This window comes from Juglans regia, chromosome 2 (assembly GCF_001411555.2).
Source record: "Juglans regia cultivar Chandler chromosome 2, Walnut 2.0, whole genome shotgun sequence".
Taxonomy (NCBI): Eukaryota; Viridiplantae; Streptophyta; class Magnoliopsida; order Fagales; family Juglandaceae; genus Juglans; species Juglans regia.
Window position 1 is genome coordinate 33,278,650 of NC_049902.1, and position 137,349 is coordinate 33,415,998.

The 137,349-nt window shown below is 34.2% G+C and overlaps 13 protein-coding genes and 1 pseudogene across 24 annotated transcripts; 8 read left to right on the plus strand and 6 right to left on the minus strand.

The window, feature by feature from the left end:
- Positions 1–8,609: 8,609 nt before the first annotated feature.
- Positions 8,610–10,420, minus strand: LOC109011923 (probable polygalacturonase At3g15720). Its single transcript, XM_035687746.1, has 6 exons — positions 10,238–10,420; positions 9,797–10,004; positions 9,577–9,658; positions 9,329–9,437; positions 9,083–9,202; positions 8,610–8,919 (listed from the first exon to the last, which is right to left on the minus strand). Exons 1-6 carry the CDS (start codon positions 10,418–10,420, stop codon positions 8,692–8,694), a joined length of 930 nt encoding a protein of 309 aa, XP_035543639.1. The 3' UTR covers positions 8,610–8,691.
- A 4,189-nt stretch (positions 10,421–14,609) lies between these two features.
- LOC109011928 (gamma-glutamyl hydrolase 2-like) lies at positions 14,610–22,608 on the minus strand. Its single transcript, XM_018993328.2, has 10 exons — positions 22,085–22,608; positions 21,283–21,369; positions 19,320–19,409; positions 18,539–18,633; positions 17,351–17,411; positions 16,114–16,203; positions 15,948–16,010; positions 15,584–15,672; positions 14,967–15,059; positions 14,610–14,879 (listed from the first exon to the last, which is right to left on the minus strand). The coding sequence occupies exons 1-10, from the start codon at positions 22,529–22,531 to the stop codon at positions 14,846–14,848; spliced, it is 1,149 nt and encodes a 382-aa protein (XP_018848873.1). The 5' UTR covers positions 22,532–22,608; the 3' UTR covers positions 14,610–14,845.
- Positions 22,609–27,496: 4,888 nt separating this feature from the next.
- LOC109011933 lies at positions 27,497–37,096 on the plus strand. The gene is made up of 3 exons (XM_018993339.2): positions 27,497–28,260; positions 36,314–36,431; positions 36,547–37,096. Exons 1-3 carry the CDS (start codon positions 27,578–27,580, stop codon positions 36,763–36,765), a joined length of 1,020 nt encoding a protein of 339 aa, XP_018848884.1. The 5' UTR covers positions 27,497–27,577; the 3' UTR covers positions 36,766–37,096.
- A 2,352-nt stretch (positions 37,097–39,448) lies between these two features.
- Positions 39,449–44,232, plus strand: LOC109011946 (BES1/BZR1 homolog protein 4-like). Of its 2 annotated transcripts, none has more exons than XM_018993360.2 (3): positions 39,449–40,306; positions 42,871–43,628; positions 43,714–44,232. In XM_018993360.2, the coding sequence occupies exons 1-3, from the start codon at positions 40,091–40,093 to the stop codon at positions 43,715–43,717; spliced, it is 978 nt and encodes a 325-aa protein (XP_018848905.1). In that variant the 5' UTR covers positions 39,449–40,090; the 3' UTR covers positions 43,718–44,232. The 2 variants fall into 2 exon arrangements, with proteins under 2 accessions (XP_018848905.1, XP_035543361.1); XM_035687468.1 differs by lacking the exon at positions 39,449–40,306 and adding an exon at positions 40,325–40,882.
- A 1,058-nt stretch (positions 44,233–45,290) lies between these two features.
- Positions 45,291–50,156, minus strand: LOC109011959. Of its 3 annotated transcripts, XM_035687625.1 has the most exons (6): positions 50,080–50,154; positions 49,782–50,009; positions 48,736–49,650; positions 47,936–48,208; positions 46,486–46,681; positions 45,291–45,741 (listed from the first exon to the last, which is right to left on the minus strand). In XM_035687625.1, exons 2-6 carry the CDS (start codon positions 49,848–49,850, stop codon positions 45,557–45,559), a joined length of 1,638 nt encoding a protein of 545 aa, XP_035543518.1. In that variant the 5' UTR covers positions 49,851–50,009; positions 50,080–50,154; the 3' UTR covers positions 45,291–45,556. The 3 variants fall into 3 exon arrangements, with proteins under 3 accessions (XP_035543518.1, XP_035543517.1, XP_035543519.1); XM_035687624.1 differs by having other exon boundaries at positions 49,782–50,156; XM_035687626.1 differs by having other exon boundaries at positions 48,008–48,208; positions 49,782–50,153.
- Positions 50,157–52,865: 2,709 nt separating this feature from the next.
- Positions 52,866–60,282, plus strand: LOC109011966. Its single transcript, XM_018993386.2, has 7 exons — positions 52,866–53,780; positions 55,468–55,707; positions 56,855–56,944; positions 58,004–58,153; positions 58,327–58,451; positions 59,302–59,431; positions 60,033–60,282. The coding sequence occupies exons 1-7, from the start codon at positions 53,220–53,222 to the stop codon at positions 60,156–60,158; spliced, it is 1,422 nt and encodes a 473-aa protein (XP_018848931.1). The 5' UTR covers positions 52,866–53,219; the 3' UTR covers positions 60,159–60,282.
- A 1,101-nt stretch (positions 60,283–61,383) lies between these two features.
- Positions 61,384–73,427, minus strand: LOC109011977 (probable LRR receptor-like serine/threonine-protein kinase At1g53430). 3 transcript variants are annotated; one of them, XM_018993401.2, is made up of 24 exons: positions 73,124–73,427; positions 70,807–70,975; positions 70,349–70,420; positions 69,607–69,675; positions 69,429–69,497; positions 69,235–69,306; positions 68,572–68,643; positions 68,414–68,485; positions 68,242–68,313; positions 68,074–68,145; positions 67,877–67,948; positions 67,215–67,283; positions 67,009–67,074; positions 65,777–65,839; positions 65,607–65,645; positions 65,463–65,506; positions 64,985–65,352; positions 64,650–64,845; positions 64,436–64,570; positions 63,697–63,815; positions 63,397–63,607; positions 63,076–63,313; positions 62,682–62,832; positions 61,384–62,116 (listed from the first exon to the last, which is right to left on the minus strand). In XM_018993401.2, exons 1-24 carry the CDS (start codon positions 73,239–73,241, stop codon positions 61,673–61,675), a joined length of 3,072 nt encoding a protein of 1,023 aa, XP_018848946.1. In that variant the 5' UTR covers positions 73,242–73,427; the 3' UTR covers positions 61,384–61,672. The 3 variants fall into 3 exon arrangements, with proteins under 3 accessions (XP_018848946.1, XP_018848938.1, XP_035542107.1); XM_018993393.2 differs by having other exon boundaries at positions 65,463–65,512; XM_035686214.1 differs by lacking the exons at positions 67,215–67,283; positions 67,877–67,948; positions 68,074–68,145; positions 68,242–68,313 and having other exon boundaries at positions 65,463–65,512; positions 73,124–73,425.
- Positions 73,428–78,170: 4,743 nt separating this feature from the next.
- LOC109011992 (probable leucine-rich repeat receptor-like serine/threonine-protein kinase At3g14840) lies at positions 78,171–88,961 on the plus strand. 3 transcript variants are annotated; one of them, XM_018993413.2, is made up of 24 exons: positions 78,179–78,311; positions 78,527–78,701; positions 79,983–80,054; positions 80,172–80,240; positions 80,441–80,512; positions 80,598–80,669; positions 80,812–80,883; positions 80,989–81,060; positions 81,156–81,227; positions 81,321–81,392; positions 81,482–81,553; positions 82,129–82,200; positions 82,910–82,975; positions 83,949–84,014; positions 84,101–84,136; positions 84,269–84,309; positions 85,504–85,883; positions 85,991–86,186; positions 86,684–86,833; positions 86,977–87,095; positions 87,214–87,424; positions 87,551–87,788; positions 88,027–88,177; positions 88,286–88,961. In XM_018993413.2, the coding sequence occupies exons 1-24, from the start codon at positions 78,221–78,223 to the stop codon at positions 88,679–88,681; spliced, it is 3,033 nt and encodes a 1,010-aa protein (XP_018848958.2). In that variant the 5' UTR covers positions 78,179–78,220; the 3' UTR covers positions 88,682–88,961. The 3 variants fall into 3 exon arrangements, with proteins under 3 accessions (XP_018848978.2, XP_018848958.2, XP_035542110.1); XM_018993433.2 differs by lacking the exons at positions 88,027–88,177; positions 88,286–88,961 and having other exon boundaries at positions 78,171–78,311; positions 87,214–87,378; positions 87,551–87,708; XM_035686217.1 differs by lacking the exons at positions 78,179–78,311; positions 78,527–78,701; positions 79,983–80,054; positions 80,172–80,240 and having other exon boundaries at positions 80,639–80,669.
- A 2,183-nt stretch (positions 88,962–91,144) lies between these two features.
- On the plus strand, positions 91,145–96,071 carry LOC109012016 (protein trichome birefringence-like 41). The gene is made up of 5 exons (XM_018993445.2): positions 91,145–91,613; positions 93,286–93,457; positions 94,847–95,022; positions 95,129–95,287; positions 95,693–96,071. Exons 1-5 carry the CDS (start codon positions 91,318–91,320, stop codon positions 95,976–95,978), a joined length of 1,089 nt encoding a protein of 362 aa, XP_018848990.1. The 5' UTR covers positions 91,145–91,317; the 3' UTR covers positions 95,979–96,071.
- A 1,129-nt stretch (positions 96,072–97,200) lies between these two features.
- LOC109012025 (protein trichome birefringence-like 41) lies at positions 97,201–100,502 on the plus strand. Of its 2 annotated transcripts, none has more exons than XM_018993462.2 (5): positions 97,201–97,638; positions 98,319–98,377; positions 99,383–99,558; positions 99,724–99,882; positions 100,015–100,502. In XM_018993462.2, the coding sequence occupies exons 1-5, from the start codon at positions 97,422–97,424 to the stop codon at positions 100,343–100,345; spliced, it is 942 nt and encodes a 313-aa protein (XP_018849007.1). In that variant the 5' UTR covers positions 97,201–97,421; the 3' UTR covers positions 100,346–100,502. The 2 variants fall into 2 exon arrangements, with proteins under 2 accessions (XP_018849007.1, XP_018849000.1); XM_018993455.2 differs by having other exon boundaries at positions 98,206–98,377; positions 100,015–100,500.
- Positions 100,503–101,183: 681 nt separating this feature from the next.
- On the plus strand, positions 101,184–104,240 carry LOC109012037 (protein trichome birefringence-like 42). The gene is made up of 5 exons (XM_018993475.2): positions 101,184–101,565; positions 102,293–102,464; positions 102,931–103,106; positions 103,234–103,392; positions 103,884–104,240. The coding sequence occupies exons 1-5, from the start codon at positions 101,303–101,305 to the stop codon at positions 104,182–104,184; spliced, it is 1,071 nt and encodes a 356-aa protein (XP_018849020.1). The 5' UTR covers positions 101,184–101,302; the 3' UTR covers positions 104,185–104,240.
- Positions 104,241–105,979: 1,739 nt separating this feature from the next.
- Positions 105,980–109,591, minus strand: LOC109012046 (ubiquitin domain-containing protein 1-like). The gene is made up of 4 exons (XM_018993485.1): positions 109,402–109,591; positions 108,048–108,170; positions 106,562–106,681; positions 105,980–106,288 (listed from the first exon to the last, which is right to left on the minus strand). The coding sequence occupies exons 1-4, from the start codon at positions 109,436–109,438 to the stop codon at positions 106,224–106,226; spliced, it is 345 nt and encodes a 114-aa protein (XP_018849030.1). The 5' UTR covers positions 109,439–109,591; the 3' UTR covers positions 105,980–106,223.
- A 3,443-nt stretch (positions 109,592–113,034) lies between these two features.
- On the minus strand, positions 113,035–120,341 carry LOC109012057 (annotated as a pseudogene).
- A 7,362-nt stretch (positions 120,342–127,703) lies between these two features.
- Positions 127,704–133,510, plus strand: LOC109012060 (protein transport protein Sec61 subunit alpha-like). Of its 4 annotated transcripts, XM_035687349.1 has the most exons (8): positions 127,727–127,837; positions 129,012–129,082; positions 129,629–130,002; positions 130,339–130,566; positions 130,942–131,296; positions 131,379–131,506; positions 132,238–132,373; positions 132,889–133,493. In XM_035687349.1, the coding sequence occupies exons 3-8, from the start codon at positions 129,659–129,661 to the stop codon at positions 133,126–133,128; spliced, it is 1,431 nt and encodes a 476-aa protein (XP_035543242.1). In that variant the 5' UTR covers positions 127,727–127,837; positions 129,012–129,082; positions 129,629–129,658; the 3' UTR covers positions 133,129–133,493. The 4 variants fall into 4 exon arrangements, with proteins under 4 accessions (XP_018849053.1, XP_018849062.1, XP_035543242.1 ...); XM_018993508.2 differs by lacking the exon at positions 129,012–129,082 and having other exon boundaries at positions 127,704–127,837; positions 132,889–133,510; XM_018993517.2 differs by lacking the exon at positions 129,012–129,082 and having other exon boundaries at positions 127,725–127,837; positions 129,624–130,002.
- The last annotated feature ends 3,839 nt before the right edge of the window (positions 133,511–137,349 follow it).

Sequence of the window (137,349 nt, forward strand, 5' to 3'; positions counted from 1 at the left end):
GTGTGGTGTGAGATGATGAGTAGCATCCTTCAATTACCTTACACCTTTTCCTTTTCCTTTTTCTCAATTTGTTATTGGATTTAATTATTATCTTATCTGTAGAATTTGATTTTTTTTCTCAAGGAGAATTTGATTTGATTATGAGACGTTTTAAGAATTATTGCTGGAATATCATATCTGTATATGTATTTGGATGGGGAGAGTGACAATTTACCGTCCATGCATGCATATATACTAATTCATCCCAAGCTTAGACAGAACGTTTTCATGTTTAAATTGGATATCCTATACATTAGTACTACATAATGAGATTACAGAAATGCCCAATTCGTGGTCAGACAGTCTACAGGGACGGCTCATTGTATTTTGTAGCCTAAGGCGACCGTTAATTACATGATATTTTAATTTAAAAATATTTAAATATTAAATATTAAAATTTTATTAAAATTTTCTAAAATGCAAAATAAATATGAATATTGATTTGATTAGTAATATCTACAAATACTATAACAATTTTTTTGTGGTAGTAACACTTATCTTATTATAATAAAATTAACACACGAAAAAACTTTTAGACAATATCTAAAGAAGGGTTTAATTAAATTTTCCCTGGCTAACACGCAAGCAAGAAATTCCTCCTTGAGAATTGCCAACAATAATGCTAACTACTGTTAAATCTTAATTAAGATCCAGAAGATATCCACTCACGTAATTAAGATCATTACTATTTGATTCATTAAATTTATCTTTAAATATTAATAAAAAGTACATATTTTTTATATATCTAAAATTTTTTTATTCATAACTTCACATTGAATTAGTTATTAAATTTATCAAAATAATAATATAATATTATTTTTTAATAATAATATTTTATTTTATTTTTCATATTTTATAATTAATTAATAATTTAATTTAATTCTTACATTATTATTACAAGATGGTTGAAGATTAAACATAAATTAAAAAGATCATTAGAGATTATAATTTTATACTTATCTCTTTAATTAATCCAATATAACTTTCTTTTAATGAAATTTATTATATTTTATATTTAATTAAACTTTTGATAAAACTAATATCGATGCTTAATAAAGTGGAGAAGAATTAGTATTTCAAGCCTAGCCATTTATTTTCATGTATTATTAATTTCTCTTTGGGTCAATATTCCCCGCGCTCGTTCGATCTGCATTAATGCATTGTGGACCCACCTCCTCCTCCCCCTCCTAGCTGTGATCATTTAGGACATTTATCACTCTCGTGCAGTAAATCCAAGAAAAAGGGCTTATTTAGGTAGCTGTGTACTACTTATAAGATCATCCTTATTGGTTTAGCCAAATAAAAAAGTTAGTTAAAATTTACATAATTAATATAAAAAATATTTCACATTAAATTAGATAAATTTAAAATAATTTAGACTTTTGTTACAGTAGTTGGCCAAATATGAAGAATCACAATTGATTTACCAAACATTAAAATATTAGTTTCTCACTCTAAACAAACATTAAAATATTAATTTCTCACTCCAAGTAAAAATACTATTTGATTTGTAATTAAAAAATTTAGATAGAATTTTAAATGAGTTTAATCAAATATTTTTTTTATTAGTATTAAATGACTTTTGAAAATATGATTTTTTAATATTAATTTAATTAGAATATAATTATTATTAACATTTAATTGGTAGAAATATAAAATGTGATAAAAATAAATTAAATAAAAAAATTATTAAATTAATAATATTTTATTATTATATAGAGAGTGAATAGATAATACAACATGGAGGTTGAATTTAAATGGAATAGACAAATGTAAAAAAGTGTGATATTAGCTAAATTTTGAAGATGAATTTGGCCAAGCCAATAAGAATGCTCTAAATGGGTGAGGCTTCCATGACGCCCAAGCAGTTTTTTTTTTCATACATTTAAATATTTCTAAAAAATAAAAAAAAAATATATTAATATACTTAAAATTACTTTCTTAATCATCATGCAGTCAAATACGACGATCAAACAAAGTGGATAAAGTAGTATTTTCCCTTATAAATACTTCTCCGACTCTAACTTTGTCGGTTATTTCCGACTCCGATACCGATTCCGACTCCGACTCCGATTTACAGAGATTTCATTCTGACTCATATTTTGACTTGTCAGAACAGAGTCAGAATTAAGTTTTTCATTAGATTTTTTTTTAGCTCATTTAAAATTTCAATTTGACAATTTTGGACTCTCATTAATTAGATTTAGACTTCTATATTTCAGTTATTTAAAAAAAAATCAATTTTTAATTTTATTAAAACATAACCAAAATTGTAAAGCTAAATCATAACCAAAATTACATTAAAAATATATTACCAAAATTACGAGGATAGACAACAAATATCCATTAAAAATACATAATCAAAATTATAAAACTAAATCATTCATACAAATTAAAAATACATGACCAAAATTACAAAACTAAATCATCCACTAGTAATTACAAAACTAAATCATTCACTAGAATCATTACAAGTTAAGAAAACATAACCAAAATTACAAAATTAAATCCTTCACTCACTACAAGTTAAAAACACATAACCAAATCTATAACTAATTTACTACGATAAGAAGTTACAAACTTACAATCCAAAACTAAAACCTTACAAGCCATCAAATATTGTTTGTTCCCAACTACAACCAATAACACAATTTAAAGCTCATGTCTCATATTCTAACAACAAACAAAACCAAACAAAGTCAACAACATCCATCATCTACCATCCATTCAACTCATCCATCATCCATCAACAGAAAATTATAATTCCGACAACAAAAGAAAAAACAACAAAAAATAAACAAATAACTTGTTCCCATTCCAATAAAGTGAGTGCCATTCGCTGTGCCTGAAGAAAAAAGAATAAAATTAGTAAGAAAATAAGATACCACATAAATTTATAAAAGTAAAAAAAAAAAAAAAATGAACAAACAACAAATGTACCTCAAATCTCAATTGTCTTCATGTAGTAAACTCGTCATACTGGTGGTTATCTACAGTAAGATGTTTAAATATAAAGAATTGGTATAAAATATTGCCAAATCAATATATATAACAAAACTAATTAAATTTGAAATATATTATCTGAGTCTAACTTATAGCTAGCTCTCCGCATCATCAATTATATTCGAATAATTTTGACTCAAGCATATTGGAGTCAGCTTCAACTAGTTTTGCGTACACATAAGAGCCTCCACAGTTCTAGGAGCCAAAGAACTCTGAAACGGATTCAAGACCAATATTTTAAATTTCATATCGTACTGGCCGGTATGGCCAGTATTTATCGTACCAAGGTAGAGACCGGTACAAGAAATGTATGTGTTTTGTACCGGGTCAAATACCGACCGTACCGGTGCGTTTTGGTCAATACCGGCAAGTTTTCGGTCTACTGGCATTTTTTTTGTAATTAATGTAAAAATTCTAAATTTTTCATAATTTTCATTCCAATTTTCACATCTGAAAACTATTTTCTTAATTTTTTTAATATATTTTTCTCAAGGACTGAAAATCAAATCTCTACATCCATTTTCATGATGAATATGAGTAATTTTTTTTTTAAATAGTTCAATTGAGAACTTAGAAATATTATTGAGTTTTATAAATATGTGTTTTAACTTTTTAAAACTTGCATTGATGTTATTTTGAAATATAATTTATACATATATAATTAATTTATTATATATAAATTATCTCGAATCGGTACCAATATCGAAACATTTCATTTTAATGTCTTAACCGAAACGGTATTCAAAACTTTGTCCAGGACACGACTTCTTGTGTTAAATGCTTACTCAGATGCTACGATGGTAATAGAAATAGTCAATATATCTCTCTCCATCATAGCAATTGGATATTTGGTGGAGTTGAACCTCCACCAAATTAAAATATCAAAACTCTCTATAGGGATCTTAACACCCTTCAACAAATACTTTTATAGCTCTGACTTATAGTCCATCAAGTTTGCTGATTTTCGCTCTTTATGAAAGTTTCTAAAAAAAAGATAGTTGAAGAGCTACTCCCTGTTGAGATACTACTCTCATTACGAGTGTCAGAAATACTTGACTTAGACCCACATATGTACCCACTATCATATGTAACATATTGTTCATACAAAAGTTTCATATCCCTCTTGAAGATTTCAACAAATTCCTCACACTTCTCATTGTCCAATGTCTGATTGAACCAATATGTTTGAATAACCAATTTGTACCGTAGATAAAAAATGATAGCAACAAACAACAACCTATTTATTTTTCCAAGATTCCCCCAATGTTTATCATATTTTGTTTTCATTCTAAAGGACATTGAACTGAAGTGTCAATTATTACTATCATAAAAATTATTCAAGTTGGCATGAATATTAATGAGCTCTTGAAAATATAGATTCATAGTGACATATAATATACCAGAAATACGCAATGTTTCATTATAAAATACTCCCAGAAACTTCGAAAAGTTTTTTATAGCCTCCTAATCATCAAGCACAAGAGCTTCTAATCCTCTTCTCTCATGCCCATATTCAAACAAATAAACCCATGAGTACGGATCCTCATCAAACAAAAGTTGTAAGACTTTTTTATACTTCACAACCACATCCAACATAAGAAAAGTCGAGTTCCATCTAGTAGGTACATCAAGATATAAGAAACTATTACATGAAACTTTTAACCTCTTAACACAAGACTTGAAAGTGGCAAGTCTTTAAGAAGAAGACTTCACATATCTAATCAAATTTCGGATCTTTGTGATTAACTCGTCAACTTCTTTTAAATCTTATTGGACAATAAGGTTTAAATTATGCGCAGTACACCTCAATAAGGTTTAAGTTGTGATCCGCAATACACTCCAGTCTTCCAACTTCAATTGTTCTCAACCAATCAATAGAAGAGTCGTTAGAGGAAGCATTATCCGCCATTATTGTAAGAATTTTGTCAATCCCTCAATCAAGCATACACTCCTCCAACACTCTCACAATCGTTGCCTCTTTGTGGTCACTAATACGACTGAATTAAATTATCCGCTTATGTATCTTCGAACTACTATCAATAAAATGAGTCGTAACACATGTAATTGATATTTTGGATAGACGTCCAAGTGTCGATAGTCAAGCACACTCTTTGCTTAGTAGTTAAAAACATTTGTTTCAAAATATCATTCTCTCTTAAGAATAACCTCATACAATTCCTCATTACCGTAAAAGTTAAAACGAGAAGAAATAGGAAACCTAGGATCAAGGGATTTGGTGTAGTCCCGAAATCATTGGCCCTCAATAACTGAAAAATGCAACTCATCAACTATCACCATCCTAGCAAGGGCAACATGCAGTAGTGGTCCTTCTAGACATAACACAGAGGTGGACATAGGAGTGCTTGTGGCTCCTAAAACAAAATACAACATTCATGATTTAAAACTAAAACAAAATACAACAAATCAAAAAATAAAGATTGAAACAACCAAAAAAAAATGGGGAACATCATGAGCATAGGTAATACATATATACATGATGTTATTAGCATGTATGTGGATGAGCAAAAATCAAGAAAATCAAGATTGAAACAAAAAAAGAGGAATAGTAGGAGCAAGTAAACATCACTTACGAATTGAACCGTTTAGTATACATGTTAAGATGATGATGACTATTATAATAATCATTCAACATGCACACTAGGTTATAATAATCATTCAGCATGCATACTAGGTTAACTAATCGTGGTCTGCACTTGAGACATTAGATTTATTATAAGAAAATCATAATAACTTTTTTTTATAAGTAAAAGTGGAGGCCAATCAAAATAGTTTCATGAAGTGATTAGAAGGGTCAACTGCCACGATTCTAAACTCAAAAGATTTTCACAAGAGTAAACTCAAAAATTGATTCTAATATATCACATAACGTCACGTCAATTTGTAAATTTACTTTTATAAAATCTCTAATTTGTAACTGTAGCAAATAGTTTGGTTTGACTATAGCAAATGGTTTTGTTATAAGATTAAATATACATAAAAATACGTCAATTTGTAATATTACTTTTATAATCTCTTTATAATCGTAGCACTTATCTTCTTATAATAAAATTAACATCCGGAAAAACTTTTAGACAAGAACTAGAGAAGGGTTTAATTAAATTTTCCCTGGCTAACTTGCAAGCAAGAAATTCCTTCTTGAGAATTGCCAACAATAATGCTAATTACTGTTAAATCTTAATTAAGATCCAGAAGATATGAACGTACGTACGTAATTAAGAAAGGTAATACCCTTACGGTTTGTTTACGTTTTATTCACTACGCAGCCCACGTGGCTTCTATTTTATTTGTTCTTTACTTCTAGTACTGAGATTATTCAAAATGGGAAAGCTGAGATCCATTTGCCTCCGCGTCCAAGCTGTTTCCTCTGAGCCCAAAAGCTACCATTAACGGTAACGAAAAGAGATGGTCACTTTTGCCGACGATCTCTCTCTCGTTGAGGAGAGAGAAAAGAAAGAAAGAAATAGAACAGTAAAAAATCTGAGCTTCAACATCAAGCATTTAAGAGCATCTTTATTGATTTGGCCAAAGTTTAATGATAATTAAATTTTAGTCAATATGTATCAAAAAAATCACCACATTGAATTAGGCATTGCTATAAAATTTTAGACTTCATCTATAGTGATTCTTCAAATTTGTAGATGAACAGTAAGTTAACCAAACATTAAAATGTTCAATTCTCACTTCTCTTACAAAATATATAAATATTTTTTGCAATTAAAAAATTTGTTTCAATTTATTATTATTAAATATAAAATGTGATAAAAATAAATTAATTAGTTAATATTAATTAGATTATTAATTATTAAGTTAATTATAATGATAAGTTAATTATAATATAATTATTGTTAATATTAATAATACTTAATATTAATATTTAATAAATGTGATAAATATTAATATTAGTTTAATTAGAATATAATTATTATTAATATTAAATTGGTAGAATTATAAAATGTGATACAAATAAATTAAATAAAAAAATTATTAAATTAATAATATTTTATTATTATATAGAGAGTAAATGGCTAATCAAGATTGAATTTAAATGGAATAGGTAAATGTAAAATAGTGTGATATTAGTTAAATTTTAAAGATAAATTTGATCAAACTAATGAGGATGCTCTAAGTTCGGAAATGCCAGAATAGTAGTGAAAAGAAATATCCTAATTAAAAATTAAGCCTGAAAAGTTACAAATTTTGGAGGACAAATCGTGAAGGGGGTATGTGACTAATCGAAAACAAAACAAAAGAAAAGCAATACCATAGATATTTTTCCAGTGGGGTAGAAGGAGATAAGGACTCTAGTGAGTATGTTGTGAGAAATAGGCATGGGCTTAGAGGAGGTTTTTAACATCATCCCCTGAGTTCTTTAATATTTTCAATAAAGAAGCGGTAAGGGGGGTCCTCTGTTCCCATGCCTTCTTCAATGCCTGAGAGAGAGAGAGAGAGGGGTTGGAGAAATGGTTTTGCCTGGAGAAATGGTCCTCTTATCCCAAGCAAAGGGGGCTGGGTTTATGAGGTATGCCCCCACTTATTTAAGTAGCTGCCTACTACACTGATAAATACTTGAAAACGTAGAAATCACTCCCACTCCATCCCATTGCTTTATAATGAGAAATGATAGACTTATTACTGTATAACAACTTAATTGTTTGCAATTATGTAATAAAATAATATTATTTTAACTTTTATTTTGATTTTTATTTTTGATTTGATGGGTTTAAATTTAATAAAAAATATTATTATATTTAAAGTTGTCTATAAATTATGAATTAATTGTAAGTCTATCACTACATCTCGCTGTATAAATGTATATGATCATGCCTTGGTACGTTAATTACATACCATTTGTTATTTTTTTAATTTTAAACTTTGTTACAGCTTGATTAATTATATATATTTGTTATGCATTAGATTGGGCATGAATAGTTAAATAATATAATAAATCCATTAGAATCCTATTAATTAATTAATTCAAATAATTAAACTTTAAAAATGTCGATCGTTGGCCGCCACCTCGGGCACCGGATCGTGACTGCATGCCACTATAGTTAAATATATGTCTGGATTATCTAGTCACGAAAAGATTATATAAAAATAATTTTATAATTTTATATAATTTTTTATAATATATCGAATTTATTTTATAATAAAAATAATTTTATAACCTAACAAATCACACACTAAGCCAAATTAATTTGTAGAATTATTTTTATAAAATTAATTTATAATTAGAGTATTTCTCTTTCATATCGAATATATATAGCACCTCCTTGAAACAGACAATGAACCTCAACATATATAGGCAGTACTAGTTTAAGAAAACACAACTTGAGAAGATCTTTATTTGATCTAATCTATGGAAGAAGTGCATGAAGTACATGATATTAGGGTACTAGTTTAATGCCCATGCATCCACCGATCCCTCACAGCTCATTACAATATTTTTCTTAAAGCAAAACTCTTGTAAAAACCTTATTTGTATATGCTACGTACTCGCAAGCTGGCTTGTACATGCATATACTTCTAGCTAGCTATACCTGAGATCAAGAGTATCAAACCTAACGCCTTGGAAAGATCATTAAAAAAGAAAAAAAGACCAACATCCGGAAATGGCCATGAAGATACTCAATCTGAAAGGCAAGGCACAGATGGAACAGTAGAAGTAGCTGTCCCTTCGGCATTCTTGCAGACAGCATGAGCATCCTTTCCTGGAACAGACGAAGTTATGTCTATTTGATCCATTACAATGTTTTTGCAGCTTTCCTCCGAGCAATTGAAAATTATGGCTTCATCATCTGCAGAAGTCCCCCGCACATCACGGTAAGTCACGTCACTCACTGCTACGCTCGACCCCTACATGCATGCATGGATCATACAGATCATCATCGATCATAGACATCCATTCGAATGGTTTGATCAGATAATTAAGCAGCTTGCATTTGAAGAACAATATTATTGCAGATCTAGCAGAAACTAGTAGTAGTAGTACTAGTGGTGTATGTACATTTTTCAGTACCTTACTGGGGCCTTGAGTACCATCATGACTGGAGTAAAACTGGTCAATGATGATAGGGTGTTGGCTATCTTCAAGGGTGATGTCCTCGAAAGTGATCTTCCTTGCATATCCAGCTCCACCCTAGAAATAAATCAGTTGCTCGATCGTTAAATTTTTTAAAAGAAAAAAAAAATGGAAAAGGAACATATTAAATAGTGTAAAATTAATATATTAATAATTAATATAGCCGGCAATTTTGATCCTCACAGCCCACGTCTTGATTCTTGCACCATTTTGACACCCCTTGAAAGTACAGCCTCGCACGTATACTTCTTCTACTGTATCGTAACTTCCATCTTCTCCAAGGCTTCCAATGCTACATTAATATATATATATATACAGAAATATATATCAGATATATATATATATATACAGACATATTAATTGTAACGCTATATAAACGTACGAAGTTGTATACATATATATTTATATATAATGAACCATTGTTGACAAACCTTATACCGTGGCCCGGACCACAAGTAACTTGGTTGATCTTGATATTAGACGTGCCGCCGTTTATAGCAATACAGTCATCACCTATACATATATAAGTTGAAACAAAAAAGCAAATCAAACGACAATTAGAGCATGCAGCACAGCATAATTAAGCAGTACTGTAGTATTACAGATTGATCATCTATAAGTATTTATATATATATATATATATATATTTACCGGTTCCTATTTTGGATTTTTCAATAGTAATGCTGGTAGAGCGAGAGATGTCAATTCCATCAGTGTTTGGGCTTTCGCCAGGGGCAGTGATTTCGAGATCAGATATATAGAAGTCAGTGCAGCTAGCAATGCTTATATGGTTTTTAGCGCTATTCAGATGCCTTATTCCAGTTAGCCTGGAGCCATGACAATCGTTGATGTGAAGAGCCTGCATCATTTTACATGTATATGATTAGCCATGCAGAAATTGAGAAACATATAAATGGCTAAGATTATGTACCAAAATTTGAACACAGGCCCCGATCTCCTTAATTAATTCCAAGTATTGGAAGAAAAAGAAAAAAAATATGAGTTTTTAATATATATCAGCTGCCCAATCCAGAACAATTGATATATATATATATATACATGACAAGCACATATATGTATAATTATTCTTACCGTTGGCCGCTTGCAATTCGAGTGGCAATCTTGCCACCAAGAAGAACCCTGACCATCAATTAGTCCACCCCCATCAATTATTAGGCCATCTATTTCTGAGAATTGAATCCACTTATCATTGCCATTCCATGCATCTCTGCTTGGTGCAACAATCGTTCCTTGAAGCTGCAAGAGTGCAGACATTCATCAATATAATGATAATAACATCATTAATAATAAAACCACCAAAGTAGACATGACATGCAGCAATTGCATGCATATATATAGTGTCGAGGAATAATTTCATATTACCTGTAGATAATGTCTTATGTTTATAAAAAATGAATAATCATCTATTATAAAATTGATTTTATGAAATAAGTTAGCCTCGTAAATTTTTTTGAGCGAGAGAATATTACCAGAACATGGACGCTGTTGGTTTTGCAGGGGCCTTTGAAAGCAACAGGGCTCAGCATGAATGTCATTCCGTTTGGAATTTCGAGGGTTGGGGTGCCTTCAGATGCTCCACACACGTCCTCCCATGCTTTTAGAAAACTCTATCATGTAAATAAAGAAAAAAAAAATAGTCATAGATTAAATATCACTCTGATCATGGGATCACAGGCCGCGCGCATTAGTTTAGAGAAATTAATTAAAAAGAAAATAAAGAGAAATATTGAATGAGATTTTCCTACTTGTGAATCGTCAGTTTTGCCATTTCCAACAGCACCATAATGAATCACATTGAAAGTATCTCCTGCAGCTAGAGAAAGAAGAAGCCTAGCACATGAACTAAGAGGAGGAGTCAAGATCAGGATGCAGGAAAGAAGAATGAATATTATTAGACCTTGCATCCTTAAACACAGAGATAGAGATCAGATAATTCAAAAACAGAGCTAGCAACGATAGACGTTGTAGTACTTAGTAGCAAAGAAGGGAGCTGGGCAGTGATGGATGCAAAGAAGCGAGGCAGTGATGGATATTATATAGAGGCAGCAAGAGCATGCATGCAGTTCTAAGTACTGGAACAAGCAAAACATCACGATCATTTGGCATATGAATTTCAAAAATTATCTTAATTAATTCGGTAAACATTGACAATTTGTTTTCCTAATTAGTGACGACAGTACTACTGTTCATCTCTTATTTTATTGCAATGATTTCTCCGTATACCATGGTAGTTAAACATGCATGTGAAAACATATATAGTTCATTTGTTAGGCTGCAACATATAATTTATAAACTACTATTTTTCGGTAATGTATATATAATTAATAATATTTAACATATTATTGCTAACACATGCATGCAAATTTTTTTCCCATCTGAAACGAGAATTGAAGGAAAACCACGGAAGACTTTGGAATCGTTTGGATTGAGAAACACTCTTAATCCGGGTCATCTTATTTTATCATTATAATTTTTTTAAATTTTAAAATAATAATAATATTAAAAAATAATATTTTATTCAACTTTCATCTCATCTCATCTCATCATTCAAACAGCTAAGACAATATTATTGATCAGACGGAGGCCGAGACAATATTGTTGTATGCGTAGTACTTAATCCAAATCAACGTATGTGTTTGTACAAATTTTAATACTTGAGACAAAAATAGAATAACATTTTCCCCTTATTTTGATAAATAAATAAAAATATTAAAAACTTCAAAGCTTTTTTAAAAGGAAATATGCGGGTCGTACACTGTTACACACTCTTATCTAAATATCATTTCTTATATATATATATATATAATAATAATAATATAATGAATATTTGAGTCAATAAATATATATTATATATCGTTCGCAAACTTTCAACTAATTGGAGCGAAAAATGCCGGAATTCCTTTGATAAGAGTTGCCAAATAAATTAGGTGAGAGAAAGTAGACTGGGAGCCGGCCGGAGGGGACAGTACTTCTGAAAAAGTGAAAAGTAAATTAGGAGGGATTTGCGGATGATGTCAATTTTAGATCAGTCAGCATTGCACAACTAGTCTAGATCATATGGTTTTTACTTTTCAGGCACTTTCAAAGACAATATATTTATTATTTATAAACAAGGAGTGTTCCGTATACTTATAATTTTTATTTATAAAATTTATCTTATCAATTTTATTTTTAAATTTTATAATTTTTAATATATTAATAATTAATATGTAGAGAAATAAATTTTTTATAAGTTTTTCTTTAAGTACAAATAGTATTTTTCTTTATAAATTTTTTTTTTAATACTTCAACACATTTTTTTTAAAAAAGTAAAAAGATTAAAAAAAAAAACGCATAGAAACATGCATCTCATCAATAAGTGGTGAAATATATAACAAAAATTATGTGCAGTTACTTTTGCTTACTCTTTTGTGTATACGTTCTACTAATATGATTGACTGCATCATTTTTTTTAATATTAAATAACTTTTTTGGTCACTCACATCAGTAGAATATGAAAATAATACGTAAAAGTGACTGTAAGTAACTGAACTCTATATATAATATATAATATTAGGATGCTTATGAAGGAATATAAGGAATCTTTTTTTAAAAGAAACGAAATTAGAAATATAATAAATAATATTTGCAATCATGAAATGCGCAAATTTCGCGCACTCATTTAAAAAAAAGTGCGTAAAGATAGGACTTACATGAAAAAATTAATTTTTTAATAATGAATTCTATTTTTTTTTTTCTAAAAGAGTGTACGATACTTACATAATCTATGACTGTGTCTAACATTATTCTATAAAGATATATAGAAGAATTCGTGAATTTAATATAAAAAATGTGACACAATTTCTTGTGTGACACAATTTCTCGTGTGACACAATTTCTTGGGCCGAAGAAATTGTATAAACTTTGAATTCCTCGTTTAGGCCGGATTGAATTAATTCAATGCTTAATTATAGGATTGATTCGCGCTTGCTTTTTCGGTTTAGGGATTTTTTCATAATCCAACAAATTAATTTATCCGAACCTCTAATTTCATCCAAATGATCCCTAATTACTAGATCATAGGAGATCATATTACTTAGAGAAATAGCTAGTTTTTAAGTTATAAATTTAATAATAACGAGTCCAAGAGAAGATAGGATTAAAAAATAATAATAAAAAAAGGTAAATTAGGAGTTAATCCATATAATTATATTAATCGTTGTATATAATATTAATGGTGGATGCATCATGATCGAGTTCTATGATTTAACTTATAAATAGTAACATTGATGATGATTGACTAATTCTTCAATCATAATGAAAAAGATATGTGCATTATAAAGTAAGTACCCTCGCCCTTAGTTAGTTTTCTAGTTATAGCCACAAGGGAGATTTGCTTCTAATTTCTGTATATTCAGCTGCACAATTTATATATTTTCAGTACCATTTTCAAGGAAATAAACTAATTAATTATGCATTTTTTATTTTGGCTAGAGAGATTTGGAGAAAAAGTAGTTGGATTTGAGTCTTTAAATTCTAAATAATCTCCTCTATATATATATCGATCATACAATATTAAAATTCAGATTTAGGTTTTGCATCAAATCCAGACAAGATTTTAACTCTTCAAAATTTTGGATCTCAAATTACATTGCAAATAAAGAAACTTTTAACTAGACAATTTAAAATCTCTTTGATTTAAAAGCCAAATCCAAATCCAGTTTTGCAGTACTCCATACTCAGGGAAAAAAAAAAAACTGAATAACTTCCCAACTAAAATTGCCTTCAGGATTTGTTTATAAATTAAAGACATACTGCCTGAACTACGACTGTTCATCCGGACTGAATTTTTTCCCACCCAGTTCGGAACCCGGATAACCAAAAGATGTTGACGATCTTAATTAATGAAAAAGGAAAAAAAAAATATTTATATTATCAAGCCGGTATGTAAATAATATCATCTATATCACTTAAATGAAAAATTTTGATTTGTAAGATTCAAATTTTAAAATTTTTCTTCTAAATTAAATTATGTATTATCCAACCAACTTATATAAATCAACATATTTACGAGGGATTGAATAGTAAAGCTATTTAGGTGAGGCTTATTAGTAAGAATTGAGATTAAAATGTTTATATATTGCACAATATTTAATGTTAAAATCTCAACATTTGAGATCCGAGTGTCGTGTTTTTTCTCTAAATTGTAAAGTAATTAAAGCAAAGGAAAACTCTACTCCCACCAAGGGGGAGTCACCTTTTTCTTTTTTTATTTTTTTTTTATTTTTTTTTAACTTAATGGTTAAGTAGAAGTGTTATTTGATGAATTTATGAATTTTATTGTCATTTGAAGTGTTATTTATGAATTTTTAAAAAAAAATATTTAAAGAATTTTCTTCAAACCAGCTAGTTTTTTGTCATTTGAAAAAAGAATAGGAACAAGGGAAAAACAAAAAAGAGAACAAATCCTCAAATGTTAGGTCTTGATGATAACACGATGCATATATACGATCGATCTTGCAACATGGAAAAGCAGAGTAAGCTCTTACACGATGCTAAGCATGGAGAATTTGTCTTCAGTATTATAGATACGATGATGATGAATGTTTACATTTCCAACTCCTAAAAAAAGAGACCGGGAATAATTACCATGTACACTGCAAATATCGGAAGGAAGACCTTCGGAATTTGGTTTGGAACTTAGGTAAAGATATAAACTTCATCGTATCCCTTCCTATAGTTAGACATCAAAATGCAAAATTCAATCAGTAAATAGATATGCAAGCAATATAATGCAGTGCAACAGGCAAATTCGGCTTACCCCGCCTTCCCACAATAAGTGGGACTGTAATTGTAAATAAGATTGTCGAGCAAACTTCGAGCAGGTGGCCGGTTCAATGACTTCCTTGCCTCACTGCAGAAAACAATACAGGCTCAGGTGAGAACAAACATTTGTAAAGAAATACAAGAGTATGTTCTCTCTTTTTTTTTCCTAGAAGTATATGATTTGTTAGCACTGTGAGCGGGGCCCTGATTTAGTGTTATAATTGAGGAATCGGTGAATCAAGATGGCGGTCGTATCAATATATATCATTTAAAGAAGTGCAACTCGAGAAACCATTACAACTGCAACACCACATTCATGCAGAAGGGTAGAGCTAGGGTAAGCAGGGCATTTTTCTAGGACCCACATCCCATCGGTGAACAGCTAATAATTTACTCCATCATTGTAATGTGGGCGAGTTACAGAGTTCTGGGGTTTAACAGGGTAAAAGACTACAAAACAACCGCATACAATGTATACAGCCAAAACAACTAGATTTCCCTACTTGGAAACCGTTAAAATTACAGTGAATGTGTCAGGAGGAAAAGTTGTCAGCACAGCCAAAACCTGCAGAATGAACTAGATGAACTTTTCACCAAGTCCCAAGGCCTAACCTGACCAAATGGTTTGCAACATGTTGCGTCACCTGAATTGCTTCCTCCGAGTGTGGAATCATTGATAAGCCCCATTCAAAAGCATTTTTCTGCACGGTGTATGTAATCAGCCATCTTATGTATGAAACATATGTGTTCTCAATTTAGTCAAGCCCTAAAGCTTCTTAGCAAGTATTTGTTTTCTACTTACCAAGATGATGCATGAGTGATATCCAAAAAATCTTTCATAATGGAAGATTTGAGAAAATTCGTGAATGAAAAGCATCATCAGGGAGCCAGTTACATCAATCAAATTTTCATAATCATGGAGTTTAGTGAATGATCACATGTAACAAGACTATTGGAAGCATGATATAAGAATTACCTCTGGATGCCATTGGAAGGCAGTCACAGGATAGCTTTGTGCGTGTACCGTGGAGACATAAACCTGATATAAACATCACCACTAAATTCAAAATACTCCGAGGGGATATAATAATATGAAGAGTCAAATCAGTAAAATATAAAAAGGGTATGGCTGTAGTCAGTACCTTATTATCTTCATCTGCACTATTGGTCAAGATTTTAAAAAAGCTGGATAGATTTTGGTTATCCTCAAACCTTTCAGGTGAAATTCCATACTGTCCCATTAAGAAAACAGATCAATTTAGAATATATATATACATATACATACATATTGCTTTCAAAACACAGACAAGACTAGATATAACCAAAATGGATCGAAAAGCATACAACTGTAATAATAGACCGAAGGAAACAAAATTAGATGAAAAACACAAAAGAACAAACAAACCGCTCTCCCCCCCCCCCCCCCCAAAAAAAAAAAAAAAAATCCTCAATTGAAAACATGGCTCATTTACACGTATAGAGGTTTGAGCCCATCTCCTCACCCTCCACAACTTGTTTACAGAAGAGAATATATCATTCGGTCCAAGGACAATGGACCAGGCAAGGGTTTCATTAGAATTTGAAGTTTGAGAAAAAACGACTTGAGCAGATCAATATAAATTGTTTGAATGGTTCCAAGCAGAGAAGAGCAGAAATTTAAAGACGAGGAAGGTTATACTCCAACTAAATCATTTTTTTTTTTTTTAAGGTTGTACTCCCAACTACCAACTAAATCATTTTTTATAGGCCGTAGTCAACTAAATCATTTTTTTTTTTGGAGAGTTTTATTTTTTAATAGGTTGTACTCCAACTAAATCATTTGGGGAACAACGTCAAAAGAACACCTTCCACCTCATATGTGTATTTCATCACTCCTACAAAATTTTATATGTAGTGCCTCACTAAAAAATATTTGGTTTATGGTCAAAAACCAAATCCCTTCAATAAATCTACAAGTCCAAACACAACTTTCAAGACTGGATCAGAGGATGGCTATTACAGATTCCCAAATCATATCAGACTCATTTGGGAAACAATGTCAAAAGAACACCTTCCACCTCATATGTGTATTTCATCACTCCTACAGAATTTTATATGTACTGCTGCACTAAAAAAATATTTGGTTTATGGTCAAAAACCAAATCCCTTCAATAAATCCCCAAGTCCAAACACAACTTTCAAGACTGGATCAGAGGATCGCTATTACAGATTCCCAAATCATATCAGACTTTGTCAAGCTTACATATAAAATTACTAAAAGAAATTTAAATATTAATGAAACAAGACATAGATCAAGACACTCAAGGGGAAATTACAAGAAGCAATAGAATTCAGCATAAAGTGATTATATTATTGAGCCATCTATGAATTAGAACTTACGTGATGGTTTTGCATGACAAGACAATCTGTACTCAACTTTTTAAGCAATTCTGGAGGAAATCTGCAAAATAATGTACACATCAAGTTGCAATGTTATATCACAACAGACTTTTTATGTTTTGATAACTTTGTTATTACTGAGCAATTAAACGATACCAATTAGTGCTTGTGAAGATGATAGACCATTACAGAAACTTCAACATCAACATCAAACTTCTGTGAAGTTTACAAGCAAATTGAGACATTTAAAAAAAAAACGCAAGAATGCAACGTGTATGAAATACATTTCCTAACATTATTATATAAAGTTCACTGTTCAAAATAGTAAGAAAATCCAGAAAAAATATGTATTAGCAGTCATCCAGTCGTACAACAATCGAGTTAACAACATTCATACCCTACAATCCACTTTAAGGCCTGCTGAAATTGTGTTACCTCCTTTTAAACAAGTAACCATCTCTTTTAAGACATTTTTGGCATCACCCAACAATCCCCGATAAGGGAAAACACTAAAAGCCACAAATCCCTAGCTACCATACATTGTAGCAAGACATTCTCTACTCATTCTACTAGGTCTCCACATGCATCACCAATCTCCAGTTGTCTTTTCTTTCAAAAGTCATCCACCGTGAGAATCTTTCCCAAGGGCACTACTCAACTGAAAAATGAAACTTTCCCAGGAACCCTAGCACACCAAATACTCTTCCAAAACTAACCTAGATTACCCTCTCAAAATCATTTAAGTATCACAACTCAAGTTTCCCAATACCAGCCAATCTCCAGAACACTCTATTGTCCTATTCCCCAGAAGGATCAACATACAAGATACCAAACAAAGAATCCCCCCACTCTAGTTCCCCAGCCGGTAAAGCACACACAGATGTGCCAGCATGGACTTCCATCTTCGGACAAACAAAGTAGGTTCCAAAATGGGTTTCCATATTCAGACAATCCAAGTATTAGACTTAAGCTTAATTCTTCCCTTCACAACCACAGAAGATGTATCCCAAACATCAACTTTTTTTTTTCAATGGTTGGTTGTAAATTAAGAACAATTCACCATCATCATATACAACAATAACACAGAGCATGTACCTGTTTTGGAGAGGCTACGACAAAAAAATAGATTCATTATCAATTTCAATTGCATCAAAACCAATGTGCAGATATAATTGAAAACTTGTATACCTTTGAAACACAGTTCCTTCAATTTGTGTGTTTTCTATAAACTGAAGGGTAGACGCCTGGTCTGTCGCATTAAATGATTCGAGAATATTCTGGTCCTATTATCAAGAAAAAAGTCTGTCATTAAATTATAAAAAAGGCCCTTTGAAAAGGATTACTTTGAAAAGGATTATTTAAAATTCAACCAGCTTCGCACGACATTAAATCAGAAAATGTTAAAGGAATTAAAAACATTTTATATCTTCATTGTAAATGCATAACAATGATCATCTATGCATTCAGGGAAAGATAATTAAATCTTGATTTTCATTACCAAAAAAAAAGGATAACAGCCCCAGTCCTATAAACCACTATAGGCCATAAAGTAGGAAATATAATGAGTATTACTCAGTCTACTGATGTAAAGCTAAACATTTGAAAATACCTAGAAGTATTCCGTAAGAACAATATTCTCCTGCCGTCAACAGTTTAATTGAATCGACTACAGGAAGAAACATGAGTATACTCAGTCTAGTCATGTGAGGCTAAACATTTGATAATACAAAAAGGTATTCCATAAGAACAATATTCTTCTCCAGTCAACAGTTTAATTGAATCAACTACAGGAAGAAACAATATTTGACTATTATGATACTGAAATTCAATTTGGAAGTTTTTTTTTTTTTTTTTGATAAGTAATTTGGAAGTATTTTAAAGGGGTAAAAATGTGAAACAATGGGACAATGAGTTGAGAACCAGAAACCATTTTGTAAAATATATACAAATTAGGAGAAAGATAGACTACCTTGCTTATGATCATTGTTAATAACTCAAAACCTAAGCAAATAGCATATAGTGGAAAATGGTCACCAGCATCATTCTTCTTTAAAATTTTCTGCATCAAGCAATAATAGATAGGTTATTGCAAGCGAAATCCATAAGTACCAATTACAAGTTGCACATACTTTTATTTTCTTGATATGTTTAGAATGTATAGATACTTATAAAAAAAAAATGTTTAGAATGTATAGATTCATACATAAATGAGGAATCTTAGCATGCTCTTTATTGCAAAAGCATATTCTGCCGGTGGATAATTCCTCAAGCAATGCAAATCTAAGTTTTCACATACATTACTTACCAAAAAAAAAAGAGCCAGCTTCAACATACAGATTAAATGGCTAATGAACCAACCACAGTTACCAGCTCGAGAATGGAAAAAGGAGAAGACATGAGATGAAATTGGAAAACCTAACAATGTGTATTGTTCAGGACATTATTGTATTAACCAAATCCTGCTGAGAAGACCTTAGATAGTGCCCCTACTAGTTATGCACCTCAATGGAAACAAAAAAGATATAGAGAAAAAATTGCTTTATTTGTGCTTCCTTATTGACCAAATCTTTTTTTGATAACTAAGAAAACTTCATTAAAAAGTGAAAAGGCGCAATCCAAGTACAATTCCTTTATCGACCAAATTGAGGAATTAAAACAACTTCTTCGATATTTTGTTCAAAACTTAGAAAGCCAAAGTTTGACTTTCTTGTGTGTGGTTGGCAGCATATATATATTTTTTATAAGTAAATGATTGGCAGCATATACACAATACTCCTCTAGCATGTTCTACTTCCAATACTTTTTTTTCTTAGAATTACTGACATTTCTAATGAATCATTGATACCTGCTTTGGGAAGTGATTTTATCATTAGATAAAAGTAAAGTTGATGTACAAGTCACAAAACGCTTCTTATTTTCATTTACATTATTTTTCCATATGAATCTGACTCCAAATAATCCCATGAGAAGTTTTTTTTTTTATTGGCATCAGGTGTCTGAGAACAAAGTAATCCCATGACAAGTTGTCATATTAATTACAGGCTCCTTTAAAGAATATCAGAAACTCAATCATGCACTTGACTCAAAAACAGAGTTGATGACGACAACATAAATGGTTTTTTTTTTCACAACTCCTGTTCAAAGCAATAACAGCAGAACAAATCAAATAGAAACAGATAAGATTTCTGCATGAATCAGTGGTTGGTTATGGGGAGAAAATTCCTGCCCAAGAATCCCCAACCCTAAAATTGACAGGTCAGTTTCATTCTCATCAGTTCAAAATAGGGTCAGGTTGGTCACTTCCTACACACAAACTGAGGCAAAAGAAAAGGAGAAATGTTACGATATTGCCTCAAATCCACATTTCTATCTGCAACAGTTCCACCACAGATTCAAAGCAATGCAAAAATACACATAAATTGAACCAGACCAAAGATTAAAAGCAGAAACCAGAAAAAAAAAAAAAAAACACACACACACACACACACACCTCCAAGTCCAATCAAGAAGGGAAACCAACGAGTCAAAATCTAGGGGAGAAAACCTAGGTTTGGGATTATTTTGAGTGATTAGGAGAAGCTGAAGCAATCGAGCAGTAGTATCAAAGATCTTCTCAAATAAGTAGTCATATAAAAGTAGTGAAGGAACATTGGAGTGGAGGAGACAACCGAACTGTATGAGGCTTGAGAGTTGAAAGGTCCAAACTATAGCGAATGCACTCAATCAAATTTACATGGAAAATAAAGAGCTTTCTTCATCTAGCATTGATCATGCAACAGAAGTAATTTTTATTTTTTTCATCTACTAGAACCCAGCACATTTCAGGTTGTTAAAAGCTACCAATGCCAGTTTTGGGTGTGCAGAGACTACTAGGTAGTACAAACCACTCTGTATATTATTCGTTCGAGAATTTGGAGAAAATTAATAATTACCTTAAAAATTCTCTCAACAACTTCATAGTACAAACCGGTTTTAGCCCAGCCTCCTGTGAAGAGCACTCCATTGACCATATCTAGCTTCTGCAATGCACTGTATGTATTTAGTGTGACATCACACGATTGGAGAGGACAGATAACTCAAGTGCCAAACAAGTCATTTTTGGGTCATGTCATGAATCTCAGAGATAGTCAACGTTAGCAATACTGTAAGAGCAAATTATCCTATGTAATTCAGACGAACCCGGGCAATCTTCTCACGAAGCATGCAACAAACCCCAGTATGCACAGAATTAACTGAACATGTAATGTAATTGGATTCTTCATGGCATTTACATCAAATAGGAGAAGCAACTATATCTTGGCCTTACGATTTGTGCAATTAAAGGAGCACTGTGCAAAGGATATAGAGCACGTGGAGGCTTTGATTCAGGAATATTAGAGAGAAGAGTACCGGTCACGCGCCCAATTCCAACCACGCTTGTAAGCTTTTGATGTTTTTTCTTTTGGTGTTTTAATTATGAAGAAAACTCTAAGAATCAAGTTCTACTGAAAGTTACTTGTTTACTTATCAAAAAAATCAAGTTCTTCTGAAAGTATGGAGCATGAACACAAAGAAAATCACCAACTCCAAGCTCGCTCTCATATATATTATATATATTTTTAGACCACACTCGACTTACAAGTCAGAACAAGTTATAAGAAATAATCCCCAGGCAAAACCTAGCAAGTTGCTGCAATTCTCACCGTACCCAAACATCCCAAATTCCGAGAGGGGAAAAAGAAACAAATATTTTACCTCGAAAAGAATCTCGGGAGGCTCGTTATAGATAAGAGGAATGACACGAGCTCCGGCCGATTCAACGAATTTCACGTACGAAGCGGCTATGTAGGAAGCGTTGGTCGCATTGCTGAGGCGTCCGGAGGCGCCGTCTCCTGGGTGGCTGAGGATGCCGATCACCGGCCGGTAGTTAAGCTTGGGGCTCGGGGCGACACACCTGGGAGATTCAGGGACGATTTGATTCGGGAGAAGAATCGTGGGCTCGGCCTTGGCGAGACTGAGCTCCTTGGTGTAGGAAATGAACAGAGGGACCCAGAGATAGTTCCAGATATCTGAGTAGCGGGAGGGGGATGCAGAGGAGGAGGAGTGGGAGGCGAGGGCAGAAACAGCGTCGTTCGGCATGTCGGAGGCGGAGGAGGAAGATGAGTGGGAGGGAGAGGAGCGGGAGCCGGCGTCGTTTGGCATGGTTTAGAAATGATCGAAAAAGGCGTGTAAAAAGAGGTGGAAAGATGGAGGAAAGGGGAAGGGAGAGTGACGTGGAATGGGCATAGATATAGACACATGAGGACAGAGGGGTTGGGAGGGTGGACCAAGGTTGGTCGGTGGTTTTACGTCGTATGACGTAATGGGTAACGAAGGACAACGGACGGCTGGGAAATCTACAGATAATGGGCGACCGGATTGGCACACAACCACCGAGCGTGGGGACTAGCTGACTAGGTTTTCTCAATTATTTTGGCACGAAAATCTACAGGTGTCCATCGCTCGGCGTAAGTAATGCTCAAGCGTTACTTATGATAAATACAGAATTCATATTAAAAAAAAAATCATCTCCCAGAAGAATTTATGCATCAAATTGTGCATCATATTAATATATAAATATTTATTTAATAAAATAGTACGAATTAAATACAGATATAATTTTTATAAAACAAACGACCTTGTTCTTTTTTCAAAAATTTTTTCTTTTATTTTTTTTAAATAAAAAAATTATATTAGCATCCTTATACAATTTAGGTCTCGTTTGTTTTGAAAAAATATCTCATCTCATTTCATCTCATTTTATCTTATCTAATCATTATAATTTTTTTAATTTTTAATATAAAATAAAATAAACAATTTAACTTTTTAAAATTTTAAAATAAAAATAATATTAAAAAATATATTTTAACAATATTTTATTTAATTTTTTAATTTTAATTTTATCTCATCTCATCTCATCTCATCTTCAAAAACAAAAGAGGCCGGTTTGCAATAATAAATAACACTTTTTTTTAAACCATCGTGCAGACGTAGCAATTAGCATTACTCGGTTTGGAATGGCCACGTAAGAGCATTAGTAGTGGGCTAGCTAAAATCAAATTTTAGCCAAAGAATAACTAAAGTGTAAAATAAAGTGTAGTAATGGACTAGCTAAATGTACAGTAATTTTAATTTTAGATGAATGGGCTGGCTAAATTTATTGAGTCAAATAAGGCTAGTCAAATATTACTTTTGACTAAAATATTCATTCCCGCTGCTTATCTCTCCCACGCAGTAGAAGAAAAAGAAAAAAGAATTTCAGACAACTCTCTTCCAAAAACATAGTTTCAAGAAAACCCAAGATTGCAAAAAAAAAAAAAAGGCTTGACGCAGTAGCAAGACGTCTTCAACCCAACCCAATCCTGAACCCAATCTTCAACCCAGGTAAGCAAGGAAAAAGTTGTTTTTGGAAAAATAATCTGTTGCCTTTAATCTTCAACCCAATCTTCAACGTTTCTAAACTTTATTTCAATTTTTTTATTTCAGTATTCATCGAATATTTTTTTTTTCCATAGCCAAGATGCAGTACCTCATTTTTTACTCACCCATAGCCAAGTGTAAAATATAGCCGTTGAAAAAATATAGCAGTTAAAAAATATAACCGTTGAAAAAATTCAAATTACAATTAGAATTAAAATAAATGAAAAGTTCAAAATTAATATTTTAATAGAATAGTGAAAGATTTGTTGAGCTTGTTATTTGATGTTGTTGAAAAGTAACTAGCTAAATTTGTAAAAGTAGATTTCTTAGTCAAATTCTGGCTAAAGTTTGTTGAGTCCACTACTAGTGCTCTAAGTCTATGCTTCACGCATGAACTTCCTCCTTGTTTGGATTATTTCACGTGAGAATCTCGCTGCGTAAACTCCACTCCAAATGAGAATCAATATCTTTTGGAATTTTGAGTATCTTGTAATTCGGTAACGAATAATAAAATAATTTTAGTTATTTTATTAAATATTTTTAAAATATATTATAAATTAAAAAAAAGTAATGTAATTTTTTAATATTATTCTTATTTTTGAAATTTTAAAAGATTGTATTTATTTTTCTATTTTATTTTGAAATTTGTAAAAATTATAATTATTATGTGAAAATTTTGATTATTTGAAATTAAAAAAATATTTTATATTTGAATGATATTTGGGAAGGAAATTATGATAAGTTTTGATAATTTCTCATCTTATTTCATTTACCAAATGTACCCTAAGGTCTTGACTGTTGAGATGAGAAGACAAATTTATGAATAGTAGTGAAATAACTTGAATTAAAATATTTTATGAGATTTTGATAAATCTGAGAACAAAATTAAATAAAATATTATAAAATTCAAATCTTGTTATAATATAATTTTTGTTTTAGAATTTGAAAAAATTAAATTATTTTTCGTATTTTGTTTGAAAGTTTGATAAAATTATAATGATTAGATAACAAATTAAAAATTTTTAAATTAAAAAATATTTATATTTAAGTGATATTTAGATATTGAGAATCTCATCCAACCTAAATCTTACCACTTAATTAAGAATTACTTTAGCTATTGCCTTGTATTGCAAAAATTGTTTTTCAATATGTATTAATTTCCTCGTAATTCTATTCATAAATATCACTCAATTATACAATACAAAGACTTTTTATATTTCAAATTTTTTATTTAATTATTACTTAATAATTACTCAATACATATGGCTTCGTTTGGAATCAAAAATCCTCTTAACTCATCTCAACTCATCATTACAACTTTTTCAAATCCCAATACAAAATATAATAAACAATTCAACTTTTTCAAATCTCAAAATAATAATAATAATAAAAAATAATATTCTAACAATATTTTATTATCTCAACTCAACTCAACTCAACTCACTTCAACATCCAAACGCAACCTAAGTCTTCAACTTTATAGATCTACTTTCATAAACGCCAATACAAATCTTGTTTTTTTTTTTTTAAATATATTTATTCAGATTTTTTTCTCCCTTTCTTCAAATCCTAATGTAAATTTCTCGTACAGTATCATTCGGAAAAAATTAAGCTTTATAGAAAAAAAAAAAAAATTTTATGAGTCTATCCCACATTTTTTTTTTTTTTAATCCTCTATCCCACTGTTTTCAATCAAACTACAAGAGATATGTATATCTCAGAAATTATATAAATTATTGTTGCAAAGTTTTGATTTTGTTTGTGTTTTTCAAATGGAAGACTTTTCAACGTAGCCACCCTGATAATTGCGCGACTCGTATTTTTGATGACGTGCCCCTATGCCTCGCATACAATGCCGGCTATACTTTTCTCCATCACAGCTATACTCGTTAATTGAAAAATAAAAAATTTATAATTTTTTTTTTTATCATTATCACATCATCTTATAATTTAATATTAAATTATACGTTCATAAATAAAATATAATAAATAATTTATAATTATTTAAAAACACATCATAAAATGATAAAATAATAATAAAAATTAACACGATGAACAATAGTACTCGTTAAAAAATTATTCAAATTTAAATTATATGAAACTTGAGCAATACTGTAAAATGTATTTCCCCTTAAACTTGCATTCATATTAATCGAATTGTTAATGGGCCTTTATATGGACAAGTCAAAAATTGATGAGTCATTTGTCAATATATATTTTATGTCATTTTTTACTTGTATTATAATTAGACCATACCTTTTTGTGAGGAATTTCGAAGAAAGAGTATTTTTATAAGTCGTAAGTCGGTACCTCTAGTTTTATTGATTACTTTCACTTTTGATGAATAATATCATCTACAAAATAAATTATGTTTAGAGATTACTGATATTTGAAATTAAAATTTTCATGAAAAAATTGAGTGGCAAAAGTCTCAGTTTGGGTGATATGTTTCATCTAGGTCTAAGGTTCGAATCATATTGATGGAATATAGGTAGAACAAGAGAATATGATGCAAAAGCTCAAATAAACGGCCATGGTGCCTCTTTACCTTGATGGAAACAATTTATCACCAATAAGGAATAACTTCCCCTTTTAGATCATGTATATCAAGTTGGTAGCATGGCAACAAGTCATATTTCAAAACTGAAATTTCAATAACAATACATTTACCAAGACCTAAGAAGCAAGAGAAAACATATACAAAGTTTCAAAGTTGAAATTTCAATAATAATACGTTTACTAAGGCCTGAGAAGCAAGAGAAAACATATACAGAGTTTCAAAGCTGAAATTTCAATAATAATACGTTTACCAAGACCTAAGGAGTTTCAAAGTTGAAATTTCAATAATAATACGTTTACCAAGGCCTAAGAAGCAAGAGAAAACATATACAGAGTTTTAAAGCTGAAATTTCAATAATAATACGTTTACCAAGACCTAAGAAGCAAGAGAAAACATATACAAAGTTTCAAAATTGAAATTTCAATAATAATACGTTTACCAAGGCCTAAGAAGCAAGAGAAAACATATACAGAGTTTCAAAGCTGAAATTTCAATAATAATACGTTTACCAAGACCTAAGAAGCAAAAGAAAACATATACAAAGTTAGTTTCTAAAATGGACCTTAATAACGCCATCACCGCAAGCAAATCTCATATTGTCCTTTGAGGCATTATTGATGTTCAATTTCATCTCACTAAAAGAGAGAAACGTCCATAGGATGAGCAATCATTATTTTACTTTCATTGTAATTTTTGAGAAAAAATACTTTAATTACAAAGAGATTATACAAAAATAATTTTTCAAACTAACGCGATTTAATGTGGTTTATCAGATTGTAAATTTATTTTTATTGTAAAATAGATATAACAAATCATACGAAGTCACGCTAGTTTGTAAAATTCATTTTGTATAATTTATTTATAACTATAACATTCTTACTTTTTAGATGTGCTGGAAAGTTAAGACAGGAAGTATTTTGCAAGAAGATCTACTTCTAAATGAATTGTTATAACAATGTCTGAAAACATGTTTTTTAAAATTTACATAAATTATATCTATTCCCTTGAATAAAAATCATGATTTCGTACACGTTGCTACGTGAAGCATATGCTAAAAGTTTATTGGGCTAAGACTGAACCTGAAGCGGCCCAGAAGGCCTCAACGATTGCCCAACCCGGCTTAAAATGGAATTCCTCTTAAACCTCTCAGTTCCTCCCCATGGCTTCCTCTTTAACCGCCACCCCATTGCACTAAATCCCCAATACGCTCAATTTTCAAACATACCAACATGCCCTTGGCCATGTCTCTCTTCAAAACCCTTATTTCCCACCACTTCCAGACCCTCTACAAGCCCCAAAACCGTCTTCGCTGTTCTCAAGTAATCAATTCATTCTCATACAAATCTCTATCACGTTCCTCACTATTTTACAGTTCCATAACATATTCACCCCGACTCGAAGACGGGATTGAACCAGCAGAAGTTAATGATCAGAAAGAAAACAAGAAACCATTGGATGTGATGTTCAAAGAAGCCGTGAGTGAGAGATTGTGCGAAAATGCTGAAAGCAGCGAGAGTGGAAGTGAAGAAGAAAACAAGGAGCTGAAGGGCAGATTGAGGGAATTGGAGAGAGAGGTGAGAAGGCTGAAAGCAAAATCTAGTTGTAAAGACGATTTGAAAAAGAAGGAATCGAAGAAAAGTAAGCGCAAGAGTTTGTATGCAGTGTTTACGAATCAAGAGAGTTGTATTGAAAGGCACGCGGAGAGGATAAGTGAAGAGCCGGAGGTTTATAAAGAGCTTTCACCGGATATGGAAGTGTTTGTGAATCATTTGTACAAGGAAGGGTACTTTAACAACGCGAATTTTATGCGAGGGAATAAGTTGGAATTTGGTTGTTTTGAGAGTAGGTATGGCCGGGGATTTTTAAAGTTTGCTGCTGAGAAGTTTGGCAAGGACAACCAGGAAATTGCAAAGTAAGAAAGTTTTCTTTTATACGTTTTACTGGCTCTAACTGTTTATGTAAGTTTCCTTTGATATTGGTTTGAAAATTGATCCATATGATTATTCGAATACAACGAAAATTAAGAAGAATGTGAGGTTTTCGTGCATTTTGGTTGTTGTATTTTATATAGAGAGCTCTTCTCAATTAATCTTCTGATGTTTTTAGCTTAACATGATCGTGTTTTCAATATCTTTGCGTGTGGGTTGTGTAATATATGTTGATAAGTAAAAATAAATTTACTAGAAATGCAAGAAACGTAATCCAAGTATACAGTTAGTAAACTAGAGAAAAATAAAATAGAAACATCGAGAAGGGAATTACAAGATATCCACTCGAAAATTGACTTAGGAAAACAAAGTTATAGAGCCGAACTCTTCTTCCCACAATAATTGAAACTTCTGATAAACTCATCTTTTTTTTTTTTATAAGTAAAATAAGTATATATTCATCCAAACAAGTGTCAATTACAAACATAAGTTTTAATGCTCCCGTCCTAATTAGGTGGGAGCATTAGAAACTAAAAACTCATGAAATTCCATGCCATTAAAGTCCACAGCATTAGCCCAAGTACATAGGGTCCTAAAAAATAACATTTTTAGCTCTGCTATTGATCTCTATTTGTCTTCAAAAATCCTCTCATTGCGCTCCTGCCACAAGCATCACATAATACAGTTAGGAATCATCTTCCAAACCGCTTTAATCTGTCTCACTCGAATTGAGGTCCAACAAGCCAAAGCATCCATCACAGTTTTTGGCATAACCCACGCTAGATCTATTCTGTTAAACACCGCATCCCAAATAGTCCTGGCTACCTCGCAATGTAAAAGTAAATGATCCACCGATTCACCCCCTCTTTTATACATACAACACCAGTCTGTTATAATTATGATTATTTTTTTCAGATTATCCGTAGTAAGAATCTTTCCAGAGTCGCTGTCCACACAAAGAAAGAAGTTTTTAGAGGAGCCTTATTGCGCCAAAGCTTTCTCCATGGAAATTGTCTGTCAGGAACTTGTGTGAGTACCTTGTAAAAGGAGCTAACAGTGAAGACCCATTTCCTTGTTGGACTCCACCACAAATCATCTGTATGCTGGGTATTTGGGCGACAAGAGTACAAAAGACTATAAAAATCTACAAAACTTCCCATCTCCCAGTCATGTGCTGTCCGAATGAAATTGATATTCCATTGGATGTTTCTACCTACAACTTCTATAACCTCCGCCACCATGGCATCTTTAGCATTTGCAATCATGAAAAGTGTAGGAAACATGTATTGTAGAGTACTGTTGGTACACCAAACATCCTTCCAAAATCTGATCTTTGAACCTGTACCCAATTGTAATCTTGTATGTTGATGGAAAACCATCCATCCTCTTCTAATGTGTTTCCATAGTCCCTTACCAGCGGCCCCTCGAACATCTCTAGTACACCAACCTCCCTCAAGACCACCGTATTTGTTCTCAATCACAATCTTCCATAAGGCATCCGGTTCCTTGATATACCGCCACAACCATTTGCCAAGTAGTGCCCGATTGAACATCTTCAAATTTCTAATACCCAAACCACCATTGGAGATAGGACGACACACAATTTTCCACTTGACTAAATGGAATTTGAACTCTTCACCTAGACCCCCCCACAGAAAGTCTCTTTGTATCTTCTCAAGACGTCCCGCTACACTAGCCGGGATAGGGAATAAGGATAAGAAGTAAGTGTGTAGATTAGAAAGCGTACTTTTAATAAGCGTAATCCGGCCCCCTTTTGACAAATACATTCTCTTCCAACCTGCCAATCTTCTCTCTACTTTTTCAATCACAGTATCCCAAATAGAAAGCGCCCTCAAGGCTATACCCAATGGTAATCCCAAATAGTTCATAGGGAGAGACCCTATCTTACAACCCAGTGTACCAGCCAACACCCTCAAATTTTGAACTTCTCCAATAGGCACTAACTCATATTTATCATAATTCATTTTTAAACCAGACACTGCTTCAAAACAAAGCAGCAATGCCTTCACGGCCCTCAATTGATCTAACTCGGCATCACACATAATAAGCGTATCATCTGCAAACAGTAAATGTGAGATGATAGTGGTACCCCTACTCGGCGATCCAATCTGAAAACCACTCATATAACCATTAGTCACTAAGGCTGAAATCATCCTGCTTAGTGCCTCCATAACAATAACAAAAAGTAATGGAGATAATGGATCCCCTTGTCTCAAGCCACGAGAGCTCGGGAAGAAACCCTTTGGACTGCCGTTGATTAACACAGGGAATCTTACCGTGGAAATATACCATCTGATCCATGGCCTCCATTTTTCTCCAAATCCACACCTACCCAATAGATATAGAAGAAAATCCCAATTAACATGATCATATGTCTTCTCCATATCTAACTTGCACATAAGCCCTGGGCTATCAGCCTTCACACGACTGTCCAGACATTCATTAGCAATTAGAGCCGCATCAAGTATTTGTCTACCCTTCACAAAGGCATTTTGGGGCTTAGTAACGATCTGTCCCAAGACCCCACTCAGACGGTTAGCGAGTACTTTAGCAATGATCTTGTACGTACCATTCACTAGACTAATAGGCCGAAAATCGGAAATCTCAGAAGCCCCTACCTTTTTAGGGATTAAAGCAAAGAAAGTGGTGTTGAGGCTTTTCTCAAATTTACCTACCGAGAAAAGCTCCTAAAACACCTTCATGAGATCCCCCTTTATCACCTCTCAACATTCTTGATAAAAACCCATGGAGAAACCATCAGGGCCGGGGGCCTTGTCTTTTGCCATTTTCTTTACTACATTATAGACCTCTTCCTCTTCGAAAGCCCTTTTCATCCTTGCGACTTCCTCCAACTCTATAGTACCAAAAACCAATCCATTCAAAGTAGGCCTCCACCCCACCTGTTCAGTAAGAAGCTCACCAAAGAAATTTACCACGTGGTCTTTTATTGTCTCTTCTTCTCTACACTCGACCCCCTCAATTTTCAGCATCTCAATGGTATTATTTCTTCTATGAGAATTTGCAATTTTATGGAAGAATTTTGTGCTCCGATCCCCTTACTTTAGCCAAAGGGCTCTTGATTTCTGGCGCCACGACATTTCTTCTTGTAGAATTATTCTCTCAAGATCTGTAGCCAGCATAGTTTTATGTACTTGTTCCTCCTCAGTAAGTGGTCTCCCTTCTTGTAGTCTTTCTAACTCCTGTATTTCCTCCCACTTGGTATTTTTATTATCTTCTACATTGCCGAAAGTATGTTGGTTCCACACCTTTAGGTCTCTTTATAACACTTTCAATTTACTTGCAAAAATGTAGCTAGGTGTACCTTCGAGATGATACGAACTCCACTATTGTTTGACCCTATCCACGAAACCTTCAGACTTCAACCACATATTCTCAAACTTAAAATACTTTTTACCACTACGAATACCTCCACAATCAAGCAAAATTGGCCAATGATCTGAAGCTAGGCGTACCAAACGTGTTTGCCAGATATCAGGAAAATGACTTTCCAGCTCAGGTGAGATTAAGAAACGATCCAAACGGGACCAAGTCTGATTATTTGACCAAGTTGCTACACCTCCAACAAGTGGAAGGTCGATCAAATTCAAGTAAAAAATACACTCAGAGAACTCCAAACTTGCTGGTCTCAATCTTCTATTTCCAGAACATTCACTTCGAAAACGAACCACATTGAAATCCCCTCCAATGCACCAAGGGAGCTCCCACCAACTATACACCCCTACAAGCTCATCCCACAACATGCTTCTGTCTGAATCTTGATTAGGCCCATACACGCCTGCAAATGCCCACGAAAAACCATCTGATACACATTTAAATGCGCAAGCTATCAAATATCTCCCTATATATTCCTCCACTTTCTCCACTACTCTCTTGTCCCACATCACCACAATTCCTCCCGATGTTCCTGAAGAGGCCAAATAAACCCAGTCTACATATATGTTGCTCCATAAACTCCTCACAATCTTCCTGCTGATCATTTTCAGTTTTGTCTCCTGTAGGCACACAATGTCCGCTTTCCACTCACGAATTAAATGTCTAATCCGAAGACGTTTTTCTACCACATTGAGGCCCTGAACATTCCAAGAAACAATCTTAGGCTTCATTGGGAAACAGTCAGCCCCTTCCCTTTTGCCCTATTCCTACTAAAACCACATTCTGAATTCATCGACCACATCAATCTTTTCAAGTCCCGGCTTTTCTTCGATTCCCCCTTCTTATTTTGACGGTGTCCAGCTTCCATAGCAGTTAACAAAGCTATGAAGCTATGAACTGCTCCTCATATCCATCACAAGCTATCCCTACCACATTTTGAATTTCCTTTGCTTTGTGTATTACCCAATCTGAGACTTGATCTGGAAAATAATAGTTCAATGGGATTGGATTCCCCACTTTATTATCCTGAAAACCACCTCCGACCGAAAGCTCATCAAAACCGCAAGCCTCAGGGATGAAAAGTTCATCCTCCACGGAGTGCATCAAATCATCCGAATCATTCTCCTCCTCATCCACCTCAAACTCCTCCCAATGTCTCACAGATAGGTCCACCGGAGTCGAGAACACCCCATCTCCCTTTATCGGCGGTTTCTGTCCCACGTTTGGCGGAGAAAAACGATCCTTGAAACCCACCAGCGCCTGTTGCGCGCAGAACACCGGCGTCACCTCATCGGCGACATCCTCTGCCACCGTCGGCACCGTCTGTGTTATCGTCGGCTGACCCAGCGCTGTCGGTTGGCTGTTCGGCACAAACCCGAGGCTGCTCAGCTCGGGTGGAAGTTGGCTAGGGCTCGCTTCCGACAAAACGGGTTGCTCTGACCAGAGTCCTATAAGTTTCCTGGGCTGGGTCGGCCCAGGCCCATCAAGCTGCTGTCCAGAAGGCCTAGAAGGCCCTGCCCCATCAGCCCGAGATGAGAATACGGGCGGGCTTCTAAGATTGATTTTGGGCCACGACGGCCCACTCTTCTTTCTCCACACAGCCCAGCCCTTTCCTTTTTTTATTTTCTGCTGGGCCTTGTTCTGAGTGTAACCCGGCCCATAGTCCATGACTTTCTCTTTCCCTTTTAAAACCCCCGTGTCCTCCATAGCCTTAAATGACCCGGCATACTTCACTATTACAGCCACACCCCTCTGCAGTGAACGTAGCTGTCCCTGCATTTCCGTCAATCTCCTTCTGACTTCTCACGTCTCCTGACACAAAGCATGGCTCGACACACAATTTGGATGTAGCGTTCCTTCCCGCTGCCATGGCCGTTGTCCTCTACCTGTAGCTCTCGCACCATCTTCACGCAGGTTCACACCGCCATCGCGCAAATTCGCACCACCATCACGCTGGTTAATATTTGCAGACAAAGCCTCCTTATACGACCAATCTTTATTTCTCAGTGCCCCATTACCGAGACTCCGCCACCCTCCTCCATGCACACAACCCCTTTTTGAGCCATCCATTCCTTTCTCTCTCAGCATCTCCCTCATCTTCCTCCATCCCCCTCCGTTTTCACCCTCAGGAATACATATAACATTTCTCCTCCCTCCCTGATTATACTCTGATATTTCAATAAATCTCCCTCTCCTATTATACATCGTTGTGCAATAATACTGCAGAATCCATTCCGTGTTGCCGAATAAACCTCCTTCTTCCCCTTGCTTAAGCACTCCTCCAGTACCTTCACAAGCCACTGGATTGAAGAGTACCCCAGCTCCACCGAGTGCTCTGTTTTCCATTTTCTCTCTGTTACTCGCACACCACCCTCTCCAAGTTTTGACAAGATAAAACATTTGGATTCAATCACCACTTCAACATATTGACCCATCATAATCTTGAAACTTACAGTAATCACTTCAGTATTCTTGCGCCATTAACGAATTCCATCATGCCAATAACCGATGCCCAAAGCAACAACGTTTGGGAGAAATAATCTCCAATCCCTCCCAATGAGCGTTCTCTATCTTCAAAACAGCGACTGTTCCTCTCAAGCCAAATACACCACATAAGGCATAGGGGAGCCATATTCCAAATGGCAGCAATTTGGTGATTACCCTGAATTCCTCTCCAACAAGCTAGAAGATCTACCACCCTCCTAGGCATCACCCAGGCAATATTAATCCTTGTTGGCGGTGTTTTGGAAGTGTTGAATGGCTATAGAAGCCTGTAGGTTTCAATCATGAAGTCAAGGTGCTTCCGACTTTGAAATGTGAAAGATATTTGGTGGTGGGTTAAATGATTCCAAAAAAAACCTTTGTCATGATAAGCTCTTCAAAGTTACTAGTGCACAAACTGAGAGTCTTTGAATCCCTTTCAATGGGGTGAATCTTGGAATTTCCTGCTCTTCCTTAATACCTATGTTTTATAGATGAATCCCTCTCATTTTCACTGCACGATGCTAGATTTTCGACTCTAATCTCCATTGGATGTGTTTCTTATCAAACAAATAGAGTTTCACCCGTGTACTTGGGCTTTTGCCTATTCCTATGATCAATAAAATCTTATTTACTTATATAAAAAAAACAAGTAGAGCTTCTAAAAATAACATCGTGCTGTCAAACTTCTCTACAATTGCCAATAGCTAGAGCTGATGGCAAGTGGTATTCATGTAGGTCTGCTAAACTACACCTCTGAGAATATAGGGGGCCTAGGACAGTTAGCAGTGTACTTCAATTATGCCTTTCATGCTAAACCCCTAGGGGTTGGCTTAAGTGGTAAAGGCCTTAGGCTTGGGGGTATGCTCCCCCAGGTCTAAGGTTCAAATCCCCTTGGGTGCAAACAATCTCTAGGGGTCATCGGAATTTTCCCCTTGAATTACCCGAGATGCACTTGCTGGAAACTCCTTGTCAAGGGCCTGTGCACCCCCGGGATTAGTCGGGATGCTGTTCCTTGACACCCGGTGCCAATAAAAAAAAACATTATGCCTTTCATGCTCTTGTTAATCATTATTAATATTTATCTTACTTATCATAGAGGAAAAAAAGTTTATTTCTGCTCTTGGGAGAGTGTGAGAGAGAGAGAGAGAGTTTCTGGGAACATATATAGAAGTCTTTCTGGGACTAAAGCTCAGTTGATCTCATTTGTACTCGGATTCTAAGGGCTTTTAAGGAGTATCCTATATTTTATCCATTGGGATTGGAGTCAAGTTCTTCTTTAAACTATTCCATTCAAATCTTTGGATGGACCATTGTCTCTGGGTGGAGAAGTTAGGTCACGTTTAATTATTGTTGGATACCCACAACTTATATTGATTTTGGACTGGCAGGATCATTAATCCAGGGTCCATTGTCCTTCCTGTTTGCACAGATGCAACCGGCATTTAGTAAAAGCAGTATATGGAAAAGTTACAATTTCTTGCAAGTTTACTGAGTTTTCAATTGAAAGAGAGAATGTAGGTCTGCTAAACTGCACCTTTGTAATAGCCACTTGTTTTCTTTGAGGGGGTATGATCATCTCTTAATTTGGTGCGCAAGAGCTTCAGGACTAAATAGACTGACATTTATATGAATATTTTTCAGATATATTCTTCAATAGGTTATCTTTTCCTAAAGAATTGTTATTTGGAACTAAAAATGGAGGCTTTGGATCTTTAGTGGACCCAAGTCACAAGAACCTGATCACAACAGTGCCATAATACTGTTGCATTATGAATCATGCTGAATTAATTATAATGTAAATCATACACAATGTTGTTTGACATAGTTAGTTTGCAGCAATCTTCATGTTGTTTGACCCGGAGATTGTGATTATGAATTGAATTGGAAAAATAAAAGATAAACTCCAAATAGTCCAACCTACGTGTTCCTAACCAAGTAGATCACACATCAAAACTGGACCATATCTTCGAATTACTTTGATATTTGTTTTTCTAAGAGCTTTTTGCTGGCGGCATCAGCACCTTTTCTCGTATCTACCCAAAGTGATGTGATATCTATATCCGATACAGTTTATTCAAGTTTATACGGATGGCAATCAAGTCTGGCATATTGATAAACTTGGATTTTGTATTCATACAGATGGTTGTCAGGCAGTGACTTGAAAAAGGTTGCCCTCTTTGGTTGCCCTTCCCTTGCAAGAAAGAATATTTTTGCTGCTAAAAGACTCAGAAAGGTTTTTGAAATTCAAGAAAACACAGTAAGCCAATTGCCCATTACTTTTTACAGCCTCTCATTAACATGTTGTTCACCTCGGGATTCAAGGTAAAGATTATAATGTTGCTTTTATTTTAATATTTTCTGCTTGCACTCAGGTTTGCACCAAATGCATCCTAAAGCAATCGTGCAAGTTTGCGAATCAAAGTGTGTGGAAAGGTGACACCAAGAATTTAAATTTGGCTGTTGTTATGAGGGTTATCACCTTGTATGCTTTGGAGGCGGTGCCCCCAGAGCTGGCAGTGCCCAATGAAATAAAGGCTTCTGTCAGTAAATTGCTGAAGGAGGTTTTGAAGCTAAGTCAGAGTACCTCATGAAAGCATACTGGCGTTCTTTCAGGACCTGGATGTTGTTCCAGGTAACAGCCCCTTGATGCTAGAGAAGTTTTTTAGTAAAATCAGGCTATTAATGTTATGTTTTATATCAAACGGTTGTTATTTTGTGCTTGAAGATTGCAAATAGAACTAGAATTTGTTACGGTTAAATTAGAATTAGGATTAGGCAGAAGTTAAAATTAGGATTATAGATTTCTCCTCCTCAATTACTTGGTCCTGCATCACCCCTTCAAAATCACATTGCCATTGCCTTGCTCCTTTTCTGTTTTCTCTCAAGTTAAAATCAGATTCAACGTGGGGCTATTGACTTTAATCTCTTTATTTGCTTTAGCTAAACGGTTTCTTTAATACCTAATTTGCTAATTATGTATGTGGATATAGTAGAAGAGAAAGAATGGTATGAAAATGGCAAGGCAGATTAGGCTGCTACTTAACTTAACCAATTTTATATCTTTTTTTGTGCCATCTTGTTTCATAGTCCTTTTCTTTTGTTTCTCAACACAAATGATTTGGTGGACCGTAAAATTACTGTTTTCGGATCCTATCTATACCTTGAAAAGTTTCTGCATATCGGATTGCATGTGACCCCACCATATACCAACCCATGCGGTCCCCCACCCCCACCAAATTATCATCACGGAAAATATCAGGATCAGCATTCTTGTTTAGCATTAAGCCGGAGTAATTTGGTCTACCAAAATGGCTTATGTTTTGTGTGAAAAATTTTTCTTATCAGCTATTATTCACTACCTCACACTCAATTTTTTATAAAAAATACCTACACATCTTATGAAAAAATTATAAATATAAAATATGAGAGTGAATAGTGACTAATGCATAATAAATCTTGATATTAGGTGGCTTCATTTTTATATTTTATTTTTTCTCGTTTTTTTTTAGATAAAGTGTAAGGGTGCGGCTATTCTGCCGCCCCAACTTGACCGCTGGGCATACCGCCCAGCGTAAAAACTTTTTTTTTTTTTTTTTATATTTTTTTAACATATTTAAATATATTTAAAAAATAAAAAAAATTATCAATATATTTAAAATTACTTTCTTAATCATTAAATAAATAAAAAAATTCACTAGCGGTGGAATAGAGGAGTCAAACAAAATGTGCATACTAATGTTTTCCAAAGTGTAAAGATCTGAATTACCAGATACTTAAGACACCAATTGACCAAAAATATAAGCAGTAAAAAAAAAAAAAGGGCTGTGTCTAAGATTGTTCCGTGGGACCCATTAGGTCATGCCACGGTTACGGTCACGTGAAAGCGCCGGTAGCACTTACCCACAACTTGCCCACGCGCACAATTTGACACAGTCGCGTCCATCCATCCTTTACACGTGCGCCATACTCTGACACGTACAACGTTTCCTTCCCCTCATTGGACAGAAGCAGATGTAAGTTGTAACCGAGCACCGAGTTCCTGCCACGTGTCGTGAAAGAGTTCTGTTAGGTCAGAAGAAAGAGACGGTTATCGGAACGAGGCAGGGAGTCGGTGGCCCGACTCGGTCTGACTCCGTTAACATGTGGGTTTGTTTTGTCCCTTCGTTGTAAACTTGTAATGCCAAGTTTGCCCCTGTAGGCAATAATTAATTTCCGTGGTTACATTTTGTTTTTGTTTTTTTTTTCCCGGTTTTTAACCTTGGACCCATTTTAGCATGTTGAAAGGCTACATATTACAGTGTGCTCAAAGAGAAACTATTAATAATTGCCACATTTATCCATCATATCTGTTTCATAAATTGCATTTTTAATAAGAAAATATATGTCGTCGTTAAGGCAATTACATTCTAAAAATCTCTTATATGGTTATACTTTAAACTCATTTTGGAAAAGTGCCCACAACTTTAAAATCATTCAAATCCCGTCAATGGTTTTGTATGCACCAACATTTGTTTTTTTATTGTTTAGTTTGCAAAAAGTGTCACACTCACAAAAAGATCATATAAAAACAAACTTATAAATTAAATTAATTTAATGTGATGCATTAGATTGTGAAATTATTTTTATTATAAAGTATATCTAATATATCACATCAAGTTACGTCAATTTAAGAATTTAATTTTATGAGATTTTTGTATTAGCTAAAACATTTCTCTTTGCTTGCTAATGAATTTCAAAATATTATTATTGCACATTTTACGTAAAATCTCATGTATTTAGTTGCATAGATGCAAGTTACAAAATCATACTATAATATTCGTTGTTTGTTGTTATTAATCACATTATTGTCAATGTAATAGAAAATAAATGACAAAAAAAGCAATATGTTTGTAATGATCCGAATTATATTTTTAATATCAATAGTTTTCGTTTTAAACCATGATTGCTAATTTTGCTTCATTGCCTATTACATTTTCAGGAGTAATTCTATTATGTTAGTTAAAGATATCTCTCTTTTTGAGCAAGTTTTTATAGGTTATGTGACAAAAAAAAAACAATAAATTCTTGGCCAAAATTTTATAATTAATTAATAATTGTAGATTTTTATTGTCAACCGTATGAATTTTCCAACAACAATAAAATAAAGAATAAAAGAACGCATGTGTTAATTAGAAATAAAAACTACTCATTAGTGGCAAAATTAGTAAATTGAATGAAGATTATGGCCAGTTGAGACCAGTCAACGTATTTAGCCCACCATGAGTCCATGACAGCATCGACACCCCCCAACCCCTCCCCCGCTTTTCTCTTTTCATTTTTACACACAAGTCATCGCAATATTTTCATATGTTGTTTATTTTGTTCCGGGTTTCGAACCGCTTCCAATTCCGCCAGCTGTTATCCGGCTGCTCTGCCCTTCGACCGAGCCGATTCCCGGTCTTAACCCAAGCAGCTCCGACGCCTTCTCACTCAGATCCGATCGGATCAATGAACCAAAGCCTAAAACCGAAAGAAATGAAACAACTAGTCTCCGTCTTTGATTCTTGCTCTCAGAGCTAGCTCCCAGCTGAAAATTCATTCCAAATCGTTGCCTTTCCCCCCAGATTCTTCATTTCTCCACTCGCTTCACGCTGATTCATCAGCTCGGAGCTTAAAATCGGTTTTCCTCGATTAATTCTCTCTGTTCATTCCATCCCAGGACCCAAACGGTGTGGTCGCGATGGGTATTTCGAGCTGAGAGGTGAAAGGTCAAAGTTCGTTCTGCTTTTTCAAGCCAGAAACGAAAAGCGGTTACACGTTCTGCTTCTTCAAGCGGGCTTCCTTGATCTGTTCGGGAAGCAGTTACACTGATAATTGCTTCTGAGCTTAATAGCTCTTGGGTTTTCACGTTCATTGTTAAAGCAGAGAGAGGGAGGGATGACGTCGGGGAGTCGGCAGCCGACGTGGAAGGAGAGGGAGAACAACAAGAGGAGGGAGAGGCGGCGGAGAGCTATAGCGGCGAAGATCTTCTCCGGGCTGAGAATGTATGGCAACTACAAGCTCCCTAAACACTGCGATAACAACGAGGTTCTCAAGGCCCTCTGCAACGAAGCCGGTTGGACCGTCGAACCCGACGGCACCACCTACCGTAAGGTAATTTTTTTTTTCCTTATTTGTGTTAACATGCACTGCCATCGGTCAACCGATATTGGGATGAGAAAATATTGATTCGTTGGGTTCCTGCTACTGTGCGCCGCATCTGTGGCTCATGTAGCAATAGACTTTAGTATACCAGGCGTGTCGCCTAGCCTTGCCGGGCTGTGGTATTAACAGACACGAAACCGTCCGAACGGAGCCCGTGTCTCGTGTTTTTTTTTTTTTTTTTTTTGGGTAATACGCGCTTTAATCCTCGAGCGCACTTTAGCAAAGATAGCGGCCATAGTGGGTTTTACTAAACTGCGCTTGTGTCAGTGACCCACTTTACCGGTGAGACTGACACGGTCAGTGGCGCATGTTAGCAGTAGGCGGGGTAGTATTTCTTTTCTCTCTCTTTTTTTCTTTGTAATCACTTTTCCGCGTGAAGCACCATAGATTCTCTCCGTTTCTTTAGTCTTTTGATGACTATATTCTCAGATTCTGGAACTGCATAGATCTCGAGGAGACGAATATGCCATTTTGGTTTCATGGTATTTTTTTTTCGAGTGGTTTTCAGAAGTGGACCCTTTTGCAGTATGTACTCAGTATTCTACCTTGGACTTGCTTTTCCCCTGGACTTCCCGTGATAGTTTCTGTTTTTGTAGTTTTAATGTTTTATAGCAGTTTCATTTACTTAAGATCATTTCTTATTGTTTAATCAATAAAGCCCCCCGTATTGAAGTTCGGAATTAATTTATTCTTGGTGCGGGAAGTTATTCTGGTTTTCATGATATTTACTTTATTTCCGTCCCGGGGGGTGTTCGGGGTGCTTGACAGTGAGAATTCCACCAACCTTTTTTATCTTAAACATTGGCAGTACAATTTTTTTTTATCCTAAGCATTGGTAGAACTGAAAGTAGACCCATAATAAATATTTAAATGCTGTCCATGAGCAACGTATACCCCAACATTAAATTATAGAGTTAGCATGCTATCTAGCTATTTCCGAATTGTAGCAAGTTTTTGAGACAGGAAAACTATAGAGAATCCTAATCCGTAATGGTGTTCTGTTTGGGTATGAATGCCCATTTGGCTCGTGCTAGAACAGGTTTGGTAACTGGCTTAATCTCTGGGATTGTTTGCGCTTTTGGTTTAATTTATTCAGTCCGTTCATAATCCAAAATGTCCTCCTCACACTCCTTTCAGATATGAAATATGCAAAATACTAGTGCATAAGAATTACAAATTAAATTGAACTTGTCAGCCCACTTCTTCAGTAAAAAAGTGAGTGTAGCTTAGGGAAGGATGATGGAATTATTTATAAATGACGTTAGGGGACTAGCATGTCGCCAAATTGTCTTCAATTTCTTGTTTGACTGCTGCACCTTCATAAAGTACGACAACAGCTGGCATATGCTTTCTTAATTCTTATTATTTTGATGAGGTTGTTACCTGCTGGGAATGTAGCTCTGTTCCTGCAAATGAGATCGTAACTTGAATCAGGCACACTTTGAGGGAGGGAGAGACTTTACAATCATATGACCTGTTTTGGCAGCCGCTTGAATACTGAGCAATTGGCAGTGATTATTGGCTACTTGCTGTCCGTTTATTTTAGACCTCTTTTATGTAATTCTTATGGCAGTATTGATCACTTGTAGAGACCTTTTTGGGTTTTTATATCAACACAAAATTGGAAATAGGACGATCTTGAGCTGATCTGGTACTTTTCTAGTTATCAATAACCACTGTTGTGATTAAATCTTAGTATGACAGATTAACGGTACCACATGGATTAGAATGACCTGTTTTGCTGACTTAGCCTGACAAGTTAAGTGGGGCTGAGGAAATAGTTGTACTGAGACTGTACTTTTGTGACTCTCGTTCATATATTATAAATCAGAATATTTAGAATAGCTATTAAGGAGGAAGGAGATATCCATAGTTTTTTTTATTCGTTGTAACAGATTTCCAGTGGCTTGAATGGCCATGATTTTCTTGTATCGTCGCTGGATACTCCCACTTAGGTATCCCTCTTTTATATGTCCCATGTACTTGGGCTATGCCTATTTATATCATCAACAAAATCCTTGTTTACTGATCTGGAAAACAAGAAGAAGAGGTATCCATAGTTAGAGTACTGACTCGGATGTAAATGCATGGTAGTTTACAAGAGCAGATGAGATGAGAAGCTTGATATTGGAAATTGGGATTCTTTGCAATACTAAGTGTGTGGTAATTGGCACATAATATAGTGAGTTGGCCAATTGGATATGTTGAAGATACAAAAGAATGAAAGGTCATACGCTTTAGAAGACGTGGATAGAATTAGTGCGGAGAGCCCGAAATATGATATGCCGAGTCCATTGGAATTGGACATTACAAATGGTGGAATAGGGATTAGTCATGGGACATGCAACAGGAGTTTTATTACTTGGTAATGGTGTATGAGTCATATCATTATAAGATTTACATTGTGGTTATTTTTGTCGTTACTTGGTGTGAAATGCCAATCAAATTTGTGGGTTTATCCATCAGCTATTTTTTATGCCTTACTGCCACCAATCATTTTCAAATACATTTAGGGATGCAAGCCTGTTGATCGCATGGAAGTTATTGGTGGATCTGCAGCCGCAAGCCCATGCTCATCTTATCAACCAAGTCCCTGTGCTTCATACAACCCAAGCCCAGGCTCCTCTTCTTTCCCAAGCCCAGCCTCCTCCTCCTATGCCGCTAATCCGAATGCTGATGGCAGTTCGCTGATCCCATGGCTCAAAAATCTCTCATCTTCATCATCTTCAGCCTCCTCTTCCAAGTTCCCCCATCTCTACATCCATAGCGGTTCAATTAGTGCTCCTGTCACCCCTCCATTGAGCTCCCCAACTGCTCGTACACCACGATTCAAAAGTGATTGGGACGACCAGTCTGCCCGTCCAGGCTGGGGTGGGCAGCATTACTCCTTCCTTCCATCTTCTACTCCGCCAAGCCCTGGACGTCAAATTGTTCCTGATCCGGAATGGTTTGCTGGAATTCGAATGCCTCTGGGTGGGCCAACCTCTCCAACATTCAGCCTTGTCTCTTCAAACCCATTTGGCTTCAAGGAAGATGCTTTAGCTGGTGGTGGATCTCGCATGTGGACTCCGGGACAAAGTGGGACATGCTCGCCTGCCGTAGCAGCCAGCTTTGACCACACTGCTGACATTCCCATGTCTGAAGTGATTTCAGATGAGTTTGCATTCGGAAGCAACACAACAGGGCTAGTGAAGCCATGGGAAGGAGAGAGGATTCATGAAGAATGTGGGTCAGATGATCTAGAGCTCACTCTGGGGAGCTCAAAGACCAGGTGTGTTGATGTGAACATGTGATAATGTAGATCAATTGGATCATTTGGATTGCTCTTTACTTTCTTGAGCCATGTTATATTGCAGGTAAATGATTGCACAAGTGAAACAATCAGTGGTTGCTTTGTATAAACTCTGATCTATTGAATGATCTATTGAAGGAGGAGAAAAAAACAAGATCGAGGTGAACACAAGCAGTAGGTCTTTTTTTTACTTTTTCTTTCCTTGCTTCTCAGATTTATTGGTTTGTAAGTTATATATAGGCAGTTCTTCAAGTGTGGGAGTGCTTTTACAACACTTTGACGTGGAGGTTCTCTGTTTCAACTAATTCTATTGAAAGGACTGATATACATGTATGGATGAGCTGCCATTAATTTGGTTTGCCATTGGAAGCAATGCTCAATGACTAAACACCTCTTACTTTTGACTCAATGGCCAAACCTGTTGTGAAAATTTAGATAGAAAAGACTGTTATATTGTCATTTACATTCTTTGACATTATAATGTACTCTGCATGCACTGGCAGACCTTTATGTGAAAATTTGGATAGAGAAGACTTCTATCTTGTCCTTTTATATATTCTTTGACATTATGATGTGCTCTGCATGCTATCCAGTCCACTTGCTTTTCAGTCTATTATTTCAGTCCATCTTTATTTGTTACTTTTTTATCGGTGAGATATGCTTAGTTGCTATTCTGGTCAATAAAATTTCAGTAAAGAAGGAAACATTTTTTGGGCAAAGAAAATAGATGTGGGCCAAGCCACACCATTCCTGGTAACGGCCACAGGGTTGTTAATTATTATCACTTTTGAGTGCCCATTTTACATTCTTTTGACCAATGCCTTAAGATGTGTGCAAATCGGCAAGAGCGTAGGACCACTCGCCCTTCCGTTTTGTGGTTTCAAAGTTTCAACCTGTAATTTCTAAACCTGGCCTCCAACTGGGTTTTAGAGCCTAGACCTCTTTTAGAAGTTGGCTCAACGATCATTTCAACTATTTGTAAAAATTATAATGAAAGATGTATGACTTTGCCAATTGGTCTCTATAAAGCCAAAAAGCTGAAAATGGTTAAGAGCCTTTAGGCTTTATCTTGTGTTTGTACCCCCCGCATTTCCTTTCCATATTTCCCTTTTGTTTGGACCCAACAATGCTTTGTATTTTTCAGCTTTTACCATGTGTTTTAGCTTTGGCGGATTTATACCTCAGATTATTTCTTAACGAGTGCTTGGCTGCACAAGACGTTAGCAAAACTTGTGCCCATGGAGTCGCTTAAATACTTGGCCGTCATTGTGCTTTCATGGAGGTTTCTTCTGTTCCAAATAAACTAGACAGACATCGCCAATCTTTTCTTTTCACCCGACTCTTTGGTTCTGTATTTCACTCATAATTTATCCCCAGCAAAGAGGCATGTGGTGCTAAAACTGTAAATGCAACAACAGAGCCATGAAGGCATTGCCGACGACTGTTAGAGCAATGCCAAAGAACATCTCATCGTCTCAATACCCTCCTATTCATCCTTTATGTCCACTTGACATGCTTAAAAAGCTTTAATAGAAGATTTTTAATTTTTTTAAATGTAACGGGAGAGATACGAATCTAGTTGTAGCCGAGTAAGTGGATAAAAAAAAATTAAAAAAAAAAAAGAAAAAGAAAAAGTGGAGGTATTGACATAATTGACAGAGTTCCATAAAGACCTTAGAAATTATGTACAGGCAGTGCTTTCCTGCGTGTTCAACACATTGTACCTGATTTGGTGGTTTAATCACACTTTCCACATTTCTTTTAGCTGTACAACAATTGGGAACCAATAGCTTCATGTGCATCAAATAATAATTTATGAAAATGGGAGGGTGATAAGAATCTAGCTATACATGGTCTGAGCCTCCCTAGTTACATCAGGAGGAAATAGTGAACCCAAAAGTAGAGGATTACCTTTCGAACTTCTCAAATAGATTGGAAAGTGCTTGATAAAGAACAGCAGCAGCAGGAGGTGTAGGCAATGACCCAAGAAGTATATCTTCTGCACTGATGGATGGGTTACCATAAAATCTAGAGTTTTCTTGCGATCGGGTCGTGACTATACTACCTTCAAGTGAGCACCCAATAAATGCACCTGTAAAGTCAGATCCATGAACTCGTCAGTCCATGCATGAATGAGTACAGAAGCTACAGCTAATCCAGGCTGTGTATTTCTCATTTGATGCCCCTCAAAACCCTCATCTGCACAGCCTAGATTAGCTGCAGCTTCCAGAACATCCCAAATGAAGGGTAGATTTTTTTTTTGATAACAGTGGGTGTCCGAGCCAGCTTGCGTGCACCTCAACTAATCTCACGGAGCCCTAAAGTTAACGACCGGGTAAAACTCTAATGGCCCTAAGAGGACTCAAACTGGTGACCATTGGGAAGCAAATCCAAGGCCGGACCAGCTAAGCTACCCTGCATGGTTACAAATGAAGAGTAGATTCCACTTATTATTTGGAAGTTTATTCGCAAAAATGGACATATCAAACTCTTTGTTACAAGCCAAAAGCTAAAATGTATGCTACATGCATAAGAACTACCACCCCACCCAAGGGAAACCATTAAACCATCAGGGGACCAACAACATGGGTGACAATATTGCTCCAAATTCTTTGCAAAATCTTCAAATGTAGATGGCACCTCAATAAAAACCATAATGCAGCTTAAATTAACTTATCGAATTTTTTCTTTCAGTTTTTTAATTTAAGGAGGTGCCAGCAAGATTTTCTGTGCATCCCTGTTGACTGGAATCCATTGATGATCACATTGTCATTTTATCTTAAAAGGAAGGAGAACCGGTAAAAGCTTGTACTGATAAATAAATAAAAAAAATCACCTTTACTACAGCTATATGTATAGCAAGCAGCATATCCACCGTCACCAGCACGTACATCAGCTTCAGCAGCCCGTCCAATGCTGCCTGCGGCTGCACTCAGACCTGCTCCAACTGAGAAATGCACATTCCCACTAAATGTTTGGACAGCACTTTTATTTCTCAATACAATGATGAAATCCGTCACTTCTCCTCCAGCCTGTTTGATATTGAAACAGAAAACTAAGTTTCATGAAATGGAATCCAGTAGAGGCAAAGACAGGTTAGATGCATGTGTACATGAAGTGCAGAGAGAGGGATACAGAGAGAACTCCAGAGAACTCCAGTAACCAGCCCCCTCTGTCTCTGTCTCTCTCTTTCTCTCTGCCCAATATTTGACACAAATGATTTTAAGAAATATTTAAAACTTCATGCAAAAGCACTAATGGAAGACTAAACTCTCACATCCACAACTTGAAGAGCAAGAAGCCAAAGTTCAACAAATTTTGATATGGGCACTCCAAAGAAGTCAGCATGATAATAACATAAGAAAAGAAGTCTTAACACAGTACTATACCACATTACAGGTGCCAAAGCCTTCATAAATGATAATTTTTCTCAGCACATGGAAAAGCTCTACATGTAGCCTAAAGACTCCTAAATGCCAGCACAAGAAAAAAGGAACTGAAGCACGATGTAACCCATAAACTATACATTTAGATACGTTTAGACGAGGAGAAAACATTAACACCTCCAAGATACCAATCCCCCGAGATCATAAAGCAGTCAGATTTGTTTACCAAGATCAAACAGAAGAGGGTAGCGTAGAAAGGATCAGCCCTTAACTACTTGCCAACACCTTCAGGAATTATCCTACAAACAGAACTGTCAAAAAAGGATTAAAACCAAAGGGTGGGGAGTATGTGATAGGCACAGACTCCCACTTGTCTAACACCAGATTCCCAAAGGTCGCATTAACACTATTCTCGAACGTTACACATACATATCCTAAATGAGGCCTTACTAACATGAGGATCTTGGGCCGTTTTCATTCAAGGAAACAATGCTTTGACTTCCTCCGCTTCTAAGATCAGTATCCTATACCAGCCCTTGAGGCTTCTATTATGAATAAAGGTGGGTCGGTTGTTGGCCATCAATGGCAGTCAAACTGATGGGGGTTAGAGGGTCTATTGACTCCCTGAACTGACAATGTCTTTAGACCCCTAACTGAGCCAACACTGATGAATGGCACTTAGTTGGCTGTCAACCTCTCGGTGAATTTGGGCTGGTGCCATTTTTTTTTGGGCTGTGACAGGCTAATTGAGAGGCTGTTCTGTGTCGTGACAAACTTTGAGAGGCCATCTATGACATGAGGGGTGCTGACTGTGCTCACACAAATCACCCCTCTTGAAATATTTGCGTTCTCTGAATAGGTTTTGCATACTTGTCTTATATGTCAATAATAATGACTTACATTGTTTATCAAGCAGATCCCAAAAAATACTAGGAGCTTAGCAGTCAAACTTGATGGATAGAGCATTTCTACCTGAGCTCCCCAACCGACACCCCAGGAAGAAATGGCAGATGGTGGAGACCAAGATCCATCTTCCCTACGAGCAATAACTAGCCCAGTTCCAATGTTGTAGGTCACCACTATACCAACCTTCGCAACAGTAAGGATTGCTAGGCCTCTTGCTTGCTTCCAAATAGCATCCGGTATGGACTTTTCAGGCGTCAGAGTGCCAACCTGAGCAACGCCATTTTAGTAAGTTATTTTTTTTCAATAGTGTGGATGGATGCTGTTCAAGTAAGTCATGAACCATGCAATGATGCTAGAACTTAAAAACTCAATTAGCATTCTATAGAAAATGTTTGATGACGTAATCAATAGGCTTCTCTTTATTACTTATGTATTAAAAAAAGGGCGATCATGCATAGAGGTAATGATCAACACAATGAACCGAGGTCATTTGAACTTTGAAATCCTCAAGGTCTGCAAAACCTATTCAGAGAATAAAGGTAAGGACATGGGTCGAATACCTCTAAAAAAACAAAAACATATACATGCATAGAGCTACAGAAGTTGTAAAAAATAATTACTAAAATGAAATATTAACCGTTTGAAATCGTAGTGTTGGGACTTGGGAGCTCCCTAAAAAATCTTTTTTTTTTTTAGTTTTTATTTCTGTTTCCGTGTGCTGTTGAATGATTGCCTCGAGTTTAAAGCATCAATCTATCGGAATCAAGGACATTACACAAGGAACTAAGTTCTACCTTGTTATAACCCTCAATGGTGTTTGTGGCCTTATAAATCTCATATTCCATAGATTGGCCCCATGGAAAATTTAGCCATGATCTCAAAGTACTGAGGTCTGTCAGATCATGGGTTGGCAACTGAGCAGCCCGACTTATTCGGTCAATCAAGTATGATTGGACAGACTCAAGCCGCACAAAGCATACATCGCACACTCGTTCTGGATTCCCAGTACGGAACTTTGTGGGCAACAAGCACCTTCCTTTAGAGCACGAGTTACAGAATATCCCTCCACAAAAACGACAGTGGTGCCTGGAGCGCATGATAGGATGAAACCGCACATTACATAGCATGCAGGAAGAGGCAGAGCTGTCAGCCAGCCACTGTGGAGGCTCTGCTTCAAGAATTTCCTTCATGTTACCAAAATTAGCCTCTGTTAGAGTTTGAGCCATCTCTTTCCAAGCTTGCTCAAGCATATGCTCCGACGGCCGAGAAGTCTTACATCCATGGACACCACCTGAAGCAATGGCAAAAAATCTCCCTCGAGCCACAGCTAACATCTCAGTAACCACATCCCACATGGTTAGCTCCTTATCTGCTCCATCAAACCGATTCCATCCCAGTTCCTCGTCAGGGATATATTCCCCATTAATGCATGAACCTCCATTCCATTCTTCATGCTCACTGTCAGAAATGCGAGGAGCAGAGACAGGTATCCAAGTCCCAGTTTCTTCAGAAAGCGGTGTGTCATAATAAAAAAACTTACCCTGTTTCTTATGGACAGCACCTGAAACATCTTGCACATCATTTTGGCCACCGGCCCCTTTAGGCGCTTCGCTTCCACAATTTCCCAGCCGTGTTCTTTCTTCTTGTTCAAAAGCACCCGTTCGTATCAAATTGCTCTTTTCTCTGCATTCCTCGACTTCCTTGGAAACCTAATTGCCAGCATCCAGGAAACTCCGATCAATTTGTCAATCAGTGGTATCATAAATTAATTTCAAAAGGGAAAAGAAAAGGTTATATATCAAGGTATGAGAAAGAAAGAAACCAAGAGAGAATGGGTTACCAGCCGAGAAAAAACTTTGGGTTGGCAATCTTCAAGTTCGATCTTAGGGTATTGGACGTAACCCTCCATTGGCGACGATCGCTTCCCCAGAGAGAGAGAGAGAGTACAGGCGCAGGCTATTCTGATCCGTTTTGTTAATGTTCTTAGGATGAAGTGGCAACAACGACACTTGTTGATACCAGACCTCGCAAACCCGCTGTCGAATTGCTCAAGCAGCTGGCATTCTACCTGCGTTTTTCTTGGTGAAAAAGTACATTAGTTAAAAACCAAAAGGAAAATACCCAGAAAAAGAGACCACCTCTTGTCAATATCTGTGCATCCGCAAATACACAACTCGTCCATTCCACCTCTAATAATCTGCTGACCTCTGAATCTAACTCACGACCGATCACATCTTCGAGTGGGTCAAAATTGTTTGGTTTACGTTATTTCTCATCATCTCAATTTTTATTATTTTTATTTTATTTTATAATATAATATTAATATATTTTAATTATAAATTTATCATTTAATATCACATTATAAAATAATAATAAAACGTAAAATAAATAAATAATAATAAATTTCTACTTATGTTATACTGTATGTAGCTAATACATTCGCAATAGTTTTACAAATTATAAGTTTAATATACTTGTATTTTCCAAGCTTATTGTAAGAAAAATCTTCCTCCACTAAAAATAGTTAGAATAGGCTCGCTGAATTGTGTTGCTGTGGGAGGCTTGTTCAACCGCGTTGTTATGGTGAGAAGCGTACTAGACCGCACATGTATTGAAGGCGCGCGTGTACCATGTCTTCCATGGCTAGGGATGTAAATCGTGGGAGGTGATGATTTTCGGTCCATTATTTTTCTTAGTCGAACCGGACCAAACACCTATACAGATTAGTCTATTCAGTTTAGTCTAATTATTTTATTATTTTATTTCATTTTTTTAAAATAAATTAATAAAAAAATTATTAAAATTACAATTAAATAAGTTATTAATGTGAATTATGTAACTAATTCATTAGAAAAAATATTTAACTATAATTATATTTATAATGGTAATAGTTATTACTTACTAATTTGGACTTTATTCTTTAGTATGCATAGTTATTAATAATGTCATACATTTTATATATGATTAATGAATATTAAATAATTTCATTGTTCATAGATTATTCTTACTTGCTTGCAACTTAGGTATTTAAAAAAAATTACCTAATTACTTTAATTGAATGTAAATAGTAGAGTATGTATGAATGTATGATATATTAATTATTTACATATAATGACATAAATTATCACATGATTTATGATTTATTATTAATTGATAGCATATATTATTTTATATTTTTAATGGTCAATGATAATAAAGTAAATGAAAATTACACCATTAACTTATATAATTACTATGTAAAATAATGAATTAAATTATTACAAATATTTTAAAAATATATATAGGGGTTTGATCCAGTCCAGTCCGATCTAATCCAAAATTTATAGACCTTGAAATCGGACTGAATTTCTTCGGTCTACAATTTGTGGGACTAAGATCGACCGGTTTCAACTTTGGTCCAAACTGAACTATTCAGTTCGGTTGGTTTTTCTAGTCCGAACCGAACTCCTTACACCCATAGCCATGGCAAGAGGCATGCTCGACTGCCTGGCTGCATGTGCGTATGCTATTCTCACTTGGCGGAAGTTTTGTTTGACCAGCTTGTTGTTGTGGCAGGAGACATCTTCTTTACATTCAGCATTTTCTCTTATCATTTGAGTAGTCTCATTTCTTACATGCAACCTTTTTATCTTGTCATTGAGCTCGTCAAAGTTCTGAGCACTTTACTTACCTTTTGTGTCCCATGTGAGGGCGAGCACGGGGCCGGGGTGAGCACTTAAGCTTGCAACAACCATGCTCAAGACTCAAGAGTGAAGCTCCTAGGCGATTTGATCAATTTAATTGGTGCTCGAAGCCTAGGGGAGGTTGGTGTGGGGGTGAGCATTTAAGCTTGTGGCAACCATGCTCAGGAGCTGAGCTCCTGCGTAATCCTATCAATTTCATCAGTGCTCAGACCCTCGACCGAATCAATCAGTCAAACCCACACTAGAGCTCGTGCTCTTGAACAGAGTTAAACAAATCAATTGGATCATGTGGAAGTTCGTAGACATTAAAAGCTAGCCCTGGTCGCCAAAACTATCAGACCCCGATGAAATTGGCTGGATCACGTTGGAGTTTGGTGCTCGAGCATGTCAAAGCGTAAAGGGACAATTTGGTTCATTGCTCTTGTCCCGGGAAAAACATGTGATCACCACTTGGAAACTGTAAATTGTAAAACATACAAAGTGGTAAGAGATTTATGTCCGTGAATGTTTTGGCATGGTTTTCTTTTTTATCTTGGAACTTTATTTGTTCTCTCACATTGCAATCATCCGTCGAGTGTGGTGTCTTCTTTGTATTGAATTAATTTTTGTTGGATCATGCAAACGTTTGTTTTGAGAAATATTTGATTTTACAGAAGACGCCAAACTATTGATGCATTTTCTTTTGTGGATAGAACCCAAAAGTACCATCAAGTGGCCCACAATTTTAACTTGGGCGTTAATACGGTGTTGAGATGTTTAATGTGATATATAAATAATATTATTGAGTAAAGAGTTCTAAAGAATCGGCAATTATCATCTTCCAAGTATTTTCGATTCTATTTAGGTCAGTAAGACTATTGGTCTGAACTGAAAAATCGATCGAATCAGATCAATAGTCTTATTGATAAGTCTCGGGATGTAATTTTTTAGGCAGGATTGAGATTCACTGAATATGTATATATATTTTAAATATTATATATAACATTATTTTATATAGTAGTTATATAAGATAATTATGTAATTTTCATTCAAAGATCACCATTGATCATATATACTATAAAATTATTTAATATTCATAAATAATATATAAAAATTTTAAAAAATTATTTAATTTTAATTTTAATAATTTAATTAATTTTTATATTAATTTGTCTGTAAAAAAGAAAAGAAAAAGAAAAAAGATATTCATTTCCCATCTTTCTATTATACGCCAATTATTGTGTCGGGAAAAAAAAAATCCCTAAGCCCTAATTTCTAAACATCAGGCACTAAAATCGGTATTTCCGGATTCGAAAATCCGCATCTTTGGTTTCGGTGCTTCTAAAAATCGAAACCTCAAAAATGGGTCATCCGCGCTTGAATCCCTAAAGTCAGTTCCTGTGAACTCTGTCACTCGGAAACTCTGATTGTTCGCTATTCCCAGTTCGAAAACTCAAGCCTTTGACTTATTTTTTCGAAAATTGAACCAGAGACTGGATCGAAAACAGGGAAACTTGATCTCCTTTAAATTCTGCTAAAGGAGAATAAATCAGCTTTAGCTAAGGAAGAGGCTGTAAGCGTGGGAAGGGAAGGATAAGGTTCAAATTTTGCAGCAAATGTCGGTTGAGAGGTCCTTTGAGGCATGGGAGGAGGTGCAGCGACACGGTCAGGACTTGGCGGACCGGCTCGCTCAGGGCTTCACTGGTTTGATTCAGTCCCACATGAGCTCTTCCTCATTTCCATGGCCCTACCCTCAGAAATCAACGCTCTTCGACCTCGAATTCCCGAGTCAGCATTTTGGGAGAAGAGATTTCGGATTGGCAACCGACAGTTCGGGCATTGATGGAGTATTGGCGGTTTTCGATATTGGGAATAGGATTGGGCAGGCCGGGGCGGACTTCGGGGCTTGCTTGAGTGGGCTGGTCCAGCAGCTTTTCAGGAGGCTGCCTCTCCCGTTTCGACAGGAGGAGAATGCAGTGGAGCGGGTGATGGCGGACGAGGGAGGGAGTAGGCTGAGGAGTGAATTGAGTGTGACTACGCAAGGGGATTTGGGTTTGTTGAAGGAGAGATTGAGGGATTTTGATTTTGCGGAAAATGATAGCGGTGCTAATGGGTTGGTGGATGATGAAGTTGCTGGGTTTAATCTAAGGTCGGCCGGACTTTTGGGTAGACCGCAGGTGAGATTTTGAAGCTAATTACACAAATTCATCCTCAATTTATGAACTTCTAGTGAAGTATTGTATATGATGAACTGCTAAGCTTGGCGGATGATGAGTTTTGTGGCATTTTTCAATCTCTAATTTTAACCTGTAAATATATAGATGGTATATCTGTAAACTGATAGTGAAGTAGTGGATATCATGGAGGCAATCAAGTTAGGTAGATCAAGCAGTTCTCAGGTTGATTTTGGTGAGGAAGAAAGTCGCTGATTATGTGCTTTTAATGGTGCATTGTGTTATTTTTCATTATCTTTCAGTGTTGTTGGGTGCTTTTTCTTGCATACATGTTCTGTACACGGGTTGCGTCCCTTGCACTTATAATGTAAAAGGATTTAGTTCTAGTACGTGTCACTCTTTTTTTTTTTTTTTGATAAGTAAAATAAGTATTATTCATCCATTCAACTGTCAGTTACAAAGTCAGAATATGCCCTATTTATGTAGGAGCATTAGAAACTAAGAAGTCATGAAAATCCATGCCATTAAAGTTTATAGCAATGGCCCACGTACAAAGAGTCCTAAAAAATAACATTTTCAGCTCCGTCCCAGATCTCTCTTTGTCTTCAAAAATCCTCTCATTGCGCTCCTGCCACAGGCACCACATAATACAGGTAGGGATTATCTTCCAAACCGTTTTGATCTGTCGCGTACCTTGAATTGAGGTCCAACAAGCCAAAACATCCAACACGATTTTCGGCATAACCCATGCTATGTCGAATCTGTTAAACACCTCATCCCATATAGTCCTGGCTACCTCGCAATGTAAGAGTAAATGATTTAACGACTCACCCTCTTTTTTACACATGCAACACCAGTTTGCAATAATTATCCTTCTCTTTCTCAGATTATCCGTACTGAGAATCTTATCTAACGACGCTGTCCACACAAAGAAAGAAGCTTTGGGATGAGCCTTATTGCGCCAAAGCTTTTTCCACGGAAATTGTATCTCAGGAACTTGTGTAAGTACCTTGTAAAAGGAACGAACAGAGAACACTCCCTTCCTGGCTGGACTCCACCACAAATCATCATCATGCTGGACATTTGGACGACAAGAATACAGGAGACTAAAAATCTACAAAACTCTCCATCTCCCAATCCTGTGCCGCCCGGTTGAAGTTGATATTCCAGTGAATGTTCCTTTCTGGGACTTCCATAATCTCCGCCACCATGGCATCTTGAGCATTTGTAATAAAAAATAGTGTAGGAAACAAATCTTGTAGAGCACTATCAGTACACCATACATCCTTCCCAAATCTGATCTTGGAACCTGTACCCAATTGCAGCCTAGTGTGTTGATGGAATACCTCTCATCCTCTTCTAATGTGTTTCTCTTAAGCCTAGTACGTGTCACTCTTAAGCCTACTGTTTTTACTGGACCTCCCATTTATTGTAATGAAAATAATGCACCATATAATTTTTCTATCCCAAGAATCGTACATCAGGACACCTCATGGCTATTGTTTTGTTCTATGACAACCTCTTCATTTTAACAAGTTTGTCTGTTTGTCATGGTAGTCTCGTTTATAAGCTTTTCTACCAGATGCAAATAGCAAGAGGAATGCATGCAGATTATTTATTTTAAAATGATGGCCCAATTTTTTAATATATATTCATTTGTTTGTGAATGGTTCGATTTTATTTGATGCAGGGGATCATAAATATTACATCAACTTATGATAGCAGAACACAAGATGTAGAAAGTTCTTTGGTTGCAAGGGGAGATTTATGGAGGGTAGAGGCATCACAGGGCAGTTCTACATCTGGAAATGAAAATTCGTCTCTCTTCCTTGTCCAGCTTGGACCAGTGCTATTTGTACGTGATTCAACGCTTCTATTGCCAGTCCATTTGTCAAAGCAGCATTTGCTGTGGTACGGCTATGATAGGAAGGTATGATTAACTTTAGCTATCCTACTTTTTGTCTGATGCACCAAATACCAATTGCTTTATCTGAGCCTAATTAAACAAGATCGAACGGGCTTCACCGTAAATTGCTGTTTTCATGGTGGTTTTACAAGAAACGGCCTCCAAATGTATCTGAGTTGGCAGCATTTTGAATATCTTCCAATGATTTAAATACTTCCCAGTGCTCTCTCTCTGAATCGACATAAACAGGGCGAAAGTAACTGCATAAGAAGCCAAATACCTAAATAAGCAACAAGTTTGGTGATCTTTATATACACTTGTATAGTCAACTGGCATTCCCAACTAGAAATAAGTCCTTTAAAATGATTTTTTCAATGCTTTTGTGTGAACTCAATTCATTTTGTAACACTAACTTGGCATAAGTTATGTAACACTCAACGACACTCAACGCACTTTTCCCCCAAGATGGTCCCTCTTTTCTGTAGGAGAATATTTGGAAAAATAAGGCCTCGAGAAAGGCACTGTCAGGTGGCTTGGGATTTTTGTTCTTCGGTATTCCGAATATTTGGGATTGCATGCTCCAATAGGTGGTGGATTTGATAGCTTGTTGGCGAAGTTCCATTAATAGTCATAGCAATTTGAGTTTTAAAGGATGGTCCTTTTATGCTTGATCTGGTGCATTCAGGGGAAGGCAATGGTTGGATGTTTGAAGATTGCAAGAGTTATAGCATTGTTTACTTATATTAAAAAAAAAATATTGCAAGAGGCCGATATTAAAATTTAGAGCCATTATGTTCAATAATATTTACATTTGGACGAGGGCATACAATAGTTTTCGCTTCTCTACTTTTTCAGTTTTCATGGAATTAAGTTCCTTTTTTTTTTTATCCCTATAGTTGCCTACAGCTGTGTATTTCCTTTTGTATACTTTTGGTGTACTTGGGTTGCACCACTCTGTGCTCTGAATAGAAGTTACCGAATAAATGAATATATGATGTTAATGGATCCAACAGATTCCTTTTTCCTCTACGATTATGCAGCCCTTCCCGACTATTGTTATTTTAGTGGGATTATTGCAGCTTAATTTTCCATAATGGTGTTGCAACTTGATTCTTCTGTTGCTTTGTTCTTCCTTAGTTTATACTCATTTATTCGCTTGTTTAATTCTCAGAATGGTATACACTCACTTTGTCCAGCTGTGTGGTCGAAGCATAGGAGGTGGCTATTAATGTCAATGCTCTGCATCAATCCCTTAGCTTGTGTAAGTTAAACTTCTACAAGAACATTGTAATTAATAAGTTTGAAGTTTTATATTTGATGTTCTCCTACTCAGAGCTAGGTTTTAGACATAAAATTCAAGCATAATTGTATGTTTGAGTTCACTTATCAATGTTGCTTCCTTTTGTTCGTAGAACTTGGACAGTCCATTTTCTGAATTGCCTTGCACAATTGTGTTTTAAAGTCCTGGTTTGGATAGTGAGATGAGATGATCTATGAATAGTTTTTGTGAATAGTAGTGAAATTGTTTGAGTTAAGATGTTTATGGAGTTTTGGGAAAGGAGAGAGAAAGTGTTGAATAAAAATATTATAAAGTTAAAATATTGTTATAATATAATTTTTGTTCTGGGATTTGAAAAAGTTGAATTGTTTTTTGTGTTTTAGTTGGATGTTTGGGAAAGTTGAATGATTAGGTAATGATTGGATGAAAAAGTTGAATATTTGAAATTGAAAAGTGTTTGTGTTTGTGATGTTTGGATATTGAGATGAGATGAGATGAAAGTATCTTGTTATCCAAACCAGGCCTTAGTCTTTTGGCTTTTGCTTTGGAAACAATTTTTTTTTAGATTTTAGAATTGAATAATAAAGAAGTATGAGCATTTAACTGAAGTTCAGCAGTTCAAAGAGTCCAAGTATATAAACTAAAAAAATAAGCAGACTATCTCTTCATACCATACTGAAGTCCATGGCAGTCACTTGAGTGTTCACATGGAAAGTGCACTGGGCAATTTTATGGGAGTTCCAATGCCTGAAATATTAATTAGATCATTTTTATCCTTTTGCATAAGAATGCTCATCAGAAATGATTTAGTGACTTCTGAATTTCTTGGATACCCACTGAAATTTGATGTACCAAGTACTGATTTACTAATGAAGTCCCTCGACTTGTTTGAAAATCAATCTCGTTTTCTTCTGAAAGCTGTCTTGATTAGGAGTGGCAGTTTTCTCATGATATATTACAATAATAAGAGTAGAGTTCAAGCAAAATGTATTATTGCTAGCTTCTTGAGGTGAAAATTCTGACACAATTCTCTCTATCTAGTCATTTGTAGATCTACAGTTTCCAAATGGGCAGCTGACATATGTATCTGGTGAGGGGCTTAGTACAAGTGCTTTCCTACCAATTTGTGGAGGCCTTCTACAGGCTCAGGGTCAATATCCAGGAGAAATGAGATTCAGCTTTTCTTGCAAGGTGAGATTGCCAACTCATAACAAGCTATGGAAAATAATCGTAGTAAATTTCTGGTCTCATTGGATCTAAAATGGATGCTAGTATGATATTTTTCTCCCTATCGGATTCTGGTAAGTCTAAGTTGGTGCCATATGAATTGGACCTACGATTTTACTTTTGGAATGTGTTTTCAGAATAAATGGGGAACACGCATCACACCGATGGTACAATGGCCTGACAAGTCGTTTACGTTTAGTCTTGCACAAGCCTTGGCTTGGAAGAGATCCGGTCTCATGGTGAGACCGACTATCCAATTCAGGTTAGATTATCTGCCTCACATCTTTTTAATTTCCAGTAGGAAAGGTATGTTAATATTAGGCTAAATGCATAAACACCTTTGAACTTCGATCGAGTGGTACGGACACCCCCAAGCTAAAATTTTAGTCAATTTTACCTTGAGACTTTAAAGAAGATACAAATGGACCCTTAGGTTAGGTTTGCATCTAAATTGATGTCAGTCATTTGAAAATCCTTGAAATAGGATAATCTTAGGGAAGAACTTAAATTTTTTTAAAAAAAATTAAAGGGGAAACAAAAGTAAGAAAATGGTTTTTAGATACATGTTTAATAACTTATCAGAAAAAAAAGATATATGTTAATAAGTTTTGTCAAATTCTTTAACACTGTAGATTACTAGTAGTCTTGAGAGACAGGATGATGTTTATAAGATTAGGAGGTAAGTTCCTGCTATTTCCTTTGTACCTGGGGGTAGGTTGGTGTAATTTGCCCATCTGCCCTTTCAAGTAACCCAGAAGGATCATGTTTCCGCCAGGACTTGTAGCTGTTTCACATGAATACTGCTGTCAAGATTAAGTTGCAATGCAAGCAATTCGGGGGGAAAAAGTCTCCATTTTGTTGCAAGCTACATTAAGAATCTAAAATCAGCCATGTTATTGTTTCCTGTCTAACATTGCTGTTATGATTATGACTTCTGGTTACATATTTATCTTTTCCATTTTGGCTTGCTCACCGCACCCTGATTATATATGCAGCCAGTTTTTGCAGTATCAACCTGTAGTATGCTTGCTTCTATTTTGTATCTCTGTTGGCTCTCAAATTGGATGACACTTGGTGTTCATGTATTTCTTGTTAAATTTAATGATGGTCAGTTTATGCCCCACTTTTGGGGGAAGCAATCCTGGGTTGCAGGCGGAGCTTATTCATACGGTGAAGGAGCAACTGAGTCTGATATTGGGATGTTCATTTATGACACATCCTTCTGCATTTGCGTCTATTTCTGTAAGTCATTGCTCACAGTAGTTGGCTATCCATGTCAATCAAGGGAATAGGTTTTCTCCTACCATCACAAAAACTAAACACATAATTCCTTCGATTTTCCAAAGTCCTACTTTAGTGTTCCTTAACGGTGATGTTGAAGTTTGTATCATTAAGATCTTATATGTTGTGCTATAAGTTCTCTTTTCGTTGATATTTATCCAAAAAAAAAAAAAAAATAGTTCTCTTTTCGTTGCTGATCTTAGGACGAACTTAGGCTGTAGACCTCACTTTCAATTCTACTACATAATTTAACTGGCATCATATTATTTTTCTTTTGTATACTCCCTTTGTAGCATCTATTTGTACTTACCCCACCCCCACCCAACACCAAAAAAAGAAAGATGATTACTGCAGTTACTGTGGCAACAGTTGTTCCTGCTTGGTGATTTTGTCACATTTATACCATAGACTACCATTTTGTATCTTGATGGAATCATTGCTTTGATTCTTGGCTAAATGCAAATCCTTTCATTGATAGCCTGCCAGTTTTTACATCTCTATGAACGTTTACTATGTTATGATTTTCATTTTTTACCCTTCTTGTGGCGAATGCCCTGTGCAGCTTGGCAGGTCAAAGTGGAATGGAAATGTTGGGAACTCTGGGATAGTTGTGAGAGTGGATACCCCTCTTTCCCGGGTTGGTCGGCCTTCCTTCTCTGTTCAGATAAATTGCGGTGTTGAACTTTAATTGTAATGGTACAAATCTCCTAACCAAAAGTGTTTATAGTCTCAAGCTTAGCAAACATACAAACATGTGAATATTTGAATATTAGTTAATGTGATTACATTGATCTACCTCTCCTTTTTTCGTATTTGGAACTTTTTAGTATAATTTCTTCTCTTTTTTCTTAACTATTTGGGTTTTAGTTTTTTGAAGAATTTTACACTTTTGTTATAATCTTTTGTAGTTCCAAAGAAAAGCGTAAAAGCCCTAAATAAAAAAAATTAGAATTAGATATTTGTAGAATTATTCCGTTTGGTGTATCTAATACTTCGCTTGCTGCCATTATTCCTTCATAGCCATCATACCATCTTTTTGGGATCAACTTAAAATGATTTCTTTCGTAAAAATGATTTATACAAGTTTCAAATAAACAAGTTTCATTTAAGCTCTTATAAAAAAATGAATCACACTTAAAAAAAAATTATTCTTTATTAATGAAACTTACTTTTTTACAAAGGGTTTATATCAGGTTTATCTATTTGATGTTTGTACCTAGTATTACTCGAGTATAGAATTAGGAGAGGTTTGGATTCAAAACCCACCTCAATTCATCTCAATTCATCTCATTTTATCATTACAACTTTCTCAAATTTTTACACAAAATATAATAAACAATTCAACTTTTTTAAATTCTAAAATAACTTTCTCAAATTCCCATACCAAACATAATAAATAATTCAACTTTTATTTTACTATTCACAAACTATCTCAACTTATCTCTGAATCCAAATCTCTCTTGAAATCATATTTTTTACTTTTATTTTTGTGGTAATTTTACTTATTGGAGTCATGAATTTGATCTAGATAATCTTTTTGGCATCATGTCTAGGCAACATTTTCTACCGATTATATGTAAGCCTAGTTCTAGATAACTTGACTTTGGAAAAAAAAAATATAAAAATGAAGTAATTATTAAGTACTTCCGAAAGATGGACAAGCGATACTCTTATTATACTATTGTATGCCATGTCAATTAAAATCGGTGCTAACATAAACTATTCTATTTTAATTATATGACATAATGTGATATGATGGAAGTATCACGTCATCTGTATTTCTAGAGTATCTAATAGTTTTCTTACAAAGTAAATGTATATTGAGAGTACAATACCCATTCATATTGATTGGAAAAAGGGAGTAGGATGCGATATAAAACTACACCCTATGTTTAAAAAGGCTGATGCAAGAGTTTTATGGTGTTTTAAAAATCTCAACTACACGATTTATTCGATAAAATCTTCAAAATTAAAAATAAAACAAAAATAAAAACTACAACCACCGCAAGAGGTGGCCGGAAATCCATACCGGCGGAGTGGCGAACACAGACCGCCACTAGAATCTGGTAAAATAATCTAACAACAGTATTCTTTCAACTGTTGTCCTGACACCACAAGTATATGTTATATACCTACAATAGAAATTAGAATCTAAAGAAAGACCAAGACAGAATGTGATAATCTTTGTTATTTTCATCAATATTAATCACTCAAATTAACATCGTATAGATCCTTGAGAAGCTTGCTCGATGAAGAATGGTCTCGGGTGTCGTCCTTACTGGGGAGAGAGATGGAGGAATCAATCCAAGGTCCATCCGCCATTGATATGCCACCCCGCATGTGACTGCGACTGTCTTGAGACGATGAAGAGATATGAGTTTGGCTGTTGTCTTGGGATCGCTTCTCAAAGGCTCTGAACCTTGCATCGGGGTTTGTTTCACTGCGCTTGATTATTGGTGCCTGAACTGCAATTTTTCCGTCAAGCATACTTATTACGGAAGACATTGATGGTCTGAGAGTTGGAGAGGGATTGGTGCATAAGAGAGCCAAGTTGAGCATTCTCATTGCCTCTTCAGAGGAGTAGCTTGACCCAAGACTTGGATCCACTAGGTCTAGAAGGTTTCCTTGCTCTTGTAGGACATATGCCTTCAGTTCAGTTACATGTAAAAAACAAAACAGACAGAATTATTCATGATTTCATGCATACTTGCCAACAAAAACAAGATGGCATGAATGAAGGAGGAACATGTGGACACCAAGAAATAATATAAATCATGAGAATTACTTTAGCATTTCCAGAAATAATATACATAAGAACCTTTTTTTCATTGTTTAAAAAGTTTATAAAAAATAAAAAATAAAAAAAAAATCAAATTTCTGTCACGAGTTATACACGATTACAATATAAACATGCTACCATAGTAAGTTGAGATAATTTTATTTGTGTCCAAAGCAACCTAAATCATGGTAAACTAAATATATCAGTAAGAAGTATATACAAAGGTGTCGTTTGGATAGTGAGTTGAGATGAGAGTAGAAAGTTGAATAAAATATTGTTATAATATTATTTTTTAATATTATTATTGTTATAAGATTTGAAAAAGTTGAATTATTTATTATATTTTGTGTGGGAATTTGGAAAAGTTGTAATAATGAGATGAGATGAGATGAAACACTTCATATATCCAAACCGGGCTAAAAGATAGATTACCCAGTCCAGAAGAAAAACGAACTCGTCCTTTGGCCTGTAACTTGTGTTGCTCTTCCCACTAACAATCTCCAAGGCAACTACTCCAAAGCTGTAAACATCTGCTTTGTCAGTCAAGTAACCCCTCATTGCGTATTCTGGAGCCATATAACCTCTGAAGAAAAGCATAAAGCACTAGGACAGTGAGGACTTATGCCATTAGGTAAAATGAAATCCAGCCAAGAGAGGTTTCTAATATCCATTACAATGGTGTCTAACATATTTTCTAATTCATGTGTAAAATCATTACTCCTATTTTTTTTTTCAGTACCCTAGCAATAATATCTTTTATACAAGAAACAAGTCATGTTTAGAGCAGCTAAATGAAGAGGAAGATGTAGAGAGAGATGGAACTCACATTGTTCCAGCAATTCTTGTGCTGATATGTGTGTTCTCTTCTTCATCAAGCTTAGCTAAACCAAAGTCAGATATCTTGGCATTTAGATCCTTATCAAGGAGAACATTTGTTGCCTTTATGTCTCTGTGAACTATTTTCAATCTTGATTCCTCATGAAGATAAGCTAACCCCCTGGCTATTCCCAAGCATATCTTCTTCCTTGTAGGCCAATCCAAGTGTAGCTTGTGCTCCTCGCGCCCTAAATTGAAAAACCAAGAGAGTTTTCAGTTATAAGTCAAACTATTGAAATACGCAAAAATTGGTTGTCACTGAAGGATTTACCAAAAAGTGCACGGGCAAGACTATTGTTTTCCATGTATTCATATATTAGTAACAACTGGTTTCCTTCGATACAGCATCCATAGAGCCTCACAAGATTTGGGTGCAGTAGTGCAGATATCATGCCTATCTCAGTGACAAATTCACGGCTCCCTTGCTTTGATTTGGAGGATAGCTGCTTAACAGCGATTAGAGCACCATCTGATAGTTCACCCTGAGACCAAACAAAGCAATTTCAGAGAAGTATTTTCAGATATGTTTTTTCTATGGCTAAAATTGTTGCAGGTGGTCATTCATAATTACCTTATAAACTGGCCCAAAACCTCCTTCACCTATCTTATTTGCAGGGTCAAAGTTACTGGTGGCAGCTTTAATTTGTCTCAAGGTAAAATGACCTGTTTGTAGATCTAGTCCACGTAGTTCTGTAAGAAGAAAAGAATTCAGAGAAGTTCAATGAAAGAGATGAAAGGAAACAGAAAAAAATAAAAGAAAGAATGTGATTGAATGTGTCTCTGCCAGTATACACAATGAAACACAGACATAAACACATCCATAAAAAATGAGGATCACTTTGTCCTCCAGTTGGGATGTTAAAGGCTGATTAAACCAAAATGCAGTCCATTCTACATTTTGGTCTTGCACTTCAGTATCTTCTCCAGGTATCACATCAACAAACACGTAAAACAGCCAATAAATACAACATATAAGTTCAAATGAGAATTAGAAATCCCAGCATTTATTAACAGTGACAATGCCAGCCATTACGAATTTCTGAAGGGTATGGACCTTTTACTAGCCAATAATGGCATAAAAATGCCGAAGCTAGAGAAAGAGAGGACCACCATCTTAAATCAATCTTCTCTCCCTTTGTGTTTATGCATAGTTGTGCATGTGCAGGTGTGTGTGTATCACACAAGAGAGAGAGAGAGGGGTGGGGGGGGGGGGGGGGGTGGCAATAGTTCAGCTTCTAGCTAAAATTATCCACCAGTGGGTGGCTAGACAATACTTTTTATGCGTGCTTGTATTTGTGTGATTAACTCACCATTATCTTCAAGGTCTTTCCCCCCTAGATAACCCTTCATTCGGAGAGCTGCCAAAGCCAGTACAAGGAGCACACATGATGCAAGTACAATGCCAGCAATAGCTCCGGCAGATAGACCACGTGAAACATCAAAGTCTACGAGAAGAGAGGGATGTTTACGTGAGAAGTTCCTCGTAAAAAGATAGAGATCCTAAGTCATGGCAAAAAAACTTACTTGCTTTCACTGAAATGGCAGAAATAAGAGGACCATAGACAGCTCTCTCAGGAATGGCAGTAGTTCCTTTCCCTGCCCAGTACAAATGAATCTCCAGAGTGCTACCTTCAACAGAAACATCAAATTCCTTGCTGATGCCTTTACCAGCACCTTTGGCTTCATCCATAATATTAAAATCCTTCAAAACTAAATTCCCCTGATAAAAAAAAATCAAATTCAAACCTCATAAAATTCAACAAAAAATTACATCCATTCTCTTTTAAACCCAAACAAAACATTGACAATTATCACATAACATACTGTCTCCTGATCTTAAGAAACTTTTATCAACTTACTTGAATTGAGACATTAAATATGCGCCTCCCCAGGCTGCTAAATGTCTGATCATCAGAAAACATTATCTCAGCAAAGTAGAGCTTTACTTTGTAGCTTCCCTTTCGCAAACAAAGACCGTAGTACTTAAGTGATAGTGGGGAAAGTCGGGCTGTTCGGTAGAAGTTTGGGTCAGTCACGTTCAAAGAACCTGTACTCTTCGCGAGGTAGCTAGCCTTGTCATTACCCGTGAAAACCCCTGTACTACTGTAAGCCCATTTTTCAGAACGAGAACTAAATTGCGATAAGCCACCCTTATTCAAATCCTCTTCATACTCCTTCTCCTCGAATGTGATCCTCTCTCCTCCACAATTAATAAACAATTCATAATCTGCAGATATCATAATAAGCATTTCATATAATATTTCCATAGGTGCCTCCAATAAATTGACTTCTAAGTGCAGTTTTTAAAATGAACAATCTTTATGTATCTATGCATACTTTGTGCTTTTCTTGGACAGGGGAGGCCTTTCTTCAAACACCAACTGCCTCTAGAAGTTGAAACTTTAGGTTCAGTCAAATAAATTTGTTTTGAATGCAATTGAGAAAGCAAAATAAATGTGTCTTAAAAAGCAAAGAACTTACGAGTTGGCCCCAAGAGATGAATAACTGGAAACCATATTCCTGTATGATGATATGGATAATTTAGAACAATACAAGAGGGATGAATATATCAGTCATGTGAATTCATTTTCTTATCTCTTCGATGGGAATATCTTTGCATTCAGAAGTCATTAATACTAAAAAAAACTTACACAAGTGACTGGTCTCCACAATTAGTGATTGTTGACCCTGAAAAATTGTTGTAAGATATATCCCTGTTGAAAAGTCAGGTGTATTGTAAATCTAATCGACAAATCAGACCAATAACTACAGATCTAAATATATAACTAAAATCAAAATATAAGAAAGCAGCAAAACAATCAACATTGAGATGTTGCTAACGAAGTGGAGACTCATTTGAAAAACCTCTTCAAAATCTAAAACCAAACCCAAAGGTATCCACTATAGAAAACTTTTGTTAAAAACTGGTCCTACATACAAACCCCTGTAGCTCCAAAAGACCCAACTTGCAACCCTGCCAAACGACCCGTCCGGCTCCCAACTTTGTGGCTCTAGAACCTCTAACCTTTTTCTATATGAATAACCTTGACGGAGGGACCTCTTCTGCTTCAAACTGGAATTCCAGTGGCTGTAGGCTTTTCTGTGGTTTGGTATGAAAATAATAATCAATGAGAGTATCTTGAGGATTCGATATGTTTCATGGAGTTTTCTCTCGAGGAAGACAATATGGGAACTGTTGTGGCCTCTCTCTGCCCTAGAAGTCGTGCATAATGATCAATATATAGTTAGGGTTTCTTTAGGTCATTTACAGACTCCGAAGCTAAGTGAAATGCTGTTTCCCACAACGTTCTCTGAAGAAAAGGTCGAGTAACTGCCAAGCAAACTCTCTGTCTAGTTTTTTGTTTGGCTCAATGTCAAGCCATTTTGACCTAGTAAACATTGGAATTTGAAGATCCTTGTAAACTATGAATTAGTAGAGAATTGAGTTAGCTTTCCAATGCCACCAAGATCACCTCAATAATATGTAGGGATCAAAAGTTATGGCTGATTTAATCTGACTATGTTGATCTCATCAGATCTCGCAAATTTGCAATCTTTACACTTTTTATTCCAATTGCAACCTAGACTCTACCCAACATATTTAGGAGTCAATTTGACTAAGTTTTGTCATAAAAATATGCCAACATATTATTTTTACATCAACACCTACAATATCATCATAGCATCGTTACACTTCTTAAATGAGAAAGAATGAAAATTGAATAAAATGTCACAATTTATCAAATGAGTCTCACAATCTCACAACCCAGAAAACAATTTTTTTTAAAAAAAAAAAAAAAGTTAACAGCAGCAAGAAATCACCAGTGTATAGAAAATTTCACAGCCAAATGAAATGAAGATACTCAGCTTAAAGTAGACTTACAAGTTATTTTTGCTGTCCAATACCCACTGAGGTACTTCCCCACTTAATGAGTTGTTGGTTAAGAACCTACATCCATAAAATACATGTCATCTCATTTCTTGCCAAGTGAATAGTCATTGTTGCAGAGGAGACAATTTGAGAACCAAATTAAACATGATATATTTGCATAATAAACTAATATTTGGTTCCTGTGATTATCAGCTTACATAAAATCTAGATCCACTCCTCCAATTTCGTCTGGAATTCGGCCGCTGATATTATTGAAGCTCAAGTCTCTACAAGGGGAAAAAAACTCTTATGAACATATATATAATTATTTGCTTCAATGATTTACATATTAATAGTGGAATCCAATTTGTTTAACATAATTTATTTTGCAGATTTTTGTTATAACGGATCAAGCAAAATTCTATCCTCCATAATGCAGTTTCTAAGTTTCCTACATGAATAAAGCCATCACCACAAGTTAATAGGTGATATTGCATAATCCTCCCCAAACCTTCAGAGAAAAAAACACCATACACCATGTGACTTATATCTTATAGGCTGATATTGCAAGCAAGGCCATAAGCAGCGGGCTTTATCGAATTGAAATGATTCAATCGCCTCAGCATGTTCTATCTATGGAGAACATAATAATGAACAATAAATAATAAAAATTGTTTCCATCCAATGATTCAAACCTTTGACTTGGGGAGGATAATTTCCAAGGCCAAGATCTTACCACTTGGGCCAACCCCTAAGAGTTAACAATATTAGATGCATTATATTCACAGAAGTCCAAAAGAAAAATGTATTCACCCAGGACAAAGAAAAATAACTTCAAAATCCAAACATCTTTATAATTAGTCCATTTTAAGCAACTTACAATATCTTCAATTTTGTCAACTCTCCAATATAAACTGGGATTGAAGAAGTGATTAAGCAATTCCTAAGCACCCTGAGAGCACAGAAATAAGAGAAACAGCTCAATAAATTTAGGAAACAAAACAAAAACAAAAGGCACAGCTTATTATGATACAATTAATGTTTGCTTAAACGATTGAGCATTTATATAGAACTCACAAATATTTTAACTTCTTCAAATCCTGCAAATGAGGGAATCCAATACTTGATCCTTTCAAATCAGATATCCTCCTGACAAACATGACAGATCAGTACAAATCAAATGTACCATCCTTCAGATTTCACATTTCTACTCAATTAATGTCCAGGAAAGGAACATGAACTCACAATTGTTCTAAGTTCGTCAACCTGGATATGTTAGAAGGAATGGGGCCTTCCATGGCCGTGCCTTGCATATCACTGCCAAAAAAATCCTCAGATAGGACAGAAAAAAACTGAACTTTTATGACTCCAAGAAGGGAAAGATGGCAGATAAAACGAATGGAAGTACAAGACTCACAGTCTTGTAAGATTGATCCAATTCCCAACAAAATCGGGTATTTTCCCTGATATTCTGCTCCCATCTATCCTACTGCAGGCAGTAGCTCAAGTTATAAGAATTTATGAATTCTAAAAGCTACATCTCCAAATAAAGTTTTATATAATGACACAACTTACAAGTCTTCTAAATTATTTAAATTGCCAAATGTTTTCGGTATTGCATCTGTAAAATTGTTTCCAGAAAGAAGGCTGCAAGATAATGAAACATTAGGTCATACTTTTCCTCAAAGCAATACGGCAACAAGAAGTGGTGCAATACAAGTGAGGTGCTGATTTAACATGAATATGACATGTTAGTCATGGATGTGCATGTCCCAAAAGAATGACAATAGAAACTCCCTTTATTTATTTATGTAGTCTAGTTCCAGCCAACACACAATTGATATGGGACCCAGTATCCATACAACTCCTTTACCATCCATCAGGCCAACAAGTTCATAATCCGGAGATCAAATCACTGTCAAGGACATTGGAGTACATGCTGGGGTGCTAGGACGAATCGTAAGCTTAATTCCATCTATTACACAACCATATGGCACTTAGTACCAATGCAAGATCATCATGATCCACTTCTCAAACATACTACTTAAATCAATGCTTTCACAGTCCAGATTATCCAAGAAGCATGATTATAAAAGTAGATGGACCATAACTATGCAGACAGAAAAAATTCAAGCTTGACATATGAAAATGGCAACTATGGGCTTTTATTTCAGTCAACGCAGAAAATAAGGAGCAAGTACTTTTGAATTAACAAAAACAGAGTGTTCTAAGTCTTACAGTCTTCTCAAGTGGCTCAAATTTCCAAGGCTTTCAGGAAGTGGTCCTTCTAGCAGATTATCTTCCAAGACCCTGTAAAATGCCACATTAACTGTAATCCGGGTAGTATATCATCCTTCTTTCACTGAGGAATAAGATTCTAATTCATGACTTTTTTTTAATTAACAAACAAACAACTCTAATTCATGACTTACAGCTCCTCGAGTGAACTAATGTCACCAATTTTCAGAGGAACTTCACTTATCCGGTTTCCCAAAAGGGACCTGCAGATCACCAACCGTTACAGATTAACCAACCTGCTGACCCTTTGGCCAATACCATCATGGAAAATAATGAGGGCCATCATAGATACAAATGCAAAATAGTACTTACAATTTGACAAGTGGGAGCTTAGCAAAACTTGTTGGAATTGATCCACTGATATAATTGTGAGTGAGATCGCTGTTTAATAAAGGAAACTTCACTTAGTCTTCAATGTCATTATACAAATGGGTGCCAATCTTCCATCCAAATCGGTTAAAAAAAAGGGGACAGGTTCCTTTGATGATTGTATTAATGAGTGAATTTTTATGCCAAAAAAGAAAGTACTCTTTGTTGTTAACATGGCATGGCGTGCATGGTACATGCTTGCCTACCAAACTCGGAAAAATATTATGATCTTTCTACTACCCTAGTTTTGGTCTTATCCTATACTACACGCCTATCACATTGTGTTGATGCGGCATTGTTGATCCACCATCAGATTAGTCATTATTTTTACTTTTATTTTTTATCAAAAAAAAATAATAGATTCAAAAATTGATGGGCAATGCCATGTCAACACAGTGAGATAAAATGTGAGATGAGGATATAATATATAGTATTTTCCTTACCGTTTTGGTTGTTTCTTTTACAATAAATGATGCTAGTGGTCTTTACAAGTTCTAAGAAAACCAATTCAAATCCTATGTGAAATATTATAATCTCTAGAACAGAAAGGTCTATCAAGGAATGCATGGGAAACCCATCACAAGTATTCCATAACCAAGAATCTGGGTGGCAAATTGAGCAAACTGATGATGTAATGAGGTGAGTTGACTTCTTTAATCCAGAAAAGCAGGTATGTTCCTCTTACAGTATTCGCAGATTAGTAAAATCTCCAAATTCAGCCGGTAGAACTCCAATTAAATTGAGACTCTTCAGTTCACTGTCACACGAACAAAAGATGGATGAAAGCATAAAAAGAACTGAGATATATATAGTAATCTTATACCAGTTCCAAGAATTAGTACACTCAGAGACTACTTTAACCAACTTTTCAAATTTTGATTAAAGGACTTCTAGTGTTTGTCAGAAAACAAAAAGTATCATGAGGTCATCCATGTTTTTGCACATTTATATATAAATATATATATATTGTTGCTGCATATGTATACTGCAACTACTAGTTTTCAATACTAAAGATAAATATTTTCTTGCTGCCCATAAAAAAAAAAAAAAAAAAAAAAGGTCCATGATAAATCTGATGTTGGCATACATGCAGCTGCATGTTTATCAAAGAAAATGCGGGAAAAAGAAACGGCAAGGTCATACATTCCTGTGATGCTGCAAACAGTGCCATTTGTACAGTCGCATGTGACATTACGAGTTCCACCGTCGGTTGTACTTGTGTTGACATTCCTATCCTGGCAAAAATTCTCGTTGATACTACTACTCCAATTTAAGTTCTTTAATTTTCTGGATATTGCTTGCAGAGCTTTCACTGTTAGATAAAACCAATTGGTTATCCAAATACATGTACGTTAGATAAAAATTAGGAATCATGCAAGCAAAAACTAAAACGGATATGAAAAGCAACTATTAAGAGAAGAGAGATTGGCCGTGAATTTATCAATAACAACACCTAAATATATATAAGCTAATTTTTGTACGTATTGAATTTATCACATATTTCTTTGCTATAAAATACAAATCACATTTATTTTATGATATCTCATTTTATCTCTCTAACTCTTGGTAATAAGTTATCTTTTGTGATTAAAGCATTAATCATTTATCAAAAGCACCAAACAAATAACAAGAAAGAAGATTGGTGGTGGATATTCAAGACAGTCGAAAAAGTGCCATGGTTGAACCTTTCACACTATAATGTCAACAAAATTCAGATATAATGAAACCACCACCAGCAGTTTACATTGCAATAGGAAATAGAAAATAATGAATATATAATTAACACCCAAGTCAAACCAAACTTATTCAATCCCATCCAAGTTCATAACCACAAGCTAGCTCTCTGCTACATATTTTCTTTTTCAGAAGAACTTTTCATTTTCCGTTCTGATATGTTTTAATAATAATAATAATAATATTTTTTTTTCTTTTTTTATCAATAGAGATCTTAAACTTGAATATTAACTTTACATTCTATTATATTTAATTAATTAAAATATTCAACACATTCTCTGTAGAAGAGAGTATTAAGATATATTAAATAATAAAATAGTGAGTTGACAAGAAATGCTGTTTTCATAGGTATGAAAAAACAAAACTTTCACCGTCCAAAGAAACAGATCGCACCCATTAAAAGCAAAATAAATTGTCATAAATAGCATTGAATGAAATTAGGAGAACGGAATATAATAATAGAGCATTGCTACACAACCTTCACCACACTCTACACTTCACATTTTTTTAAATTTTTAATATTTTTTTTAATTTTTTTTTTGAATTTATTCTTTTTAAATTATTTCAAATTTTTTATTCATTATTCGTATAATAAATATTTAATAAAAGAAAAAAAAATAAAAAATAAAAATAATGTGGAGTGTGGAGTGTTAGGAGATTGCGAAAATTTTTTGATAATAATATAACATGCACATGGTAAGTTGCAAGTCCGCGGCATATTCAACTACACATTTTAATTGCAGGGAAAATGACAACAACCCACAGAAAATGAACCATAAAACCAAAAAAATAAAAAAAAGTAACACCAATTCAACCTTCCGTGAAACTTTGAAAAAATCGAAGTCAAATTAGAAGCTACAAGTTTCCTTTTTTTTTTTTCACTTATATAATTTATTTACGTGGTCAAATATGTTAAAAATGTTTTTATAATTTTTTAAATTTTTATACAAAATATAATAAATAATTTAATTATTTTAAATTTTAAAATAATAATATTAAAATTAAAATTTTAATAATATTTATTTAACTTTTTAACCTTCTGTAAACTCATTTTATATTGCCGTCGAGACTCGAAACCTCACTTAAAAGGTCGACGAGATGAAGGGGACAGAAAGAAAGAGAGAGCTGGTGGGCCCTCGTCAACATTTCATGCACGTAATTAATAATTCAGAAATGCTAAATCCACCAAAAAGTGTACCGAAATTTTATTTATTTATTTATTTATTAAGAAAATATTTTTTAATAATATTATAAATTTTTTATTTTTTAAAAAATATATTTATAATAATTAAAAAAATACATAAAAAATAAAAATAATTCGAGACACACCTTCGGAATAAATTTTCGGTGGATGTAAAGTACTCCAATAATTAAGTAGAAAGTTGATATCTCAAATCCCAATATTGTTCTTTGCATTTTGTTTTCTATCCTCGGGATCGGGATGGGCATGGGGAATCGGGATGGGGCTACAATTGAATCACAAACCCATAGTTTCCTTTGAAGATTGGGAAAAAAAAAAACACGACAATATTCACGGAACAAATCGAACACAAACACCGTATAGAACCGGCTTCACAAAACATTGAAATTAAAGTTGCCTTGAAAGTTGGAAATGATGAAGAAATTAAAAACCAACGACTCGGCAGTTCTGGAAACAAAATTGTCGCACAAATAAAGCGAATAGAGGGTTGTTGTCTAAATTTCGAAAAAAAGAAAAAAAAAGTACCTTCGTTTTGTGCCAAGGGTTGAGCGTTCGTTCCAAACTCAGTAGTAGTGAAGGAATGCAAGAACAAGATGCCAAGAACTAGAACATAGACAACCTTAGTTGAGATCAAGAACCCCATTTTCGTCTCCCAACAAACTCAAAGTACTGCTACTGGTAAGGTCCAATACATAACAGACAACACGCACGACAAGAATAGCAAGCACAATAAGTTAATAAATAACGAAGGCCAGAGAGAGAGAGAGAGAAGAGTCGACGAGGAGGGGCTTTAAGATAAGTGGAACCAGAGACCGTTCAACGAGGGAGAAGAGAACAAAAATTAAAAAAACACACGAAAAGTCATAAGTGCTGTACGGACTTTTAAAAAAATGATTTTATTGACTGCCGAGAACGTCGAGAACGCCCGCCACTCTCTCTTCTTTCTTCTCTGCGATTATTATTATTTTTTTTTGCGTTCGAGTTTTATACTTCTTAAATTCACAAAAAAATGTAAAAATTAAGAATAATGTTAGAGATCAGCTTAATGTACATTGCACTTACCACACATCTCACATAGTTTTTTTTTTTTTTCAACCCAGCACGTAGGTGTGCTGAGGCTTCCACCAACAATAAGCTGTAAAGAAGATTTTTTTAAAAATTAAAAAAGAGTAATATGAATAGATTTTTTTAAAAGGAAAATATTAATATGTACCCTAAGTTTATTTTCTGTTTATGTGTTTAAATTTTTATTTTAAATTTTTTATTTAATAATTAAAGAAGTGATTTTTATATTAACTTATTTTTTTATTTTTTAAAAATATATAAATAAATATATTTTTATTTATTTATGGTCCCTAGTCCAAACTACTACCCCTCTAGTATGCAATATGATCTCCAAAGTATCAGTGTCACTTAGCCCTCAATTTGAAACACAAGCTGTGATTTGCCTCATCCATGGGGATTCTTCGGCCATTAAGATCATCTTGTATAATTCTTATTTTTTTTCTCATTTAAATGGTCAGATCTTTAAAGGGTGCATATTAAAACTTCTTCAAATTGGAGGGCTAAAGTTGTGGTTATATAGTAAAGTGATATGAGATTACTCCATTACTATTTAATATTTCATTATTAATTTTTTATTACTATTCACAGATTATCTGAAATCACCTCGTTAGCTTAACTTAGCGGTAAACTTAGAGACATCCCTGACTGTCAGAGATATATATAATAGAAAGAATGGTAATTTGTGGGGAAAGTGTAATCTTTGCATTTATTTATTTCTTCTTTGGAGCCTTTTCTTTTTGGATGCTACAAATTCCTGGCCAGCAGCTGCATGTTGTTGGGGAAGCGCTATTATTGTTCCAGATCGATCATTTGGTTCCGGGAGCTCACGGTTTCACAGATCAATGACGATGATTCAGAGATAAATTAGGACTCGTTTTATTACACAGTTATGATAACATGAGATTAAATATTTTATTGAAAATTAAATAAAATATTATTATAATATTATTTTTATTTTAAAATTTTAAATTTTAAAAATTAAATTATTTATTATATTTTATATAAAAATTTAAAAATATTTTAATAATTATATAAAATAAAATGAGATGAAATAAAATGAAATAATTTAATTTTATAAAATCAGCTATTAAGCTCGTGATCAAAACAGTATTCGACAAAGGGAACACCTAGGACTTCAAATATCTCTGAGCTCTGTAGATTTTCAGAATGAGTAATATTAAAAAAAAGTTATTATAGCAGTATATATTTTATACTCTTTATATAATTACTTCTAATTAATTATTTTTAATATTCAAAAATATATGATCTACATAATATTACATTATATATATAAAATAAATATTTTTAATAATAATTTTTATCTATATTTATTCTTTCAGAATATGGAAACTTTCTCCAGCAGCTGGCCGGGTGACCCATGCGACTCAGCAGTCACCTCTACATCTCTAATCAATTCGAGTTGACTCTCTTAATCCGTACCTAATCGAATCTTTGCATCATTCGCATGGATTACTGGTTCCTTCAAACCTTATTATATCCCTACCTAACCCGATCGTTGCATCTTGATTGGTAAGATGAGAAAAAATAAAAATAAAAAAATAAAGAACTAAACCTGATTTAAAAAACCATGTGCGTAGGAAAACAAAGTAGAGCTGTCGCCAGCAAGATGTGGCGTGACATTCCGCGCTAGCTACTTGACTTTACTGTAGCCGACAGTTTAGGATTAACTCATCAACAATGACTTAATTGTTGCCTAAGTGAGAGATTAGAGAGATTAAAATTTTGGACAAAGCATCGAGAATGTGTATCGAATAGTATTTTATATTTTTTTAAATATTAGAAAAGTACAGAAAAAATATATATAAAATATTATTCAGTACACATTATCTCTATACCCTTTCCGATCAGTGGGAGTAGCAGACTGCAGGCCGATCCTTAGTTTTTTCTATTTTCTAAAGAATATTTATAAATATATGTCATTTTTTACAATATATTACGTAATTATATTTTAAAATAAATGATAGTTTAGTAAAATCTTTTATAAAAGTGAAATTTTAAAAATATTTTACTACTCATCATCCTTATACATTTATATACATAACATTTATTTTTATTTTTTTATTTTATTCTTCTTAAATTAATTAAATTTTTCTATTTATTATCCACATACAATATATTTAATAAAAGAAAACAAAATACGATGTATAGTATCTAAAAGTGATGAATAAATTTTTTCTTTAAAAAATCATACTCAAACGTTTACTACTCTTTTCAAGAAATCCCGTAATCCATATGCGTCAATCTATCATTTAATAATTATTAAATCGAGTGAAATAATGCATAGGAATTAGTCAGTCATGTATAAACCCCGATTACTGCAATACCGATACATATATTGCAACGTCGTATTTCGCAAGTTTTTTGCCTTGCTCCAATAATTCAAGTATTTTAAAATGAACCTACAAAAAATATGAGAGAAAACAATTAGGAGAGAGTAGCCTTAGGGTCGAGGGGTCTTCAATACCAAAATTAGTAAAATTTTTTAAAAATTTGTAAATAAGTGAAAGTGTATGGATCAGGGAGATTTTCTTGTACTTAGAACTTGCTATTTATATAATGGGTAGGGAGAGGTGCCAATCGTGTTTGTCTCCACGGAGTTCATGCCTCTCTACTGTTTCTGCTGTCAGAATCATATGCGACGTGACTTTGTGATAACACCATATATGTGGCGTGTAGCTCGGTAGTGACGCGATTAATGCAGCGTGATTTCTAGGCCTGGCTTTCATCCCTTGTGAGCCATAGATGTTCTGATATCAATGGATCGAGAGCCTTCTGCATTTTCCATTGTGTCCTGTGCAAGTTCCCAAGTTTAAAACGCTATCGTGCAATGTTAGGCTGACCTATCCTATTAGTTATTTGACTCATTTCCCTGGTAGACACATTGCTCCCACTATGGTCCTAGTGACCCTTGGGTCGAGTATTGAGCCAAGGCCTAGTGGGTTTTGTGAAGTAGGAAAATCCTCTTACATATATGATGTTAAATTTCAATTATTTAAAAAGAAGACCTACAACTACAAAGAAATTTTACAAAATAAATTTATAAATTGATACAGTTTCATATAATACGTAATCGATATACTTTACAACAAAAGCACCTTCCAATCTAACATACTATAACATGTCACGTCAATTTATAGATTTACTTTTTATGAAATTTCTTTGTAGTTAAAGAATTTCTCTTATCTAAAATACTTGAAGGTTTGAACCAATGGGAAGAAAAAAGTAATTATTTCAATTATATTATAACAAAATATTGATAAAATCCAGGTGGACTGGTACTGATTCTCTATCTCTCTCTATATATATATTTATATAAGGAAAATGATATTATGTTTCTTGAGTTTATCTTCTCAATTTGACTGTTTACGTATTTTATTTTATTTTTTAATTTATTGAGTTAATGGTTAAAAAAGTTATTATTTGTGTATTTATGTTTTTTTTAAATGTTTAAACATGTTAAAAAAATGTTTGAAAAAAGTGTTTTATAAAATTATCTCTCATTTAACACACTATTAATGTGAAATGTATTGTAAAAAATATGTGTATAAATCATTTTCCTTTTAATATATATGTGCGCGCGCGAGGGAGGTTATTTATTATATATAGTACTTCAAATATTCCATATACATAGCTTTTGAAATTATCTAATTACTTGCGCCCGTTGGTTAATTACGATTAGCTTTATTTAAAATTTGATCTAGTTAATTAATATATATATAGTCCAAAGTTGGATGCAATATTTTTCAAGTTTAATTAGTACAAAATATAGTATTTAATTAATTAATTAAATTTTATAAGATTAATTTTTTCTCACTCAGGTTTTTAATTTATAAACCCCTAATTCTTAATTTATAACTTTGCCATTATTGGGAGTGCTATCATGCATGTAATTATTGAATTTGGTACGTAGGTGATGTCAAGCATATTATAATAATGTTTGATATATATATATATATATTTTGGGGGGTTGGTGTACATGGCATTTTTCATAGAATATATACACAAATTGTAAGAGAGATTGTGGAACTCTTCAAAAATCATTTATAGACAATATATGTCATTGTATCTGCCACCTTCATCGCTTCTAATAGAGATTCCACCGTCTCCAGCAGTGATTTTGACGTTCATTTTTTTGTAAATATATTTATATCTTTCTATAAGACGACGTCCTATCGTAAAATAGAAGTAGAGATTAAGAAATTAGTCTCAAATAAATCTATTTATCACTTTATACTATTTTCTATTACTTTTTGAAACGATTATTAAGAATCTCACCTACTCTTCGTATATCATTTTTCTAATTTAATGAAATTAACTTGCTTATTGAAAAAAAAATACTAGCTAGTTGACTTTCATCGTGCGTCCTTCTCGAGGTCTACTCTCTCTATCTCTCTCGTCGAAATTCAAACTTATTCCTTTGTTCCTCGCTAGTACTTCCACGACTCCATCCCACATCCAAACTCCAGTCATCTCCCTGTCTCTCTCTCTCTCTCTCTCTCTCACTTTCTCTCTCGTTGTACTGAGAAAATCGTGAAGATGCTTCTTCTCCGACTTCTTCTTGCTTCAACTGTCACCTTTTGCTTTTCAACTTTTGCTTACGGAGCCTCTCTACTAGCTGGCGACGAAGGTATAAATATATATATATATATATATATATATACCTGTATGTACAAACACTGACATATTATGAAATAGATATGCAAGATTTTTAAGTTTTTTTTTTAAAATTTATTGGAATAAATCGTACTAGCCTTTTGTTTTTGCTATGGATCAGTACCACCATAGATAGCTTTGAGGAGGGGATCTTAATTAATAAATGGGTTAATTTGTAAATGTTTACAGTGCAAGCTTTACGTGACATAGCGAAGACGATGGGTAAGAAGGACTGGGATTTCAGTGTAGATCCATGTAGTGGACAATCTGGATGGACTACTCCCTACCCAGTAAAAGGATTGGAGAATGCTGTCACCTGCGACTGCACCTTCTTCAATGGCACTGAGTGCCATGTTATCAGCATGTATGTCTCTCTCTCTCTCTCTCTCTCTCTCTCTCTCTCTCTCGCTCGATCATTTCAGCTTGTCAGCTTGTTTAGTAAATTAATAGATCAGGAAGAAAGATCAGGAGAATGAGTTCCGCAAATCTCAAACCCAATTAAGGATCGTAACAATATGCTGGACATGAATTGAGAGGAAACTCGACGCTATATATCCTTTTTGCTTTCGAGTGATCAAACTGACAAACAGCTTTTTTCTACCGATCGTCATCCAAATAGCCTTTTTTTCTTCATGCTAACGTAGATATCATGAGTTGCTTATTGCTTTGCTTAAAGAAGATTACATGACTGTTATGACTTTGTAAAGATCTATTCAAGAGTTCTATGCAGAACTCAAAAAAGAAAATATGATGGCAAATATTCACGAACAGAACCAAACAGATACAACAAATCCGTAACTCCTTTAAAGATATCAAGGAATCGAGCAATAATGAAAACAGTAATTAAAGAAATAAAGAATAAAAGAAATAAAGATACATCCCAAGTTATTTACGTGGTTCGATCTTAATGATTTACGTCTACGGTAGGAATGATCTCAGAGCTTTATTGATAATCAATATCCTTCACAGATAAGCTTCAAAATCACATATATATATATATATATATATATATATATATATATATACAAAACTCTCACTTTCTTACAAAAAATTACAGTGATTTTATTCTCCAAGTGAAAACCTTTACAAATCCTAGATTCCCCCTCTCTGTTAATGTTACACCTCATCTATTGTGAACGGCTCCTCTTCAATCGGGAACCACTTGCTTCGAAAGTAGTACTTTTACCTGCAACTCCATTAACGCCCAAGCCCAAACCCAGGCCTTAAACTGAAAGAAGTTTTTTTTTTTTAATCAAAAGAGAAATATTTTAACGATTTACCAAAAAAAACAAAAAAAAAAATATCACAGATGTGAAATCAACGCCAAAAGTTTAAATTAATAAAAAATATATATTTTTATTATTTATTTTATATTTTAACACTCTCTTCACGTATAAATCAGACTCTTTCTCAATAAGTAATTCAATATATGAGATGTTTAATTAAATAAAATAGAGTATAGAGTCAAAAATTTAAATTAATTAAAACTTTTATTTTAATATTATGTAAAATTATTATTTATTCCAAAAATTTAAACTATAAATTTGTATTATATATTTTATATCTTACCAATACATAAAATGTATTTACTTTTATTTCTGATAATAAATCTAAAAGTTGGTCGCACTTTGTAATGGAAGTACAGAGTTCTGAAAGCACAGAATCTACCAGGCAAACTCCCACCAGATTTGGGCAGGTTTCCTTACCTCCAAGAGATGTAAGTACTCCTCCTGTACTTGTAACAGCTATATGTTCCATGTACTTGTCTTTAGTTTCCTTCTTCAACTAACTTAACCGTGGAACTCGTTTGTCTCTGATCTCCCTTTCCTATCAGTGACCTCACCCGCAACTACCTTAACGGTTCAATCCCTCCGGAATGGGGCTCCACGAAGCTGGTCAACATGTACTCTCTCCCTCTCTCACTCTCTCTGTGATGTTCATGCGTGCGTGCCTGTTTGTTATTCATAGGGCCATATGTGTGTCTTTCTGATAATAATATATGTTGTTCGAGGCCTTCTTCGCAGTTCTTTCATGGGATGAGATAAGTGTTCTCCAACTAATTGTTCCATGAAGGATGATTTTAACATGAGGGTCTTATCGCAGTTCCCTTATTGGAAATCGGTTAACGGGTTCCATCCCCGGAGAGCTTGCAAACATCACTACTCTCAAAAGCTTGTGAGTTACGATCACCATTTGTTTGTACTTTTGCAAAGTTCCAAGAGTGCATTAATATCAAGAAGTTATGTTTTATTGTTCTTAGTACGGTCGAGTATAATCAGCTTTCCGGAATTCTTCCTTCAGAGCTTGGAAATATGTCCTCGATAGAAAGACTGTAAGACCATTTTATAAATTCTCTCTCTCGCAACAGTCTTATCTCTCTTATTTCATGCGAGAACTATTTGGATTGGCTTTTCTATTTGAATCCCAATGCTGATAGTTGAATTGGTGTACTTTTTATATTGTCGTTTTTATAGCTTACTCAGCTCGAATTATTTTACTGGGGAGCTGCCTTCTTCATTTGCAAACCTAACGACATTAACAGACTTGTAAGCTTCTAATTATTTGTGTCCCTATTGGGTTTTTCATATTCCGAAATATGGTTAATTGGTAATTTTTTACATTCCTGATTTTCCTCATTCAACGTAATGCAGTCGGATCAGTGACAATCAATTTTCAGGAAAGATACCCAATTACATCCAAAACTGGACAAATCTCGATAAACTGTGAGACCTTTGTTTTTTTTTTTTTTTGAGGATTTGGTTATTTAATTATGAATATTAAGCTTTATTACTCATACATCAAAATTTGGCAATAACAGAGTGATTCAGGCTAGTGGTTTGAACGGGCCAATTCCTACAGGCATTGCTGTTTTGGGAGAGTTGACTGACTTGTCAGTATGGATATTTTATTTCATAGCTACAAATCATACATAGATGGAGTTGCATTTGAATCACTTTATTCTTCTTTGAACTTTGATATGCAGGAGAATTAGTGACTTGAATGGATCTGAAGCAGCGTTTCCACTACTAAATGATTTAACAAAGTTGAAAAAACTGTGAGTTAATAATTCAGTGACATGGTTTTCTAAAGTAATGGGATCCTTATGGCTACCCAGTCTTATATACCTATTTAATTCTGTTGCAGGATATTGAGGAGTTGCAATATTGTTGGACAACTACCTATATTTCTCGGGACTATGACAAGTTTGAAAACCTTGTAAGTATACTTGTACTTTTTCCACTGTTTCCTGTTTGCTGATATTACAAAAATCTTCTCTTTGATACTAACTCATGGATCATTCAGCATTCTTGCATGGCTCAGAATCATTTTTTCTTCTTCTTATGTTCATTTATGTGAACTCACTTAGGTGGCATTCTTAAAATGGATTTTCTTTTAATATCTTCGTTCAAGATACTCCCGCCCCATTAGCTTTATTGAGGTTATTATTCTTTAACCAGTTCAAGCACTAAGGGCATTATTTTTTTTCAAATATAGGCTAATATGTCTAATCCAAACAATATTTCCAGGATTTTTTTTATTTATCTTTGTCTCCTTTTGCCAGTTCTTTAAAAATTGAAATTGATTTTAAAAGCTGGAACAGTTCCCATTATTTTTGTATATTTATGAATTACGACTTTGTTTATGACAATAATATTTTGTGAAGACTGTCTTGTCTTGTTTTTTGTTACCAACTTCAAATGTGCTGCTTGTGTCTTTCTGAAAGGAGTTGATTGCAACATCTATTAGGGTTCTATTTGTTTCTAATTCATTTAACTAAAATTTCCCTGCAGAGATCTCAGCTTCAACAAACTAAGTGGAGCAATTCCAGACAGACTTTCCGGTCTACAAAAAACTGATTATATGTAAGCATTGCAGAGGGCAATTTATGTACAGCTGTCATCCAATAACTGACATCACCTAATTAGGGGATGAGAAGGGGCCATTAGAATAGCCTGATAAATTAGGCAATCTCTCCAGTCAAATTTCCAATTTGATTACCTGGGAAAATCCTTGTGGCATTAAATTTATGCTCATGATGAACTATGGGCCTAAAGTAGGATTATCTGTGACCAATCAGACAATATATGGACAGGGAGAAATACCTGAACGGTTAATAGACCAAATCAAGACTTTAGTTACGTGGGTTCTTTAGGAAGTTTTAAGTATCCACATTGGACATGACCTGCAATTGATAACACGTCTCCTCCTAAAAACATACCCTGTATTGTGTCTGCTAAAGGCTAAAGGAAAACATTCTCCTTCCATGAGATACAAATCATAGGTTTCCTTCACTTAAATAGAATGTTTACACCCATATAAGGACTTCTCAAATTGGTCATAGACCTTTCTTTTATCAAAGGATAATGTAACTAATACCACCTCTACTTTCTGGTGGCATTGATGCCATTTCATGTAATTTATCATTCTGAGTAAGCAATGATTTAGAACATGTGTCATGTATAAATAAACGTGTTCAAGGACTTGCATCATCAGGGGCAAGTTTACCTGATGAGCTCTGTAATGCATTAAACTCCGCAATGATACTGAGTTGTTAATACTGATTCTGTCTAGATATTTGACCGGCAACTTGCTAACTGGAGCAGTGCCTCTTTGGATGCTGAATAAAGGAGACCAGATGTAAGCTTCTCTGCTAAATTCTATATATATTTTTTATTTGCTTACCAAAAATGTCAATGGTCTTTTATCCTAATCATTAGATGGAACTAAAATAATTGTAGTACTTATTTCCTTTCCATGTCAACTCTCTTTCAAAGCTTTTTTTTGCCTTTCTAACTTGGTCGCTATGTTAACTGTATCTATGCATGATCTCTGGAATTAAATAGTTAATTGAATGCTTTGATAGCACTTCTTTAATATTGACTTGATCTGAATGTCAATATATACAAAAAAAACATGATACAAAGAATGCTGATAATAACTGGAGAAGTGACATGGCAAAACTATATGCATCTTTTAGGCTGTAATTTACAAAGACCTTAAGAGACTTTATTAATCTTTTTTTTTAATTAAAAAAAGAGGGACCGAAAGCTTATCAAAACAAGACAACTAAATCAAATGCATTGCCTATAAGTTCCGATTGAATATCCAAGGATTTCTACTCCTCAAAGTCCCCCAAATGTTTCTAAGTCTTCTTTACTTCCTGCGGCTTTTCCTAAAACAATTTAAAAGTGGTATCCCGCCTTGAAAAATGGGAACAATGAAAAGGCATTTCATTGAGACTAAGTCCCTTGTAATTATAGTCCAATTATTAATTTCTATTCAAAACTCATTTGTCTTTATTACTATTTTTCACATCAAATGTTTCAGTATTTGTTTATGGGATTGTTAGGTACATTTTTGTGACGATGAAGATGATGATCATTGTAGGCAGTATTTGCTTGCCTTTATAATTGATAAGAACCTTATCACCTCATGAGTGTTGGAATGAGCTTGTAATTTTTCTGATTAAATTCAATTGAATCTTATCACCTCATTTCTTGGACTATATAGAATGAAGAATAAGAAAGATTGAAATTAGTATTATAACCTCTTCCAAGTATACAATCCCATTATGGAAGATGAGGAACTAAATTGCTTCTTTTATGTGCAGTGATCTTTCATATAACAACTTTACAGTTGAAACATCTGGGCAACCAGAATGTCAAAAACGCAGTGTGTAAGACTTCATCTCATAATGTTTTGTATGTGCATACGCACTTGGTCATGCTTGCTAAACTTTTATTTTGGTCTTGTTTTCCACAGGAACTTGTTTGCTAGCTCTTCAATGAGGAATACTTCGTAAGTATCAATTCCACCAATCAAAAACATGCTTCTTAAATTTTTCTAATACTAACTTTCTTATGATATGTAAACACAATCCAGTTTTGTTGTTATAATGCTAACTTGTTCTGGATCCCTATTTTCCATCAGTGGCGTTGTTTCATGTTTGAGAAGCATTCGTTGTCCAAAAAGTAAGTTGAAATGTCATATACTTCCTCAGGACTGTTAAATATTCATTATCACTTTGGGTCAGTAGTGTACCGACACTCTTAAAAAGGCCTGTTGTTTCTAATGAAAATGAAATTATTTTTAGTAAGTAGAAAAGTCATATATTTCCTCAAGCCAAAAAAAAAAATTCAAAATTGAAAATTTATGGGGAAAAAAAATGAAAGATCAGATCTTCAAATTTTGTCTGAAATTGTACTGCTGTGAATGAGTCAATGAATCAAAACCACAATGGCTGAGGGTGCACCTTTCTAGATCTTCTTTCCTTTATATTTTCTATTTTTTTATTGGAAGTCTTCTTTGCTACAAGGGTAAGAATGTTGCTATCAATTGTGTTATATCAGCTGGAAAGGAACTTGTCTTAATCATGCCAGGTTTCTTGTCTTGCTTCTGGTCTTAGTGAACAAGGAACTTGTTTTAAAAGATCCTACTTCCACTTTTAAGCTGTAGTCTTCTCCTCTGCTACACAGTTTTTCAGTTCTTAGATGTTGTGAAAGCTGAGATGCATTATTATAGAATGCAATTTTACAATGACTAAAAAAAATTGCTATGACTAAGCACTAGTTGTTTGTACAGTGGGAAAAATGAGGCTTATAATCCAGTCTAGTTTTTCTATACTGTTTTCATTCACCAATTTCTCCTTACTATTTTTACTCAAATTACGATTCTGATGCATCAAGCCTGAACTAATGATACTTGGCATCCAAGATGCCAATGGCCTCCTACTAGTTATCTGGCTAGATCCAACATCGTCATAAGTGCATGTAAGAGGGACAGTTTATAGAAAACTATACTAGCTATTGATCGGCGGGCCACAGAATATTCTTGCATTCTACCTCGAGATATTTTTCCTGACCAATTGCTAAGCTGCTTTGAATGAGAAACCCCCTTTCGTAGATAACATCCATACCCGCATCACATATTCTTGATAGTCTTAGTCAGAATGTGAAATTTTTATTTTGTGAAGGAGCAGTGTCAATAACTGATGTTTCATTTGCCTGGATTTTGTACCAACTCATGTTTACCTCACCTCACTCCCCTCTGAATGAAAAGTACTGAATAGGTTTTCTTCTTTTTTCCTTCCCCTCTTTGTTATGAATATTAGATCTGTTTTGTCTATCTGTCCAGGTGTGGTTAATCTGTTGTTGCTTTTGTCTCAGATCTATACAATCTTCATATAAACTGTGGCGGAAAAGAAGTAACTTTAGATGGAAGTGCTACATATAACGATGATACAAATGATGTTGGATCTTCGAGTTTCTTCCAGAGTTCACACAATTGGGCATTTAGCAGCACTGGTGACTTCCTGGACGATGACCGCCCCACGAAGACTTATATCTGGAAAAATTCATCCAGGCTCTCAATGAACAATCCAGAACTGTACATGGATGCGCGCCTTTCTCCTCTCTCTCTTACGTATTATGCCTTTTGTTTGGGAAGCGGAAACTACACTGTCAACCTCCATTTTGCGGAGATAATGTTCACTGACGATAAAACATATAGCAGCTTGGGAAGACGTATATTCGATGTTTACATTCAGGTAGTTGTTACAATATACTTCCATCTTCATTAACAGGTTTTCTGCTATTGATCTTGTTGCTGCCATTCAATGGTTGTTAAACGAGAAAAGGGATTTGAATATTGCAGGGAAAACGGGTGCTGAAGGATTTCGATATTGTAAAAGTGGCAGGGGGGATTGGTAAAGCGGTTAAGCAAAATTTTACTGCTGTCGTGACTGGTAATACCATAGAGATCCGTTTCTACTGGGCGGGGAAGGGGACAACTGGTATCCCGTACAGAGGAGTCTATGGTCCTCTTATTTCTGCTATTGCTGTGGATCCTGGTAGGTTTTATGTTCTATGAGCTCTTTTACTCTCTTTTTATGGTTTGAAAGTGCACCATTCTCCTACTTGCTCATGTGTCTAAGCATTTAACATTACTTCTGTTTCTCTGGATACTTTTAAGTTTTAAGGCTGCATGATGCTTATTTATATTTCATACCGTTTTTAAAATATTTAATTTTTTTTGGCAATAGATGGATGTATTTGCCTTCTTGTCTGTACGACTTGAAGAAACAGTCGACTATCATGTTGATGAATAAGGAATTTCTTTGTAGAATGATATATGCCATCCTTAAATGCATATTCATAATGAAATGGATTTCATTTTTTTATGTTTTTCCTCATAAATTTTCCGTGTTTGGAAAAAATCAGAATAGTAAATTCCAAATTAAGTTATGTTAAAAAAAATTCATGTTCCTTTAACTTTTGAAACTGTCAATTGCCTTGATAGTGATCTAAAACTAGAACTCACATACTGTTTTTCTTTTTTTGATCATAGACTTTATACCCCCACCCGAAGATGAAAGTGGTGGTATATCTATAGGTGTGGTGGTCGGAATTGTCGCTGCTGGAGCCTTTGTTATATTGTTGATTCTGGCCATCCTCTGGTGGAAAGGCTGTCTAAGTCAGAAAAATACTATGGAGCAAGGTATTTTCAAGGCAATCAGTATCATTATTATAAATCTCAATTAATTCAGTTTGCGTTAAAATATTTCTCAAAGTTCTAGGAATGACAAGAATTTTTCAAATTTCTTCGATGCACTTGCTTCTCTGACTTGGTATCTTCCTCAGATTTAAGGGGTTTGGACCTGCAAACTGGTAAATTCACCTTAAGGCAAATCAAAGCGGCCACAAACAACTTTGATGCTGCGAATAAAATTGGGGAAGGTGGTTTTGGTCCTGTTTACAAGGTGTTTGTGGAATAAATATTTTGTTTTGATTGATTGGATTGAACTATTCCTATTGTAGCTCTTCTTTCTGAGGCGCCATTGTTCAAACATGAGAAAAAGTCGTGTTTCCCAAATGCAGGGCCTTCTAGCAGATGGCACTGTGATTGCGGTCAAACAGCTTTCTGCCAAATCAAAGCAAGGAAATCGTGAGTTTGTGAATGAGATAGGCATGATTTCTGCTTTACAACACCCTCATCTTGTTAAGCTCTATGGATGTTGCATCGAAGGAAATCAATTATTGCTGGTATATGAGTACATGGAAAATAACAGCCTTGCTCGTGCTTTATTTGGTAAAATTTTATCTTCTTGCACTTAATTGCTTTTTTTATCTGTGTAATAACATGCATTCATGGTAGCATGCATGTATAGTGTATTGACAATCATTAACCATTTTTTCTTAATTTGATTGATTGAAGGGCCAGAAGAATATCGGTTGCAATTGGATTGGCCAATAAGACGTAGGATTTGTGTTGGCATAGCAAGGGGTTTGGCCTATCTCCATGAAGAATCAAGATTGAAGATTGTCCATCGGGACATCAAGGCTACCAATGTCTTGCTTGATAAAGATCTCAACCCTAAGATATCTGACTTTGGTTTAGCCAAGCTTGATGATGAGGATAATACCCATATAAGCACCCGAGTTGCTGGAACCTAGTGAGCTACCGCTTATTAATTAGATGTCTCCATGTTCCTAGTGAATTTGGTTTTCCCCTTATTTTCATGTGATAACAATAGTTTCCCATAAATAGGGAAGAAAAATAAAATTGAAAGTAGAGTGCAGGGTTTGAAAGTTCCAATTTTTCCAAAAATTTCCAATTTGAAAAGTTTCATTGCTTGAATTATCTTATGGTTTTGCTTGATTACTCAACAATATTTGTTTGTGATTATGCAGTGGATATATGGCACCCGAATACGCAATGCGAGGTTATTTAACTGACAAAGCAGATGTCTACAGTTTTGGAATTGTTGCCTTGGAAATTGTTAGTGGGAGGAGCAACTCTCGTTACCGTCCAAAGGAGGAATGCCTCAATCTTCTTGATTGGGTAACTCATTTGAATTTCTTTATTTCCTGCATATCTCCTGTTCTTGCTTCTGTTAATTTTTATTATCTTTTCAGATTTCACACCTTACACCCAGCTTCCTGTTTGCAGGCACTTATTTTAAAAGAGAAAGGAAGTTTGATGCATTTGGTTGATCCAAAGTTAGGCTCAGACTATAAGAAGGAAGAGGTTGTGAACATGATCAACGTGGCTCTCCTATGCGCAAATGTTTCTGCAGCAGTAAGGCCTTCCATGTCCACTGTGGTAAGCATGCTTGAAGGCAGTGCTGTTGTTCCGGAGTTATCTTCAGATTCAAGTGTCACAAATGATGAAATGAAAGCGAAGGCAATGTGGGATCATTTTCAACACAGCAAAGAACTGAAAGGGGGAGATAGCCAGACACAAAGCATGTCAATAGATGGACCATTTACAGCTTCATCTACATCTGCTGCTGATCTATATCCAATCAATATGGATTCTGATTACTTGGAGAAAAGAAGAGCCTAGAGAAATTGGTGAGCTCTCTCAACTTGGTCGTCTCTTCAATGAATCTCAATGCTGCAATGGTTTCTTTGTATATTTTCCATTTTCATTTGAGAATTTCTCTCGGATTATAATTGTGAAAGAAAAGGCATGATAACAGAAGTTTTCTGTGGCATGAAAAGTGTTAATTGTTTTTTATTTATTTTTAACATGAAAAGACTATCAACTGTCAAGCTTTGCTGATTTGCGTGTATATTTGTGTTCGGATATCCGGAAATAATTTATTTGTAAAACATTTCATATTGATGTGTTTTTCCCATTTAATGCATTCTGATTTTATTTTGTATATTTTTTGTCAGTCAACGTAATCAAAAGACATATCTGCCCCTTTTTGTTCACCTGTCCTTCGCCTTTTACCAGCCAAATAAAGAACAATTTTGGGTTTTAACGACGGCACATACATATGCGTGTTATATAGTATGATTTAAAATAGAAAAATGATATTTACAATCGTGGATAGTGTAAATGTCGCGTAATTTCTTTAAAGTAAATGAGTAAATACGAAACTTACATGAAAAAAAAATTAATTTTTTAATATTGAATTCTATTCTTTTTCAAAACGATTTTACAGCACTTGCGCATTCCATGACTGTATGTAGCATTATTCTATATTTTTTACGTAGGTCTGTATTTATTCATTTTTTTCGAAGAAATTATGCAACAATATTCCATTCCGCAACTAAAAATATTATTTCTCTTCTCGTACATAAAATAGTAATCATGAGGTAGTGCTTATGATTGGTGGTCTATGTGCATGTATCCACACCAATACCTTGAGAAATTAATGTTGTACCTAATAATTTTTCTAGTATTATCCATATAATAGGGGTCTACATGAATTGTTGGAACCGGCTAGGAATCGATTAGACCAGTCGCCGGAGTACGGATTTGTCCGGAATCGGCAAGGATCCAGTCAGCGGGTGAGAGGATTTGAGGAAAAACCGATATCAGTGGTTTAGCGTCTATTTGAACCCCTAAGAAACTGCTGAATTGGCCGATTCGATCTTTTTTTTTTTATTTTTTAAATATATGTATATAAAACGGTATCGTTTTACTTAAATGAGTGAAACGATGTCGTTTTAGGGCCTAGAAGTTAAAAAATATATATAATAGAACGGCACGGTTTCAAAATGGATTAATAACACCCCTTCTTCTTCTTCCTCCACAATCTTCTTCCTCAGTTCCTCATCTACAACTTTCTTTTAAACACCCATGGCAGAGACGATGGCGTAACGCATCTTCCTTCTTTCTCAGTTCCTCCTCCTTCACAGAATATGCCGACGGTAGACTGAAGACCGCACCGACGCATGTCGAGATCAATATGATCAGTTTTGTCTCCCCAATAGACCGGTTTTGGCCGATTTAATAGACTCGTGACAGACGTCGGTAGGATCTTACTTTGGTACCGAAACTGAAACCGATATCGAACCCAACCATATAATATTTAAATTTTAAGATATTGAATTTAAAATTTAAAGTTCAAAAATATAGATTCGATAGAATCCATACTATTGACTTTGAGATTATTTTGATTAGAATTTGAGGAAACTCTTCATTCCTTGTCCAAAATTAAGAGAAAAAAAAAGAAGAAGATATCAATTCAAGGAAGATTTTCCCCTCAGTATGGCCATAGCCATAGGTGACCAGATCAAACAGGGATGGAATTGACGGCATAACTACTCCCATTAATGCATTATCGCCTAAATCTATCTATATACTTGAAATACCTGCCATTGATTCTCTTCTATCATGGTGGAAGATAGTGAGAATAATGGATGGAGATCTTCTTAATTTTTTTGTTCAAATTTGTCATAATTAGTAGGGAAGAGTCAAATACATGAATGTCATTTTCTCTCACACTTGAAGACTTCATGAAGTTCAGATAAGAATTCAAATATTTTTACTTGAATAATATAGATTATGACATCAAGATTAGCCCCATAATTCCAACACAAAAATATATAGAAAACATGAAATATCTCTGATTTCATGAGGCAATAATAAGCACGAGGCATTTAAACAAAATATCTTTACTCTCTCTAACTTTAAGAGATTTGAAGAAAATATCTTTACTTTTTCTAACCTTTAAGAGATTTACGGCAACAACTGGAGGCCACTTAACTTTTTCTAACCAATTCACATTCATTTCCATTCTGGCGGCTATATTACTACTTCACACGAGATTTTGATGGATTCTCATCAAAATCTCACATTCATTTCCACTTAATTTATTTTATATTAAAAATAATTTTATAATTTAATAAATTATATTAAATCACATCAATTTATATAATTCTTAAGTGACTAAGTATATTTTTCAAAAGGAAAACATTTCCCATTGAATCGGACCATTTGATATGTCAAGACACCTCTCTCTCTCTCTCTCTCTCTCCACCATAAAAGGAAAGCCCCACCCCCATTGGACCACCTTATCATTTTCACTGCCATCATCTCTGTCACTCTAATATTCGACATTAACCCATAGGAGGTTTCCAGTTTCCATATTGGCATTTCCCAGTCCCTCCCTTTTAAACTTGTATTATTTTATTAAACTCAACCTATTTCCAATATTTCTCATGATTTGAAAAGGTTTATACAAAATGGGTTTCCGGGTTTTTTGTTGTGGCTTCTCTTTTGCTTCTTCTTTTGTTGTTGTTCTGCTGCATTCAGCAGTTCTTATTCTCCTTCTTCTCGTTCATCACAAAGCTGCTGCTGCTGCTGCAAGTGATCAATGTGATCTTTTCACGGGAAGATGGGTGCCGGACAAATCGTACCCGCTTTACGATCCTGCCGTCTGTCCCTTCATCGAGCGGGAGTTCAGTTGCCAGAAGAATGGCCGCCCGGATCTGGATTACACCCAGTACAGATGGAAGCCTCTTGGCTGCTATCTCCTTAGGTACCGTTCTATCTTCCTATTTGCTAACCTTGATTGTTCTCTTTGTTTGTGATTACTGATGCATGCTGATAAATGTTCATAACATATCATGGAACAATACGAAACTGTAATTGTTGGGAAGACATTATCTTTTTTAATCTTGTACTGTTTGAAATATGTATTTTCTGATCTTGCTTTTGATGTCTCAGACCTTGTATCTCTGTTTAATGTTTTTCTTTTTTTGCTGAAAAAGAAAAGGTACTCTGATTTTCAGAATATAAACATTACTATATATAATTCTTTCGTTTTATTTCGGCATCACATGCTTTATTATAAAAAATGAAAATGAAAATGAAAATGCAGATTCAGATCTCCCTTGTCTTTCTATATAGATATCGTGTGAACTTGGATTAGACATTCACATGGTTTCTCGACGTAGAATGTTTGACGACACAAGAAACCTTTGTCGTTTGTCGGTCCCCAGTTGGCATTTGGCTGTCACTTTGATGACGAAATGGTTTAAGTTAAATGTAAATCGAGAAATAGATTCTCTTTTAAGAGTCTGGGAAGTGGGAAGTGGGAAGCAGGAAGATGCTCATCCATGGCACCAAGCTCACGGGCCCAAATTGTCTTGTGACTTAATTTCCAATTTCAACCCTTACTTTTTTCCCTTTCTTCCCGTCAGGTCCCCGACTTTTGCCGTGCATTTTTTTGTTCTTCTGAGCGTAAAGCTTAGCTTCCTAATAACTGAAATCTAGGGCAATTTGGTCATTATATTAAGAGGTAATAAATAAGAGAGGGGAAATTTTTAGCCAGCCTTGTGTTTTAAAATTTCGGATTAAGATGTGTTTTTTTTTTCAATTTTGGATTAAGCTGTGTTTAAATTCTTATTAGGATTTGAAGATTCAAGTGGTGGAGAAATAAATATGTCAGTAGGGTCTACAATAAAAATTGAGAATTTAATATTGTCTAAAAAAAAGTAGTGTTATATATATTTATAATTTTATGTATAAGATTTATTTTATCAGGTTTATTTCAAATTTTAAATTTTAGATTTTATAATTTTTAGGATATTAATAACTAACATTTGAAGAAATATATTTTTATACATTTTTCTTAAATACTGTTAACATTTCTTCCTGAAAAATCACATAAGCAATAATAAATATTGTGAAACCACTTTATGTCTTGAGAAAATCTATTTAGTACACCTTTTTTTTAAGAGCCCGATTATACATCAGTCGGCACTCTTCACACATCATGATGTTTTTTTTTTTTTAATTTAATACACTGAGTGTGTTGAGTATGCAGCTAACAATAGGTTGATATAAATAGTTTTTTTTTTTTAACACACCCAACACGTTGTTGATGTGATAGCTTTCCACGTTAACTATATTAAAAAAATATTGATCTTTTTGTATTTTTTTTAAAAATTTAATGGGTCTTTGTAGCAAAACTTGTCTGTCTTATCTCTATTATTTTAGACTTCTAAGTTTTCTTGATAAAAAGATTTACAAAGTTTTCTTGAATGTAAATAATCCAAATTGATAGTTTGAAATTAATTAGATTGAAAGTAAGGGCTGATCATGTCTTAACCACATAGATTAGGGAAATGATCCGAAGTAATTAATTAATTAATTAATATAGGGGCATGATTTCTTCTGATTTTTCATTTTCATTTTCTATATTGTAGATTTGATGGTCAAGACTTTTTGGAACGATTTCGAGGGAAGAGCATCATGTTTGTAGGGGACTCGCTGAGCAGAAATCAATGGCAGTCATTGACATGCATGCTTCATTCTGCCCTCCCCAATGCTAAATACAATTTAACAAGACAAGAGGATGTTTCCACCTTTTCATTTACGGTACGCCAACACACATATATAAATATATATATATTTGGAAAAATCTAATTGTAAGCAATTTTACGTATTAATACGCGTATTCATTTAATATGATTGGTCAGAAAGTATATTTTTTTTAAAACAGTATTAATTTAAATTTAGAATATAAAGACAACAACATTAATATACATATTGATACGCAAACTTATTTATACATAACAAAACTCTATACATATATAGTTGATAAAGTTTTACGGTATACCTTCCATTTGAAAAAAAAGTAAATAAATTTAAAATTTACATAAAAAAATTATTTTTTAATAATAGACGTGTACGAAATTTATTCGTTTTAAAATTATATATAACATTATTTTATATTTCAATATTTATATTTATTATCTCTAATATTTAAGTAAATTTTCTTTTTGATTACACGTGAAGCGATCAGCCTTTTATTTTCATTAAAGATGAAGTGCAATGAACAGTAATTGTATATATGTGGAACTTTTGCTAGGAGTACTTTTGCAAGTTGTAGCACTACACATTTAAATTTTTTGGCTGCCTTGGGAGTCCCCAGATCTAGACATTTAATCCTGTGGACCACTTTGCACTTTAATAGGTAGGAAAATGCTATGCGTCTCGACATATTGTTTCTGATTATTTTTATTTAATGATTAAAAAATTATTTTTTAATTATATTATTTTTTAAATATTAAAAAATATTAAAAAATACATTTAAAAAAAAAAATTGAAGTTTCACCCTAATAAATATTAATAAACATGGGGAAAAGGTTCCAAGATGGACCTCACACAAGTTTATTTTATACTGTGCTGACCTTTTTGTTTTTGGAGTTGGAGCTAGCAATCATAAGTTACTGACTTTTAAGCCCCTTTTTCCTGTTCTAGATTCTTTCCCCAACCCCCAAATAATTAGTTTTGAGTCTTTGACGTATAAACAGCTACCTTTCAACCACTTATCAATATCATCTTAGGTTTTGTTTATTTTTATAATTATTTTTATTTTTATTTTATTTTATTATTATAATTTTTTTAAAATTTTATATAAAATAAAATAAATAGTTTAATTTTTTAAAATATTATTAAAAAAATATATTCTAATAATATTTTATTTAACTTTTAATATTCTAACTCTATAATAGCTGCAAAACTAGCTTGCATATCTATATATGTTCAATAGTCGTGAAATAATTTAATATGATATATTAGATTGTAAAATTATTTTTATTATAAAATAAATATAAAACTATATTAATTTATGAAATTTTTTTTTATGATTTTTTTTTATAACTGTAACACTTTTCAATTAAATATGATTATTATCCTCCAATATTACCTATTTTTTGGGTGAAATTTGTTTAATATTTTTCTTCACTTTTAATGACGTTACAGGATTATGGAGTTAAAGTCATGCTGGATCGGAATGTGTATTTGGTAGATGTTGTACGAGAAGAAATTGGTAGAGTCTTGAAACTTGATTCAATCGAGGGAGGGAAGCTATGGAAAGGAATGGACATGCTCATCTTCAACACATGGCATTGGTGGAACAGAAGGGGACCTTCTCAACCGTACGGTCTCTTTTTTCTATTTCTCAAACATTTTTGGATGATTTTCTTTGTAAAAGAATTTTGGGTTTAATTAAGATAATTGTATGATATTTTTAATTTTTACCAGATGGGATTACATCCAAGAGGGAACAACGATTAGCAAGGACATGGATCGTATGCTTGCTTTCCAGAAGGCACTTGCAACATGGGCTACGTGGGTGGATCTTAACATCGATCCTACCAAGACTTCCGTTTTCTTCCAAGGAATTTCCCCATCCCATTACAAGTAAGTTCTTCCAATATTACTATTTCCCGGCCAATTCAAGGTCTAAGGTTAACACCTACAATCTTTTGAGACCACACCTCCTGATGAAAAATCAGCAATTTAACTAGTTTCGTGTAGAAAAAATTTTGAGAATGAGGTGCACGGGAGTAAAATTTACTGTGCAAGAATGGATCCGAAGGACCCTATCTTGGAGAGGTTCCCGACGTAAAAAAAAAAAAAAAATGGACACATAAATAGATAGCTTTGAGTTGGGGTAAAAACATGAAGGGAATATAATTTAAACAGAGAATAATGCTATATATCTCGAATTGGAGAAAGGTGTTTGACAAGTTAAAAGATAAATTGTATGTTACTCTGATCACCACCTTTTAAATTTTTGTTCGATCTTTATATTTTGGACTGCAGTGGCAGCCAATGGAATGAACCGAATGCGAAGAGCTGCGTGAGGCAGAAGCAACCATTGCTTGGGTCCACATATCCAGGAGGCTTGCCACCAGCAGTGGGGGTGCTGAAGAGTGCATTAACAAAGGTTTCAATACCCGTCAAGTTGCTTGACATAACAAACCTCTCGCTTCTACGCAAAGATGGACATCCTTCTCTTTATGGTTTGGCCGGAATGGACTGCAGCCACTGGTGTCTTGCTGGTGTTCCTGATACTTGGAACCAGATTCTTTACAATCTTATTCTTTGATCCATCAACCTCATGGATTATTAATTTCTACACCCAGACTAAACATGATCCACGATTATTATTCAATAATGAGATTTTCACAGCTCCTTGGTGAAGGCTGCATTTTTACCAGTACTACTGTTGCACTGATACCCTTTTTTCAATGATACCAAGATCAAGATCAGGACCCGTTGATTTCTTTTATAAGGGCTCACATGCTCATGTACTCTCTATTTCTCTTTAAGATCTGAAAATTCTTAGAGTATCTCAATTCTTACAACTACCATTTTGAATTGGAAAGAAAAATGGTAAAAGGAACGCTGTTCAGAGAGAGAGATGAGATCAGCAGTACTAGACAATTAATAGCGCGTTGCTAATTATGATACGGGTAAAAGTAGAGAATCATGTAGTAATTATGATACGGGTAAAAGTAGAGAATCATGTAGTATTTACGTAATTCACGATTGTAAATATATTTTCTTATAAATTTATCATCCTTTGGACTAAACAAGTACAACTTCAATAGAATAGAAAGGTAATGAACATGATCTAAAAATAGATTTAGTAATACAATAATTGCTTAACTATTATTGATGCATGCGTGGAAGTATCCCTAGAATTGAATACTTTTTCAAGGCAATCAATCATTAAATTAAAGATCGCTTTCCTAATAACAATTATATACAGCTAGATAGCCTTTACAACAGTACTACTGATTTGAAAAGTGATATTCATCTTATGATTCGGTTGTCCTATAGAGTTTGGGCGAAAAACTCCATAATCTGCTATTTTAAATGATCATATAAATTATCATCATGTGATATGTATTATGATGTAGTACTACTACTCTACTTCCTCGTTTTAATTAATTTACAACATGTTTTATTTTTTATGCTGATGTTCTACCTACAAGGTTGGTTAGATGCCACAAACAACCATGCATCATGTGCAACCCCTGCCGACAATATTTCATATGAAATATCAACCATAAAACAGACGATAATGATCATGAACATGCAGGAAAAACAAAGGCTTCCCTTCGAAGAATGGGATGCAATTAGATGATTTTTTTTTTTTATTTATTTCCACTTAAATGATAAGAATTTAGTCCACACGTCAATGTCCCAACAGCAATGCACACTAGAAACGAAAAAGAGTGGGCGCGCACGAGAAGAAAACTAATTTCTTCGTCTTCAAGTGAACCCAAACACACATATATGCTGACCTAACCGATCAAGTCCTTTTCATGCATGACCATCTTTAGCTGTCCAATACCGCTAGCTCTGTATTTCTTCATCATTGATCTTATTTCACTTTTCTGAGTCCATATTCTCGTGATCTTTCTCTTTTATCTCTTTTTTCACCACCCGCACGCACGCATGGGACGTAGGATTAGATCAAGCTTCTGCCCTTTTGCTTTTGCCGTTCAACTACTACTCATTTCATGCCTCCACCAATATTGCAATGCCAAAGCAGAGCAATCGAGTAACTTGGGTCGTGATTTCCAGTTGGACAGCTGCAATTTCTTCCAAGGAAGTTGGGTTTCTGACGATTCTTATCCTTTGTACAAAACAGCAGTCTGCCCGTTTGTCGAGGAAGGATTTGATTGCCAAAGAAATGGGCGGCCTGATAATGATTATCTCAAATACAGATGGAAGCCTACAGGCTGTGCATTGCCGAGGTACCCCATGATCATTATATGTTTTGTCTTGTATCTTTCAGTACAATGGTCCCTAAATGATCACACGCATTTAATTTCTAGTGTCAGTATGATCTGTATAGTTTTTGCCAAGATGAAAGACAACCACACTAAGAATATATGAAAAATCATATATATATATATATATATATATAATAAATGCAAAACTAATTCTAGGAATATACCATATATGCATGGAAGATGATAGGCACTAGTCTTGATCAATGATTACAAGTAGTACTAGATAGTCTGAAGCCATTGGACAGAAGTTGGTGATCGAATATCGTCCCATCTTCTGGCAGAAATGATATGATTTCTTTTGTTTTACAATCTGATTAAAGTCATGATCATCATCAATATTGTGGCTTAAGCATTTATAAAATACTAATTACATATATATATATAAATATTAATTTGTTATAATCAGATATACATAAATTTTTAGCAAGCCTTGTGAAGCGTTTTATAATTAAGTCATTGATCATCCTGTAGTACACTCATGTCCAATATTCATATATGGTAACATCTTTAGATTTCATGTGTACGTAGATTTGACGGTCGGGATTTCTTGAGAAGATTTCAAGGGAAGAGAATATTATTCATAGGGGACTCTCTAAGCCTCAATCAGTGGCAATCTCTCACATGCATGCTTCATGTTTCAGTGCCCCGAACAAACTACACTGTCCAGAGAAGAGGCGGACTCTCAATCTTTACTTTGCAGGTTAGTTTTAACTTTTAATACGAATTAATTAGTACTGGCTCTTCGAAGAGCTAGGAACCACCTTTTGGTTCTCAAATGATCTGTTTTCAACCACCAACCAATTGGCAAAAAAAATTATTTAAGGTTGTGGCATATATATATATAGAGAAAATATACTTACAATCGTGGATTGAGTAACCGTCAGGTAATCGCTTTGAAAAAAATGAATAAAATATGAGATCCACATGAAAAAATTAATTTTTTAATAGTGGACCCCACTCTTTTTCAACACAATTACGCGGCGGTTACGCACTTCACGGTTGTATGTAGAATTACTCATATATATATATATAAAGATCCGACTAAGCTTGGGTTTTATGATTGTAATTAGGTCATGAATTAATACTAATTTGAAAGGATTTTCAAGTGAGACCATGTTATACATGATCTATTTCATGAAACATCACCTTAACGATACAACTCTACTTTAAATGAACGGTATTTTAATTTATAGTACTAATGCTAGGTGTAAGTCTAAGTTGTACAAGCCTTAAGATATTACTAATACTCTAAGTTGCACAAGCCTTACGCAAGTTTTGCTCCAAGCCTTATCACTGTTAATAACCCTAACCGTACGTAGTACTCATCATGATGTCATGTTGCAAGCAACTATATAATATATATATATATATATTGATAATTACAAACTTTGGGAGGACAATATATAGAAGAACCTTTAATTTATTGATCATTTTATCATTTACATGCATGGGATTAATTATTATATGAGAGAAACGGAGGGATTAATCGGCCTGCCGACAAACTGGCCTATGATTGTGACCTTTTTACTACGTACATAGCATATATACATATATATATATATATAGGATGGGAATAATAACAACATGAAGAACAATGATCAGCGTAATCATCATGTATGGGAACTCTCCCCGTCTCCATATAATATACATCGTGTTTTCATTCATGTCTACGAATATATAATTGGATGTTGCGCCATGCATGCAGGGCTATCGAGTTTCTGTGGCGTTTTCCCGTAATGCATTTCTGGTGGATCTTGTAAAAGAAAATATCGGCACTGTTCTAAAGCTCGATTCCATTAACAATGGAAATGAGTGGAAAGGATATGACATGCTTATCTTCAACTCCTGGCACTGGTGGCTCCATACAGGAAGAAAACAGCCGTAAGTAAGATTAACGATATTAGTATTCTCGATCCAAAAATTAAATAAAAAGAAGCAGATAGCCTTTTGGTCATGCTAGCTTCGACATGATGTGCTGAGATCATTAAAATAATTAATATGGATTACTATATAATAATATATTAATAAAGTTTTAAGTTAATGCAGATGGGAGTATGTTCAAGTAGGAGATAAAATACAGAGAGATATGGATCGTCTGGCTGCTTTTAAGGAGGGGCTAACCACTTGGTCAAAGTGGGTGGACTCTAACATAGATACTAAAATCACCCAAGTATTCTATCAAGGCGTTTCTCCAACCCATGACGGGTATGCTAGCTAGCTAGCTAGCTAGCTCTTCATTTCTTAATTTATAATATCACGTTAACTACATGATGAGCAGAATTAAAAACTAAACTAATATCTTTGGATAATTTCATCATGTACGTATTGATGGAGCAGTGGTGAAGAATGGAACTCCTCAAACTCAAACTCTACAACGTCTTGCCGTGGACAAACACAACCCGTGAGTGGTTCAACATATCCAGGGACTTTGCCGCCAGCCGTAGCGGTGGTAAAAGATGTGTTGAGTAAAATCTCAACTCCCGTGACATTGCTCGATGTGACTACTTTATCACAACTGAGAAAAGATGGACACCCATCGATTTATGGTTTCGATGGGAGAAGGGGAAATGACTGTAGTCATTGGTGTCTTGCTGGTGTCCCTGATACATGGAATGAACTCTTATATGCAATTCTTGTCTCTCGATCAAGACGTAATTCAGGCCATTAAAAGCTAGCTAGCTAGCCCGCGTCTTAATTAACATTATTGTTTACTTTAATTTGGTAGTCGATCTTTTCAGCTAGCTAGCCTCTTAATTTGGTGTCTGAAAATTGTTAACTTTTGGTGGTATTTGATCCAATATTCTTTGGTGAAAATTAATGTAAATTGTAAAGATTAATAATAATTTGAGATATTTGGAATCATCCTCAAGAAAAAGGCAACAATATGCATATATGTTTAATCATACCTTATTTTAATGTTTTTTTTTTAATGAAAAATAGACTTAATTCATTTATGAAAGCGAAGTTATAGTTGTACATGTGTAACTAAGACATACAGGAAAAAACCCATATTACAAGTTAATTACTAACGGTTGAGACTCCATTAGTACACAAATTCCTTTGTGGCTGGTATGGTTTTAACTTCTGTAACTTTGTACAGATAAATCGTATAAGAGACCACAATACTAGATATGCCTAATTCCTTATTTTTAATGTTTTGGTATCATATATAATGAGATTGTGATCTCATTCATCAAATTAATTAATCTACCAATTGCTATCATAAATTACCCAATTTAACATTTAAGAACAACTAATTGCCTTGCATAATGATTCTATTTTCGGGAGGAGAATTAATGTGGTGATTTCATTGTGTTTATATTTTTCTGGCCTTTACTTATTATATGTATATGAGGTATATTTTTTTTAATCTAATTTTGTCTAAGAATTCTAGCCGCTGACGGTGTGTTCCCAAATATACTTCTAATTAATAATTCATGTTAAAGATTTTTCTTCGGTTCAAAACATCCACCAAATTATATATTAAACGTCCCTGCTTCAACTACTCTAGCAAAATATATAAGGCGTTACGTACACATATCATTCTCGTTTCTCTTCCCTGCCAAGCCGGCCAGGCCAGTACGTTGTATCTCACATTTTCAGACTCTCGATCGTCTGATCTCAGATGGCTTCGTGGTTAGGTTTATTGGGTCACGTTTTTGTTGCTCTAAGTACTCTCAGCTCCCTGGTGGCGGCATCAATATTACAATACCATGTGCATGGCTGCAATTATTTCGAAGGGAGTTGGGTTCTTGATAATTCGTACCCTCTCTACAATGCATCGAGTTGTCCGTTCGTCGGAAAAGGATTTGACTGCGTGAAGAACGGCAGACCCGATAAGGAATACCTCAAATATAGATGGCAGCCTAATGATTGTGACCTTCCAAGGTAACCCTTTCCTTCTTCCTTCCTTCCTCTAATTCTTCTTCTTTCCTTTGCTTTCCCGGCCCCTCGATCGAGTGCTATGTTGGTCATTCTACTTTATCAATTTGTGCTAGTTCATGTACTGCTCACAGAGCATCATGTATAAATATAAGCTGAAGTTTAGGATGAATAAGCTAGCTAGGATTGTTTGAACTGCATGCGAGTTAGGAAGAGTAAATTAATAGATTTGAAACTCATGAACCTAAACTGATCCGATCAGTGTTTGATCAGCAGAGAACAATCGCTTCTAGCAAAAAATATAGAGAGAAAGAGCAGATCAGATTGTTGAAACTTGTATAAATTATCATTAATCCATGTTTTTTATGTCTAAATTGGGAGTCAATATTAGTCCATCGTGGATCCCATGATGAGCGAAATCAACGGTGGATTAGCTATTACCAGATCATTATAGTATATATAGTACTATATTGTCACGGGGATAGCTGAGCAAGTCATGAGATTTGGTTGGCTTTGGAAGTTGAATTGAAAGTCTTCAAGGAGAGAGATTTTGCAAGCATGGAAATCGAGGATTAATATGGAAAAGAACGCATATTGATGATGTTATTTACAATACTCATCTCGACATGACCTGCATTGTTTTCCACGACTTTATTGCATCAACGCTATAGATGCATTGCATTGAATTGGTATTGAATTTTAATTGGCTGCATTGATTGCTGTGCATGTGTAGTTTTAATGGTCAGGATTTCTTGGAGAGACACAGAGGCAAAAAGATCATGTTTGTGGGGGATTCCTTAAGTAACAATATATGGCAGTCTCTAACTTGCATGCTTCACTCCGCTGTCCCCGACTCTGAATACACCTTGAGCCAGCAGAAGCAGCTCTCCACTTTTTCATTCCCAGTTAGGCACCTTCTTTTCTATTTTTTCAGCTAATTAGCTCCATTTCATATATAATCCCAATGTTAGTCAATATGCTGCTTAATTTGCATAAGAAAAGAAGATATATATATATATATTAAGGGAAGAGATCAATTAGCTTGGTTTAATCATATTATATTTGTATATGAGCGGTGCTACTTTGCTGCTCATATCTACCCGTGGAAAGTTACCGCTAGGCTAAAATCAGTTTTTTATTTTTATTTTCAATTTTTTTATTCAATTTATTTTATCATTTTAAAACATAAGAAAAAAATATCAATACAATAATAATTACTTTCTTATAAATTATTAAGTAAAGAAAAAAAAATTAAAATACATGATGTGTCAAAATCAAGTATCAAAGTAGCATTATTCTTTGTATATATGTACTTAATTAATTTATTTATTTTACCTGGGTAATGTACATTCATTGTGTGTATACGTGTAGGAATATGGGGTTTCAGTTATATTTCTGAAAAATGGATTCCTGGTGGACTTGGTTAAGGAAAAGGTAGGCAGAGTTCTAAGGCTGGATTCCATCAGTACAGGTGATCAGTGGAAAGGAGTAGACGTTCTAATCTTCAACACCAACCACTGGTGGACTCACACCGGGCGATTTCAAACGTATATATATCAAAAATAGCTAGAGTGCATGCTTTCACAAAATTAACTTCCATCTCTAGCAAATTAAATTAATTATTCCTAATTTATAAGAAGGCTGAGCTAATGATCAGTTGATTTTGTGTTGTAGGTGGGATTACTTTCAAATAGGCAACACCCTTGTGAAAGAGATGGATCATATGAAAGCTTACAAGATAGGGTTAACGACTTGGGGTAAATGGATCGACTCAAACATTGATCCTTCCAAGACTAGAGTTTTCTTTCAAGGAGTTTCTGCCGCTCATATTGAGTAAGTGCCCATATTTAATTTGTTATAATAATATCGAGAATGTTTCTTTTTTATTTTAGATTATGTCATTCTACGTAGTTATACCGGCTAACGCTATTTATACTATTTAAAATAGAAAAACATCATAGACACAAAAGAATCTCACAAAGTGATTCCACATACTGATGTAGCTGCCACGTCTCTCCCCCTATATATTTTTGTCTCTCTTTCTTTCTCCCTCTCCCCCGTGCCTCTCCCCTCCTCCTTTTGTGGGATCATTTTGTATCTTTAGCAACCCTCTTTAAAATATAGCTTTATTAGCCGGTCATTTAAAATATGACACATTAGCTTATTATGTAACGTCTAAGGATAACCAAATTCAGATGAAGAACAACATGCATCCATCTTTGATGTATGTCCTAGCTAGCTAGTTGTCCTGATCTTATGTTACTAATATTATCAAGTTTGTGAGTCATTTGGTTTGATGCATGCATGTCCTGATCCTTTGACAGTGGTAAGGAATGGAATGATCCAAAGGCAAAGGATTGTCATGCAGAAACACAACCAGTGGAGGGATCAAAGTATCCAGGCCCCAAAAATCCAGGAGAAGATGTGGTAAAGAGTGTGCTGAGTGGAATGTATAAGCCCGTTTATTTGCTCGACATTACTTTGCTCACACAGCTAAGAAAAGATGGCCATCCTTCTATTTATACCGGCGCAGGCAGTGCTTTTGTGGATTGCAGCCATTGGTGTCTCGCTGGTGTTCCTGATACTTGGAATGTAATTCTTAATGCAGCTTTGCTTCAGAAGTAATTTAATTTCTTTTTTCCTTTTTTATATTTACTTTTTATTATTTGGAATATTATGCGTTAATGTTGGATTCAGTTTTTTTTTTCCTGCTGCATTCAGTTATTTATTGTAAAAAATTGGGAAAAAAAAATCTTTTTAATCCACAAGTTATCAAAAGTTTTAATAATTTGCATCATAAATTGAAATTTCTGTACTCTCAATTAAGACATACTCCGGTTTGGATTGAAAATTCACCTTAATTTATTTCATCTCATCATTACAACTTTTTTAAATTCTTTCACAAAATATAATAAACATTTCAATTTGTTCAAATCTCAAAACAATAATAATATTAAAAAATAATATTATAATAATATTTTATTCAACTCTTCTAAAACCATCTCAATTCATCTCAACTCATCTCTAAATTCAAACAGAGAGAGTTAAGGTTGTCTCACGAAATGAAAATTGAAAAACCATAAACTAGGCATGTGCAAACCAAACCAGACTATTCGATCGGCGTCCGCAAAACACGGAGATGGAGGGAAAATGAATGCCTTTGCGGAAGGAAACAAATTAATAATCGGGAATCAATCACAAGATACAGAGCCAAAATATTCTAAAATCTCTCATAATTCTTTTCCTTTCCGTTTAGAGAAAGAGAAAGAAAAAGAAAAGAACAAAGTATGGCATAAATCGAAAACTTCGGCATACTAGAAGAGATCAATCTCTTTTTTCCGATCACATCCATTGGTGTGTGAACCACGTCGCCATTCGTTTATCACAGACTAAGGATCTGTTTGGAAACACAATTGTCTCAGACTATTTCACTACTATTTACAAATAATTCACTATTCACAAACAATTAACTACTATTCACATATAATCTAAGAAACTCTTCGCATCCAAAAGAGCATAATTATCATGCATGCTTTTGAGTACTAGATTCTTTCATGTTGGAAATGTTCCGTGCTGAAAGATAGCTCTCTATGTTTATGAGTAGCCTCTAAAATATTGGGTTACGAGTCCAGGCCTCCTCTCCTGCAGTTAAAAAGTCACCCAATATGGAAACACTGCTGCATCCAATCGGCCAACAGTTAAAGCGGGAAACAGGAAAGCAGGGAACTTGAAAGATCCTAATTAGCAGGGCAACATTCTGTCAATTCTTCAAGAGGGTTTGAGGAGACGTATTAAAAACTTGAGCGAAGCAGCACTGAATAAAGAAATATTTAGTTGATGATTCTTCAAATGCCAGTCATCCAAAGAGAATGTTTTCGGCTTTTGCTGTAGCCTATAGAACTGAATGGAGTTAGGTCCAAAACAATTAACTGCATTTCGAGCTTCGAACCCAAACTTCCTCACCAACTTCACAGAAAAAAAAAAAAAAAATACTCAATCCATTCATAGTAAAGATACTCACTCTGATTAACTTGATATCACTCTCCACAAATTTCTATCCATACTTAGTTGACACAACATCTTTAAAAGAGAGAAAGCATACATGCAGGAACTATATTGAAGAATATTTCCTTTAGTTTTGCCTAAGATGTCAATTTAGGGATCATTGTTTTTTTTGGTATAATCTACCTTCTATATTTACTCTCCAGTTTACCAATAGTTCGTAATGTAATAGCCCTAATCCATTGCCAAATATAAGGATCCAGAGAAAGTCTGTTCTACTCTGGGAAATGTGCCTGGAGACGCAACGGTAACAGCTTACAAGCCAAAGAAAGGTGATAAAATATAAATCAAATTAACTTGCAGCATGATTGTTTTTACCCGGAGAATGGTTAAATCAATCAAAATAATCAATCACTCATGGACCCAAAAGTATTTTCATTCATAAGATGAGAAGAAATTCCGTTGTTTGGGAATAAATCCAAATAGTTGTTGCATTCTCATTCAATTACCAGAAGAAACTTACAGCAGGCTAAAAGGAGTCCAAAGTGAATGCAAACAGAAAGACACTTTGTGAAAGATTTGAATGCGTACAACAGAATAATGTACATGATTTACATTCAATCTCTGTGCACAAAAGGAGCCATGTATCTTCCTCTCAGGTATTAAACGTCTCGAATCAAGTTGGTTGGTTCACTCAACACGTATTTGGGTAGTTCATATTTTGCACCTGCAATAAGTTTTGTAAGGCGAGATAGCAAAAGTTCATGAAAAAAGAGAATCAGCACAAAATAAATAATACCATGAAAACAATCGCAGAACTAGGGTTCAACATTAAAGCAAGGACACACCATATTAGAAAAAAGGTACTGATCCTGACACCCTAAGTTATTATTTGGTCATGTATGTTTTCTGTAGAACAGTTCATTCCCCATATGGACCAAGGAAATTTCTAATCGGGGAGAAGTTATTATAAGAAAGGAAAGCAACATGGATTAAATACCTCTTTCATCATAGCAAATCGTCAAATCAGCACTCTGAATAATGATCCCCGCACTGTCTACAATTGCTTGCGCAAGGGTTAAGTCAGTTTCAGCAGCAGCTCGAAGTGCATCCCAAATCTCTATTGGCCAGGAAAATGATAATTACATTTCAGTTATAAGGGTGGAAAATTAGAAGCATGTGTAAGAAAAATATTTTTGGTACCAGAGCAAGGTCAACAGAAAATCATAGGAACTTGGCAAACAACTAGATTATTAACCCTCTTTCACTCCTAGGGTCATGAAATCAAAGGAAAATAACCATAGTTTGAAGAATTTGAAAGTTTATAATCTTCTGATCTGACAGATACTTGTATTTGCTAGTGCCCAAAATATAAAAAAGGTCTTACTATAAAAAACTACATTGTAAAAGACATTTGCCAATCAATAGAAACAACCATGTTAAAGTGTAATATTAGATAATTGATTGACTGCTATGGATGTTAAATGCCAATTGCCAACTGAATGTTGGAGGCACGTCCCATATGGGAGGCTTATCTTGAGTTCTGAAGTTTAAGACTCCGCCTTCTGTCCCCATCAACAATATGAATATGGTTGAATAATTAAATCAAGAACAAAACTCATCATAACAAAGCCTACAATTAGGCTGGTTTGGTTACACAAAACCAAACTATCTCATCTCATATAATCATTACAACTTTTCCAAACTCTCACACAAAATATAATAAACAATTCATTTTTTTCAAATCTCAAAAATAAAAATAATATTAAAAATTATATTATAACAATATTTTATTCAACTTTCAACAAAACATCTTATTTCATCTCATCTCATCCGAACTACGTAACCAAACGAGGAATAAATGTTTGGAGTCAGCTATAAAAACATCTAACGCCATTATTCTCTATCAGATTATACACCATCATGCCCTTTTAATGACAGTCAATTTGACCTTTCCCATAACCTTGTACTGGCTTTATAAACATTTTTTTTCATAAAAGGGCGAGACCTCAAATTTTATTGATAAACCTCTTATGCAAACCGTGGTTAAAATTAAACATCTTGGTATTCGTAAAATAACCCAAAAAGTAAGATGCCAACAAATAAAACCCCTACACAAAACAACTACACAATTCAAACCTACCAAATGAAACAAAGGACCTTTTTTTTTTTTTTTTGCCAGATAATTGGTGACCAAGGAAGCAGGGTTCAATAACATGTAAAGCGCACAACACATAATGCAGTTCTAATTGTTTCTCTCTCATAGCTAACCCCCTTATACGCTTTGGTAATAAATATACATAAATAGATAAATGAAAATTATCTAACCATGAAATTTTGATTGTATACCCAAAAAAGGATTATTAATCTTAGACTTGTTTATTTTATTTTTCTCAACTTTGTTATATTGCAAGCTAACCTTAGATAATTGCAAAATATTTCCAGAAAAATATTTGGGCAATCTGACAAAATGTCAAAAACACTACCTTTCCTGCCACCGTAATGAGGAGCAGTGTCCCAAAACTCGTCCCGCATCTGCATGAGTTGAGTCTTTGTTATTTGCTGAGGATGCTTCCAAGATTTTGGCTTCCGGATCTTTTTCCCATTCCCTGTTTCACATTAGAATATCATTCAGCATTACAAACTATATTTAACATGTGAATCAGGACTGTCAATCTGATAGCACCAGTCATTAGCTCACCATGACTGAAACTAGTTACTATAGCTATAAATCTTCATGAAATAATAAACTTGGAGCACTGCAATTAACTAGAGTTCTGAAATATTTAATGGTTACTAGTCCAACTGGAGTTTAAGCTGCATGTGTGTTGACGTGAATGACATAGACAAGAAAGAAGATGACATATTCATTAGCTCCTTTATAAAAGAGCAATGCCAGTTTATAACCATTTCATTATAAAAACAATGGTCTAAACATTGTGGCAGTGCCCATTCCCCTTTGGAACTCATCTCACACTTTTTCATCATGATTTGGACTTTTTAATTATAAATAAATAAGTGTAAATGTCAGCCACACTCATGCAAGCGTCGGTACTTCCAAAAACTTCAATCAAAGAGTAATACCCCACATGTTCTTTTGGTATGGGATCGGGAATCTGATCAGTGTCAATAAATAGGGCTAAAGATCCTATCTTTTTTTTCTGTCGTAGGATCTAAGGAATAGTTAACGGGCAGGGAAATACTCGTTGAGGAGCTGTATGCCAAGAGGTTTTAGAATAGTAACAAAAACTTAGAATAGTTGGTTGTTACTCTTTAACTCTTTGCAAAAAATTGTAGAATTCTTTCATGATTATGATGGGTTATGCAAGTACCTTATATTGATTCGACATTATTTTTAGAAAAAAATGTTCCAGAAACTCGATTCTGAAATTTTGGATTCACAATCAGCCACTCAATCTACAAAGAAGACAGTCGCTGAAAACGCAAAGAATGTACAGAACCAAACAATTCGCATGCCAAAAATCAGCAGAGAAATCAATGAACCTTTCAACCAATTGAAAAAAGAATGGGAGGAAAAAAAAACAAAGTACTGCATGGTTTGCTAGCCAGAAACTACAAAAAACTTTCAAAATTGCAACTCTACAAGTCCTAGATTTTCACTAGACTATGCCTACCATAAAATAACTATTTTGGCATAGTTTCCAGCCAAATATTCATTCATTTGTAATAATTACAAAGAGATTTTACTTTAATCATGATTTATTATCATTATTTGTTGTTTCCCGTTGGTTTTCTCGGAAACCAAACGGAAGTTAAAGTCTTGGAAACAAACAAATCAGAGACACAAAGAGCAGGATAGAGAAAATAAAGTGACCTCACCGTCGCCTTTGTCGGGCGATGATAAAGCGCAGCCCATTCGGCTCCTGATTCCCAGACGAAACGAATCGCAGGTTAAGAGAGGTGGAAAGGACAGCTCAGAAAAGCAGAGGCTTCATGGAGACGCGAAGTCAAAGGTGGAGGGGGAAGCTTGTGCTTGTTGATTTTGCTGTTGCTGTGGAGCTAGCTTTGTTCAGTGTGTTTATTATTTTTCTTAAAATAAAAATAAATAAAAAAAACGAAAAATAAATTTCAAAAGCCTTCAGATAATTTTTAAAAAAAATAAAATAAAAATTGGAGAAAGGTAGAGAGGTATTATCTCTCAGTTAATGATTGGACGATTATAAACATGGCGGTCGGCCGTCTGTATTCTATATTATTGTCGGGCAATGCTAGTGGTCTCGAGATGATTCCCATATAAATTTTTTTTTTAATTTAATGATTAAAAAAATGTTTTTTTTAATGATTCTCGTAATTTTTTTTAAATATTTAAATAAATAAATATAGATAGAAGTCACTATTAAAAATATTCATTTTATACATATGATGTGACATCATGTAAACTACACATCTCTTTAAATAAGTATTAAAAATAATCAATTAGACACAACTATACAGTAAATACAAAATATGTATTACTATAATAATTTATTTCTAATATTACTCTATTTAAATATATAAAATAAAAAAATAAAGGACAAATAACCTTATCACATTCTCGGGCTACAGAGTATATCGACTCTTCCATATTTCTATAGCGGAAGGCAATTTATTTGGAAAATGTTATTATCACTGCTCTATTCTATCGCTGTAATTTTTTAATTTTTTATTTATTTAATGATTAAGAAAATATTTTTTAATAATATTATAATTTTTTATTTTTTTAAAAAATATTTAAAAAATACATTAAAAAATAACAAAAAAAAAATGAATTATACTTAACGGTGGCTTTAGTGGTAGTTGGGAGCGGTGGAGGTAGCACCACTAATTTTATTTACATGTAATATGGATTTTACATCTTTTTTTTATTTTTATTTTACATCGTTGTTATTCGGATTTTAACTTTGTTTTTTTTTCTTGGATTTTTAAATAATCTAATGGGAAACTGACACAACATATCACGTGATTAAAAAACAATTTAAAATCAAATAAAATGTCTTTAAATCATTTAAAAAAGAAAAATTATGCAACATAAGGGCAATATGATAACAATAAAAATTAGAAAAACAAAAGAGATAAATTTACAAAATTTAAGAATTGTTTGTGCCTAGTGACATTAGCATTGGATTCATCATTTTTATCTTCAAAATTTGATAAAAAGTACATATTTTCATAAATCCAAAACATCTCTATCCATAACCTCACATTAGATTAACCATTATATTCATCAAAATAATAATATAATATTATTTCGTTAATAATAATATTTTTAATTTATTTTTTTCATATTTGACAATTACACTAACTATATGTTAATTAATAATTTAATTTAATATTTAAATTATTATTTCCTAACTTAAATATATTGTGGCTCAAAATTAAGAAATAATAATTTAAATAAATAAAATAATGATTATAGAGTGTGAATAATGAGTCTTCAAATTTGAAGATGAAGATGAATGTACTGTAGCTAAAAGCTTGACATTTGAGCATATGGTGAATCCAATGCCAGGATTTTAAAACTAAAATCATCAAATTTTGAAGATTTGACTCATTTGATGAGTTCAATGCTAGTGCTCTGACTTTTGTTTTTGCTTTTTTCTATTCTTTTATTATGTTTTTTTTTTTAATCTTTTTAATGGTTTATTTTTAAAAATCGTTCGTTTAAATTTAGTCTGTGTTTTTTAGGTTTTAAGACTAATGTGGTCATTTTTTACGTGGCATTATTTAAGGTCTTGTGGCTTCTGGGACACATTTTGGCATGACAGGTATGCCATGTGGCATAATGGTCTCATGGATGAAGATGATGCAAGCATTTTACAAAAAGATTTTTTTTTTTTTTTGTTGCAAATATCACATATTACTGGCAACCAAACATCAAAGCAAGTTCATTTCTCAAGATATTGGCATTTTTTGGACGGAAAATGTTAATGGAATCCTTTAAATTTATTGTTCAATTTTGCTGTTTATGTATTTTAAATTTTTTTTTATTTAATTGTTAAGAAAGTGACTATTAATAAAATTATATATTTTTTTAATAATTAAAAATATTAAAAAATTCTTAAAAAATCAAAATAAAAAAAAATTATAACTAATGGTAAACGCTGAACGGCTCGCTAGCATGACCCTTTTTGGACAGCATAAACTTATTATTGTACTAATATTTAAACAATTTTACTTCGTACAACCAGCTATGCACAACCGCTGCGTAACCGGGTGGCCACATCATCATGACAGAAGTAAAGAAGTAAAATAAATGAAAACTGAGAATGAGTGAAAAGTGAGAAGAGAGATATGAGAAGAGAGAAACGTCCAAATCCTAAACCCATTTCGAAATCCATCTAACTGCAACATTTCGACTAAAAAATCCAATTGCAGCATTTCGACTATAAACATCTACAAATGTTTCTTTCATCCAGAAATCCTACCAAAGCACGTACTTTTTAAGGGAGCTTATAAGTCACTCAATAAACCCCATCAAGATTCAATAAAAACACACCAGAAGAAACGGATCCCTTCCCACTCCAAAGACTGGAACAACAACACGACAGTCAAATCTTTTCATCCATTTATCAATCTCCACGAGAAACTTCCCAAATATTGTTCTCATCCCTGGAAACATCCATTCAAGAAAATAAAAAACCACTCAATGATGAAGTTTATAGATTCCAATTGAAAAGCATATTTGAAAAAAATAAAAAGAAGAAAATTAAAATCATTCAATTGGCAGATCATAAATAAATGAAAATGAAGTTGATTAACAAGTTATTAGCATAATTGACACATGGTTCTTCGGAAAAAAAAAATAGAAAAGGGAAAATTTTCAGTAAGATGTATAAGTCAAATGTAGAACAGAGAATATGATGGTTGGCTCCGTCCCATACTCATATTGTTTGACTTGTACAGGTTTGTAGGGTTCAGCCTCCACATCCTTGGCAAGTGAAAATCTCCTTAGTTATTGCCACCTTTGACAAAAATGCTATGTACAGTCGAAAGAGAATGAAGGTAATCGGTTAGAGTTTACTTTGACAGAGATAAAGAGGGAGAGAGAGGTTGAAGGAGAAGGAGGCGTACGAAGGAATTAACTTTGTGAGTAGGTTTTGGGTAGGGCCGTAGGGGGGGATGAGCGTTTTTATTTCTTTCCACGTGGGACACGGTTACACCGCGATTCCCCCACGTGGTTGTATATATCATTTTACATATTTAAATGACTAACAACAATATTTTGTAGTGGGGCAAAAATAGAGAGCTCAAACATCAACCTTTGCAGCCTTGCAGGCTTTCTCAACAATGCTATTTCTGCAGTTCAAAAAAAAACAATGCTATTTCTGGGCTTCTATCAAAAGACATCAAACACCCATTTAAATCTAAGACAGACAATAACCTATGTAACTCCAAGAAAGACAATAGTCCATGCAATGCTCCAAACAAGTGTTGCAGCATCCTGACCAAGATTTTCTCTGAGCTCAACTTCATCTGCATTGATCTCCAAACAAAAAAAACACATATCCTTGCTCACAGTATCGATTTTATTACAGACTAGATCAGATGAAAGAAAAAAAAAATACTACATTTAGAAGGGGGTGGAAAATAAGCTAACTTTGAAAGGAAGGTACTGAACTGTTTGATCAAAATCGGAAGGAATTGTCTAACCCATACTTACCCTGATATTATAATGGTCAAACTTTGGATCGCCATAATGCACATCATTCATCACTGAAGGCTTTGGTGCTGCCCCCATCGCTTCTAAAACCATTTCTCCACTTTTATCTCCCTGTCGATGCCTTGTTCTTTCTTTCTGGCTCTTAGGAGTTAGGCTATGTTTGGGTACCAAAAGTTCTTTAACACTTTCCAAGTATTTTCGTGCTTTTGAAAATACTTCACATGCCAAACAATTTAAAATACTCTTAATGGGACCCACAAACCCACTTCAATCTATATTCATAACTATTCACAAACATTCTATAATACTTATCACTATTACATATAAATAAAAAATAAAATCACTATAATATATAAATAAAAAATAAAATCACTATAATATTTATCACTATTAAATATAAATAAAAAATAAAATCATTATAATATATAAATAAAAAATAAAATCACTATAATAAAATAACTATAATATATAAATAAAAAATAAAATCACTAAAATATATAAATAAAAAATAAAATCACTATAATATATAATAAATAAAAAATAAAATTACTATAATATTTATCACTATTAAATATAAATAAAAAAATAAAATCATTGTAATATATAAATAAAAAATAAAATCACTATAATATATAAATAAAAAATAAAATCATTATAATATTTATCTCTATTATATATAAATAAAAAATAAAAACACTAAAATATATAAATAAAAATAAAATCACTATTATATATAAATAAAAAATAAAATACTATAATATTTATCACTATTATATATAAATTAAAAATAGAATCACTATAATATATAAATAAAAAATAACATTACTATAATATTTATCACTATTATATATATATAAATAAAATCATTATAATATTTATCACTATTATATATAAATTAAAAATAAAATCATTATTATATATAAATTAAAAATAAAATCATTATAATATTTATCATTATTATATATAAAAGTAAAATAAAATCACTACAATATTTATTAATATTAAAAAATCACTATAATAAAATCATTATAATATTTATTATTAAAAATCAAATCACTATAATATTTATGGGACCCACACATTTTTCAACTACATACTTAAAAGTCAACAACTCAACATACTTCACACATCCAAACAACTCAAAATACTCTCAATGGGACCCACAAACTCACTTCAATCTCTACTCATAACTATTCACAAATATTCTCAACACTTCTCAATACTTTTCAACACCCAAACGTACCCTTAGACTTGCTATAAGGAGGAGCCTCACCTGGCCCATAAAATTCTGCATGCTCTTGTTGTTTTGAAGAATTTTGCTTGCAATGAGGAATCCTTAAAACTGTTTGATTTGATCTTTGGGGGCTTCGTTTCGGAGTATTTATCGCTTCTATTAGAAGTATGGGCCTGTCGATTTTCAGAAAGAGATGCAGGAGTCCTCTACCCCTAGACTAACATGGGCCCAACTTCATCTTCAAGCATCCGGAGAGAGTCTTTTAATGGAGTAGAGCCAATCCTGGAGCTATCTGTTTTGAAACGAGAAGGCATGAAGTAAAGGGGTATGCCAGCCAATGCTTCGCCTGCAAGCTTGGCCAGATCGATGATGAGCTGCCCGAAAGATGGCCATCCCGACTCCTCTTTTATGCTCTCCACAATGGGAGTGGACTTTTCCTAGTTTGAATGATCCTTATATTCACTGTTTGAAAGTTGCTGCTGCATCAATAATTCATTGGGTTAAGCCAACATGTAAGTAGGCCTACATGGGCATCTACTTTTCAACAAAAAAAATACAATGGTTTGTGCCTCCAAGACCAATAAAAAAAATCAAGACTACTAAAGCACCGTTTGGTTGTTAAATTCATCTGAGTTCAACTCGCTTCAGTCTAATTTTAAGTTAAGTCTAACATCCAAACATTCAACTCTCAAATTACTAAACTCATCTCAACTCAGAGTCTCTTTACACGTGAGACCCACAACCTTTTTCAATTCAACACTTGTTTACATGTGGGACCTACAACTTTTTTTCAACTTCTCATAAATACATCTAAACGCATCTTAATATCCAAATAAACTCATCTTAGGTGGACCCCACAAAACTCACTCTATCATCTTAACTCACTATTATTCATAAAGAACTCAACTTAACTCAACTCAGCTCAACATTCAAACTCTGCGTTTGGATGTTGAGTTGAGCTCAGCTGAATTCAGTTCCTATGAATAATAGTGAGTTAAGTAGTGGAGGAGGTTATGTAAAACTCATCTAAACTGAGTTTAAGGTGTTAAGGGACTAGTGAAATGAGATTTTGAGTTGAAAAATATTGTGAATCTCAAGTGTAAAGAGGTTTTGAGTGGAGATGAGTTTAGTAATTTGAGAGTTGGGTGTTTTGATGTTAGACTCAACTTAAACAATTCAATTTTTCCAATCCCAAAATAAAAATAATATTAAAACAATATAATCTAGTAATATTTTATTCAACTTTTAATTTTAATCTCAACTCATCTGCGATAATAAAATATTATTATTATTATTAAGACAACACAAATGACAGCATAGGCTACTTGGTCTCCATTATTTTTTATTTTTTTTATTTTGGCACTAGGTGTCTAGAAATAGCATCCCGACTAATCCCAGGGTGCACAGCCCCTTGACAAGAAGTTTTCCACAAGTGCACCTCGGGTAATTCAAGGGAAAAATCTCTCGTCTGATGGCCCCTAGAGATTATTTGCACTTAAGAAAAATTTGACCTTAGACCTAGGAGGAGCATACCCCTCAATCCCAAGGCCTTTAGCACTTTGAGCCAAGCCTTAAGGGTTACTTCGTCTCCAATAATCTAATTGCACACAAGAGAGAATCAGAAGACCAAATTTTAAATAAGAGCTAAGAACCTTACAGACTTAGTGAAATTAATTTTTGGTAGGAAGTTCTCTTAAAATTGTTAAGGAACTTGGTGATAACGTTGCAAGCTTAGTTAGTCTGAGACTTCATTTGTTTTCACAACTCCTTTCAACTCATCTAATCATTACAACTTTTTCAAATTCGCATACAAAATAAAATAAACAATTCAACTTTTTCAAATCTTAAAATAAAAATAATATTAAAAATATATATTCTAACAATATTTTATTCAACTTTTAACTGTAATCTCAACTCATCTCATCTCATCGCATCTGCGAAGCAAATGAGGTCTGGATGTGGACAAGACAGAGAAAAGAAAGAAAAGTAAATTTTTTTTTTTTTTTTGTATAAGACTGAAGTTGGAACAATTATATAAGCATTTGAAGTTTCTATCCTTTACTTAATTGATTGAAAGAGAGATACCATCCTTGACAAAAATGAAGGCCCAAATCCTTGCTAAAGCAAACATGTAGCATATCCAACCAAGACAGCACCAACAACCATAAGCACATCTGCCAAAACATCCAAAGTTAGTCATTGTAATGGTCAAATCAGCAACCTATAATTTAGTCTCGAGATAAGGTCAAAAGAAATAAAACCAAGAAGAGATAGTTAAGTTGACTCAGACTTCTAAAAAGAAAGAGATTTTGACTCTTAAAAGGAAAATGTTTCACAAAGCAAGTTAGACTCAATTACTTCAAGGAAATAGACCTCTATGTAAGGAAAAGATCCCCCACAAAGATGACGAACTCCATAGAAGCTCTCTACACAAAATCACCACAAAAGCTCCATACGCCCAAACTCTACCACACGCAGCAACACCAAAGGATCTTCCCTAAATTCCTCCATTGTATTGTGAGATATATGAGACCATGAGAGATTGTGAAATCATTCATTATAGTAGATTTCGCCCCTCAAACAACCCGTGGACGTATGCATTATGCCGAACCATGTAAATCTTTGTGCCTCTCTATTTGCGTGTTTTCTATTTATTTTATGGATGAATGCGAAGAATACCGTATCAAAACCCGAATCACCAACGTAGGCCGGGGATGATTATTTCCTCCATTCCGGTCTGTTGTGCAAATTAAGGCATTAACAATCACCATGTGGCAATGCAAGCAAAGCCTCAACCATGACATCGAAGGAAAGAGTGAAGTTTTTTTCATACGGAATGAGCATATCTCAAGAGTACACCGGTAATGCAAATCAAAGCATTAATGACGAAATAACACAAAATACCAATTGAATTTTAATACAACTTACTGAGATATCCATATTAAGAAATTTTCTAAAAAAAATTAAAAATTCTGAAAGAAAAAAGGGTAAAAAAATGTTAAGAACATATGAAGATGGCTTACTTCTTGAAAACAAGCCATAGCACGACCAAAAAAAAAAAGACAAATTTTAATCACAAATGTTGTCACTTGAAGAAACAAAATGAGGGGCCCATATCTCAACTAAACATAGAAAGCAGAATGCAGGGCAATGTGACATCACAAAAGCTTTTTGTTTACAAATAAGCCCATTCTTCATAATTCTGGTACATCTAGTTGTTATATACACATTGCAAATGGTGGCTAATGTTCAGTCTACCATTAAAAAAAAAAGTCTCTTTTGAGCTCCAGCCATTGACCCTTTTTGACAACCTTCAAAACTTCTATCATTCCTCTCCCTCCAAAAAACATTTTTTTGTATTTATGAACATATATATCTATTTTATAGATTATCTATTTTATAACATACTTATGGTACATTAAGATGACCATCATGGGGGGTCAGACACAATGCATAACCATGCCGATTCCATGGTCGTAATAGTCACAAAGAGAGTAACATCTTTTCTCCACCTTTTTTATAAATGAAGCTTAACTTTAAGAACAAACCAACAATAAGGGATCCAAACCTGTAGCAGAAATTGAACTATAGTGATAATCACAATCCTCCTGGTTGAGAGAGATTTGCCGAAGAGCAGCATTTCCTCTATCAACAACTAACAAAGAACAGGTAGGCCGAACATATACTACATCAAAATCATTAGAGAATTTCGCATCCTCAAATGGGCCATCGCTGTACCCTGCAACATTTGATTTCCCTCCAGCAATGGTTGTCACACCTGCAAATAATTTTCAACCTCAGCAATGCTTTTTTTGTATAGCATCCACTGTTTTTCCCTTCAAAGAATAATTTGTGATAAAGTTTTCAACTTTAGAAAGGATCCAGAAAATCTAATACAATAACCTCAATCTTCTTTATTGCTACATAGATGTAACACTTATATATATTCTACTTTGCCACTTACAAATAAAATCCAAAACTTGGAAGCTATTCGAGTTTTATCAAACACCAAAATGCATATTTATAGCCTAGATTCTAGCTGTAAATTGTAATTATCAGGGCAACATGAATTTAATATACCAGCATCCCCAATCTTCCTGATGGCCAGGTTCAAGGTATCAGCAACATACACATTGCCCTTATCGTCCATGGTTATGCCTTTGGGATGATTAAAACGAGCATCGCTAGGTTTTCCATCCACATGCCCTGTATAACCCTGAAAAGACCCAGCAACCAACCTTCCCCTGCTATCTGCAAAAACAAAAGGTTCAAGGAGAAAAAACGAACAAATATAAATTAAAAAATCTGAATATGAAAACATATCATGGCAATCAGCCTGTAACATTTAAAATTCAATTTCGCACATGCAATAACCTTCATTTGGAAACATGAAAACTGGTGAAAGTAATAGAAGACTGTACAAACTCTCATGTCGCTTTTGTGTCTGATAAATGAGAAGCTCCAATAAACTAGACCACTAAACAGCCATGGCTTAGCTTTTTCAGTTGTCTTCCATTTTTTTTCATTTTTGCTTCTTTTCTTAGTATGAAGGCTTAGCTAGTTTGCTTTTTTCTTTTCTTTCTCTTTTGTCTTTTATTCTTCCTTATTTTATTTTTTCCTATTATTTTTTGTTTTTAGTATGAAGGCCAAATTGAATTGTTATCACCATTTTCTTGGATCTTGAATACTGAAAGATCTAGGGTGTATAACTTAGCATTGCACCTTTCCAAAAAGAAAGTTCAGTATTTCCTTCTCCACAAGTACATTTACGCATTCTTTCCAGCAACCAAGTGGTGCAGACACAAATAGAAATGACTTCATTTTGAACATAATGGTTATTGCTATGGCCTATGAGCAAAATTAGCAAATAGGTGAATATCTAAGTAAATTAAACTTGAAACGATCAAATTCCAAATAGAGCTAATTATTGAAGTTGTAGTAAGCAAGAGAAGAATAATCATACATCGAGATAATGGTGGAGTAATCCTAGCAATGTTGCTATTAACTGCATCAATGGCAAAAAGTTCGCCATCCTCAGAGACACGGATTCTGTAAGGAACCACTCCAATCTCATTTCCTTCCACGACAGTTTCAACCAGGTATCCATTCTCAAACTGAAGAACATCCCCATCTGCATCAAACATACCATATGATATATGGAATGGGATTAATGGCAAGCACACATTTGAAACAACAACAACAACAATACATAAATACTAGCAAGTAAAACATGAAAAATATATTTCCAATTATACATCTAAGAAGAATATTTGAAACAGCCTGATTGGGGAATTTTGGAGGATGCCCTGGTCCATTTAAGAATAGATGACAAATGTTTGATCAATGGCGCTGTTGAGTTTATGCAAAACAATACACAAGTGAAGCAACAGTGAGAAAACTTATTAAATAGCAGTCAGGAAACAAACATACTCAGTATCAAAGCAGAAAAACAGTAATTAGTACGAGGAAAGAAAAGGAGAGCGACACACAGAGAGTTACACTTTGGGTCTAGCACCATCAGCACAAGATTTGAACAAAAGATGCCAAAAGTAAAATTAAAGTGAAGAAAAATGAGTACATGCACGAAGCAAACAGATCAATCTAACCAAAACTGTTAAATAAAGGGAAGAGAGAAAGAGAGAAGTAAGGTCATGGTAACCTGGAGGAGCAGCATGAGCATGAAACTTGAGTGTACAAGCAAGAACAAGTGCTAAGAAGTTAAGAAAGAGAAGGGAATTTCTCATGGCTCCAGAAAATATCCAAGACTTTAAAAGATAGGAGAGATCAGTGGGTTTTTGGCTGACAAATAAAATAATTTACTTTGACGTCTCTGTTAAACATGAAAGCAGAAGCAACCTAGCAACTGGGAGTTGAAAGCTTCGAGTTTATTCCAGTCCAATGGCGCTCCCTTCCTCCCTCTCTGTGCTTTCTTTTTTTTATTATTAAAAAAAGGTGAGTTTTACTAGGACGGTGGAGAAAGTCTTTTTCAACAGTATTGACAATTTGACGGTAGTTGTTGAAAAAAAATAAAAATAAAAATAAAAAATTTATATAAAAATAAATTAATTTTTTAACAATAAATCTCATTTTTTTTTAAATAATTAGGTAGAATTTAATTATTCAACACCCATACGTAGCATTACAATTTTTTTTTTTTTTACGTTATCCAACCGGGAAATGCTGCTCCTACCGGAAACGCAGCACAAAATAGTTTCGATTTATTTTTTATTTTTATATAAGTATTAAAAGAAGTATTTTTAATGAGTTTATGAATTTTTTTTAAATATTTAAAACAATTTTAAAAAATATATATTTTGGTAGAAATGATCGGAGCCACTGTCGTAGCTCTAACATGACCCTTATCCTACCATCAATTTTTCTTGTTTTTATTTTAATGTTTTTTAACTTCCTCTTATAATTATTCTGTAATAAACAATGCCACCGTTATTTTTAAAAAAAATAAGATAGAAGAGCACACCACTATAAAATTTTATAAAATATTTCGTAAAACATTTCAGTTCTTCGAATTCTATCATATCAAGTTGAAAGACTTAAATATGATATTTATTCAATTAAAATGGGAACAATGCTGAATCTTAAATTCCATTTTTATTGATGTTTTACGTAATTTCACAATAAAAATATTATATATAATTTTAATATGTGTAAGTCTAGTATAATTTTTTTTTTTTTTTTTTAAAGGTGGGATTCGCCATAAAAGTACTGATTTTTTTACATGACTATTAGAGAATAAATTGACTGGGTCCTTTGAAAACCTATCATTAATAATAAGATAAAAGATAAATTCAAGAGATAAGGCAGAGAAATTATAAGGTAAGGAATAAATAAGTCAAAAGAAGTTGGCTTAGACTCTTAAAAATAAAAGATTTCATAAGACAAGTTTAAATCTATTACTCCAAGAAAGAAAATAAATCTCTATAAAATGATAAGATCTCTACAAATGAAAGATGAACTCTCGACAAGCTAGGGACAACTTCTCTACTCCTAAGCTAAATTATTCCATAGTATTGAGCTACATGTAAGGTCATGAGAGATTGTAAAATCACCAATCATAGTGGATTTTGTCTCCAAATAATATGTGGACATAGTCGATCTTTTATACCGAACCTATATTTGTTTTTTTTTTTATGTATAAACACGAGGAGCACCGTATCGACGCCTAAATCACTATCGTGAACTGAGAATGATTATTTCCTCCATTCCGATCTATAGTGCCAATTAAGGCATTAACAATGACTATTAGATTTCTTATACGTTTATAAAATAAGTGCGCGAGACTTGTACTCTTTAAGATTAAGATCTTGTTTGGATTCAAAAAGTGTTCATCTTGTTAAAGCATCCAGCCTGGCATCCACGGCACAAAGCACATTGCAAGGAATCTCCAAGTCAGCAGCCTCTCTAGAACCTTCAAGAATAACATAGGACAAGTTGTGAATTTTGTTTCTTTGTAAAATCTGTTGGGCCTTGACAGAGCACTATAACAAACTCTGCCAAGCACCACCTCACTGTATGCACGCCTACTGTTTGCAGTAAGGTCTAGGATAGCTCACAACAGCTCATTATTTGTGTATATATACAGCATTGATATACAATCAAATTTCTTCAATGAAAAGTTAAAATATTTCCTTGCAAAAGCATCTTTGTTTTCTAGTCATTTCATGCAACAAATCACCTCACATCCGACCTCAACAATCTCAATATCAACGCTGACCATTATCCGGGACCTGAACAAATCAAAGTTGGTGATGGATCTAGCCTACCCATCACTCACATTGGTGATTCTCAACTCTCAACTTCCTCTACAAAATTTTTCTTACGAAATTTGCTGCATGTTCCACAAATCATCAAAAACTTAATCTCTGTTTATCAGTTTTGTAAAGATAATCATGTCTTCTTCGAATTTCATGACTATTTTTTTTGTGTGAAGGACAAACAAACGGGGAGTCTTCTACTTCAAGGTCCAACACATAACGGGCTCTATCATTTTCCTCCAGCCATTCCTGAAAACTCTTCTGTGGCTCTTGTTGGTGAAAGGACTACAATCAGTCAATGGCATCATCGCCTCGACCATCATTCACTTAGGCTAGTCTCAAACATTTTGCACACCAAGTGTTTGCCTTTTGTTCCCACTAAGCCTAGTTTTTTTGTTCTACTTGCCCACTTGCCAAATGTCGGCAACTTACTTTTTCCCATTCTGTTAATTGGTCAACTGGACCATTGAAACTTATTTTTGTAGATGTTTGGAGACATTCCCCTTATATATCACATGGTGGTTTTTGTTTCTATATCTCCTTTGTGGATGATTATAGTATATATATTTGGTTTTATCCTCTAACCTCTAAGGGAGATGCAACATCTACATTTGTAATGTTCCAAAAATTGGTTGAAAGACTACTTGATACAAAAATAAAAAATGTCCAAAGCGATTAGGGGGGTGAATTCCGACCCCTCACAAATGTTCTTAAATCTCAAGGAATTTCTCACCGACTCTCTTGCCCACATACTCACCAACAAAATGGTGTGGTTGAGCGAAAGCACCATCATATTGTTGAGAGGGGTTTAGCTCTCCTTGCCACGACATCCCTCCCATAAAAATTATGGTCCGATGCTTTTCACGCTGCATCACACCTCATTAATCTCCTTCCATCACCATCCCTTCAAAACAAATCACCACATTTTTTAATCTTCAAAAAAGAACCAGATTATACTTTTCTCAAAATCTTTGGCACCAAATGTTGGCCAAATCTCCGACCTTATAACAATTACAAAATACATTTTCGCTCACTTTCATGTTTATTCCTTGGGTACAATCCAATTCACAAATGTTACAAATGTCTTCATGTTCAAACCAACAGGATGTACATATCAAGAGATGTCATATTCAATGAAAATTCATGTCCTTATTTAAAGTCTCTCAAACCAGACTTAAATCACGCTCAACCCACCCACATCTCACTTCCCATCATCACATCTCTCTCTTTGGACCGAAACCCATGCCAACACTTACCCAACACAAACCCAATTCTAAGCCCTCCATCACATGACCCAATCTCCCCATCGCATGACCCAATCCTCACATCGTCTTCTCAAACCGATTCCCCCTCTGCACCAACCAACTCGACAGCCTCCAGCCCTAACCCTTTGCAACCTCCCAACCCACTACCGGCACCTCCAATATCTCTCATTATCACACGTTCTAAAACAAATAACTCACGTCCCAGATCATTTTTCCATGGCCAAATACCCTACCCACCACCACGGCAGTGCCTTCTCTCGACTACTAACATTCCCGAAAACCCCCTTTCCTACACAGTTGCCTGGCGTGATACTATGAACAAAGAATTTCAAGCTCTTCTACAAAACAAAACTTGGTCACTTGTCCCCCCTCCCCCCTCATCAAATGTTATTGGTTGCAGGTGGATCTTTCGGACGAAATATCATGCCGACAAAAGCATAGAACGACGCATCGTTGCCAAGGGGTTCTACCAACAAGATGGAATCGACTACTCAGAGACATTTAGCCCAGTGGTAAAACCCACCACTATCCGTCTTGTTCTCTCTTTAGCAGTGTCTCATGGATGGCCTCTCAGACAATTGGACATCGACAATGCGTTTCTTTATGGGACACTCACCGACACAGTGTACATGTCTCAACCTATTGGCTTCATTCATCCTGAATACCCAGACTATGTCTGTCAATTGCACAAGGCCATTTATGGCCTAAAGCAAGCTCCGCGTGCATGGTTTGCGCAACTCAGGTTGTCCCTCTGCGAGTATGGCTTCCAACCATCCCAAGCTGATCCTTCATTATTCATCTACTCTCATCAATCTGTTGTGATTTTTGTGTTGATTTATGTGGATGACATTGTAGTAACCAGCTCACATCAAAGCCAAATTGACCATTTGATCTCATATCTTGCCTCTGTTTTTCCATTAAAAGATCTAGGCCAACTGCCCTATTTTTTAGGCATTGAAATCACATACTTAGCAAATGGAATCTATCTCTCCCAAAGAAAATACATATGTGATATGCTCTCCAAAGCCAATATGCTCTCAGCCAATGGTGTCACTTCACCAATGTCAGCATCCACACACCTTTCAATCCATGATTCTCCCACCTTCCTTGATCCCACCATTTACCGTAGCATTGTAGGAAGCCTCCAATACCTATCGCTAACCCGACCTGACATAGCTTTCTCAATGAATAAAATTTGTCAATTCATGCATAATCCCAAACATCCACACTGGCAGGCTGTCAAACGCCTCCTATGATACCTCAAACAAATATTAAACTTTGGTATATTTCTCTAAAAATCATCTTCACTTCAAATTCAAGCATTTTCAGATGCGGATTGGGCTTGTTGCCCAGATAACCGTCGCTCCACGGGAGGTTTTTGCATCTTTCTTGGAAGCAATATGGTTTCATGGAGTTCTCGCAAGCAAGGAATAGTTGCTCGCTCAAGCGCTGAGGCCAAATACAAGGCCCTTGCAAACACCACAACAGAAGTACTTTGGATCCAATCTCTCCTAAAAGAACTTCATATTTTTCTGCCCGAAGCTCCCATACTATGGTGCGACAATATTGGAGCAACATACATTTCAGTCAACCCTATCCTTCATTCCCGCACAAAACACATGGAAATAGACTTCCACTTTGTTCGTGATATTGCTGCAAAAATCATTCAAGTTGCCTTTCTCTCATCCAAAGACCAGTTAGCTGATATTTTCACTAAGCCTATTGTATCCACTCGGTTTTCATCAATGCGGACGAGCCTCACTGTTGTTGACACCCCGTTAGGCTCGAGGGGGTGCGTTGAAGCATCCAGCTTGGCATCCACGACACAAGGCACGTTGCAAGGAATCTCCAAGTCATCAACCTCTCTAGAACCTTTAGGAATAACATAGGACAAGTTGTGAATTTTATTTTTTTGTAAAATCTGTTGTAACGGCCTTGGCAGAGCACTATAACAAACTCTGCCAAGCACCACCTCACTGTATGCACGCCTACTGCTTGCAGTAAGGTCTAGGACAGCTCACAGCAGCTCATTATTTGTGTATATATACAACACTGTTATACAATCAAATTTCATCAATGAAAAGTTAAAATATCTCCTTGCAAAAGCATCTTTGTTTTCTAGTCTTTTCACATCTCATCATTACAATTTTTTTAAATTTTCACACAAAATATGATAAACAATTTAACTTTTTTAAATCTCAATTCAACTTTTTTAAATCCTAAAATAATAATAATATTAAAAAATAATATTCTAATAATATTTTTTTCAACTTTAATATTTTATCTGAAACCATCTCATATCTGAATTCAAACCAACCCTTAATAAATTATTTATCATTTCACAAATCAAATATTCAATATAAAGTCATATAAAATAAAACAAATAAAATAGAATAATAGGTAATAGAAATATAGAATTAAAATAAGATTTCTCTTACGAAAGTAATGTATTTAATTTTACTCTGTAAAGTTCTGTTCTTTATTTTCTTTTGTTTATAAAACAGGCATTTGCATCAATTTTGCAAGGATCATGCTATAGCTACTGCTGGGGCTCTTGTTAGGCTTAGTATATAATTTTTTATATGAATTTTTTTAATTTATGTTTTATATAGATTCTTTTTACACTTTTAAATATTTTTTAAAAATAAAATAAATTTAAAATATCATTAAAAAATATTTCTTTAATCAAAAAGTAAAAAAAATATATATTAAAAAATACTTCCTTAATCATGAAGTAGAATTTATTATACTTCGTGATTAAAGAAATATTTTTTAATAATATTATAATTTTTATTTGATTTTTTTAAAATATTTAAAATTATTAAAAATATTTATATAAAAAAAAACTGAAAAAAACACTAGAGGCTTACAGGAGCTCCCATCGAAAGCCCGCAGTGGTACATCTAACATTTTCCATTTTACAATTATAACACAACAATATATAAAAAGCAACTTGAACAGATTGTTTTGTTTTTTTTTTGTTTTTTTTAAGTTGACTTTGGAGATTTGGAACCATTCAAGCAACCACCACCTTAAAGAATTAAAATGCTAAGAAGTAAAGTATCCGAAAAAAGGGGAAATTTTTCTGAATATGGAAATCTATTTTTCTATTGTTATTATTGAATTTAGTTTATTAAGGTATAGTATTTGTGAATTTTAAATCAAAAGTACCTTACCTGATTATATGTCCAAAATTATTAAATTTAAAGAAAATACTAGTATGTATTTTACAGAATTTAATGATAAATTCGAATAAATATAAAAAAGTATATAAATATTAAAATACATTTAAATAATATTTCTAATTTTTTTTAATCATTATGTTTGCAAATATGAGGCCACGTTTGGTTTCTTTTTTTTGAGAAAATTAGATAATTTTTGAAAAAAATTAAATGTATTGTATATTGAGTTTTGTACTAGAGAAAATAAATTTTGACTTTTTTTAAGTGCGTTTTAAATCAGGGTTAATGAAAATATATGGTAGAGTTGATAAAAAGGATTAAAATAAGTTTTTAAGAGTAATTTTTATAAAATTGTTTTGATTTTTACTTTTGGATTGAACGGAAATCAAGATAATATATAAGAAAGTCTTATTTAAGTGAGTTTGTGCATTAAATTACGCACCGATATTAATATGTAAGGTATATGTTTAACGAAACGATACAAATTGAAGACGTAAACGATTTTTATGAAAATATTCTCTTAAATTTTTTTTTAATAAAAAAATATATAAACATTGATACGCGATTTTGTAGGCGAATTCATCTCGCAAGATTCAGGCTTTGTTTAGAACCCAAACTCATCTCAACTTATCATTATAACTTTTTAACTATTAATATAAAATATAATAAAAAATTAAACTTTTTCAAATTATAAAATAATAATAATAAATAATAATATTTTATTATCTCAACTCAATTCAACTCAGTTCAATATCTAAACACACTCTCAAACATTTAAAATCCACATCAAATCATTTCAACTCAATTTAATTCAATTCATATCAATTCATCTCATCTTTAAATTATGAGATTATGAAAAAAAAAATACTCTCCATCCCCAAATCCCCTCGGCGTCCTCGCCAGTCATCGGTCGGTCAGAAGAAAACAAATTATAGAATCCGTCAAACATGCCGTCTCCTCTGATCCACGTCACTTTAATCTCACACGTGTCAAATCTTAATTCGTTTGACCCCGTCCCTCTCACATACCTTTAAGCCCAGCCCCGAAACCCTCATTCTGCCCCGAGGCTCCGTCAGATCCATCTGCTCTCCAACCAAATTCCCAGAGAGATTTAGGCGACAGCAGGATTTCGATCTTTCAAAATCGATTCGTGCAGATCTTCGGTTAGTTTCTCGACCTGAAATTATCTCGCTCCATCTCTCTCTCTCTCTCGCAAGATGTATAGATCTCTTAGATTTTCGGATATATTTATGTATGTAATCATATATGTTGGTATTCATGTGTATGTATATGTATGTATGGGCATATATATGCTTGGGTATGGATAATGGTACATGCAAACAAACACGCATACACGTGCGGGAAGGATTGGGATTTCACGGACGAGGTTGTGTTTTTGTGGGTGTGGTTTTGTGAATTATCTCGCGTCTTCAGCTAATTACGTGCTCGCGTGCATGTGTTGGTGCTCGTTGAGTATATTCATCCCTATTTTCGTGAGTTGCTCCTTATATTTTCTCGTGGTTGTTCATTCGGTTGCCTTTAAAACGACTATTTTTTTAAATATATTCGAATTTCTTATTGAATATATGAATGGCTGGTTTCAATTTATTTATTTTTTATTTATTTATTTTTGCCTCTTTAGCATCCGTTTTATCTTTAATGTGCTTTTAATTATCCAAATAAGATATGGGTAGATCACCATGTAGTTATCTGATAAACTGACCGATCTGTATGGCCATGTTTACTTGTTTAGTATTGGAAATGAAATTTGTATCTCATTTTTAAGAACCCAATTTGTAAATGGAGGCAAAAGGATTATCTTCTTCTTCTTTTCTGCTCTCTTCATTCTTATTTTGCCTTCAGTTGAAAAGGGCTAAAACAACTTATCAAAAAAGAGAAAAAGGGTTAAAAGGTGTTGAAAATGACTGTTTCCTGTTTGCTGAGAGTGAGGGCAGTTTTTTTTTTTAGGGCAGGTTTGGAACCTCAAACAAAACACAAAATTCTCATCTCATCTCATCATTACACCTTTTTCAAATTCCCATACAAAATATAATAAACAATTCAACTTTTTTAAATCCCAATACACATTTTTCAAATCCCAAAACAATAATAATATTAAAACTTAATATTTTAAACTTCAAAACAAAACACAAAATTCTCATCTCACCCCCCAAACCTACCCTAAATAAAAAAACAGATATGAAAGAAATTTGTATGGTTTCACTGCGTTACCAAACACATGTACGGCAGCTCTCTATATGGAGTTTTCAGACACGGAGACCGGTTCTCCCTATGCATACCCTTAGCTAGAAGTTAGAAATTGTATCTTTTATGCAGGATAGGGCGTTTACCTCTCTGGCTGCCATCTGAAAAACCAGGTTGCATTCTACAGTGGAGACAACCGCCTGGTATTCTTCAAAATATTAGAACAATAGATTGGAATCTGATAGTTCGCTGTTTTTAAAACCCTGTTTGATTTGGAAATGTAGATTAATTCATTTCAAGAATTGATTTGGGAAATAGAACTGATAACTCATTATTTTCTGGTTTAAAAATGAAAATCTCGCTTTCTTAGAAAGTGTGTAACAAAGATCATAGATTTTATGAAAAATGGGTTCATATTCATGGCATTTTACTGAGAACTTTTTTTTCCATATTTCAGAAGGAAAATTGATGTTTGTTTCTTTTCTTTTAATTTTTGTTCGTTTTCATCTAGGAAGCACTCATTATTTTAGCCTTTCTTTTTCTTGCTAGGCAGTTGTCATTTCAACCACAGGGTGTGCTCTATACCAACATTAATTATTTGTTTGTACTCCCTCGTTTGTTTTTCTACATATTACTGGTCTTGATGGCAGTTTTTCATTTGAATCGGGGAATATGTTCTATATAGATGGCATTCATTTCCTATTTTATATTCAACATTGTACTCATTTATTCCTTTAATGTCAGTGCAGATTGGGTTGAACTAGTTTGTACAAAGTAAGATGGGAGGAGGATTTAGGGTGCTTCATTTGGTCAGACCATTTCTGTCATTTCTGCCTGAAGTTCAGAGCGCTGATAGAAAAATTCCATTCAGAGAGAAGGTCATCTATACTGTGATCGCTCTTTTCATTTTCTTGGTTTGCAGTCAGCTCCCTCTCTATGGCATACACTCCACAACAGGTGCAGACCCATTCTATTGGATGCGTGTTATTCTTGCTTCGAACCGTGGGACTGTCATGGAACTTGGAATCACCCCAATTGTGACTTCTGGACTGGTGATGCAACTCCTTGCGGGGTCAAAGATCATTGAAGTGGACAACAATGTACGTGAAGATCGTGCCCTGTTGTAAGTCTCTTTTGAGAATAATTTGTATATAAGCTTTTTGGGCCTAGTATTTAATTACTTATTTGAATTTATGTCCCAGTTCTGTTAGCAGACAACCAAATTTTTGTAAATCATTGGGTTGGGTTTGCATTGATTAGTCATTTTCATGTATGTTCTCCATGCATCATTTTTAACAAATTTTCTCCCTAGTTTGTTGTGCGTGTTGATTATTAAAGCTTTTTCTTTGGGATGCTCCCTCCAAAGCACTAAACTGCTTTTTTTTTCCATTAACTGTGACTGGATTGTGCAACTTGTGTTCATTGTTTGACATGATGGTTTTTCCTTTTTCCTTCGCAGAAATGGTGCACAGAAGTTACTTGGCATCCTTATAGCTGTGGGTGAGGCGGTTGCATATGTTCTCTCTGGGATGTATGGTAGTGTTGGCCAACTTGGAGTAGGAAATGCCATTCTTATCATCATCCAGCTCTGCTTTGCTGGTATCATTGTTATATGTTTAGATGAGCTTCTTCAGAAAGGATATGGTCTAGGCTCGGGAATTTCACTTTTCATAGCTACCAATATCTGGTAAGTGTTTTAATTTTCTTTTACTGATTAAAAAAAAAAATCTTACTGACATACAGGTCGTATGAACTTTCAATACTAAGCCTGGAGGAGCTCAAAGTTTTCTTCCTTCAATACTCTCTTCCTTTGGACAGCTTTTATAGACTTTAATGGGCTTAACTTCATGTTTTTCTTGTATATTTTTCTTCTTCTAGTTAGGCATCCCTCTTGTATACATCCTGCATACTCGGGTTGCGCCTTTTAAAAGGATCCTCTATACATAAAAGAATTTATTTGAGGGACTGGTATCTTTTTTGGAATGCATTTCGCTCCTTTTTTTTAAAATGTATTTCCTGATGAATATTTGAATATATATATGTATATATTATTCTTTTTCAGTGAAAGCATTATCTGGAAAGCATTTAGCCCCACCACTATTAACAGTGGGCGAGGCGCTGAATTTGAGGGTGCTGTTATTGCTCTATTCCATCTGCTGATAACTCGAACGGACAAGGTTCGTGCTCTTCGTGAGGCTTTTTACCGGCAGAATCTTCCAAATGTGACAAACCTCCTTGCTACAGTCCTGGTCTTCCTAATTGTAATCTACTTCCAAGGTTTCCGTGTGGTTTTGCCTGTAAGGTCAAAGAATGCCAGAGGACAGCAGGGTTCTTATCCAATCAAGCTGTTCTATACCTCCAATATGCCCATTATTCTACATTCTGCACTTGTGACCAATCTTTACTTTATCTCCCAGGTACTGATATTTTATGGTTATATTCACAACTTGGATGTGACCTTCTGCATTACCGTTTGACCAATATATTGTATTTGTGCAGCTGCTATACAAGAGGTACAGTGGAAATTTTCTGGTAAATCTTTTGGGTAAATGGAAGGAATCTGAATATTCAAATGGTCATTCTATACCTGTTGGTGGTCTTGCATATTATATCACTGCACCGTCAAGGTAATTTAGCATTTTCCCTTGTTGAGATTGCATTATTTCTAATACACCATGCATTGTTATTGTACTTGAATATGGGTTATCATCATGAGCAATAAATATGATAAGATGCAGACAGCTAATGAGCTCTAGCTCAAAGGATACTTCCCTTTTATGATACAATCACAAAGATTTATCAATTATTGGATTTCTAAGATAGAATAGGGTGAGGATACATTAATTAATTGATTCATTGTATGTGTGTACGCATGTGTGACACAGTAAGTTTGCACAACCTACATCCTTATCCTCCATCTCTTTCTCATAGGCAAAGGTGGTACCATTTTAGCTAGATTTAATTGACTACTAATAGATGTTGAACAGAGTATAAATATCTTTTTTAAATACGTATGAAGCTAAGATTTTCTATACAAGTATAAATTTGTATAAATGAAATTCTAACATTAAAACTGAAAATAAAAAAAGAAGTGATCTCACAATCCCTGTCTGCTATTTATAAATTGGGAATTCTGAAGTTTTTAACTTTAAAAAAATTATATTTTGTATTCTATGTAGAACCCCTTTCTTCTTAAGTCTATGGCAAACATGGGCATGCTGCCATATACATATCGAGAAGGTTTAATACATGGGCATGCTGCTAATTGAAGAATATGTGCTACCCTGCAAGTTGCGTGAATTTACTCCTTGCCTTATTGATACTGGAAATCTGTTTTAATACTATCCTACATTTTCAGCTTAGCTGATATGGCAGCCAATCCTTTCCATGCGCTGTTCTATCTAGTCTTTATGTTGTCAGCGTGTGCACTGTTCTCAAAAACTTGGATTGAAGTTTCAGGATCATCTGCTAGAGATGTTGCCAAGCAACTTAAGGTAAGAATTCTCTGCGATCCAAGTTCAGCTTTGGTTATAGAAATATATATATATATATATATATATATATATATATGAGACACAAGTTTCTCATGTGCGTGCGTGTTGGAGATGGAATTCTTGGTGTTTTGAGCTTGAAATTGGTCATATCTTATGGCATACAAACTGCTTTGACTTTGAATTGGTCCAGTAATGCTGTCAAAATTATTTTGGTTCGACTGTCTGCATTCATTTATATATATATATATATATATATATATATATATTTTATACATTTGGGGAGGGGGGTTTCGAACCCAAGACCTCCATTTTGGAGGCTGAGGTTTTATGTCAATCAGGCCACAGGCCTTTGGCTATTTTAATATGTTGTATTTGGGGTCAATTTAGTTTCCAACTTGGACTCAAGCTCTTTATATTAAAAACTACCCTTGTATAATATTTTTTTAAATCATAGAAGTCCATTCCAAAATGCCGGCAGCATGTCGTTTTATGTATACCTTCTGCTGAGTTTGCAGGAACAACAAATGGTGATGCCTGGGCATCGTGAGTCAAACTTACAGAAGGAGCTGAACCGCTACATACCCACCGCAGCAGCATTTGGGGGCATGTGTATTGGTGCATTGACTGTGTTGGCAGATTTCATGGGAGCAATCGGTTCGGGGACAGGAATTCTGCTTGCGGTGACAATCATTTATCAGTACTTTGAAACATTTGAGAAGGAAAGAGCAAGTGAGCTCGGCTTCTTCGGTTTCTAAGCTTACATCTCATTGCCAGAAGTTATGCCTGGTACCTTGGCGGTGCTACTGGCTACTGAGCTCCCCAGCAGTTTTGGTGGGGACTGAGAGATGTAAGTAGGTCCTTTTTAACACGAAAGAGTTGGGTTCAAGATGTTAGGGCCTAGGGGTAGTTTGTTAGTGCTGAGATAAGCATCACTTCTTATATCTGTTATTTGTTTTTGCCCCTTAAGACATATAACTTACTCCCATATTAATTTCTCCTCTACCATTGGACCTGTTACGAGTGCCATGGTTCTTTTAAGATTACTGGTTTTAGGCTTCTGAGAGGCTATTAAAAATGAAATTGACCTATGCTCTATAGATGCTTTTTTATGTGATGAAAATTGCCTAATTTAGATTCCTTGCATTTCTTGTGTTTTTCATTCACTTCTGTCGAATCTGGTAGTATTCTAGCGACACCAAAATGAGGCAGATGGTGTCGTTTAAGCGAGCAGTTCTGCTAGGTACAGGCACAAATTTGTGCTTGTATGCGCACTCCCTCTGACATGGCAACACTTATTTTATTTAAAAAAAAAAAAAGCAAAACAGACTTTTCCGGCTTGGACCTGTTTCTCTCTTGCTTTCATTTCTTTTATAGTTTCGTCCATCATCTCTTCGTTTCATTTCTTTTACAATTTCGTCCATCATCCATTCGATTGGTTTCTCTTAGTTTCGTTTCTCTTACACTTTCGTCTATCTTGGCTTTGAAAAGCTTTGATTTTGTTTCTCTCCCACTCATATCGTAGCAAAGTCTCAGATCTGTGTCGCTTACCGTTGTTGCATCATGAATTTATGTGCTAGAACTATCCCTGTTGAAGGGCTTCAAGATATGTTTTGCAATGAACCTCATGATTAAGCAATAGAATAAAATTGATTGGTTGATTTGGGTTCTACCATAGAAAGGAAAGAGAAAAGGCAAAGTTGAGTACAAAAAATTTCAACTCCTAACCCATAACGAATTACAAACATAACATATTTCTCTACTTTTAGAAGACCAATAAAAAAAATCTAGAAAAAGCCAAACGGGGAAAAACCCATAAAGTTGACAGAACTTCCTCAAAGAACAATTAGAAAGAAACCCATACAAAATTAAAAAAAAAAAAAAGCCGGCCAGTTTCGAGTTTCTTTAAACCCGATTTCAATATTTTCATGACACAACTATGCATAAACCTTAAACAGATGAAACTTGAAAGAGGAAAAAAAAAAAAATCAAAAACTGAACTTTGAGTTGCCTAGGACGATGTTGAACTTTGAGCAAAATCTTCGGGTATAATGCAGTGGGTCTGTCGCGTTAGGGTTAGGGTTAGGGTTGGGAACATGAGTTGCACAGAGGAGGGCAGTGAAGAGAGAAAGCAGGGGGAGAGAAACTAATTTTACTGAAAATGTGAAACGCACCGTTTCAAAAGTAACTTCACACAATTTCGAACCCAACTAAATGCACCGTTTTATTTACTCCAAAACAGTACAATTGACTCCACGTTAGATGCCATTCGCGAGACCTTCCCAGCGTATGCCTGGGTTTAGAGTTTTTCTTAAGCGAGATTATGGAATATTTAGAAGTACTGAAAACCGAAACATTCCCTCTCCGTCTTCCCGCTGCGTATTCTTATTTAAAATATCTTGTGTTTATTTTTTATTTTTTATTATAACATCAAAAATTTGTAGCTCTTTAGGTTTTGTTTGTATTCACAACTCATCTCATTTTATCATTACAACTTTTTCAAATTCTCACATAAAATATAATAAACAATTTAACATTTTCAAATTCCAAAACAATAATAATATTAAAAATAATATTCTAATAATATTTTATTTAACTCATCTAAAACTATCTCAACTCATCTCAATTCATATCTGAATCCAAACAGGGCAATATTTATTTTTTGAAAAAGAGCAAGATTTTTTTTATTGAACATTCTATAAAATAAAATTATTTTTTAATTCTTGCCTCTACTGATAATTGTATCTTGTCAACCTAGCCACGTTTGTTTTCGCAGATGAGATAAAATGTAATGAGTTGAGATTAAAATTAAAAAGTTGAATAAAATATTATTAAAATATATTTTTATTAATATTATTTTTATTTTAAGATTTGAAAAAATTATAACGATTAGATAAGAGGAGATAATATGAGTTGAGATGAAGAGTGAAAACAAACGATGCAAGATACCTGAAAAAACGATTTTGAAGAAAAATGTATCTATATATGAAAAAGGAAGAGATTCAAAATTAGCCATTCTGTATTTTTTTTTTAATTTATTCAAACAAACTCCTTTTCCATTCCTTTGTAACAATGTCAACACAATCATTCAATTTCCCTCAATACAAATAACACTAATTTAATTTGGTCCCTCTTCCATCCAAATTTGCTCCCCATTATTTGTAGAGCCTTCTGTGCTAATACATGAGCAGCTCCATTTCTTTCACGATATATGAATGGAGCTTGTCAATCTGTTCTCAAGGAAATAGGGTGAGTTTGAATGTTGAAGTGAGTTGAATTGAGTTGAGTTGAGATGATAAAATATTGTTAGAATATTATTTTTTAATATTATTATTATTTTAGGATTTGAAAAAATTGAATTGTTTATTATATTTTATGTTATGATTTGAAAAAATTATAATGATAAGTTGAGATGAATTGAGAATATTTTATAATCCAAACACAACCTATATGTTTAATATCTGCCCTGTTCATGTTCAATGTTGCTTGCACTCTTTAATTTGCTTGGATCACATTCTTACCATCTCTTTCAAACACTACATCTTTCACCTCTAGATCACAACATCTTTCAATTCCTTTCAACATAGCATAGCTCTCAGCTAGGAAAGGTTGACCAATTAAAGAAAGACAAGTGCATGATGAAAAAAGGATCTGACCCTTATTATTTATAGCAATTACACCAACGCCCAATGTCCTTCCATTATCTTGAAAATGACTTCTAAACGACAGGCAAGGCAAAGTTAATCACAGCTTTTGCACGCAACAAGGATTGTGTTCATCATACACCTCACGAGTTTGACTATTCATCATTTCACACACCATCACGTCATATTTTTTTTTTTAAAAAAAATTAATTTTATTTTTTTAAAAATAATTAAATTCTTCTACTCATCATCATCTATATATCATATATTTAATAAAAAAAATTAAAAAATTATATATCATGTATTATATAAAAATGATGAGCTGAATTTTTTCTCCTCCAAATCAACCGTGCATTCCGGAGCCATGCATGTTTTTGTTTTTCCTTATCCTATAAGTCCCGAGTCATCTATGATCCGAATTAATATAATAATTTTTTAATCCAAATATTTTTTAATAATTAAAAAATAGAAGAAATCCGATCAGCATTATACACTCCCAATTTGGTACACGTTTATAGATCTTTTTTTTTTCTTTTAATTTTTTATTTCCATGGTTGCTGTGTGTCATTTTCATGGAATTTTTTGGACAAATTAAATTGCTTTAAATAAATACCCATGATTGCTAAATTAAAAGCTTCCTGTTTTTATTTTGTGTACAATAATTGAAAATAATTAAATATGTTGGGGCCCCTAAGACTGCCACCGCCTTTTAGAGCACAACCACATGTATCTATGTTCTGCACTTGACCAGTTCGACTATCAAATGTCATAGCAATACAATAATACTCTTTATTTTGTATTATTATTATTATTATTATTATTATTTATAAGAGATTGAGATGAGTTAGAAAATAGAGAAATGCTTTAAATATAAAAAAAATTATAAATATAAATTTACAAATTGATGTGTGATGATACGTTTGATTGTAAAATTATTTTTATTGTAAAGTAAATATAACGTATGATACGAAATTATATCAATTTGTATGTTTATTTTTATAAAATTTCTTTGTAATTACAGTACTTTTAAAACAATGCAGTTAAACAGTAAAAAAAATATAGTTAAATTTCTTTTTTATGCAATTGACAAAACCGGGTTTTTTTTTTTTAAAAAAAAAAAGGAGAAGCATGAATAATTAAAACTTAAGATATGATTTAACATATGTTTGTAATAAAAGGGTGGTTTAATTAATATTAGAGTAAATTTAACATGTATTTGTTGGTTGATCACTTTTCAAATCATCAAGCTTCTGATTATAAAAATTATCGTGTCTAATCAATCGTCACAAGAGTTGTATCCGATTGGACCTATTTCAACAATTTTCTTTTAAAAAA

What these genes read in the sequence shown, in the direction of transcription:
- LOC109011923 (XM_035687746.1), bottom strand. Translation starts at nt 10,420, where the DNA reads ATGTCTGCACTCTTGCAGCTTCAAGGAACGATTGTTGCACCAAGCAGA. An exon ending in AAAATCCAAAATAGGAACCG is followed by an intron (nt 9,659 to 9,796) that starts GTAAATATATAT and finishes ATATATGTATAG; the next exon opens with GTGATGACTGTATTGCTATA. An exon ending in GTACTCAAGGCCCCAGTAAG is followed by an intron (nt 8,920 to 9,082) that starts GTACTGAAAAAT and finishes GCATGCATGTAG; the next exon opens with GGGTCGAGCGTAGCAGTGAG.
- LOC109011928 (XM_018993328.2), bottom strand. Translation starts at nt 22,531, where the DNA reads ATGCCAAACGACGCCGGCTCCCGCTCCTCTCCCTCCCACTCATCTTCC. An exon ending in TAACAATGATCATAAGCAAG is followed by an intron (nt 18,634 to 19,319) that starts GTAGTCTATCTT and finishes TCTTGATAATAG; the next exon opens with GACCAGAATATTCTCGAATC. An exon ending in GTGCAGATGAAGATAATAAG is followed by an intron (nt 16,011 to 16,113) that starts GTACTGACTACA and finishes TGTTTATATCAG; the next exon opens with GTTTATGTCTCCACGGTACA.
- LOC109011933 (XM_018993339.2), top strand. Translation starts at nt 27,578, where the DNA reads ATGCCCTTGGCCATGTCTCTCTTCAAAACCCTTATTTCCCACCACTTC. An exon ending in GACAACCAGGAAATTGCAAA is followed by an intron (nt 28,261 to 36,313) that starts GTAAGAAAGTTT and finishes GTATTCATACAG; the next exon opens with ATGGTTGTCAGGCAGTGACT. An exon ending in TTGAAATTCAAGAAAACACA is followed by an intron (nt 36,432 to 36,546) that starts GTAAGCCAATTG and finishes GCTTGCACTCAG; the next exon opens with GTTTGCACCAAATGCATCCT.
- LOC109011946 (XM_018993360.2), top strand. Translation starts at nt 40,091, where the DNA reads ATGACGTCGGGGAGTCGGCAGCCGACGTGGAAGGAGAGGGAGAACAAC. An exon ending in ACGGCACCACCTACCGTAAG is followed by an intron (nt 40,307 to 42,870) that starts GTAATTTTTTTT and finishes AAATACATTTAG; the next exon opens with GGATGCAAGCCTGTTGATCG.
- LOC109011959 (XM_035687624.1), bottom strand. Translation starts at nt 49,850, where the DNA reads ATGGAGGGTTACGTCCAATACCCTAAGATCGAACTTGAAGATTGCCAA. An exon ending in CCAAAGTTTTTTCTCGGCTG is followed by an intron (nt 49,651 to 49,781) that starts GTAACCCATTCT and finishes GCTGGCAATTAG; the next exon opens with GTTTCCAAGGAAGTCGAGGA. An exon ending in TACATATAGCTGTAGTAAAG is followed by an intron (nt 45,742 to 46,485) that starts GTGATTTTTTTT and finishes CTGACTTTACAG; the next exon opens with GTGCATTTATTGGGTGCTCA.
- LOC109011966 (XM_018993386.2), top strand. Translation starts at nt 53,220, where the DNA reads ATGTCGGTTGAGAGGTCCTTTGAGGCATGGGAGGAGGTGCAGCGACAC. An exon ending in GGTACGGCTATGATAGGAAG is followed by an intron (nt 55,708 to 56,854) that starts GTATGATTAACT and finishes TTTAATTCTCAG; the next exon opens with AATGGTATACACTCACTTTG. An exon ending in GATTCAGCTTTTCTTGCAAG is followed by an intron (nt 58,154 to 58,326) that starts GTGAGATTGCCA and finishes ATGTGTTTTCAG; the next exon opens with AATAAATGGGGAACACGCAT.
- LOC109011977 (XM_018993393.2), bottom strand. Translation starts at nt 73,241, where the DNA reads ATGGGGTTCTTGATCTCAACTAAGGTTGTCTATGTTCTAGTTCTTGGC. An exon ending in TTAAATAATTTAGAAGACTT is followed by an intron (nt 68,486 to 68,571) that starts GTAAGTTGTGTC and finishes TACTGCCTGCAG; the next exon opens with TAGGATAGATGGGAGCAGAA. An exon ending in TGCCATTTCAGTGAAAGCAA is followed by an intron (nt 64,571 to 64,649) that starts GTAAGTTTTTTT and finishes CTCTTCTCGTAG; the next exon opens with ACTTTGATGTTTCACGTGGT.
- LOC109011992 (XM_018993413.2), top strand. Translation starts at nt 78,221, where the DNA reads ATGCTTCTTCTCCGACTTCTTCTTGCTTCAACTGTCACCTTTTGCTTT. An exon ending in TGGACAAATCTCGATAAACT is followed by an intron (nt 81,061 to 81,155) that starts GTGAGACCTTTG and finishes TGGCAATAACAG; the next exon opens with AGTGATTCAGGCTAGTGGTT. An exon ending in AAGCATTCGTTGTCCAAAAA is followed by an intron (nt 84,310 to 85,503) that starts GTAAGTTGAAAT and finishes CTTTTGTCTCAG; the next exon opens with ATCTATACAATCTTCATATA.
- LOC109012016 (XM_018993445.2), top strand. Translation starts at nt 91,318, where the DNA reads ATGGGTTTCCGGGTTTTTTGTTGTGGCTTCTCTTTTGCTTCTTCTTTT. An exon ending in TTTCCACCTTTTCATTTACG is followed by an intron (nt 93,458 to 94,846) that starts GTACGCCAACAC and finishes ATGACGTTACAG; the next exon opens with GATTATGGAGTTAAAGTCAT. An exon ending in ATTTCCCCATCCCATTACAA is followed by an intron (nt 95,288 to 95,692) that starts GTAAGTTCTTCC and finishes TTTGGACTGCAG; the next exon opens with TGGCAGCCAATGGAATGAAC.
- LOC109012025 (XM_018993455.2), top strand. Translation starts at nt 97,337, where the DNA reads ATGGGACGTAGGATTAGATCAAGCTTCTGCCCTTTTGCTTTTGCCGTT. An exon ending in ACAGGCTGTGCATTGCCGAG is followed by an intron (nt 97,639 to 98,205) that starts GTACCCCATGAT and finishes ATGTGTACGTAG; the next exon opens with ATTTGACGGTCGGGATTTCT. An exon ending in GTTTCTCCAACCCATGACGG is followed by an intron (nt 99,883 to 100,014) that starts GTATGCTAGCTA and finishes TTGATGGAGCAG; the next exon opens with TGGTGAAGAATGGAACTCCT.
- LOC109012037 (XM_018993475.2), top strand. Translation starts at nt 101,303, where the DNA reads ATGGCTTCGTGGTTAGGTTTATTGGGTCACGTTTTTGTTGCTCTAAGT. An exon ending in CACACCGGGCGATTTCAAAC is followed by an intron (nt 103,107 to 103,233) that starts GTATATATATCA and finishes TTTGTGTTGTAG; the next exon opens with GTGGGATTACTTTCAAATAG. An exon ending in GTTTCTGCCGCTCATATTGA is followed by an intron (nt 103,393 to 103,883) that starts GTAAGTGCCCAT and finishes ATCCTTTGACAG; the next exon opens with TGGTAAGGAATGGAATGATC.
- LOC109012046 (XM_018993485.1), bottom strand. Translation starts at nt 109,438, where the DNA reads ATGGGCTGCGCTTTATCATCGCCCGACAAAGGCGACG. An exon ending in ATCGCCCGACAAAGGCGACG is followed by an intron (nt 108,171 to 109,401) that starts GTGAGGTCACTT and finishes AATGTGAAACAG; the next exon opens with GGAATGGGAAAAAGATCCGG. An exon ending in TCATTACGGTGGCAGGAAAG is followed by an intron (nt 106,682 to 108,047) that starts GTAGTGTTTTTG and finishes CCTGGCCAATAG; the next exon opens with AGATTTGGGATGCACTTCGA.
- LOC109012060 (XM_018993508.2), top strand. Translation starts at nt 129,659, where the DNA reads ATGGGAGGAGGATTTAGGGTGCTTCATTTGGTCAGACCATTTCTGTCA. An exon ending in CGTGAAGATCGTGCCCTGTT is followed by an intron (nt 130,003 to 130,338) that starts GTAAGTCTCTTT and finishes TTTCCTTCGCAG; the next exon opens with AAATGGTGCACAGAAGTTAC. An exon ending in TTCATAGCTACCAATATCTG is followed by an intron (nt 130,567 to 130,941) that starts GTAAGTGTTTTA and finishes ATTCTTTTTCAG; the next exon opens with TGAAAGCATTATCTGGAAAG.